Here is a 144179-nt window from a genome sequence, read left to right on the forward strand (position 1 = left end):
AGAAGCCTATATTCAATGAGACACTTCCTACCAAACTATCCCATCTTGTCATGGCAATTCTTCTTGAGTCGCTTTGACACATTGGCACTGGAGGCTCATGTAGATGCCGACGCAAACAGAGAATTTCCCTTTCCAATTGGTAAGTCTGCAAATGTTGTGTGTGGAATTATTATGAAAAATTGTTTTGCTTTATGAAGCAACTGCTCAGACAGTTCAAACATAATAACAGGCAAATTAAAAATTGCGAGAATTCATTTCTACAAACTGGCCAAAAAATAGGGGTGAGCAAGAAGAAGAAAGAATGTTTGTTGGTGCTTACATTGTAATATTGTTAATGCATCATGATACATATTATCTGTATTCTTATTTTGCAGACCAATCTCGTAGTGGAGTTCTAAGAATGGCACGTGTTGGCTTGCACACCAAAGAACAGATTGCCAAAATTGCCAGAAATTTTTCTGATCCCTCCGTAGCTGGAATGAAGCCTAGACGTCTGTCTGCAGCTTATGAAAAGAAAGGAGCAAAGGCTCAAGGCCAAGCAGCACCTACCTTTAGCAGCTTCATGAGACCAAGATTTCAATCAAGTAATTATATGTAATCCTTGTATTTGAAAACACATGAGTAAAGAATGGGGAAAGGAGTCCTATTGTAGTTGGTAGATAATGGTATATAGTTTACCATTGAATACATCATTGTAGTCAATAGTGTTATTGTCAGACTAGTGTAAGCTGTCATACTAGGATGGCAAGAATATTGTAGGAGTACCATATGATTTAATTAGCACATGGCTGCTTAAATTGAATATCTCAATGGGGTACCTATTATACCTTTGTTTCACTTTGAGGTTGGTAGTGACGTAGGTGCAAATTATATACAAGGGCAGTTTGTAGACACGCTTGTGGCGTAAAAGTCCTGACATGACAACTAAACTTGGGGTGAAATGAAGTAGATGTTTTGAAAGTTAAAAGGGAATGGGTGCTAATTAGTCAAATATGGAAAACAACAACAACTAAATGTAGGTGCAGTCTTCTAGTCTACCAACATATAACCATCACGACCAGAATCAGCGGAATGGGTACACCGAGAAAATTAAGCAGTTAGTTCCTTGTCCAGGGGATTTTCATAATAGTGCAATTATTTTCACGAGAACATATTTGTTTCAATCTCACCAGGGTTCAAACCCGGGACCTCTCAGACTAATGTTTGATGCCTTACGGTAATTTCACTGTGTAATTCATGTAGAGAGGCCCTTTCTATGATGGGTCTGCAAAGAGATGTACATAATGTGCAGATACATAGATAATAACAGGTGCCTACCTGTTCAGTGAAAAGATCTTAAAAAATATGTAATTTCTTGAATAGAGAATAAAATTCAGCTATTTGTTAACTTGTATGGCCAAGATGTATTAACATTGAACTTATATTATGCTTTAGCATTTAAATTATTTTGTTTATACTTTTTTGATTCTGTTCATATTTCGCAGGAATAGTAAAAATTTTTAATTGTATATTATGTTTTATGTTTCAGTTGACCGTTCAACCTACAGTCGTCCTTCCAAATCTAACAGTCAACAGAATGGACTTGTGACAGGATCTTTGGCAGATAATTTATTTGAAGGTTTGTTTTCACATTTTTTATTCAATTTTGTAGGAATCATTGTAATAGATAAAATAAATTTTCAAATTGTCCTAGGGAATTCCCTCTATATATTGCCCCTCTTTGACAACTATACTACTATTTTCTGATGAAAGTGACCTGAATCCCGATAGTTTTTCACCAAACTTCGTATTTTGCTCAAATAACTGGGTTTTTTTTGCCACTTTCTTTAGCTTTCTTTTGTTAAAGTAGTATGGGGGCAAACTACACAAGATATCAAAATCATTACATTATAGAAATATTGATGTGACCATCTGCACACAATCTCTGACTGTCCCTTGAATTACTAATAATAACAATGGAATAAGGATGAGAGATAGGAATGACTCATGCAATCGCATGGCCAAGCCATGTTAACTCATCTCTCAATATTCTCCTCTGTTATTCCTCTATAGATGGTCATCTTCAGACTGTGGAAGAGGAAGAACCACCAGTAGATCTTACATCGCTGGATAAAGAAACTGTTCATCAGCTGATATTCCTCTTATCAAAGGTAAGACTGTCTGGTATGTTTATAACATAAGAAGGATATGAAGCTCCTTGTTCAGTGTGTGTTATGTATGTCACATGTGTCGCTGTCTGCATATGAAGACTTTATGCTCAAACTTACATTTTTACAAATGGGTATATAGTTTAATAGTTATTGCGCAATATGTCCGTATTGCAGTGTAATTACCCATTTACTGTTTTGATTTTGATGTGGAAGTCTAGAAATTAAAAAAGCAAAATGAGTTTGATTCCAAAATAAGTAATTTCTTGGAAGTTTGCAAAATTCAGTAACCTGTACACATACCTTAGTCCCACAAGATTGACAACAGCACTCAACCGTGAGATATTTATTTCCTTTGACACATTCTTGTTGCAATATCAGCATAGAATTTGTGATTTTAAATTAAATTTTTATGAAATTAGTAGTCTTTATTTTGATAAAATGAAGCTGTGGCACCGATGACCAGTAAAATAGTATATATTCCTTATCGCTCCATGGTATAGGCCTCTTTGTTCCAGATATTGTTGACAATCACAATCAATATCTATCAAAGTAATGTTAGATTGGAACTCCATGAAAGACCTTTAGTGGTGTATCTGTACATTTCAGCGTCAAAGATGGAAAACTTGTAACATCACACAACAGTAAAAAGGAAGTAATGAAATTGTATTTCCCATTTCTAAATCAGAAGACAACAAAGAATAATTGAGAGCATATAGAGCATATAACCCACTCAATTGACCATGTTTGCTTGAGCCTTAATGCCCCACCCACCCCCTGGGTGACTCACACTTTATGTCGTCAGTTCAAAAGAGGGATAGAAATTGGAAATAAATCCTTGGATAATTGAATATTTGGTGATCAAACAACAATATCTCTGAAATTGGATTTTGTTTTCACTTTTGCAGTTTATGACTCATGATGTGAACCTTGAGGATGAAGAACAGACTGAAGAGAGAGCTATGGTAAGTTTGTATGTGTTATTGTTTTGTTTGTTTTATTTGGGTTTTGAAGTCATAGGCTTTTTCAAAAGTTCAGTTTTCCTGCCAGGTTACTTCTATTGTGCTGCTTGAGCTTTGAAGCAGTAAATTATTTTGACAAGAGTGTATTTCCTGGATGTTGACAAGGTTACATTTTTTGCAACTTGCTACATTGCATCTGACACCATCAGACTTCATCAGGCAACTGACCCGCTGGGCTGGTCATGTGGTCACTTAATAAGAAAGGGGGACTGAGACACAACTTATCTCATGCATGGCACCGGGCCATCAAGACGATCCCTTGCTGTCTCAAAGTGTCATATGACCAGCCCAGCGGGTCAGTTGCCTGATGAAGTCTGATGGTTTCAGACGCAACATAGCAAGTTCTAGTATTCGATTTAATATAAAATATTTAGTTACTCATCAACAGCAGATTGCGTCACCAGCCAATCAGAGACACATCCGTTTAACACAGTGAATATGTGATATACATAATGGAGTACGCTCTCGTCAAAGGTTCACAGCAATTTAATATAATTTACATTGATTTTAGTTTCTTGGGTTAAATAGATTCCACTACATCTAAACAATTCAAATGAAATAATTTACTGCCTTCTTAAGGGCTGGGGTATGAACGTTTGGACAGTATTTATTTTGGGACATTAGAGCACATCAGACATATCGAATTGCATTCTGAATACGAAGAAAGTCATTCTGATATCAAATAATTTTGATTTTTGAAATTAGCAATTTAATACACATTTTATGGCAAATCATTAAAATTGATATTTTTGATATTTAACAGTACTTGAAGTAAACTTTATAAATCTGATGATTTATACTTAAAGTGTATGTAGGTGGGATGAAAAGCCGACGATCAATTGAAAATTTTGACCTTTCATTATTGAAGATATGGATTTTTTTCCCAAAACACAAAAAAATTAGGTCTTTTGGGAAAAAATCCATATCTTCAATATGAAAGGTCAAAATTTTCAATTGACCGTCGGCTTTTTCTCCCTGCTACATACACTTTAAGAATATATCATTAGATTATATAATTTACTTGAGGACTGTTATATATCAAAAATTTGAAAAATATCAAATTTTTATAATTTGTCATAAAATTTGTATTATATTGTGATTTTCAAAAAATGAAAATTATTTGATATCAGAAAGACATGCTTCAGTATTCAGAATGCAATTGATAGGTCTGAGGTGCTCTCATGTCCCACAAAAATAGTGTCGAAAGCATAATAAACGCCATCATTTTAGATCCCTTAAAGAAACAAAAATGGCTAAGCGTTTTGGTTTCTTGGCAGCAAAAAAGCTGTTGTAACGCTTTTCCCAACACATCAATTGATCTGGGTCTTGCAATAAACAAACCAATCCAAAAATGAAAAGCATTTTTAGGCAGAATAGAAAACTTGAAAAGACCCAATGTAGGCCCTGTTGCAATGAAGAACCAACCTATTACAACTCCTTCAATTCCTAACCATATCATGCTTCTTTGTTACAGAACACAGTATTACGTCATTTGAACATCTTGCTGGGTTACAAGCAGATTGATAAAAGCTTTAATCAACCACCTCAAGCCATCAGAGAATCAGCCGTTTTCTCTGCCTTCATGGCAGGTTTGCCAAAGGTTAGTACATAAACATCAGACAGTGTATATGAGTACAATTTGTATTTCCTTTCTATGGGAGTGAAGTTTTAATTGAAATTGTCTTTGAATATGCAGTACTATCTCCATCAGGTGGGTCCAGGTAGTTCTCAAGTGATATCTTAAGCAGAACCATACTTCGGTACATTACAGTACATGGAAAAATTAAAAAATGTAATTAGTGATAAATTGTTTAACTTGCTTTTCTGTCTGTTAGTCTATAGTGGATTTAATAAGGCTTTTCACTGCCTGGTTTAAATTCTACAGTTCTTACAAATAAAAGCCTTGACTAGAAAGCAAAATCTGTGCACCTTAAACATCATCATGTAATCACACAGAGCTGCTGATTGTCTGCCCACATAATCTGCCGGATAATCGGCAATAGTATGAAGCCCTTCCTAGTTTGCAATTGTTGATGGTGAGTGCATACTTCTGGCTTCTTAGTTTATTAGTTCATTTGACTGTAAATCTTTATTATTATCCTTGCAAATTTGTGTACCAATTTCATTAACAGTTACTGGATCATAATGTGGGCATGGGCAACATGCTGCTTCCTATGGTGTTGGAATTACTTAGATACAGCCCGTCACCCCAGAAGTGTTATGGAGACATCCAGCCACATGACTATACATTGTGGTTCTTAGAGCCTCACTGCCGACACTCATGGCTTATGTCACTACTGCTCATCTTATACAAGGTATGTGTGTGAAGCAATTAATTACATATAAATGGTAAGGTTAAACAGAAGAGAATCCTAATGTTTATTCTCTAATTGCATCACATAAATAATGGAAATCTAAGATCTGCTTATTTTTCGTTGCATTTTTAACCAGTTTCCAATATTTGACCCACTCTGCCAAAACCAGGGACAAGTTGCATTTTTGACATTTCATATTTTAATATATATGTGAGTGCTAGATGACACTTTTATATTTTTGCTTTATTGCTATTCTCAGAAATAGGCCAATTAGTTTTCTGATTTACACAGGATTGAATATCGATTATCCTAGTTCAACTGTTAATCATTGATTAAATAAACCTCATTTTGAAAAGTACTTTCAAGGATTTGAAAGTACACTTAGTTCTGCACTCAAATACCATGAAATTAAGAATTTCAAAATTTGGAATTTTTTTATTGGAATGTCATCTGTAGAAGCCTATAACTCAAAAACATGTCTGGCGACTTGTTCCGGGTTTTGTTGAAATGAGTCACATGTTAGACTCATTGTACTTTATTCCTTTTAGTTAAAAACTGATTGACATCACAAGGTATTGACTTGCTATCAATCAAGGGACTTTGGACTTGCACATTCACATTGGCTGAGTAGGCCAGGTACTCATCTACTTGTAATTGTTTAAAATTTAGTTTGTTGTGTTGACAGATAACCACACATTCATGACTCAACATATTGTTACTATCATATATGTTTTCTCTTTATTTTCAGTATGACTTTGAACCAACAGAGCTGAAGAACTCTATCAAGGTCCTTGTACGAGTGTGCATCAATTTGCTAGAAGCTCAGCAGCACCAGTGTAAACCCAAACGACCTGAACCACCGCAACCTGAAGATATCTGGGGTGCCACTACACCCAGTGAGAAAAAGAAATGTGGTACTGCATCAAAGCTGCATGTTGGCTGTAGCATGGCTATGAGCCGTTTTTATTCTTTCTCTTTTTTTAAAGTCTTTTTAAATCAGGTTTTGCAATATATTTGAACCTTCCGTGGTGACTTGTTAAAATGGGGGTTTTATTTATCACATTTGCCAAAAGGTGTAGCGTTAAAGGTGGGTGATCAAATGTTTGTCATATTGTGTTTGGTACCTCGCAATCAGATTCCTAAATGTGAGTTTATTGCACTAGCAGTTTTGATATTTGATGCTTTAGAAATAAAAATAAACATTTACCACAGTGGTATTAAAGCTATAATATACAATCTTTTTAATGAATATGGTTAATATATTTTCAAACCTGATTTTTTTGGCATATTTGTAATGATCACTATACTTAATTGGAATCAGCCAAATTTGTTGTGTTTGTAGGACAATGTTTGCCAAATAATAACAAATTCAAAATTTGACTGAAATTGTATATTATGACTTAAATAATATGTTGCAAAACCAAGGATCGTTGACCGTCTGTCCACTTGAATGTTTTGGTGGTCTCTTGATCAATTTGCATTTCTATGTGGTGACATCTTTGAGATAATGAATGATTTAATCATCAGTGAATATGGACTGAGAAATTTGAACTCCACCATGCCATGTTTGCATTGCTCATGGAGAGGAAAAATAGCTATTCCAGTTGAAATCCATACACAACCTATGGAAGACATGACTTTAATCTCCCACACAGGGGGTGTAGATTTCAAATGAAGTCACTCATTCAGTTAACCCTATCTGAAATTCACACTCCCTGTGTGGAATTTTAAGGGAATGTCTTCCATAGGGGGTGTGTGGATTTCAGCTGGAATAGTCCATTATTGTACCTCAGGAATGTATCATCATGTGTAGTGGATACTGGCTGCACTGACATCCACTACTATAAATTTCCCACTGTGTAATGCTAGGGGCTATATGGAGATACTCCAATTCAATTTGTTTGATTGTTACTATTTATATGATTTATTAATTACTACTTGATCTTCTTGCACATTGTTATTTTTGTCTCTGTCAAATGAAGTTTGGTAAGGGGATTATATGAAGTGAGCTCTGTGAGTTTTATTTATATATGTTTGTATAATGTATGTCTGTGTGCGCAAAAATGTTAACCTGTGGAAAAAATTACTTCGTTTGTTGATTTATTCCACATGATTTCATGGATTTCAATGGGACTTTGGTACATTGAAATGTGGAGGTCAAAGGTCATTAAGGGTCATTTGAGGTCATTTTACAAATGTGTTTTTTGTTTGTGTTTTTCCTGAACCACAAAATATTATTTAAAAAAAAATTATGTTTGTTTGCCTTTTCTGACCTTGTAATTCAGCACAGACATGTTTTATGCACGGCATAATTTATTAATCTACTTATTGATAATGAATGTTATTCCTTCATCTTGCATATCAATGCTAATGAAATTGTTGGACTGATTAATCATGGTTTTGAATGTTATATATTTATTTTTCATTTATTTGAATGAGTCTTTTCATTTGAATGTTTTCAAATTATTGTTTATGACATGGCATAATATTGGAAACATAAAAGAGCACCATATTTGAAATTTAGGAATGAATGAATGACTGCCTTTCAATTACTCTTGTTCTCACTTTGCTTAAGGCTGCACTAGCTCAAATATTTGGTTTTTTCAAGATATTCTTCACTCTTGTTTGTGATGTGCATAGATCCATTTGTTTCCTTAACCTCTCTCTGTCCACAAGAGATACACTTATAATAATGAAGACTGTAATTTTAATTAGATTCCATACAGGGTCTATTTGATGCAGAAGAAGGCAGTGATGAAGGTGGTTCCATCCCCTCCGCTGGGCCTTCCTCCCCACTCCTGGCTCCAGCTCCGACCACTAGAGAAATACGCACCGGCATCCAACAGATGGAAGTTTCCAACGAGAACCTTGTGTTTGAGTCATCAGAGGAGGTCATAGAAGAGTTACCCTCCAAGGCACCAAGAAGCTTTGTGGCATCGACCATCATGGAAGTCCAAGAAGAGGAGTGTGAAGAGATGGTGGAATCACTGGAGCCCCTCCCTCTGAATAAACCAACACCCATGGTGCCGGTGGTAAAAGCCACTATGTTTAATAAGGCTGATACAGTTGTGACCTCAGCTCAGGTATATATGTTGATTAACTTAATTTACAGATCAAATGGTTTTGGTAAATAAGAAGCTTGGCCAAAAATATGCTTTGTAAAATGGACTCAAGACATATTAATTATGCCAAGTGTACTAAGAAACAAGTATGTAAAATATTGCTTTCAGAGGAAAAACAGAATATAAAAGATAAACCTGTACTTCAGCAACAAAGCTCTTCCTGGGTTCAATCCCAGCAGGGGTATTGACCTGGAAAATTAAAAATTCTGAATTTAAGTGACAACATCTGTAGATTAAATTTGGACTATCGCTCTCACCATTATGCGTTTAGAGTTGGGTATATGTGAACCATGAGTGAATTATATCCTTCCGAGAGTACCTTAAGCCATTGGTCCTGTATACAGAAGAGCCATACCTATATGTTTAGCTCACAGTCAGTTTTGAGAAGGGTGTTAAACCCTGACTGTCCCAACCTACCACAGTGCAGTAATGGACCCAAGTGGAAATAAGCTTCACAAGAGGGTTATCCAGTATTGTCAAATCAAATCAAATTATTACAGTTGCATGTAACAATATTAACATGATTTATAATGACAGCTTGGTATGGATGTCCAGATGGCCACAGTGGAGAAAGTAGATGCCCAGAGTTCACTCAAGCCTGTATTTGTGTCAGCCAAAGTAGAATCACCAACTCCAGAGCGCAGTGGACGATCATCTAAGTCAATATTATGGAAGTCCCGTATGATTTTTGGGGGTGATGGCTCTAGTAGCAACTTGCATAAAGGAAGACATGATCAGAAAGATTTGTCAGGTAAGCAAAACCACAACTAAGGGATATCTCAACTTTCTATTTTTGACACTGTGAACTTGTGGAAGTTCCTACAATTTTAAGATTGGTTCTGCAAAGTTGTGGAAGTTCCTGCCATTTGATTTTGATCTACTTTCCCCAAAATATGAGCTAAGATGGCAAAGTTATAGAGCAAAAATGATATAGAATAATATTAATATAGATTTAAAAATGTTTTTTTTTTTTTATTGGGTCTAGTAGGTTGAACCTATTGGATAAAGGGATATTATACAGTTATTTTGTCAGCAAAATAGATTTCAATTTTGACTTCCTTATTAGAAACCAAACCTACAAGTTCAATTCATGGAGGAAGGTGGACAATATCAAAAATAACATTGACCATGTAGGATGACAGCCCAATACTCTATGCATGACTGAATAAACAGCACATGTGCCATATAATTGAAGTGAAAGAATATAGCCTATGAAGAAAATAGTTGATAAAATCAAAAATATTGATAAGTTGGTATTATGATTAAATGAGAGAAAGCAATCTGAGTATAGATTTATGATTTCTCTATTCCAGTGAAGGAAGTGATTGATCAGCTTCTTACAGTATTATAGTTCAAGTTTATTTCAAGTTCAAGTTCATTCATCAATCAATTTTGGAAGTTAAAGATAAATATGTTGTATTCTCCCATTAAAATGAACAGAAAAACAATATAACAGTACTATTTATAGTTGTAAATAATCTCCCAATAATCTATGAAAATATATTTGTTTTTCAGGAGGTGAGTCGCCATCACCTAACATCAAAGGACATAAGAAAGGCAAGAAAGACAAGAAGAAGAAGAAAGATAAGGAAGGAAAGTCACCAGAAAAAAAGAGCAGTGTGTATTCTGCTGTACGGCGCTACCATGAAGACAAGAACTACATGGCTTTTTAACAAGGTAATCACAGGCTACTTTGTAAACCATCCTACATAAATGACTTTCAAATTTGCATTGTAGTCTATTATATTCTTTTTACATGTTTTTTTTTTTGTAATCATTAGAAAGAAATAGAACATTCAGTTCGCAAATTAAAGCTGCCAAGTAAACAAAAAAAAGAAGAAACATCATAGCGCTAAAAGGTTTGGGGGCAAAACTTGAAAAGACAACATTTTTTTACCTTTCACAATACTTATATGTTTCTTATAATCCCAGTGCAATTTTAGGCCTGAAATATGTTTCGCTTGGATGTAATGAATAAAAAAGTAATAACCTTTGTGGACCTTTGTGAAACATGGCATATAATTTTACTAAAAACTTGGGAACAGATAATTTTGGCACAGGCCTCAATGTGAAGTACAAAACACACACAACAAAAAGTAATCTGACCTCACTCCTTTAAAGAGTTTCTTTTTTAAATAGATTGCTGTGTTAGCATGTTTTTGTATGTCATGAATTAAAACAGAGAAATTAAATGAGGAAATACAAAAAAAAAAAAAAAAAAAAAAAAAAGAGATAGAATGCCTCTAATTTTTTTTATGACGCTTACAGGTGTACAGAATGTAGCATCCTGCTGGAAGAGTATGATGATGACACCATATCACTTGCCATTGTTGTCTTGTCAACATTCGTTCACCGTGATCCTGAAGCTTCTGCACCACTTCTCCTGGAGATGCTACAAGTGGTGTCTAGAATTGCATCAGCACACTTCTATCCCTGGCAAGCAGATAGGTAAGTGGTGTGATGGTTTATTGTAGGATGATTAGGGCAACTAGCAATCACCCGTGCTTCGCGGTCACAATCTTTAGCAGTCACAGCCTTTGGGCAATGTGGCCTTTCTTCTTGTATGCATGAGCATCAGTGTCATTTCTCTTTTGAGATTACACAACAGCATTGGTCCAGTGGATTTTTCTTTTTGCCAACATCTGCCTGAAAAGCTAACTGATATGATATGCCACAATATGAATTTCTTACCCAGCAAAAACTTACCTAACCTCCATTTCTTTACGTTCATACATCAAACCATATTTGGGTATTCACTTTCTATTAGACCATGTATTTTTTGTAATTGTACCTGCATTTACTTCAGTTATCCATAGAGTATGCAATTTAATTTGCTTTTATGTGTATTTGTTATTGAATTCAGTATTGGAAGTCCACCAGGACATTGTTGTTCAGTTGCTAAGCAGTTCCTGCGATGTACCCTGCATCAGTTGGCTCCAAATGGAATATTCCCACAGCTATTCCTCAGCAAAATAGAAGGTAGGGTATGTTGAAAGTGAGACAGACAGGGGGTGGGGGTGGAGTGTGAGAGAGAGAAAGAGGGCTGTGTATGTATTTGTGCTGTTAAGTGTTTGTTTCTACAAGCTGTATCAAATTGATTGGTACCCATCAGTTTTCATTGATACTGGATGAGTCTGACACATCAAAATTTAACATTAAGGTCCAAATACAGATTACATCCTTTTGCAAAGACCTTTCACACTGATGACGACCGAACACATAAGAAGTACTGGGTCATGCCTGAGTCACACGATGCTGCAAAGGTTAATCAGCGAATGAGGTGCTGATGTTATGATGATGTGATTCAATTGGCCAATCTGAAACCCGACTTCATATTTACACTGTAAACTGCCAAATTGGGCACTGCGAAAGATCTTTGCAAATAGGTGTAATTGTATAACAAGTCATAAACTATACATTCTGGACATTTCTAGAGTATCCAATCTTGCATATGGAAGAGACAGGCTTTTCAATAAACATCAAATTTCATGGGTATCAATCATTTTGATACAGCCTGTGTGTGTGAGAGAGGGAAGAGAAAGAATAAACAGATTCACAGACAGCAAGACACAGACATAAAATGAGAGGGCAAGCAATTCAAGAGAGGAAAAGAGAAGAAATATGTTAGATTTCAAATTAAAAGTTAATCATGAAACTGAATGTTCTTGTACTGTGATTTCAGATGCCAGTTTTCTGAAGACAATGGCTGTTGCCCTCACAGACTTCAAGGAACTTTCTCCAACAGATGCAATTAGCTATCTTCTGGAGGTAAGTAATTGTAGTATTTAGCTCCTTGTGTTTCTTTGGGTCAAAACTAGAACCATTTAGGATAACATATTGGCATAAAACTTCCCAAGAGTTGGACAGGGCTGTAAAGTGGGTGGGAAGAGGAGCATGACTCAAATATTAAGACAAATAATGCTACATACAAGATGAATGTTATGGGTTCTATAAAGGAGATCCCACAGCTGGATATAAGGGGTGTTGTTTTACCACATGCATGATATTTCTTTTTGCCTTAACTAAAGAACTGCAAGATATGTGCAATTATTGGTTTCCATGGCTCATTTCCTATAAGATCAATGTAGTAATAATAGAAAGTACAGAGCAGTTTTTTAGTTAAATTACCTTAAGTCATGCAATTAAGGTGAAAACAATCTGTGAAGAAATCTGAACATCCAAACTCTTAAAGTGATAATGTGCAAAATGAATTATAGCTTTTATAACCAAATTTTGTGCATAAGTATACTTCTAAGTAGGATTTCCTTGCAGTATCATTATTCTCTAATTTTGTAAAATGCACTTCTTGTTTTGCTAACACATGATTTTGATTTTTCTATGACAGGGTCTTAATGACAAACGCTCCTTGTCAACTCTGCGTATCCTACTGGTGATTATGAATTTGTCAGAGTATATGGAAAATCTACCACTAGAGGGCAGTAGTGCATGGTCAACGCTTATTCCGCTGTTTGAAACGTTCTTCAGGAAGCTGGTTTTGATGCTTCCTGAAAATGTATGTACTTGGGAGTCTTTCTTTCTTTAAAAAAATCTTATTTAAGTATGCACACAGGATTGCATATAACATATAGTAAAAAACAACAACTATAGTTTGATAAGCTTGTAATCGGTGGGAATTATTAGGCGTTTGCCACTACGCCGAAGAAAAGTAGACCCATGTTAAGAGTGATATGGTTGACCTGTCTGGTCAATATTGTGCATGTTAAAGGTGAACCTCATTGAAAATAAAGTTATATATCAATGGAAAGCTTATGATGTCAGGATATTAAAATTATTTTTCCGATTTTTTGATGGCCAATAAAGCTGAAAAATTAAAAAAATGAATGAATTTTTGGTCTTTTTTAAGGCGCCCAAAAAGCACCCAAATCAATCGTCTATGACCTTGAGAATGCTCGTGACGTGAGCTCAGGGTTCGCAGTCACGTGATCTTACTCGGAACGTGTAAACAAGACTTGATTCCTGTACTTTGCAAGCTGCCCGGCAAGTCTGATTTTCACAATAAAGCTTGAAATTAGAGGAATCTTCAAGTTGCTGGTTCCTTCTATATATATTAGAAATAATAGAATTATTGTCAACACATAAATTTTCCGTAAATTTTGACAAAATCAGTCATAACTGGCTGGGTATAACTGGGTAATTGAGTTTGAATTTCGGCTGGGATCAATCCCATGCGCAAATGCTTGCTGCTACCGTTCATGTCATGGACTGAAAAAACATGATCGAATAACAAATTAAATACTTGTTTGTTCAGTACATTCCCTATATATTCTAGATTCATTGTAAAATGTCTGATTAAAAAAATATCGTCTTGCAGTAATCCAAAAATTAATAAAAAAACCGCCGATTTCATCAAATCCAGCCCATATAAAGGTTTTCATATTTAGCGCATTATTAATATCGTCGTTCTTTCCACACAATCACGATTGAAAGAAATAGATACTTTATTATGAAATAAATACAATTTAGACTTAGTAGACCGTTATTTGATGGAATTCTGAAATCTGAATAAAATTAAAATATTGTCGCTTGTGTCATGATTCTTTAATGATAGTACAATCAGTGTACGGTACTGAAAAAGTGAAACATTCATGTTTTATGGATTACCGAACACGATCGTAAATTGCTGCTGAAGTGCAGGGACGGATATGCACAAACACAGCGACTCGCTCGGTGCTTCGTCCTCTGTGTTTCATGGGGTGTTTCAGCCAATTTGATCAATCGTTCCCTTATATTTGGAACATTTACAGGAATAAATTTTGCTGATGAAGTAGCAATAAGTTGGAATTATCAGAATGTGAATATCATTGGTCATTTTGTCTGCAAGTACAGTACAGTCGCGGATACTGAACACTCGGCGTAGTGAGACTCAGTCAGTCACTGCTGAGCTCATCCTGTATGTATCTATATATACGAGTTCGCTTATCATACATGACCGGTTGTAAAGCTAAGAAATAATAAAAAAATCCTGTACATGTACCTTATTCTATTCCTTCATTTTCTCATTGTGATAAGTTCATCTCAACTTGGTGTGACGATCTGAACTGGTAGCACTAGCAGTTATTTTTTTGTAATCTCTTTTCATTCCGGTTCGGCTAATCTTCGCTCTTCGTGCTTTACTGTAATATTCCCTATGCATATCGTGGATGGCTTGGCCTATCCCAAATCACCCCGCCAGCACTTTTCCCATTTTAAATCCACACACTTTATTCAGGAACTTCATTCTTAATTTGATCATGATATTTCCTTCATGTTATTCTTATTTTATTGAAGATATTTTTCATGTAAAGTAAGTTGACAATGACTGAATTCGTGCATTGGCCCGATGCATGCCACGGTAATACACGGACATTGTGTTTACAATCAAACCCGAAGTAACTGTGAGTCCCTGAGCTGACGTCATCAACGAAAGCGCCCAATTTGAACGATTTCGTTTTGTAATTTAGGGGGGGTACCAATATCCAATCTTTGTATGGAGATTATGTCTAGCCTGGTACGCTATGCAAATAAAAAATATTCTTTTCTGCTTCCTGACATCATAAGCTTTCCATTGATATATAACTTTATTTTCAATGAGGTTCACCTTTAAAGAAAGTAGACAAGGACTTGAATTAATAATTTGTGGTGCTTTTGGCAAGATGTTACAAGACAGTTCTAGAAATATAATATATTGATATTAATCCGCGATGTTATAAGGCCCACAGATTACGAGCTGATCAAACTTTATAGGAAAGTATACATTTTTTAAGAAGGTCGAAAATCGTATATCCAAAATGATAAAAAATAACATATATTATTGTTCTAGAGCCAAAAATCTTTTCTTTTTTTTAATATGTCTTACTGGTCAAAATTGGCATTTTTTTTCTTCAAATTTTCACCTAGTACATGTATTGGCCATGAGGGAGTAGTAATTAGAATTTGTTTATATATTAATAATAATGTAATTTTGGAATTATGAAACCTTGTGTAGAATATTGTGGCCTGAGCCAGAGTGGTTAAACTCATAAAAGCTAGCATAAATGCTGTTATTCGTGGGTGTACAAGGCAATGCGTACTGCACAAAAGAAACACAATTATTATTATCGGAAGCTTGAAGTAGCCTTACTGCTCAGCTCATATATGGCAAAAAAAATCCTTTTTGGAATGAAATAAACCTTGTTGGATGGTATAAAATGTATTGATGTAAAGGTAAGGTCGTATTTAACCCTGAAATGCTAAATAATTCAAATCCTAATTGCTTATTCATAGCCATATGTTTTAATAATTTCTACACTCTGTTTGTTTCCACAAACCAGTCTGACTTGGACTACATGTTCCGCATAATGATAGTGTTATTGAAGTGTCCAGCAACGAAAGCGCTGCCTTCTTTATTAGATCCTATGACGAAGATCATCCAGTTTGCTATTCAGAAGGCGAGGTTTAAACTCAAGTACCTCATGGAGATGTGCTCTCTCTGCAACAAGATCTTCTCAAAGGTGAAGTAGATACATGACAGTCTTAATTCCAATGCATGAGTTGTTATAGATTTTAAAGAATGTCATGATTTCCATTCATCAGGCCAGTTCATCACTCCCCCTCTCTGTATTTTGTGTCATTGTCTCTTCTTTCTGTCTATGTCACTTTCATAATCTCCCTCTGTCCCTTCTTCTCTCCTTCCTTCTGTCTTCCCTCCGTACTCTCTCAAAGTTACTGCAAGGTTTATATTTTCACAGTTCATTTTAGAACCACAAATTTAAAAGCTTGCAAAAATATTTGAAACCCATATGCTTATGTGCAGCTGTTTGAAGCCCCTAATAAAAGAAGCCAGTTAAAATCTCAAAAAAATTAATATCGCTATAATATCCTGCAAACGTGTTCAAAATGTTATTATTGTTATAACTTGTTTTTTTTTGTGTTTTTTTGACTAATATAGGACCGTGAGAAGCAGTTCATATGTCGTGGTGTAATGCTGGAATTGGTAAACGCTCTCAAATTCAAGTCGTCACTCCCTGACATCAATCTGATCCAGCTGGTACAGTTTGTTCTGCTGGATGCAGGAGGCAAACTCAGTGATTTCATTAATCCTAGTGGAGGAGTGCTGGATGTCAACATGGAACATTTGGAATGTGATTTGGTGAGATTTGTTTAATATAAGTAAAGAAGGCAGACTATACATGGGTACTCATCATGGGAGGCAAAATAGTGATATTTTCAGCAAAGTTTGTTTTTAGTGTGTATTTGTTTGCTTTTTATATGTAAGGGGATTTTGCTGAGAATGGGTTGAGCACTATATGTACAAACTTGTGTGTGTTCTTGCTTACAGAATGCTAAATACTATAGGGTTCATGGATTTCAACTGCAATACCGGTAATAGTAAATTCAAAGATATTCAAAGTATATCAATGATTTTTCTCAGCCAAAATAGCACAATTCTGTAACACAGTTACACACCCTTTATAATGTATGGATTTGTTTTGCAGAGTACTGGTGCTATGGAATGCCTGAAACAGTACATCAATGACTGCATTGAGTATGTTGGAGATCTGCACACACTAACCAAAGTCAAGGTAACAAAGAAAACATTCTTATGGAGTGATAAGGTTTTCTTAATATGTCAAGGTGTGTCATATCCCTTGCCATTATTCAAACTAGTGCCCTGGAAGGGGCAGGATTTTGTCAATCCTGATCCTGGCATAATTTCTCCGAATAATACCAACCTGACCCGACTTGCCCCAAACAATTTGGAATGATCCTGCCGGATTTGAACGTCATTAAATTTTTTGCACACCAGACTGACCAATCCGAACTTTTGCTTGCCTTATCGCGATCCATTCTAGCCTTTTCAGATCTCGATGTACTGTGTGTGTGTAGTGTTTAATTAACTCAACAATTCCAGTATTCTCACTCATAATAATATGTGACATGATCTGGTCCATGTGGGCCAAAGGCGGCAAATTTGAAATTGAGATAAAGGCAAAAAAAAAACCAATAACAAAGCTTCATAACTTTAGAACCAAGTATGCTAGACCTGTTTCGTTTTCAGTATATGATAGCCTATTGTTTGCATAAGGTAGTAATTATAGTAACTCAGTTTTCAAAAATGCCTCCTTGGCCCCCATGGTGTAAATCGTGTCACATATACTAAGATATATTTATTAATTTTTGCTGATCCTGACCTGGACCGGAAGAAAGAACCTTGGGCTCAGTCCATGTCAAAACAGACTGAGTGTACACCCACCCTCTTGGATTATGCTCTCCTTTGGCTCAGGGGTACCTTTCATGGACCCCTAGGTGAGGTCTGAGAAAAAATTCAAATTCAATTTCGTTTCGAATGGCGGGCCATCTAAGTTTGGCGACCTTGACCAAAATTGGGAATTTAAGGTGTCCAAATGACAAAGCGCTCTCTTTGAGAGGCATTTTCTTCTTAATTAAATCAGTTGTGACCCTCTTTTTGAATGTGGTCACTCACTGGCTGTGTCTGAAATGCCTAATGCCAAAAAGATTGATTTGAATTTCGATTTGGGATTTCAGGGGGGTCAAAATCAGCACTTCATACTGTTCAATCAAATTATCTTTGATTTTGAAGGACCCATGATAATGCCACAGTGCACTTATAGGTCCTAATTATGTTCAGAATGGATTAACCATGTGCCAATGTCTATGAGCAATTCAAAAAAGAGAAATTTCTAGACCCCTACAGAATTTTAGGCCCCCTAAAGTGGTTCAGCCACAAATGGCGCTTAAAATCGGCACATTTTGACACCTAATAACTTTAGGTGTACACCAGATATGAATTTCTAGTCTTTTGCATCTGAAAGAATGTAGTCTAATGTTACTTGGAACATAAGATTTGTTTTGTATTTTTGTGTTTTGATACTTTCAAAAGGTCGTTGACCTATGGACATTTTTTCGTCATAGCGCCCTCCTGAAAGGTCTGACACATAACAAACTATACATTTTTGGAATCCTCATGACCATACGAGTAATTTGATATATTACTTGACATAATTGGGAGCATTCTGAAAATTTGACTCCCATAACCTGTACTTTGCATGTGCATCGTTGCCAGGAAGTGCATTTTGACCCCCTTAAAAATCCATACAGAGGATTAGAAAGTAGTTTTTCTTATTACTTGACTCAAGAGCAACTTGAAATATCAGGATAAATAATACAAATGGCTATAAAGTGATCAAAAATATAAAAAAAATATCATACTAAAATTGGCATTTTGTACCGTATCCTGTATGCATGGTATGTTAGGCAAAAATGACTATTTTTGAAAGCGTCAACTTAATACTAAAACACAAAAAATACAAAACAAATCTTATGTTCCTAGTAACATTAAACTACATTCTTTCAGATACAAAAGACTAGAAATTCATATCTGGTGTACACCTAAAGTTATTAGGGGTCAAAATTTGCCAACTTTAAGTGCCATTTGTGGCTGAACCACTTTAGGGGTGGCCTAAAATTCTGTAGGGGTCTAGAAATTTCTCTTTTTTTTTAATTGCTCATAGACATTGGCATATGGTTAATCCATTCTGAATATAATTAGGACCTATAAGTGCACTGTGACATTATCATGGGTCCTTCAAAATCAAGATAATTTGATTGAACAGTACTGAAGTGCTGATTTTGACCCCTCTGAAATCCCAACGAAATTCAAATCTATCTTTTTGGCATTAGGTATTTCAGACACAGCCAGTGAGTGACCACATTCAAAAAGAGGATCACAACTGATTCAATTAAGAAGAAAGTGCCCTCAAAGAGAGCACTTTGTCATTTGGACCCTTAAATTCACAATTTTGGTCGAGGTCGCCAAACTTTGATCCCCCGCCATTCGCAAACAAAATGGAATTTGAATTTTTTCTTGTGACCTCACCTAGGGATCCATGAAAGGTACCCCTGAGCCAAAGGAGAGCAAAATCCAAGAGGGTGGGTGTACACTCAATCTGTTTCGACATGGACTGACCCCTTGGTCTCTTTCAACTTGGCGAGAACTCATCCCGACCCGGCCAAAGCTGTTGATATAGTCCCCAATCCGACCCGACCCATAAATTTTGAAATTTTTAAAATCTTATCTGCTGCCGGTCTGGGGTATTTTGGGTTTTCGGGTTGCCCCACAGGGCACTTATTCAAACTGCTGCAAATAGACCTAAGAAGACTATGCAAAAAGTAGCCTAAATTATAAGTTTAAAAGATTCTATAGATATATATCATACAGTATGTGCCCCTATTTAAACACTGAATAAATGAAGACGTCTGCAATGTTGTGATTTTAGGACAATCTAAAGGGAGGATCACAGAACCTGAATGAAGACACACTAGGCAGTCAGTTAAAGGCTGGTGTGGCTCAGATAATGGCATTGGAATTCACTCGTAGTAACATGCAGAATACAAAGGCTGTACAACGCTTATTACCATGGCTGTATCATCCACCATCGGCCATGCAACAAGGGTATGTACAAACAGTGATATAATACACTAATATAATACAACTGAACTTGGTATGTATGGGCATTGAACAGGCAGGCAGCAAGATGAAACAAACATTCTTGCTTCTCAACATAAAAAGTGCAGCTAATTGATTGTAGACCAATAAGGTAGAACTAGAGAGTACTGACTCCACCATGTTTTTTGTGTCGCTCTTGGAGGGCAAAATAGTGGCCCTCCGCATTATTTCGCTATGCACCCAGCAAACTTTATTCAAAGTGTTTTGTTGTTTGTAAAGAAACAAAAAAGTCACAGATTTCTATATGTCAATTACATTAGATTGTTGGCTAATACAGAAAGTTGCTGAGAGATATTTCCTTACATGTGCAGTATATAATTTAAAATAACATTCAGGAAAATTAAAATAATCAACAGTATGTTCTTTGTCTGCATAAATAATTATGTGCCTTATATTGTCCACAATAGAAAACTACAAAAATATGTGTTGGGGCAGCACACATCCCTTAACATATATGTATCACAGACAAGCAGCTTATAGACTGAGTTAACTTGACTGCTTTTCTGTAAAAAATCCTATTTCTTTTCATTCTTTTACAGACCAAGAGAGTTTATTGACTGCATAGCTCACATTCGTCTGTTATCCTGGCTTCTGTTAGGATCCCTAACCCACTCAGCGGTATGCCCACAGAACACGAATACCACTCACTTCTTATGCCAACCAATCCCTTTGGAAGCTGGTATCCATATTGCTGATCATGTGCAGGTTATCCTGGCTGGGTTTGCTGAGCAGTCTAAGGCATCTGTCTTGCATATGTCATCACTCTTTCATGTCTTTATTCTTTGTCAGGTATGTAGCTTATTTTATTATTAGGCAATATAAACAAATTATTTTGATCTTTCGATCGACCATCGATGCTTGGTCGATCCTTATTATTTATGAAATCAATTGACTATTGTTTATTGGGATAACATATGTATTAACAGTGATCAATATAAATTTAGCATTAATTGTGATTAATTAGTTATTAAAGTTTTTTTTTAAACTTCCGTGGTCGTGCCTGTGCGTATCACGTACACGAGCGTAAACGCAAAAGCAATAAACAATCACGCTGATTGGCTGATCAATGACTTGACAACAAGCCGGCTGATCCATTGGTTTTCGGCGCGGCGCGTAGTAGGTGACCTTGTCACTTCTACGCGATCGCAATTCACCAGCGCGTACCCGGACCACAGAAGTTTAAAAAAAACAACTTTAGTTCATTAATAACAAGCATCGAACCAGCATGGTGTCCATCCAAAGATCAAACAAATTGTTTCTGGTGCCTTATTTCAATGTGATATGTAGCTGAGGATAATTATGACATTTAGTTAGGTTAAGGGAGTGGATGCACTCTGTGGTTGTCATGTGTAGAGTGCTGTATTGTATTCAGCCTGAGAGATGATAGTGCATCACAATCACTTACTAATAATGGTCATAAATAAATATATACATTGTATTTTTGATGAGTTCAGGCTTGGGATTGTCAGTGGTAAATGCAGGATTTTGAAATGTTTCAATTAAGACACAAGTCTTACAGGTATAACAATATTTGATGATTGATGTTTAAGGAGAGTGACTGTCACACAACTTAACAAGTCTAAACTATTATTACCCTGTCTGGTCTTACTTGAAGGCCTTTGAAATATTATGTAATATCTGTTGCCCCATTGTACAGCCATGAGCTAAACATTGCAAAGCCACAACAAGCACCAGCCCTGTTCTTCACCACAATATAACTAAATGAGTTTTAAAACATTTTTTAATATATCTGCAGCTATGGACTATGTATTGTGAGTGTATGGCAAGTACCAACCCATTGACTAGTGAAGCCCACCATACAGCCATGATGTGTGTCATGGATTTCTGGGGCAGGGTAACCCCTGGGATCTTGCAGCTGCTTTCACACTCAAAAGTGGTAAGTAATAGTGTATTCATCAGACAGGATAATAACTTCAGTGCTTTAATGCTTTGACCAAAATTCCCTTGAAAATCAGTATGTTAATTTTCAGTTCCATTCTACAAGTGCATGCATAAGACCATGATGCGTCATAACTGTCAGCTGGACTAGTTGGGCAGGTAACTGATAAAACTTACCAACGCAACAGTAACTCTTACCTGTCCACCCATCATAATAGAGTAAAGCAGACTTAATTGCAACCAGCTATTCAGTCGTGTAATTTTCAATTTTAGCAGTGTTGCAGCAAATTAAGCACCAATTAGCTGCAATGCTGGTATCAAAGTACTTGCCTGCAAAAGGCCCATAAGTTATTGACAGTCAAGTCAATGAGACATCATCAAACTTGAGTGCTTTAGACTCATGTTTGTCATTATCATCAATCTTTTTTGACAATTGACACTTTGAATCAGCATTTCTGCTGACATTGCTTGTCTTTTATCTAAAAATTTCATTGTCTTAGCTTAAGGGCTGGGGTATGAACGTTTGGACAGTATTTATTGTGGGACATTAGAGCACATCAGACATATCGAATTGCATTCTGAATACGAAGAATGTCATTCTGATATCAAATAATTTTGATTTTTGAAATGCGCAATTTAATACACATTTTATGGCAAATCATTAAAATTGATATTTTTGATATTTAACAGTACTTGAAGTAAACTTTATAAATCTGATGATTTATACTTAAAGTGTATGTAGGTGGGATGAAAAGTCGACGATCAATTGAAAATTTTGACCTTTTCGTATTGAAGATATCGATTTTTTTCCAAAACACCAAAAAAATTAGGTCTTTTTGGGAAAAAATCCATATCTTCAATATGAAAGGTCAAAATTTTCAATTGACCGTCGGCTTTTCCTCCCTGCTACATACACTTTAAGAATATGTCATTAGATATATATAATTTACTTCGAGGACTGTTATATATCAAAAATTTGAAAAATATCCAATTTTTATAATTTGTCATAAAATTTGTATTATATTGTGATTTTCAAAAAATGAAAATTATTTGATATCAGAAAGACATGCTTCGTATTCAGAATGCAATTCGATAGGTCTGAGGTGCTCTCATGTTCCACAAAAAATACTGTCGAAACGCAATAAACGCTCATTTTAGATCCCTTAAAGTTTCAAGGAATTTGTGCATTATGAAGGTTCTATTTTTTTTTTCAGCTTGCTGATATGGTGAACTTACATTTCTTAAGCTTAATGGAAGCATTGCAGGAGTGCAACTCATCCGTTCTAGCTAAGGTAAATAATATAGAATTTCACCCTTAAATAAAGAGCCCAATTTCTTTGTGAAGATTTGCACACTTCAAGCATCCAGTGCCAGTGATAGGCTGCTTCCATGATCTGTAAATACTTGCCAACAGTATTTAGTATATTGTATGATGTAATCGCGAAGGCACAAAATGCTCTATCGCATATCTGCGAAGGCACGCAATGCTGGCATGATTGTTAGACACCGCACGATCGAACGATCAGCCCTCATGAATATGAGAGAACTCGCTTCATACAATGCACAGTGACTTTGACTGGTTTTACGCGGTCTGTTATTCTTTCGTCCATGGTGAGCACACTAGTGTCTTTGGTGTCTAAGGTCATCAGTTCAAAATCTTCGCTGCACAAATAAAAAATGCACCCTCACCATGGCTCATCTGGAAAATGCAAGGCAAGTTGCCCATGATAAAGACCTTGTTACAGTAGTCAGTTGTGATCAGGGTAACACCTGATTGTCAGCTACACTTAATTAACTGTATGCACTGACCCGCTCTCTATAACAACCCCCTTCACCAGGTCCCTTGGACTAGTTGAAGTTTCATCAGCATTATCACTGATTACAGCTGTTAATACCTGGATATGCTTAGCATTAAAAATGGTATCTGCATGACAGGCTCTCTCAGCTGGCAACCCATGAGCAAAATCCAACTCACTGGTTTGCAAATGGCTTATGTGAATGTGAAGGAATTGTCCAATTCCAAAACATTTGTTAAGGAAAATATAGGCCACATTTTAAAATAAAAGCTGCTGATCACAATCTACACTCTTTTGTTTTAAAGTTGTTACATTAACATTTCTATTGTCATTCTCATTTATGCATGCAAGTATGAATGTTTGTGACCTATGAAAGAATGTTCCATTTTGTTCATAGAAAGATTTCTGATTACTAGGATACTCCTTTCACTGCCATCTGTAATGCATAACAATGCCAAATCATTTATATGTGTAAAGCAAGACTTTGTTTAGTTCAAGGTTTTCGTAATATAAGATTGAAATTGACCGAAATTATACATATGTAAAACGTTATAAAACACATTTGTTGAATTTTATTTGTAATACAGCTATTTCCAATGTGGACACCAATTTTGTTCAGTTATCCAGCTAAGGTAAGAATATTATGTTATTTGATTTAGATATGTGGTACCTGACTGCTGCATTGTTTGTAATTATTTATTATATTGTTTCTTTGTTTGCTGGCTTGGGTGTGTTTGTTTGTTTGTTTGACAGGAATTACACTCAATGAGTTAAAGTGATATACAGGGTGTATCAAAATAAAGTATACAGTTTGAAAAATGCCACTAGATTTAAAGTTCAAGGTTTTTTTTATCAAAATGTTATAGTTGATAACTGAATCAACATATTGTCCTCCCACAACTGTTAAAATATGATATTGTGTTAAAATATGTTTCAAATGTAATATTGACCCATTTTACAGTTGTCTGGAAACCTCCAAGTGAGACTTCAGAATTGTGAGAATTGGCCACCACCGAGCCTGACTAAAGGAGAGGTCATGTCCTACAACTCAGCCATTCTACTCAAATGGCTCAAGAAGTTGCAGTTCAAGATGGGTCAGATTGAAATACAGTCATCTGCTGCCACTCAGCTCTACACAGTGTGAATACCGTAATTCGGGAGAATAAGCTGCTGGAGTCGGTTATATGAAAAGATTGAACATGCCAAAGTCAGGGAATTATATCCTGCTGACAATATTATGTCAGAATATTTAGCACTAGAAAATTTAGCATTATATGCACGAAACATATTCTGAAAAAGATGTAATTTTGTGATTTTTCAGGTACATGTGGTATCTTTCCAATGTAAACTTGTAGACACACTCAACACTTCATTGAGTACACATATCATTCAACCCAATCATAAGTGGTATCCAAGGTCATGATGAACAAAGGCATTCACTACAGATGTTAGTATCAGGTATAGCACTTAGTTGTGTTGGAGTTGTTCATCTGTGTCCCTCTTTTGGCTACATTTCAGGTGATATTACTTGACATATTTTAGTTGGGAAATGAATTTGGAAATGCCATGGAAGTTACAGAATTTTATTTTCTTGAAGCTGCAGGAAACATTGTATTAATTGACACAGTTTATTTATCAACTTGAATATGTGGTATATGCTTTGTTTACAATGTATTGTAATTCACCACAATTTTTAACCACTCTCTACTATATTTGACACTTTTAGTATATTGTATGATTTAAATATTCAGAATAAAATATATAGAAACACTGTGTAAATATATGCAATACAAATTATCCCGTTCAGTATATTAATGAAACTTTTGATTTTTGTCAATGTCAGAATTCATATAACTTTTGTAAACTTATTATTATTATTATTATTATTATTATTATTAACTTATGATGGACCAATATTAATTGACAAACCATCGACCAGTTGAAGTTAACCAAATAATCATACTAGCTGGAGAACTTATACACTAGGAACCAATATAGTTAAGAAAAAGTTAAGAAACGGAAGTTATGTTGACAAAAATGAACTAATATGGATTTTATCTTGAGTTTTCCTAAACAGACCTCTGTGATTTGAAAGGTTACTATATGTAGTTCAGATCCATTCAATAATAGTTAAGATTCTTGGTCCCAAAGGTATGTTTTGAACTTCAACTGTAAATTGACCCAGAAAGTGGTTCACCTCAAATGATGTTGGGAAAGTTTGGTATGCTGTATGTGGGTGAAAAGGTCAAGCTGGGTTGAACTGCAGATGTAGTAGTGAATACACAAGTTTGCCTATATAGATTTAGCAACATTATTGTCATTATTTAGGTGATGTGATAAACAGATATACTAACATGTGAAAACATCCCTTTCTCAATTACATTTAGGTGATTTCAAACAATTTTACTAAATACAGATTATTCCCATCGTAATTTCAAGAAACAAAGACACTTGCCAAAAAATAAGGTTTTATACTCTTGTTGTAAAGCTTAGATGTGCCCAGCTTATCTTCTCATCTTACACTATAGTATGATTGTAGGGACATGCAGAATAATTATTGTGTGCAAAACATGTATAAATATTTTGCCTGACAGTTCCATGGATTGATCAATGAGAATGAGTAGGACCATTTGATCATCAGTAAATATTCTGTATGTCCCAAGACAACCCCTAAAAATGGCCACTTGTTACATCAGAATGAGTATCATTGTTTTGTGTATCTACATTGTATCAATGTGGTTCAAACAGTAAAATAGCAAATAGTTTGCCAAAATATACCAAATAACAGGTTTGTTTGCAGCCAAAGAAATCCATAAATGGTGTTTAAAATTAATGTAAAACGAGTTATATGTTTAACTTACGTAGTGTGTCGTTTGCTAGTAATTTGTGATTGAAATCATTTTTGGTTGTTGCCGAGTCCACACCAGTAAATAAACTAACCTACAGATGATGTGGGAGAAATCAGATGTGCCTCTTGAAATTTGTAGCAGTTGCCCTGGTCAAATTAAGAAAAATGGTATTTTACAAAATTGTGTGTTTGGGTGTAAATTTGTTATCAAATCATAAATATGGGTCTATTCCAGGACTATTTGAGTTGAAATTACCTTCTTTATATCATTTTTGGGCAAGTTTGAGGCTGTTTAGACAATAATATGCTTGATAAGATAGTAATGTGGATTCAGCTCCGGGCAATTACAAAACATTAATCCCATTTGACAGGTTGAATCTCAAAATGTTAGCTTTCATCATACACTTTATTGACTACCTACAATCTTGGCGGAAAAGGTTGCCACACCAAAGCATTAATTGGCCAACATCCATCTGCCCCCCCCCCCCTATTGCAATGTTGATTTGGACAAAATCGTCATCATGTCTACATTTCAGTCTCCCAACATTGAAAGATGGGGGGGGGTGGGGGTGGGGAAGGGGAGGGTCTAAATTGAGTGTGTATGCATTTTTGCAACTATTATACAAAGATAATACGGTACTGTGACATATTTTGCTGGTGTGGCAACAAATTTCCACCAAGGTTGTAGGTATTGATTTTAAAGAAAATGTATATTTGAAGCTGAATTTCTTTCTAGCTTTCTAAATATATTTGTGGTGTGGACCCTGCTAAGCTCTGTTAATAGAGCTTGTGACCAGTAAGCCAAAGAGCATGTATTTGTATCATTTGATAGTTGATTTCTGATACAATGATTCAAATTTTAATTTGCAAGTTTTAGGTGTTTGTAAAAATGTTGGTGCTTGAACATTGTAGTGTGTCCACAAGTGTCTCCAAAGGGATAAAGTAGTTGCAGTCACCAATCAAGTATTTTCGGTGCTCTTTGTATTTACATCAAATGTAAATATCATAAGAAATAAAATATAGATCTATTTATTGTATAATCAATTATTGTGCAGTGCAATAGGTGGGTAGTGCAGAGATAATATTTATTGTGAAATCGCTCACTTTTGTATCATTGGTATTATTTATTATTTATCACTGCTGGCAGTTACTTGGTAAAATTATATGTCATAATTATGTTAAGGTATTTATTATTTGTTTGTCATTTCAAATATAAAATTTCAGATAGAAATCCCAGAAGTATATATATGCAGTATACTTGTTAAATAAAGATGAAACAGAAAAGTTACATGTGTATTACATGGAATGACATTGATGACAACAGACAAAAATATAAATTATGTTACAACCAAGTCAAAAGCATGATGTGCACATACTGCCAGGCAAAGAAAAATGTCTATTGCTGACCAACTATATACTAGGTCAACCTTGACCATTCTAGAAAAACTCGTATGCTGAATTTATACTCCATCGCTGAGCGACTGATATTTGACCAATGACCAATAAGGTAGCATGCTTTTCCCAACGCTACAAAAAAGCGCTCTACCTCATTGGCTAAAAACCAATCGCTATTACTCATCGATGTAGTGTAAATTCAGCTTTACTAAACACACATTGTCAGCATAGTGACGTATTTTCAAAATGCTTATTTCGAGAAAAACATCATTGAGGTTTTTGCAAGATGTATTGTTTCTTTAGATGGGGGTCATTACCTCAAGGATGGTGATAGACAAGTTCCTATCCTGCATGTGCACACTGCAGTGAATGCAGTCCTGAGAGTGGGACATGATGCACTTGAAAGTCAAATACTTGTACATGCTTACATGTAACATCTAATATATTAAATAGTGGGTGTACTGTACTCATCAGGGACCAATTGTTGCAATTGTTTACTTATTTCAGCTCGGCAGTGTTTTTCTCATATTTTGTTTGATGCAATAGAATGTATGCAATAAACCTACCAGAATGGTATAACAATTGAACTGGCAGCCATGTTGGGGGACACTGCTAAAGTGACAGAGGGACAGGTCTCTAGTTAGATTCCACAACCATTCATACCAATGAAGTTTTATTGCATTATCATGCAAATATTCCTGTGGTACCTTACAGAGGCCAGAATTTTATTTAAATGAGGATGACTCTGTCATGAGTTGTATTGCATACCTTCTATAATGAGGGATCTTCAAAAAAACTTTCATATAATCATGGATATATTTTTTACCACAATCTTTGAAAAAGATGTGCTCAATCTGGAATCCCACTCAGTCTTGAAAGGTTTTTCATAGTTGGTGTTTACAGCAATCCAACATGTGAGTTGCGGTTCATTATATCACAATATTTATAATTATTATTCAGTGGAATTTTTTTTTTCATGTAATCATCCAGTTTTTGCAGTTAGCTAAGGGGCATCCAAGAAATTTTATTTTTACTTATCCAAATATCAAATTGGTTGAAACAGATATTTAGGTAGATTGTAAGGACAATTACATGTTTATGTCATGACATTGTTTTCATAACAATGGCTTGTGATTGTTAAGGGATCTGGAATGAGCGCGTTTTGAGCGTTTCGACAGTATTTTTTGTGGATCATGAGAGCACATCAGACGTATCGAATTGCATTCTGAATACAAAGAATGTCTTTCTGATATCAAATAATTTTCATTTTTTGAAATTTACAATATAATACAAATTTTATGACAAATTATTAAAATTTGTTATTTTTCACATTTTTGATATATAACAGTCCTCGAAGTAAATTTTATAAATCCAATGACATATTCTTACAGTGTATGTAGCTGGGAGGAAAAGCCGACGATCAATTGAAAATTTTGACCTTTCATATTGAAGATGTGGATTTTTTTCCCAAAAAGACCTACTTTTTTTTTGGTGTTTTGGGGAAAATAATCATATCTTCAATACGAAAGGTCAAAATTTTCAATTGATCGTCGGTTTTTCCTCACAGCGACATACACTTTAATAATATATCAATAAATATATAAAATTTATTTCGAGGACTGTTCAATATCAAAAATATCAATTTTTAATTATTTGCCATAAAATGTGTATTACATTGCGAATTTCAAAAAATCAAAATTATTTGATATCAGAAGGACATTCTTCAGTATTCAGAATGCAATTCGATATGTCTGATGTGCTCTAATGTCCCACAATAAATACTGTCCAAACGTTCATACCCACCCTTAAATGTTATCGTCCAAAAGTAACAAATCTTATGTCCGAAAAACATCCAAACAACAGAACCCAAGCTGATGATGCTTAAAGACAAGTGGAATAGTTTCAGCTGCAAAGAAGTGAATGTAGTGACTAACTATTGTAGAAAACTGTATTGTTTTAAGATTTGATATTTTACTCCTTACAATTTCCCAGGTTGTTTTCCGGATATTATAATTAAAATAACCATTATGTACTGTGTTTTACCATGTTGCAAAATTAGAATAAATCTGATATCATATATAATTATTGTTGTATTACAGGTGTTTAATTACAAACTTTTGACCCTTGTGTTAACTAGAGGGACACTTAATTTATACCAGTACCATGGGGATTCAAGTCAGTTTTGACAGTTAAAAAAAACCTTGTTTTTAGGGTAATATCAAAGTTTTAGAATTTTCCCACAGCAGCTACTAATTATTTAGCAATGATCAAAACCTTTGAGCAGCAAGGGCTAAACCATGGAAAATAGTGAAGACAAAATTACCTCAGTCTAAGGAGCAGAGGCCCTTGATGGGGCTCAAGGAGAAAACCTGAAACTTTTGGGGCTTTGCTATGAAACATGCAGGAAATTGTTATAAAAGCATAGAATTTCATTATTTTGGGACGTGGAAAGTAATTTCTTGATAACAAAAATAAACTGTACTTTCTGTTTTCCTCTTATGCTAACCCGCCTGTATACTACAAAATACTACTTGATATATGCGCTGTTCGTGCGTGCATCCCACGTGGTGTGATGACGCAATCGCCTAAAGTAATATATAGGCACGGTTTTCGCTGGCCAGCGAAGCCCAAGACCCGTGGCAAAGTGTCGCCGACCGAGTACTTGGCATGCGAGGGTCTCGGTTCGAATCCCACCCAGAGCAAACAACTTCTTTCTTTCTTTTCTCTCTTTATTCTTTCCTTCTTTCCCTTCCCGTCGCCAAAAAGCCCTTAGGGGGTTAGGGTTAATAATCTTGCCCTCCCTCTGGCACCACCCCGTATGGCAGAATTTTATCCAAGTGGCAATTTTCAATCAAGACATGGACACGCTTAACAACACAATATCGCAAACAGACAAATCTTTTCCTTCTCGATGTCTCATATTTATTTATTGTTACAATGCTAATATCATAGCACACATTTGGTAAAGCAGAAAAGTAACAAGTGTCCCACTGCATGGCTTGTAGCCTGCATAATTTGAATTTCTGAGAAGTTTAAATATTTTGATAGGCAACTTTTTTTGATCTATCCTTTCTTATGACCAGTGGCAGCCTTATTTGAGGGATGAGTGCACCCACTCCCCATAACAAAAATGAATTTGTCTATGTTAGCCAAAATTGAACAATTTATTGTTTATTTCTGAATTTTTGCTCCTTTATTATCTCATTTTTTGTAACTGTTACGCTGCCACTGGTCATGTGACATGCTAATACTCATCTGCTATGGATTGTCTTACGAAAGTGACTAGATCAACATGGTGAATAAATACTTTCCATTTTGAAATTTCATTTCCTCCACTGGCTGTTATTTTTAAATCGGACACATACTGTGATTTATCAAAATGCCTCGCAAAGGTACATTATTCGTAATAATATACCCTAATACCATCTATTACGCAGTAATGCGTGACACATTCTATGCTGTGTATTTACGCGTATAGTTTGTCCTGGTTGCATGATGTCACTTACAGTGTGTGTACAACTCTTATCTTGTAAACATCTCAACTTAAAATATTTAGCCAAGAAAATGACATTTTCACTTAAAATCTCACTATTTTTGGTTTAAACCTCACTATTCTTGCAGTAATAGAATAGGGTATTGCAGTATCCTTAAGCTTACTGCCCAAATAATGTGTCCTCAGCAGTAAAACATGAAATGGGTTACTCCTATTGTTTATGTTTTTACTGCCTCAATCACACTATTTGAGAGTAAAGGATACTGTATTACCCATATTTGTTAATTAAAAGGGCGTTCTGTGATCCACAGCATCATCCCCCACTTTTATCCAAAAAAGTTGTGATTTTTATACTATTGGAAACCTCTAGCTACATAATGTTTATGTACAAAAAATTTCTCGCAGATTAATTAGTTTAGCAAAAATATCGTGAAATTTGAATTACGCTCTGGTACACCAAATGAAATTACAACACATTGTCTATGGAGCAGTGCAATGCACATAATCATGCATTAACTCGCTAACGCAAGATCAGAATCAACTGAAATGTTTGGAATAAGCTTTTTTCGTGGATATCTACTGAAAATGTTATAAAAAGATGATGTTAGGATCACAAAATACTCCTTTAAATACTGGTTTACTTGAGGTCATTATAAATGTCATAACAGACAGTTCAATCTTCAAGGTACATTATTGACAGTGCAAATGATAATATTGAGGGTTGAGAACCAGAAAGCCTTAACTCAGGTTCACAACCCTCAATATTATTGTCAAATGTCTAATGCACTTCCCCTACGGGGCTTGTGCATTAGACGCATCAACATCATAGTATACATGCATTATTTTGTACACTCCCAGCAAGTGATACACATTTATTAACCTATAAGCCATGCATGCAAATATATTCTGTCATAGCCTCAAATTGTGCACTGTCATATTCGGCAAGGTACCTCAGCAATGTCTGATTGCTCTTTCTGATATCACATAAAAAGAACTGGGTCACACGATGCTATGCGGATTGTTCAGTGAATGAGATGCCGATGTGATGATGTGATTCAATTAACCAATCAGAACCCTATTTCAGTGTTTACATTGCCAAATCGGCAGACTGCTGATGAACCTTACTGAAAACTATAGCTTGTTTTCCCAATACTCAACACAGCACAATTTTACTTTCAGAGCAACTAAATCACCAAGTAGCCAATTAATTAGGCAAAATGTAAATTTCCACTTAAATAATATAATTTTGTTTTCTGTAATAAGGTGTACCAAAAGCCAAGATGTGAGATGCATATTTAATTTGTAGGTTTTTCTTTCTTTCTTTGTTTTTGAATATTTTTTTTTTCATTTGCATCCCAATCAGGGTATTATGGTCAAATCAGTTGCAAAGTAAAATGAAAATTAAAAAAAACCTATAATTGGTTTAAATAATGTAAAATGATATTTGATTGAAGCATATGTCTTGGGAATTTTGTGCATTAAAATATAATTTTTGCTTCTAAAATTGCTCCCAAAAATAAATCCTACCAACTCAACCGAATCAAACATTTATTGTTATGTCAAATTACCTTCATATTCTTTTAAAACATTAATGATCAATTTGTGGCAATTTAAATATCACAAATTTATTGATAAAACTTGGAATTAGATTGAACTAGGTTTCAGTGGGAAGCGGGTGTCAAAATTTATGCAGGTGAGAACATAAAATTCTTAATATTTTAAAGAAATAACATAATGATTACCTCAGATGCATAATACCAGTTTACTATATAAACAGTGTTCGATTTTCATCTATTTTTTTTGTGTAGCAAAAATTGCTACTCACTTTCAGATTTGAGTAGCAATTCCAAAATTTTGAGTAGCAGTTTGTTTCACCTTTTTTTATATTTTTTTTTTTATTTTCTTATCTTCTCACAGATTACTCAATCCCAGTACTCAATGCTTAAAAAATGTTATGCAACTGCAGTGTTGCAGACCTAATGTGGTTCAAAATTCGCACCTAAACTTCCTAAGCTGATTATCGTGTGCCCTTTCTAAACGCAAATTTTCCTTCAGTAATCAAGAGAAGTCCTACATTTTTGAGTAGAGGAAACTCACTAATTTATTAGCTGAAGCATTAAAATAATGTGAGGAATCTATGAAATCCTAAAAATCTTGTATAATTTTGGAAGATTGTCACCAAGGACACACGATATTTCCATCTCACCACTGAACTATACACCATATAAACAGTGCTACTTCTATGACGTCATAAAATTAATATGCACGTTTTTTAGTTATCTGGTAATACATGGAAGTTTGTAACACAACACGAAATTTGCATACAAGGGAGGATACTGTATTTAGTTTAATGGCGTAAACATCACGATTTAGGGACTTTTGAGTCATATTTTTGTGGATTATTTTCTTGGAAATAGAATTTATGGAAACATTTTTGACTTCGACAAATGGCAACTTGCAAATGATGGTATATCAGCGTGGTTCACGATCGCAAGTAGGCATTTTTCCCCAATTTTTTGGGATCGCATTTTTGCTACTGGTCTGTGTAGTTGAGTAGCAGTTTGTAAAAATGACTCGCATTTTGCGATGCGAATCCAGGTAAATCGAACACTGTATATAAATATAGTTCCTTTTGCACATATCTAAATATTTGTAGACTATACTGAACATCAAACATAATAACCACTTTGTTTAAAATAAATACTTTGTACAAAGACATATCTACATAAAACAGTACACTTTGTGTTCATCTATAGGAGTTGAAGACATTAATACATACACTTAATAAAACAGGCACTTGATTAGACTCATTGGCTATTTCAGTTGATCCATATACCCCCTGTGGAAGACATGATCTTAATCTTCCATGCAGGGAGTGTGAATTTCAAATGGGCTACCTGAATGGGTGACTCCCATTTTAAATCTTCATCCCTGTGTGGGAGATTAAGGCCATGTCTTTCATAAGGGGTGTATGGATTTCAATTAGAATAGCCCAATAGATCTAATAAATATAATCAACCAACCAACAAATCAATCCAAAAATATTTCAATTCCTCTGAGGAATTTTGTTCACACAGGTCTGGTGTTTCTACATGGTTGTTGATATAACTGGGTTCTGTGCTTTTTCCATCATAATTAGTTTTCATCATTGGTTTACAATATTCATATTAGGGAACAAACCAAAACTTAGATAGAATCCTACAAGAAATAGATAACATCCTGTAAAAAAAGAGTCCTTCGTTAATGGGGAAATCAGATTACTTTTGTAAAATATCCATCAAAGTTGATCTTTCGGGTTGTAATTTTCAACATTTCATGCTCAAGTTTCAGGAAAGGGGGAGAACATCCTCTTAACAAAAACACTTTTATTAATAGGGTGTCATCAAATTTTGGTTTGTTCCCTTACTGATGATATACACAATATACTGAATAAGCCAGAATGCAAAAGCTATTTAACACACAAAACGAACATCTCATTCCATAAAATCTGGAAAAAAAAACACCCTTAAGTTACTTACACACATCTATTGACATTATCAATATTCAAATGCTACAAAAAGTTCAATGTTAGGCTAAAATACTTCATTTTTGTTCTTCATAATATGCACAAATACCCGATGGAAGCCCATATTTGTGTTTTATACAAAATATTGCACATTTTACACTTATATTTCATAAATACATGGTTTACACTATATATTTACAAAACAGCAATCTCCTTTTCAACCCAATATTTGTTTTACCAAAACAATCAAAATCAGAAAAAACAGTCTCCACTGATTTTATAAATCTTTTACAATTATTACACACTTTAAATGATGCACATTAAAGAGAAAAAGAAATTGCAAATAAAATACTATAAAAGGCGTTGATGCAAAATCTATCGGTCATTGTAGTTGAGGGAACATAGTAAAATAACCTTATTCAATATACTTTCCATCATTTTATGGCAAATTATTAAAAATTGATATTTTTGAAATTTAACAGTCCTCAAAGTAAATTGTATAAATTTAGTGACATGTACTTAAAGTGTATGTAGCTGGGATGAAAAGCCGTCTATCATATGAAAATTTTGACCTTTAGTATTGAAGATATAGATTTTTTTCCCCAAAACACCAAAAACATTTAGCTCTTTTTGGGAAAAAGTACATATCATTATATTTATGAAGTTTACTTTGAGGACTGTTAAATATCAAAAATATCAAATTTTAATACTTTGCCATAAAATTTGTATTATATCGCTGATTTCAAGAAATCAAAATTATATGATATCAGAAGGACATTCCTCATACTCAGAATGCAATTTGATATGTCAAATGTGCTCTCAGGTCCCACAAAAATACTGGCAAACGTTACTATCCGATTCCTTAAATCTTCTTACCAATATTTGTTTAGCAAAAAACTCTGCTGCTGCAGCGGCAAGGTGAAAAGTCAGAGCAATGCTCACAGGACATATGGTAAAACTGGATCATAATTATTTAAAATCATTTTCCATTGTAAAAAGAACATAAGGTCAAGAAAAAAAAAGAAAATATCTCAAGTGCATACTTGGAACTCATCAATACACATTGTAGAATGCAAGACTCACATATGGGAAAACACAATACTATCATACAGTATTGAAATTTTGCCAAAAATGTGCCTTATAACAGTCTTGTATTCTGTCAATGAACTGCTACTAAAATTACACAAACAATATAATATGGCACATTAATGGAATGTATATCTTGTGTGCTACATACAAAGCTACAGCATACATAATTTTACATTTCAGAAGACAGCTGATATGCATGAATTCTAGTTGCAACACCATGGGCTATTCCATTTGAAAACCATACCCACTTGAGTAAAATATTAGAAATCCTAGAAAATGTTCAAGTTTGAACCATTCCAAATCTGAAGTTTTCATTCAAAAACAGCAGAAAATGTATGGAATATTGTGGAATACAAAGTGAAATCCAAAGTAAGGGCAAACATGTGTGAAATCCAGCTGGATTCTGGATTGACCATGCAGTTCCACTGGATTGGGAAAGCACAGTTGTCTTTCGCAAGGGGGTGACTTTCAAATGGATTAGCCTCATCTAATCAATTCAACATGTTTAGTAGCCAATGCATTTGTACTCAACCTGTTACTTGTCAGTTTTCTTAGAATATGTGACATGATCTGGTCCATGGAGGCCAAAGGGGACAAATTTGAAATTGAGAAAATGCCAAAAAATATGGAGTAATAAAGCAATAAAATTAATAAGATAATAGACATCACAAAACTTCAGAACTTCAGAAGCAATATGATAACCTAATGTTTGTTTAGTGTAATAGTTATATATAGTACAACATGCCTCCTTTGGACTTCATGGACCAGATGGTGTTACAAACATGCATAACAATAACTGGAATGTGCATTATCTGAGATGTAATTAAGTACACTTGGGTTCACTGTTAAGCAGATTTATAATCTCAATATTTTTGTCCATTTACTGACTCATTAACCTCAGTCTGCTTGCTCACGACATTGAGCCAACATTGTTCCCCCAGTAGATGCTGGGAAGTACTTAAATCATCACTTGCCACAGACAGGCCACTTAATATTGATTTTCACAGTTAAAATGTCGGACTATAAAATTGCAGTATAGAACAAAATGATTCAATGTGCACAGCTAATGCATAAGGCTATATCGCTATATATGCCATTTTATACAAGGTGATATATTCATTGTATAGAAGTCTTTTATATGACAAAACATTTCTTTTAAAACCTTGAAAATAGACTTAGTATACAAAACCTGTTAGGCATGGAATCACACAACACTGTCACTTGAGTTATTTCAAGGCTATTTTTACACACTCACTTCCATTGCTCCACAATAACAGGTCACTTCAACACACATATTTGAAGTGGAGAATAACGTCATGTTGGATTTTACTGTGGAAGATTCAAATCAGTGTGTATATGCAGTTGCATCGCCAGCATACAGATAAATCCCCCGTCTAGGGGATTAGGTTAGTGTGCGCAATTCGAATCTGCCACTGCAAAATCCAACATAACGTTACTCTCAACTTGCGATGAGACAGTAATTTGTTACCCTGATATAATAATTACATTGCTCATTTTATGGGTTTTATTGTGTACAACCGACACAGCTAAAGGCCAGTATATAAGTCCTGCGTCTTATTTATTTTCAGCAGCATCTTTCGCTGCATAAAACTTTGCAAAGTAGAACAAACCTCTGAAGATAATAACTGACAATGTGATGTCTAATGCAGCAGAAAAAAAACACCTGCAAAGATGTTGAACTATACCATGGTCTTAGTATTTGCCATCTTCGGGATATAAAATTGCAATCAGGGGGCTGATTGCACTCAAATTTATGATATGTCATAAGACCTTTAATCCATCCTAAGTATAAACCTATCATAACTCACTCGTAGGATTTACATATTAATTCTAAATGGCTGAAAAATACGTTGTGCAATTATTATATTATGGCGACCAATTACAAAAGTTGCTTACTTTGAAAATTCAACAATTTCCAAATATGGGAAGAATTTTTCGGAAACATTCGAAATTGCAAACCCTATATGTATATTTGGAACTATGAATCTTCAGAATAAGAAACCTTGAGAATCACACTTAACAATATTTCAGTCATGACTAACTATATATGTGGTAATACCCATATCATAGAAGCAGTCGTACAATAACAACAGAGGGCCAGGTGGAATCTTGAAATGAAATGGATGCCAGTCTATTGAAGAAACAAACACACACTTCACCTCTCACGGCAAATGTGTGACAGGCTTTGTCTTTTGATTTTAAATTCACCACTCCCATTACCACACACTGGTAGAATATTTTGATGTCCATTTATGGTGGGCACATGAGCCAGCTCATACAGCTGATGGTGTACTGGTGTAAATTTGTTGTGTGCACATTGCCAAGTGTGACAGGTTTATGCTTGTGATATTAATTCATCGCTCCCACTACCGCTTACTGGTCGAGTAGTTTGATGTCCACTTACAATGCACAAATCAGCAAATCATATCCAGTGGAGTACTTTGATGTCCATTTACAATCATCCACAGTGTATAAGGTTCATGTTCATCACTCCCACTGCTATGCACTAGCTGGTGGAGTACTTTGATGTCTCAAAGGCACCTTTGCGGAAAAATGGCGAGAAATCGCACAGCACTTTCTTGGATATGTCACGATCTGGACCTGGAGACAATGGGCACTGAGGAAGCTTAAGACACACTGCAATGAAATTCTTCAGGTAGATCTGAAAATAAATTGATAACAAACATGAAGTGTACAAATACTATATTAAGTATGAGTTATTGGGTTAACAAAGTATAGTAAAGCTGACACACTTTTTCATGGATGGCAAAAATTATGGGGATAGCAGCATTTATTAGAGGTGTTTATTAGAGAAATATGGTATATTAAGAACAACATCCTGGTATCAAACACAATTTCAGATCCAGTTTATTGGGTTATCACAAAAATAGTCAAACTATCATAATCTACTTACCTCAAGATCTGTTCTTCTTTTAGCCACAACTTTTTCGGATTTATTACCAAACAACCTCTTGGGTGGAAAATCCAAGGCTCCAATCTGAAATGATTTAAGATAATGATAAGAATAAATATGAATTATGTGGTCTGCAGCCAGTCAGCCAAAGCTCAAATAACCAATGTAGCAATCATATATGCCATATACACAATCAATTGTGGTACCATCACTAGAGGCTGAAAAGTGTTTGCCAAAATACATGAATTCTTGTATCAAAATCAAGGAAGTTACTTATATCTGGCATTCTTAAAATGTTAGAACAACTATGTATTTGTCCTGATCACATGATACTAATCTGCTTATCTAGCTGATGAGATATCATATTTTATAAGCTGAATCTATTAGCCAATCAGGATGACTCCACGTTTGTATTTAAATTCGCATGTACTTGAAACAGTAAAATAATATAACCTGGTTGTGATAGTAAAAGGGATGTAAAGTCATATAATTTATATACTCAAAACATGATAACTTGTATTATTTTGATAGAATATGTAAGTTGCAAGTAAATAGAGCATTCTTGAATAAACAGCATGCGCATCTGTAATGTATTTATTATAGGACTGTAGGCAGGGTCTTAGCTAGCCACCCGTCTGGCCGTCATTTTAGACGGGGAGTTTGCTCCTGGGACGGGCCAAATTAATGCCTTTGACAGATGCTATATTATAAATTGTATGTTTTGAGAAGCTAATTGACCTTTTTAGTAGACTCAATTTGTAGAACAAGGCCATATAAACACATATTTGAACTCTTTGAACCCCCAGTGGGCTATAGACGTCTGGTAAATGTTTTAAAGGTCAAATTAGGACAGGCAATTTTATTCAAATGACGGGCAACTCTCAATTTCTAGCTAAGACCCTGACTGTAGGCCATTTTTATGTTGATCACCTTTCTCCTTGAATTGAGCTTGAAATCTATTTTACTGAACTCAGGCCCTTACCTCCTTGTATTTTATCCTCATATAGTCATGAAGTTCCCTGAATTTGCTATATCGTCTATACACAATCCAACTCTCATTAAGTACACTTATCTGTAAAACAAATCAACAGAAAAAAATATATTATAATGCGGTTAATATTTGTTACAAACCTAGTCAGTTAGTCCATCAGTCATCCATCCATTTGCTCATTTATTAATTCATTCAATGGATATCATTTCACAATTTCACTCATTCAAGAAACATTTATTTCAATACATGAAAAATACATAATTTTTGGATAATTGTCAGAAACTGCCAGTTTTTGTCATGTTAGAATTGGGGCAAAGAAAAAAATGATGAGAGGGAAGGTTCGGATCTGGAGATTAGGTGTTGGGTTTGTCGGGTCAGGGAATTATAAACATGTGCCCAACTTGTCTTTTAAACAAGTTCATACAAAAGTCAACCACACAGAAATTAGTATTTGATTTTTTTGTATCAATAATGGTTACAAGGGGGGTAGTATGTATGACTATATAGCAAACAGTAGGTGTTGGGAAGTATTGCCATATTGAACGAGGTCACAGAGGTTGGCCTACATTGTCTGCTTGTATTTACCTTTATAAATTCAATCTCAAAAGTGTTGGCCTTCATTGGAGCTGTACATCCACACTGGACATATAGGCTAAATGGACCCATATACACTCTGTGCACCGCCACATTCACATTCACACATACACAAACACACCCCTACCTGTATTTCAAACACATGATGTGTGTCCCATCCTCTTCCCCGCTCCATATAGCTTGGAATAGCAATCTTAATTGGATCTTTGATTTCAGATGTATGGGGAGTTCTAGCACCCTCAAGTGACTGCAATTAAACACACACATATCAAATTAGGTAAATACTAATGTATGAACATGATGCAAGTGGGGTAGGCAAGAGGGAAACTATATCTTCATGTGGCTAGAAATAACATGTAAGTCTCTGAGTACCATTGGTCTATTTAAAAACCTACATTCACTTCATCAATATAGTCTCAATTAGTGCAAAATTTGCTGGTTTTGAAATGCTTCATGATCACATGTTTTAAGACAGTTATTTTAGAGCTGTTCAGATGGCTTAGCAACTCCCCATAAGTTGATTTGACCACTATGCCCCTTAGAAAACCTGACCATAAAATGACAGCTTTAGAAATGTTGAGATATCTGGTATGTGCAGGTGAACAAGCATGCGGTACAGATACTTTTTGTGCATGCCTTCTATTTTCACCCATGGGGCTATTTTAGTGAACCTTCAGAATGCTTATCCTGCACGAAAACGCCTGGTGTGGCTATCTAAACATGCAGCTATCTGTCATGCATGCAGCTGACTAATTAAAGTGAGCCTTCCTAGAGAGTTCTTCGAGGTCTATTTGGTCAAGTTGAGATCTGAAATGCTTCAGGTTTTCTGTTGTCTTCACGTCAGCGGGTAAGAGGTTCCATTCCGGAATGGTGTATGGGTAGAGTGCATGTTTGTAACAGTCTTTGTTGACATTGATTCTCTTGAGATTATTTGGGTGATTATTTCTGGTTGATCTGCCAATTTGGTCTTTAGGTGTGAACTTGCGGTTGGTAATATTTGATGGTGCCAATGAGTTTAATTAGTGTGAGTAATACACTTTTGTTTTAGTCCAACTGGCCTGTTTCACACTTCAAAAAAATCCCCAAGGAAGAGGCCTGGTTACATTAGTATATCTATGGCATAATGAGTATAAAATGTGATGAAACATGCAATTGAGTAATTAATGAACAATATGTAAGCCACCACAAGCAAACACTTCATTGTAGATAATATTATGATTGCTGGCTTAACAAAACATCACTGTTTCATCCACTAACATGACTAACACGCTATTGAAATGTCACATTTTGAAATTCTGTCTCCAAAACACTATTGGTGACTTGGCAAAACATATAGACTACATACAATTTATTCAAGATAACAAGAAGATAAATGTATGGCAAAACAGTGTGATCCATAAAATGTTTATATATTTATACATATATAGATGTCACATAATAATGTTATGTAAAAATTAGGTAATTGGGGCCACACATCCTGCACAAGACCAAACAGGGTGTATCAAAGTAAACAGTTTGAAAAATGCCACTAGATTAAAAAGTCAGCATGGGGTATTTGGTCAAAATGTTCCAGTTGATAACTGAATCAAAATTTTGTCCTCCCACAACTGTAAAATCACTGGCATGTGACCACTAAGAAGGACTCAAGAGGCTATTTTTGCAGTTGTGCAGTCAATTAAAATAAAAAACAACATGAAAGTCACATGTTTAACCACTTTCTTTACAGTAATTGGCAGTCTTGGTCTTTCACATGGCCACCACATGGCCATCATTCCTCTGTATGCAGATTCCAGCTCTCCTCAACATTCAGAGGCCTGAAGCAATTATGTGTCTCTGGAGTTCATCAAGGTCTGGAGGACTTGTAAAAATCTTTAACAAGAAGGAATTCAGTAGTGTAAAATCAGGATATCTTGAGGCCTTTCCACATGGTGATTCAAAGCAATCAGATGATTGCCAAACAATTCTGCAAGACGTTCATCACAGTTCTCCTTCTGTGTGGAGGAGCACGATCTTGTGCCCACCTGCAATGATTCACACAACTGCATTTTAACTTGGCTCACAAAAATAGCCACTGAGTCTTTATTGATGGTCACATGCCAGTGATTTTACAGTTGTGGGAGGAAAATAAGTTTGTTAATGTTTGGCTTATAATTGGCACAAATTATTCGGCTTTGTTACTGCACGCATCAAGATGTAGCAGCTTGTGTTCGTATATATTCACATAAGCATAATGCTGGGTTCAACTGTGTAGTCTCTGTGTGTATACCATTCTATATCAATACACAATGTTATGAGTCTCATTTTTTCACCAAATAAGCTGCAGAAACATTTTAACCACTTACCTCACACTTTTTAATCTAGTGGCATTTTTCAAACTAACTTTATTTTGATACACCATGGGGAACAATAAGGTAACTGAATAAACTGTATAAGAAAGACAGAACAGTTAACCATCCCAAAGTGTTACAAGTTAACAAGACAACATGAACAAAATCCTGGTTGGCGCATAACTCAACTAAAAAAACCCAAGGGAATGTGCTGAAGTTGTATCTTCTGTTTGCTATAGTCTGTCTTGTATCAAGTTGAGAGTAACGCCATGTTGGATTTTACAGAGGCAGATTTGAATCGTGTGCGCTAACCTAATCCTGTGGAACGTATACACATTTGTCAGTACCTTGGCACCGTAACCATGTAAACGCACTGATTAGAATCTGCCATTGCAAAGTCTAATGTGGCGTTACTCTCAACCTGAGACAGATTATAGTCTTGCATTGACACATTCTTTCCTGATGTTATGTAATTCAATGTAAAAAAAGATACCTGTTAATATTATAAAATACATTAAGATTTTATCATGCTATATACTGAGTGTGCATAATATGTCAAAAATATAGCACATGCAATGAGAGATAAGACTTGGGGAAAGTATGCCCCTCTGTGCAACACTGATAACCACTGGACCTAATTTTTCAAACTTTTGTGATTAGAGAAAAAACAATGACAAAATACAATTCAGTCCAAAAAAAATTTTCTGCAAGGTTCTTGTGCCTAGTATCAGAACACTAATTCCAATTATGTTGACATTAATTCTATAACCTGTATCAAATGCTTGTTGCTCACTGTTTGAAAACACTGAAACTAATAAAAGCAACATTTGAAATATTAGAAACATTAGCATCATGTATGCAGGCCTTGCCATTTGAGGCAGTGATTACTCTCGCCCAAACTCAGTATCTAGTGCACGATTTTCCACTCGCCATAGACACTAAATATCGCTCGCTGCAAATCCATGATCACCCAATTTACATTCAAATTTCAGCACTTTCAATGTATTCATTCAATATTGGCCTTAATCCCTGAAAACGAAAGATTCAACAGTCCGTAAATATTTCATGTTGGTTTGAATGATCTTTCGGACCTAGAGAGTGATTCGACCACTACATACCACTAGAGAGTGTTTCAACAACTCCCCTAGCATCATGCTTGCGAGCGATTGACCACTCATTTTAAAAATCTAGACGGCAAGGCCCATGTATGAATCCAATTATTGCACTTCATAAATCACAATTTATTTGACCAACATTTAAGCACTTCAGAAATGGCAGTTTATTTGATAAACATTTCAATCAATCGATCAATCAATCAATCACTTGCAACTAATGGGTGCCCATCAATTTGAAGCAAGTTAAGAGCCATGTATACTCCAAATTATTTGACATAGAACATTCGTTATTCAATCTTCTCTCTATTTTAACTTATTTTTAATGTTTTATCAAATGTCTGGTAGAAATATATTATCATTTTAATGTCATAAAATTCATTTGAAGATAGTAAAGGAATAGATATATGTGCTATGTTAAACCAATCAACAGCCATGTAGAGTTTGGTTGACAGGTATATCACACGTAACCTATTTTTTTTTGCTATCTCTTATTGTAGAAGTATGTTGAAAGGAAATCCAAATCTCTTCTCAGAGTTAAAATATTGCTTGGTATTCTTGTACAGTGGGTGTGGTTTAGAATGCAAGTGCTAAATATGATTGGCTCCTGGAACATTCCAGGTATCTATTACAGATCCTAGTAGCGGATAGTGCATCGCATCATCACAGAACACGATTGCTGAGATGCGCTATGTATTGTATGTGTCATGTATATATGTGTGCAGCATAGGTTCTAATGTGGTGGTTTATAATAATCTACTATTCACCAGTATGGGGAAACCATAATATCACATGATGTAGAGTGTGAGTGTGCTAACATAAGATCATTTTATATGAGACATCATGCCATTGGTAAGTGATTTTTTTATTCGTTTCTTTCTTTGTGTATGTGGGGGAGAAGTAGAAAAGGTTTTTAGACTAAGAGGTTTGTTACAAATGTAACCTATAGGCAGATCTATTCATCTATTACATGAAATAAAACTGTGTGCAAATTATTTATACTTCTATGCTCCACATACAGTGCCACAACCATAGGGTGGCAGAGGGGCAGGCTACTCCCTCAAAAAAATATTTTTTGGGAAATTGTGATGAAATGAATATAAAATTATGTTACATCAGCCATTCTGTGATCTTGTTCCCTTCCAAAAGGAACAAAGCTCATTTTCCCACAAAAGGGAACAAATTAATCTTCTTCCCCTCCAAATGAAATAAGCTCAACAACAGGGTTTTTTTCTTGTGTAATGACCGGACTGGCTAATACACCTATGCAGATAAATGTTAAGAAACTGCTGTATAATTCCCATCACCAGAATGCTTTATATCTAACATGAATTCACTGTGCAACAAAAGCAGAAACAATGTGTAATAACTGGGAATAATAAACCACTGAGGAATATGAAGCCACCTAGTCAGGGTGTTTGAACTACTAGACAGCACAAGGTGAATTAATGAGAATGTGTGATGTTAATTTGGTGCCATTCAAGAGTGCCGATTGGCTACAAAGGCATGTTTATGTTTAGCATGTTTATGCGTCGCATTCACATTCATTCACATAGATCTGTCTGTTATGTCCATGTGTGTGCTTGGCTAGTAGCCATGAAGTAGACTTTGAGGGTGGATTTTGTAATGTCAGAGAGGGCCTGTGCATGAATATATCCACATGCATACCCAGGAGGAGTGAGTCTCCCTCCCACTACCAGCTAAATAATTGGGACAAAAACCAATGAAAATTCTGACATATTTACAGTTAATAGATGTAGCAAAATACACTTCAATTTGCACCATTGTTTTGTTGTGTTTGTTTGGAGGGAGTGGAGGGAGGGATGATGGATGTGTGTGGGCATTTGCCCCTTTACACAGACTATATAACTATTCATCACACCATCCCAAAATTAAATCCTAGATGTAACCCAGTCTACTTTAGTGGTGGCTTCAACATCCTCTTTGTTATATTTATCTCACAGATGACAATAACATTTAAAAAACACCACAAGAACCAAATGACAACCCAAAACATCATGAAGAAGTTAACCACACCCAAGACAATATGTAGTTAGTGAACACAAATGAAATAACTATATTTGCCTGTTTAATTTAGTACCGGAGGGGGTATCTTTGTCTACAACTTACTGTAAATCGTCTACGAGGAAACAGACAGCTATCCAGACTGCTCTGACTCTGATGATGATGAGCAAATTACCATAGATACAGGAGAATACGGTAGAAAGATACCATCCATATAACAAGAAGCCAGGATTGATGGAATCGTAAAGAAATTTGGTGTTAGTTTGAAGTATTTCACAGCACACATTGAAACTTAATATTATTGAGATTTCAAATTTGGAAAGATAATGACAAAATGTTGATCTGTAATTCATATCAATGCTATAAACAGTATCACTTTGAAAAACTCTATTGGCTATTGCTTCACAATTCGCAACTTGGAAGTAAATTTCATGATACATGTACCGATAGCTATTTCATGATTTTTTTGCTTTCAAACTAATACTTATCAAAATCAAAATTTAATAGCTTTTATTCAATTATCTATTGGGATTATCCATAATATAAAATTGTTAAGAATTTGTTAGTTATAAAGGTTAAAGTAGCTACGCTGTTCTTCGTCAGTTTGGCAACCTAGCTCTTCCTTTTCTGAAGATGCTGCCAATGGTGATTCTATAAAGCTGTGTACACATAAAAATCTTTGAACATAAGGATTCATTTGTGACGTGGTTTATCAAAAAGAGACTTTTGGGAAGGTTATCAATTTTGAGTGTTTTACATATCTTAAATGTAGAGATATTTTGCTCTACAACGCTGTTTTCCCCAATGAAATTGGACATTCCTAGGTGAAGATATTGAGTTTGTAAGTTATGGTATTATAGAATTGGAAACTGAGAAAATAATATTCACAATGTTGAGAGTAGGAATGACCTTGAAAATGTCTGAAAAAATACAAGATGCCAGTTATATTCCGGTCTGAAACTATCAGACAATATTTTAAACATTAATAACATCACAAATTCGCAACAAACCAAAATTGTGAAAAAATCACCCCCGGGCAGGTTTTTTGCTATTTCTCCATTTACGATCCTGCCCAAAAGTGTCTCCTTTCGATATACCACGTCACATTTGTGGTTTTAAAACTATCTCCACCTAATGTGAGTTTCATATAAAATAATCAAACAGAGAACACACAGCAAATCTGAGAGGCAGATTGGATCAGACAAAATACCTAAGATGATGAAATTCTTTTTCAAAGCAAATTTGGATTTTCAAAGCATTACGTCTTTCAGCAGCTTCTGGTGCTGCAACAAACATTATCTTCAGGAAAAAGCTGGGTTGCCAGTCTGATAAAGTGTTGTACTGTTAGGCTGAGTTCACATAGGAGTATACTATTCGGGTATACGGTGCACATTTTGCAGGGCACGCGAATAGCTTAATATCGAACAAGGTAATTTCATAATACCGGGTCACATAAGAGGGCACTATTCAAAAAAGCCGTATACCTGGGTATAGTATAGTAGAGTATATTATAGTGGGAATTGTGCGCGTTCATTTTTAGTGCAGCGTATATCGTCCTAATTCTGCACATTATGACACCTCATTGAATGCAATGTGACCTCAAGAAGTAAAGTTAAAAGCATTTGATTAGACAAAGGTTCAGTTTTAAAATTGGCAAACTAACCTATACACGCCTGATCGAATAGTGTATAGCGAATACCCATGCAGAATACTCCTATGTGAACTCAGCCTTATAGCTTGAACTGGTTAAGGTGCATCAACAAAATAATTATGGATTTCCTGGTATGATTTGCAAGAAATATGTTCAAATCAATCAATCTAATAATATTGCCATGGTTTAGTTTTCAGGTTAGGATGCTGCATTAGGGTACAGGTTGCGAGTAGGTGTGTTAGGGTTAGAATTTAACAAAGATATTTGTATGAAAATCTATTGCACTTCTATAAAGATGCCATTGCCCATCACCATTTTTTATAAAATGTTCATTATTCTATTAAAAGAATTTTTCAAACGATGTGAAAACAAGTTGTTGACATGAGTGTTACCCTGACAGATGAGTGAGGTAAACATACATGATAACCTATGACTTAATCCAGTAACTAATTACAAATTCATAAGCCATATTAGGGCTTGAAATTAAGACTCATTAAGCCACTTTCATCATAAGCACATAATACCCTACAGCAACTGATAGCATGCCACACCATCCTCTTTAGCATATGTGCAGTTTATGGCCAGTTGGTTACATAAACATATATGGGAGAGCATCAATTGTCTTTTTTTAACAACTTGCATGGATAAACAGGGGATTGTAATCCATGTTATATGTTGTGGGTCAAAATTTGTATGAGTGACCAAAACCAGAGCCCTCTGTTAGATTCATAATATGGGAAATGGCAAAAAAGAAGAGGATACAATTGACTATACTAAAATGCAGAAAACCTTAGGCAATGCGCGTATTGTAAGGATACATCAGCGTATATACTGCGTTGAACGCACTTGTCTCTGATTGGCTGCTAAGGCGATATATTGTTGCTGAGTGGAAATTTATGAATGAACTGTGCGCCGTCTGCGTTGTTAGCGCCTTTAATTTGCAACATCACGGTAGTCGCTTCGTAAAAGGTTTGCTGCATTTTAGTATAGTATGTGACTGGTAATTTGAAAATTATATTAATTGTTAGTACAAATTGTAAGCATGTAAATAAATGTTAATCCCTCCACCATAAATGATGTTAAAAATTATGGGTTATGTTTAAGGTTGAGAAAGGGTCAAGTTAAGCTCGAGATGAAGCGATGTTCGGCATGACATGTTCATTATCTCCCTCTCCTTTATTGAAGCTGAAACTCCAAATTTATATATATGCATGAGCTGTACTTTTACATTTTCAAATATAAGCATTCCGAAGGCAGCTGCCATTTGTTTATGGATGCCCCAGTTTATAACTCTGGGTTATCAACACTAACACAAACACAACTATTTAGCCTTAACACAAATCTGCATGAAATACATGGTCATTCGTGGGGTATATCTTGTGTAAGAGATCAATATTTATGTTGCTGAGTGTCGATTTGTCCAAATCTAAAAGTGCCAAAAAATGATGAACATTTGCATTTTTCTTTCCATTACTGTCATATTGTGAAGTGCCAAATAGCAGAGGTGTTGGTGCAATATATGTTAGGAAAATATTTTACCTGATGACCTCATGTTGACATTGGGTAAATAAGTTGTAATTTTGCTCCAAAGGGTACCAAGATTCATGACATTTCTTATCCTCCATTTTGACCCCCTGGCTTTCACTGCACCTGGTTTTCCAAACTTTTCGATCTTGATTTGAAATGGTGTATTTGCCACTCTTTCTACGTAATAAGTTGTGTAATTCACAAAGGCATGCATAAAGAATATCGCATAGGACTCATTTTCTAAAAAAAAGCATAGCACTTAGCTTTTTTACCATTCGGCCTAAATCCATGATGTTATGAACCTCTCTGTTTGCAATGTAGAATACATTTTACCTTTTAAGTTAGTCCATGTTTTGATGTAAAAAAATGACTGACAGGGTGATGTAATTTATAAATGAACATGAAATATGTCTATTACAGTGTACTTTGCAATACAAAAAAGAAGAATCTGGAAGTGACTGATGAATATTGATCAATTAATGACTAATTATCCCACACGGTTTATACAGGTTGTACAGTGTGCACAGGGACTTTTCTAACATATTATCTACTTTTACAATAGTTTTGAATAATTCATGCTACTGCTTAATGACTATTGCATATTGTATATGTGACACAATCTGGTCCATGGAGGCCAAAGGAAGCATTTTTGAAAATTGAGTTATTATGATATTACCTTATACAAACATTAGGCTATACTGAAAACACCAAAAGGTCTAGCATACTTGGTTATTAAGTTATGAAGTTTTGGTGATGTCTTATTGTTAATTTACTCCATATTTTTGCCTTTTTTGCCTCAATTTTCAATTTGCTGCCTTTGGCCTGCATGGACCAGATAGTGTCACATATAAATGTAATGGAGCAGCAGTTGGAATTCATTCCTTACAAAGTTTAAGATAATATTTGTTGTTATTTTGGTATCACTGGTGATACTCATAATACGGTTATGCAATCTTTATAAGGCTGACATTACCTAAATGGAAATGAACTTATGGTTTACTATGCTATGCAAAGAAGTGTCAGCCCTCTGGTGAAAAGTTTACATGTTGCTGACAATTACAATTGTAGAAAACTATGCTGCTTTTTTATTTTAGAAAGAATATGCGTTTGGTTGCTCAGCACTTTCTTTGAACATGGGAAATAGGAAAATTTTAATATAAAAGGATTTGAATGGTTTAAACAAAGAATCAAAATTAGTTATAGTAAATATGTAGAAACAAAAAAAATAAATTAATAATTCCACTGAAGTAAACCCTCCAATGTTTTCACAAAATGCATGTAAAAGATAGTTAATTTCCATTAATATTTTTATTTTTACAGTTTGAACTTGATAAGAAATGTGATTTGTCGTAAGTTGAAAAAAAAAATGAATACAACAACATTACTGTGTTGGTAGATATTTTTACAGCCAGGATGCGAAAAACATGCTCTTTGTGCTTTATTTATGAGCGGTTCTGGTTTGAGAGTGACGTTGTGCAGATGAGGTTGGGTTGGCTAGTTCATAGAATTCCGACTGGTGTGAATTTGGACTCTGTTTATGTGAAACCCACCATATTGAATTATCACTCATGAGGATCAAAATAGATGCTCTTTGGCATTTCTTGGCAAAAGCCATGAATACTACAAAGGGCAGACTGCATACAATCAAGCACTAATACAAGAATGTGCTAAGTGCATGGCTAAATAGTCCTGAGGTACACTATTATCTCCTCTATAATACCCATATCATACTAGCAGTTGCAGCGAGTGACAAAAAACCATGGACAAAAAAGATAACAGACCGTATCCAAGCAGTCAAAGTCTCAGCATCACCCGATAATGAGGGCCGATTGTTACATGAAATGCAACAGGCAAAACTGCTACCCACTTACCGTATATTTTTAGGGGCTATCGCGTAATGCGAAGGCATGCAACGCTCTAACACGTATATGCAAAGGCACGCAACGCTCTAACGCATATACGCGAAGGCACACAATGCTGGCGTAATTGTTAGACATGGCACAATCGAACAATCGGCCATCATGAATACGCGAGAATTCACAGCATACAATGGCATACATACAATGCACAGGGACTTTGACTGTTGATACATGGTCTGTAGTAGTCTGTGCAAAAACACTAGTGATTAAATGCTGGTAGCCATTGTAAATCCCTACCAGCAATTCAGTTCAGTTTAATATTAGTAGAAAGTTATCTTGAAGTCAACTGGTAGTGATTTGGCACTAGGCAAATGCTAGCAACTTGTGAATATAGGCAAATCACTTTTCTGCTCAAGTGACAGAAATATGTGATGAAAACACTCTACGCTCCTTGCAATTGCTTAGTATGATACGGGGGTAAGTGACATGCAAACATGGCCGAGTCCAGCCTCTCTCAGTCAAATTGTGTGGCAGTTAGATACTTTCTGGATGTACACCGATTAACTACAGTACGCTTATTTGGTTTGATGGTGAAGTTGATAATGTTAGGCAATATTTTATCTGAGCAGTTAGGTGTTTTAATTTTTTGGTTTCTTGCCAGTACGGTGATGCTTACCTCTTCAATACGCAAGAATCGTGGCCGATAAAGTACTCGACTCTAAGTGCAACGATTATACACATGAAAATGATGTATATCAAAAACAGCATATTCTATGGACTTACATGATTTAAGCTTATGTCATATTACATGTATATGTTCAAAGCATATATGGCAAAATGATTAAAAGACTATAATGTTAATATAATCATATAAATAATAAAAACTCATACAAGGATTTGCTTACAGAAATACTCTGAAATCACTATCATAATTCTTTTCCATGTCTTTTCATGCACCCAGTAATTGCCTTATAAAACAGGCAACACAAGCAAAGCAACTGTGGTGAGCCGATATATCATGACTTAATTTCAATCAGCCAATGACGACCAGCCTTCATTATGCATTCACTTGTGCAACATTGGCAAAATAATGCAATAGAATTGTAATGGTGATTTTCAGTTGGTTATTTTAAACCTAAATACTAATCAGCTTATTGAGTTAGCAACAAAATTGATTAAGCTAGCAAGAATATATGTTGTAATTGACTTACCCCTATGGAATGTGTTCCAAATGAATTGCGTCTGAAACAAAAAGACAACAAAAATTACAATTTAAAACATTTCTAAATATTAAATTGAGCTGTGTTTCTATCAACTTTACTTACTTCTATGCCTACATTATTTTGTTGTTTTTTGTCCCCCTTGTATACCTTGCTCTCTTTCTTTTCAGTTGAGCTGTGTTTTTATTCTGACACAATAATACAGCCCAAACATAGAGGGATGTTTCCCTGTTTGATGGTGTACGGTTCTGTGCCCATGCAGTTTTGGGCTGCATTTTCATTAACTTTGGTATAGCAATGCCCCTTTTGATGGATTTCAGCAAAGACAATTTCTAGTCACATATTTGAAAAAAATTGCATGCATTTAGTGATGGGTTGTAAAATGATGTGACATGTTTACATGACATAACCCCAAGAAAGTAGAGTAAAAGTTAATATTTTCTGATATGAGTCAAGGGGCACAAAATGACCAAATTGCTATAACAAGAATGAACACCTATTTGGGCATTTTACTGCTTTTAATTTCTGTTCAACAACTCTTCTTACGTATGCTTACATATTGAATTCATTACTTTAGAGGAAGCTGCTAAATATTGCCATTTTTATTCTATAGTTTTTTATTTCTGATATCAACAGATAAATTATCGATCTTCTTATATTTACAACTGACATTCCTCATGAAACAATCGTGTGAATTGGGCATTCTTGTTTTTTTTGTTGAAAGGGATTCAATCATGTTTCACCGCTGTTCATAACTGTTTAACAACTTGTGTCTAGTGCGTTTGTGAGGTATATTTCACTTGGGGAGCTTAAGCAAATTGCAAAATAAACCACACAGACGTATCATTGTTAAACTGTAATGAACAATGGTGAAACGTGATTGAATCCCTAAATTTAGCTAATCTGTGATAGTGCCTTTAAGACATTGTTACCTGGTTTCAGCAAACTTTTTCCTGAGTTGTTCCATTTCTTTATTGTGAGCTACTTGTATCTGTTGTAATTGCTTTGCTCTATCTCGTGCCTCCATTTCTTGTTTAAGTCGTAGGGCTTTCTCTCGGGCCATCTGCTCTTCAAACAGACGCTTCTTCACCTGCTCCTCTACTAATGCATTGATTCTAAACAAAAATGTCGGCAAGAGTAAAAGATGACACATTAATGTGATTCCTGGATTTAATATGTGTTACAAATTTTAAAAAGTAGACGTTGTGGAAAATAACAAAGGGGCTTTGGTACAACTCATTTTATAACCTTCTGCTCTTCCAATGTAGAATTTGGTAAATAAATCATGGGAGTACGCTGTAATTCAGACGGGGAACATTAAGACATTGGTCCTAGGTATAAAGATCCATACTTTTAGCTTGCAGTCAGTTTCAAAAAGTGTAGGATGTTACCCCCGACAGTCCCTATCCATGCTGGTGCTGCACACATTGGTCCCCAATGGAAATAAACCACCCTTTGGAGGCTTCATTAGGTTATCTAGTTGAAGTACAGCAATCCAAACAAACAATAGACAATTTAAGAAAATTTGAAAATCTTTTGTGATTGAAACCCTAAATATATCACACTGATGCACAACGTTACTGCTACACAGTTTAATGTACACAGTGACAATAGTTGTGACAATGTTCGCATCTATCGATTCTGTTGAAGAAATATATTCCACAGAGAGAGTATGATTTTCAAATGGAATTGACCAGGGTTATTATTTTGAAACCCATGCACCCCCTGTATATGCCTTTATCTGTATCTTCCACAACTGGAGTGAGTATTTCAAATGGAAGTTATCCAATTGCCTATTCTATTTTAAAACCATACTCCCTTTTCCACAGGAGTGTGGATTTCAAATGGAATAGTCCATTGCAAATTGAATGTGTCTACTGATAATAAAAAAGTAAAGGTAAAGGAAGCAAACCTGTATATAAACAGTGAATGGAGTGCCCATCTCTTTCATTGGTGATTGGGCCAGACGACTCCATGTAATGTTGCTATAGAGGGATCGCTACACCTCCTCCACAGTGAGTCTGGTACCTTCCCAGCATTTAAGAATGCTGGTACCCATTTATACACCTGGGTAGAGAGGAGTAATGGAGGTACATCTACATTTGTACATCTACAAAATACTCAATAACATTGCTAAAAGCAATATCTAATTAAGATAAACACCTTACTCCAGGGCACAATGCACATGGCCACGACAGGGTTCAAACGCACAATCTCACGATCATGAGGCCTGTGCTCTACCGCCCTCATGCCCTGATAATACCCACCTTTCTTGATTCTCTAATTCCTTCAATTTATTCTTCTCAGATTCAATTCTTTCCAGTTCTAGTTGCCTTTCCTTCTCAAATTCCTCTCTTTGTCTTTTCAAATCGATTTCCTGCTGTTGTGTTTTTTCTTCCAGTATGGTTAATGTCTAAACAAATGTGGAAACATTGAACATTTTTTTTAATTATACGCAACATTTCACAATGCAAACTTTTATCACAATGTGGAAGCATAAGCATCAAGCAAAATTAGTCATGTCATGCAAAATCCAGTTTTATTATCATTTTTTATTATCATTTTTTTCACTTTTTGAAGAAAATGCTATAAAAATTCCACCAATACTGGATTTCAAATTCCTGACATATAATTACATAAAATGGCTGAATCATGTCACATGTTTTAAATGTGATGCGATTAAGTCCATTGTCAAGGAATATTTATTTATTGTCAAGGAATATTTATTTTTTTAATTAGTAAAGCAACTGTATAAATATTCATATATCCCAGAAACAATTAATTCAATGTTGATAACAGTTTACAGCAAAGTGTATCATTTATAATGTGTAGTTCAACATCAAAGTCAAAATTGAATGGTCCAGATTCAACTGATCTTGCTTGATATCATCACATTCTATACCATACTTTGTTACACCTCTTTGGTAGCAACATTAGTGCTTTTATGTGGTTGCAATGCATGTATGTCCCTGTGCGAATGATTGGATACCATGACCAGTAAAATATGCACAGAAGTCACTACCAAACTTGAGGCGAAACAAAGTATAGTTTATGAGGTGAAATAACAATCATCCAGGAACATGGAAACATACAAGTCATGAATCAATGATAGTTTCAAAACTCGTTTTGTGACATCTGTGAACAGATATACTAAGGGCAAACACTTAACATCACAATTAGATATCAAAACAAAGAATTATTAGAGACAGGTCACGTAACTAATTAACAAACCACATCAAATACGAAAAATGATAAACACAATGATTAATAGTTGTATTATACACAGTGCCAGGACACAGTGATGATACCCAAACCCTAATGCTAAACCTGCATATGTGACACGATCAAGGGAAATGAGTCGGATGTCGCTAATACTTATTTTGAGATATTGCCAAGAAAGTGTTAAAATTCTTTTGTTTTATATTGTTTTCAACAAGTGATAAATGACGTAACTTCAAAAAGAAAAGTCGTATCAACGTGGGGTTTTCAGTTTTTTGAAGCTCTAAATGTCCTCTTTAGAAACCTATGTAAAACTCATTTTCGACCAGCGCCGACATGCGACTCATTCCCCTTGATCATGTCACATATTACATATCCATATCTGCAACTTGTGGTACACACTACTAGTTTACTAGTCTCACAGGACAGCAATGTTGTGCCATATAAAACTCAGATTTTTTTATTTTTGCAATACTTATATTTGCTACAGCAACTGAACAAAGGTCAGTCATGATTAATTGGATATGGAGAATGACATTGTTCGGTGAAAAAACCTAGTTGTTATTGTATCACAAGTTGCAGACCTAAATGTGTAATATATATGCAACCAACATTAACCCTAACTGCAACACTGACATAGGGTATGTGTGTCCTGTATTTAGTAATTAGTAATCAAGTCAAAAAAGGTTGTTAGGAGAGACTATATCATAATATCACCCACAACTTTCTGTATTAGTTTCTCCCTCACCAACCAGTTAGAAGCACCTGACACCACATTACTTTCCATTAATACTTCTGGACCATTTCCAATGGAAATTTAAATACTACAGACTTGGTAGCAGTATAATTCAAGAATGGCAGGGGTAATTATACTTTTATGCTGTTTATTTCCCCTAGTGGGGAGTGGGCTGATCCCGGAAGTAGTACAATACCGGGTCAATCCGTGGCCAGGATGGAGCAAGCTCCTATTCCATGGCCCAAGTTCAAAAATCAGTTTAATATACAAGTCCCTCAATGAAGGACGTTTCAGATATTAAGCTGACAACCCTGTAAAGAGCAGTCCTTATGAGATATTACATGATTAGGGTGTCATCAACAGAACAGAATAATATAAATATATGTTTGTGTTTGTTTGTTCCTAACCTCAAGATTTTGTCACTTTAATTAGCAAGGATTAAATTTGAATTTCAATTATGACAAATATCAGATGGTAGTATTTACAAAAGTAGAGACATGAGACTAAAGAAGATGATTTTGAATAGGCTTCAAATAAGGCATGTCACAAAAGTTGACAACAAAATTGATCAACTACAGAATCACTATATCTACATCACAGCACAATAGTCAACAAAGTCAGAATAGAGAATGCAGAATTCCCACAGAAAACTCTTTAAAAATATGAAATTATATACAAGTCAAAGGTTTAAATAATGTAACATGTATTTCCTCTTAATGTGTCATCGGTGGTAAATTCTGGACAAGAACTTTCTTACCATGAAAGTTAATGTTATGGGTTGAGAACCAGAAAGCCTCAACTCACAATGTGTCACATCGTGAGTTAAGGCTTTCTGGTTCTCAACCCTTGATGTGTTCATAATTAAGACTGAGCTTTTGTTTACAAAATTTGTTGACAAATCATCAAGTTGTTCACCTGAAATTTCCAGTTTTTTAAGCTACTGCAGCAGAATAATTCAATTCATAGATTAAGTTGACAATTTCTGTCCTGTGATATCAGCCATGGATCACAGATAGGGTCTTGTTGAAGAAGCCATTTATAAACTGGCTACAAATTATCAAGTGTCTATTAACAAGTTCTCATTTCACATGCAGTGGCGAACCGGGCAAACTTTCTGAGGAGGCAAAACAGCAAAGTTGTCCCAGTGACCAGTTTCCAGATTGATTTTACTGGGACAATTGCACGTAAAGTGCATGGAAATTTGAAAGTTAAAATCTTAAAGCTATAATGGGTGGAAAATTGGGTTACTTTGTCCCGGTATGTTAAAAGATGTAATTGTGATCAATGAACTGTTTGCTGATACAGTTCGTAGGCCTAACAGTACAAAATGCTAGGCCCATATAATGTGCACAAAACTGTATTAATGTTGAATGGTGATCCACATAGTTTCTTCCTTAGAAATGAACACTTCTTATGAAATTTTTAGCAAATATAATTGTATGTGAACAACTTTATGTTCTTCATATTTACAAAATTTGTCATTTGTTGTTTTGGTTTATTCTGTGGAAACCCTGCAATGAAGTGCAATACAAAACACAAGACACAAATATAAGCAAACCTCTGGAGTTAATTCTTGAAGCCTCTCTGGATTCATGCCATTCTGTTTGAAACAAGTAGGAACATAACACTCAACAATGACTTCATTATTGGTAGAAAGCATCTTTTCATTTCACCTCATCCTGATTATTATGTATAAAGCTTTCATGACAAGTAGCAGCATTTCACTCAAATTACGACCATGTTTGATTGTTGTTAGCTGCTATTGCATTCAGCACGTTTTAATTATTTAGTTAGCATTTATGTAGCAAAGGGTGACATTCATTGATAATTGATATCTATTAAATACATATCTTGTTAAAGTCATCCTCGATTAATATATGCAGGAGAATCCATTTGAACAGCTCTTTTTAAAGACATTACTTTCTCAGTTTTTGATGGGCAGCCTAAATACAACACATTGTCCTAAAGTTTGTAAATTATGAAAGTTTGTCAGATTTTTGGACATAAGACATTTGGAAAAAAAATTATGATTTATTTTTATTATAACAAAATACAGTCAATGATCTTATCAAGACACTGATTAATCATACTTGTTACCATTATGGACCAAGATTGAATTGGGTATTTAGAGCATTACTAATTAAAGCATGATCCTGTAGCATCACTGAACCTGAACTACATCAACGTCAGATAAAAGAAAAAGACATAAGAGCAACAACTCTTTGGACCTGTCACTGTTTAATATTACCATAATAAGATTACCATAATAATATTACCATATTACCATAATCGGTTACTTCCCATTTATCCATCCCATGCACAGCATCCATCCACATCATAATTTCCATCACCCCACCACCAGCATATAGCACATATCATGCACAACTTCTTCAGTGCAACCATGTTTCAATATTGCATTAAAATAAATCAACTGCATCACACCATTCATACTTACCCGAATTTTGTGATTCAGCTGTTTCTGCTCATCTTTGAATTTGCCTTCCACAAAACTCTCTGTCTGCAATAAGTCTTCCAGCTCTACCTTCTGCCCAGCAATAGCAGCAACTAATTTCTCTAATTGAAGGGTATCAAGATTCAACTCTTCTTGAATCTTTTGAACCATAGTGTCTCGTTTCGCCTCCAAAGCTTTGACCTTTGACCTCTGTCTTTCCAACACTTGCCCATCTGGCATTATCCCTTTCTCGATCTGTCTTTGTTGCTTCTGTAAGAAATCTAAACTCTTCTTGATTTTACCTTCTTCAACTTTGATTCTACCTTGCAGTTCTGACTTTTCCTCTTTCACCTTAACTCTCTCTTCTTCAGCTTTTTTCAAAGCAAATTTCTGTTGATGCTGAAATTCTTTCAGTTTTGTTTCAGTGCCTGTTAGCTTTTCTTTCTGTTTCTCAAAAGAAGTGGCACTTTCAATCATTTCTTGTTCAATGAATTGTAAATTAGCTGCTTCCATCTGCATCAGTTTACTCCATTCAGCCTCCAGATGCTCATCATCATCTTTCTTCCGTTGCTCCAATGCAACAAACTCTGACTCAATCACTTTTTCAACCTCTTGTTCTTTCTTATCTAAAGCTTCTGTTTCCTGCTTAATTCTTTTGATTTCCAACTGTACCTCGTCAGCTTCTTTAGACAAAACAGCACGGGCTTCCTCACTTTTCGCTGCGAACATTGCTCTCTTGATGCGCCGATCTTTATCTTCCGCTTCTTTTTTCTCATTCTCAAGTTTTGTTCTGCTCTCCCAGACATCTGCCACCATAGACTCAGCCTTTGTCTGTATTGTCTTTTCTGCTTCTTGGATGGCATCCAGTTGCGTCTGTTTTAACCTTTCAAAGTCGTCTCTTGCTTTTGCTACTTCATGGTTTTCTCTGGCAAGTTGTTTGCGCACTGATTCCTCCATCTCAGATGAAAGTCTACGAGCTAAGTCATGTTTCGTTTTCAGTGCTTCTAGTTTTTCTCTTTCTACTTCCACAAAGTGTCTTTCTTCATCTCGTTCTCTCTGAAGCATTGCTTTTGTTTTGGTCAATTCTTCATTGGCCTGTGAATGATAACAAAAGTATGATAGTCACACAGCTACCCATAAAACAAACCAAAAAACAGTGCACAAAATAAATACAGCACCAATGACATTACAAGACTCTCTTGGCCTAAATATCAAGAACTGAAGAAATCTACTTGGGCACCATTCTCCTATTGCTAATTCAAGACAATGCTAAATGAAATTGATTCAGGGAAATTGGAGATATGAGTTAAAAATTGTTGTCATTCCAGGAAACCAAAGGTACATAGAGAATCATATTTCCACACAGAACTTGTTTGCATCATTTGTTTTCTCACCCTTGAAAATAGGACCATTTGTTGATCTTTCAACATATAGAAATGAGTAATATTATATAACAAAGACCCCAAATATAAGCGTTAATTTAATTTTTTGAGATGACACTGGTTCAAATCTCCAATATGACTTAATCAATTTCAGTCAGCAATGCCTCAATTGAAGATATAAGAATAATGCCCACTTTCCTTGTGAAATGTAGTAATAATCATGCAAAGAGTCTGACGGTACAGTAGCGCAAATATATCTTAAAACTTAATTTCAGAAGATACCAGTATGGATGTCTCAATGTATGATCTTTTAAACTGACTTTGGTTAATCTATTTCAAACCTGATATTTTGGCACATTTGTTCTGTTTACGCATGACCAAACTTTAATACACCAATTTGTATTTGTAGGAAAACAGAGCAATTTTGAACTAACTATAACCCCATAGATTTCCACGTTAAAACAGCAGTTTGAGGGTTTCTTTCATTTGACCTCATTATGTCAGCTTAAAATGGACAGCAAATCTTCTTGACAGTTATTACTAATATTATTTTAACATTTCTGATAAAGAATAACAAAATTAAAATTTGACAGAAATTCATTGGACAGAGCACCCAAGCACATTTTGATTACAATGTTGTAAAGCCTTAGCAATACTTGCCTTGTTCAAAGCATCGTCCATCACAGCTTCTCTCTCCTCAATTTGTTTCATTTCAGCTTCAAATCTCAACCTTTGTTCCTTTAATCTTCCTTCTAATCTACTCCTTTCTTCCTGTAAAGTCCTTTCTATTTCTTTCTTCCTTTCAGCCTGCCTTGCTTCCATTTCCTGCAAGATTTTCCTTTCCTCATTTAACTCTGCTCCCAGTTTTTGTTTTTCTACCGTAAGCTTTTCTTCCTTTTCTGAAAGTATTCTCTGTAATTTCTCTTTTTCCTCTTCAAGTTCTTGAACTTTCCTTTCATTTTCTTGACATTGAGTCTGTTTTTGTTGTTTGTATTCCTCTAGTTGTCGGAGCACATCCAAGCTCTGCCTATGTAGACGTTTTCTCTCTATTTGCAGCTTGCTTTCAGCATCTGTTGCCCTCTGCTGGGCTTGCTCTCGCTCTTCTTTTAGTTGTGTAAGCTGCTCTTTATGATGTGTAATTTCTACTTCCATTGCCTCTTGTTCTCTAAGGCGGGCCTCTTCTGCCTCCTTGTGCTTGGTTTCCATATCATCAATCTCTTTCCTGCATGGAAAAGAAAATATTTCATTTACTGAACATGACCTCTAAATAGATGGAATGACTGATGAAATTGCAGAGTCAGAGTGGAAGAAATATCTCCATTCATCTTGATAATTCAGAGCACATGAATTCTGTATTCTTACCATATTGTAATATTAATTGCTGCTGTTATCCGGAATAAAATCTATCAATCAACTCGCACTCTTATAAATAAACAAACAGACAGACAGACATACAGTACAATATCTGGTTATACTGAAAGGTAACAAGATGGTTGAGGTACAAGAGATACAGAGAACAACTACAGGTAGAACGGTGTATACAAGACAGACAGGGAAGGACACAGATAGAGACAAAGACATGACCCACAGATAAGGGGAGAGGACGACTGAGACAGAGATGGCATAGAAAGAAGAGACAGACAGACAGATAGAAAAAGGGAGAGATAATCACAGAGAACATAAGGAAGGACACAGAGAAAAAACAAGAGTCTGAAAGCAATAAAAGGAAAGAAACAGAGAGGAGAGATAGAGAGAAAGATATATATATATATATATATATAAAAAGAGTAAAAGAGTAACAAGAAAGCTAGACACAGAGAGACAGACAGATGAGGCAGAGGAAGAGAGAAAGCTGTACCTCTTTTTCTCCAGTTGTTCCCATTCTTCCTGGTGTTTCTTTTGCATTTCCAAACTAAATAAATAGCAAAAATAATAAATAAATGTCAGCGATTTGTTATGGGATGCCAAACCAAACAGTCATGACAACTGCACTTCATAGTGGCCATGCTAAACACCATAAGCAATCGTCCAGGGACTAAGAAGTACCCTAAAATCCTACAGATAGACAGGCGGTACAGGACACATGTCATGTGATGTATGGGGCTGACAAAACTACTTGATTGAAACCCTGTTCAAAGTATATGGTCATTAATTACAAATTGAAAATGGAGCTCCTTGTCAAGTTCCAACGATTTTAGAATAACATAATTTTGCTTTGACAACACATAACACATTTAGAATTATTTATGAAGATTTCATGATTACGTGTTAATCCAATGGTGACGTCAAAAATGGTGATATCACATCCGACTGGGTCAGTCTTGGTTTTTGCTCCCACAGTGAATAAACAAAATATGTTCACTACAAGTTTTACTATGTTCTAGACTGGTTATCATGGTTAAAAATTTGTAAGGACATGTCCCCAAATTATGCTGCTATGTCTTTTTCCAATTGAAGCACTGGGCAATGAAATTAAAACAATAACTTCCAAGTCATACAATGCTATCTTGAAAAAAGGTGCTTCTGTGTTGTTTCTTATAGCCCTTTAAACGGATCTATCATCTTGCTAATAAAACAAGGTTCTCCATATAATACATGCATTACACTGCATTTTTTGTTTTTCACACTTTTTTTTACACTTTGACACAACACGTCTGAATGATTTAATAAAAGCAGTTTTTCGTGCTTGTGATGAAAGCATGCATATGAAAGAAGGGTTTGCACCCAACAACACAATTTTTAAGTAGAACCTCCTTATGAGATGACAAAAAAAAGCACAGTAATTTATAGTGCGCTACGCACAGGCACAACCCCTAGACGTCGATCCACAAGCCTCAGCTCACCATGCAAAGGGGTTAATACCTCAATTCTGATCGAGCCAATAAGATGCATGCAGTGCTGCAGTACATCACAGGCATTTAGAGTTCATCCAAGACAGATACAGCCAATTTGAGCTCGAAATTATCTGTATCTTTAACATACTGCAACTCTAATTAATTGATCCCATACATTACCAAATATTTGATGTGTTTCTTACGTGTAGCTGTAGAACAGTGACTGTGACAATAGGTTCTCTGTAGACTTGAATTTGGAGAGATCTGTCATTGACTTAGACTTGAGCTCATGCTTGAGTCTTTTAGCCTCTGCTGGGTTGTTGAATCGGAACTGATTGTATTGACCAATGGAGACTACACAGCCTGTAACAAAGCATATGAATATTAATTATTTATTGGTTAATAACTGTGTATATAAACAAAAACAAATCTTTTAAAACAAAATATTTACTAAAACTTTAAGAATATATAAGCAAATATAAATGCATCCACCTCCAAGGAAAATGAAGTGCCACTGTGAATTGTACAGAATTCTACAAAGCCACTATATCCATGAGAGCAAAGGGGATTGTCTAATGGGTGGGCTCATGGCCTTGCTTTAGAGCTTCTGATGGGATCCATGGGTAACTCCCTGAAGCTCTTGTAATTTAGCCTTTTCATATGGCTTATGATGGCTCACGTTGGACATGATTTCTTGGATCAAGGTACAGCTTTTTCCCCATACTAGGCAATGTGCGATGTTTGGAATGCGGCACATCCCGCCAGCGGATCCCTGACATAGACTGTCAGACAGCATAATTTTATACTAGATTCAATTCTATGATACTTGCCTTGTGTAAGTTTAGCAGGTTTATCAATCACCTTTCCATTGACTGCACACATAGACTTGTTTCTTGGATGTAGAGTAACATTACCATCAATATAATTCAACCAGCAATGGAAGTCTTCTAAATCAGCACCACTGAGAACTAGAATTGTACAAAAACACAAATCAAAAGGTATTACCAAGTCTCTCCAAATGCAGTTCAGAGGTCTAGTTTAACACATGGTATTGTAAGTAACCTGTCATACACTATTTAACCTGGGTAAATCATTCAGTGTTAATGAATGTGGGAAGTTTGGTGACTGACATGGTATCAAATTGTGTGGGTGAAGTTAATCGCACACACCATATACGCACACATACAATAGTGGTTTGTCAGCACGCCTGGGACACAAGCACAAAAAAGCATTGACATCACTACCAAACTTGAGGTGAACCAAAGATATGATGAGTGAGGGGTAATTGTACTCACCTATATCACACTTGTTTTCTGCATCATGGTGTCCTATTGATGTCTTGCCCTCCTGAAAAATAAATAAATGAAGGGAATAAGTAGCCTGATCTTTAGTTTTCTACCAATGTGACCCCTCTTCAACAGTTTTGTTTTCAAACCTTAGAATGTCACAAAATGTAAATAAACAAGAACATACCTTTATGAAAATTCCAAAAACTATATATGTGGTTGGTCAAACATTTCCATATTGTCAGCTACTCAGCTAAGATTTAATCCAACTTCACTGAACATATCCACGCTCTGACTGTTTTTAATTTTAAGCAATATCTGATTTATATATAGGATTTACTCAGCTACATACACACCCACATTAACTGTCTGCATTTGTTTACTGATATCTAGGCAACCAAACCACTTTGCAACAACTATATGTGTGTAATGACTAATTTACTTGCAATAGATTTGAGATATGACTGCACCCTGTCTATAGGTCACACACAATAATATGTCATTTTTATCATTCTGAAGTACAAGCATAACTAGTTATGGTTGACTGAACATTTTTGGACCCTTTTCAAAAATTGGTTAATTAAAAAAAAAATTTGAAGGTACAATTATACCCGCATGCAGCGCATGCAGGGTATCTTCCCATCCTGTGGTTTCTTCTCCTCCTCCTCCTCCTTCTTCTCCTATCAAACACATCATTCTGTCAAGGCTAGCGCTAAAACTACAAGGGCCCCAGGGCCCATATGTGGTACACTTATGGGCCCTACCCCGTAGATGTGCCTTTTGCCCATCCCGCCCCAGAGGTCAAAGGTCACGGGCCCCAGGGGCCCAAATGTAAAAACACAAACCATGCAGATTCTCATCAGATGAAGCAGCCTCAGGACCATAAGTCCTAAATTGTAGATGTGCCTTTTGCCCATTTTGGCCCCAGATGTACAAGGCTAGAGGCCCCAGGGGCCCAAATATTAAAACAAAGGGTCGGCCGTTTCTCAGCAAATAAAGTAGCTACAGGGCTCAGATTTGGTACACAGATAGCTTTTCAGTATTATATTGTCATATGTATATATGTACCCTATATGTCACATAATATGGGCCCCTGGGCCCCAAACGCTAAAACATAGGGCCGGTCGTTACTCTGTAAATAAAGCAGCTTTAGGGCTCAGAGTTAGTACACAGATTGCACCTGAAAATCACATTGTTATATGTACATGTGAGCCCCATATATTACATTATATGGGCCCCAGGGCCCCAAACGCTAAAACATAGGGCCGGCCGTTACTCTGTAAATAAAGCAGCTTTAGGGCTCAGAGTTAGTACACAGATTGCACCTGAAAATCACATTGTTATATGTACATGTGAGCCCCATATATTACATTATATGGGCCCCAGGGCCCCAAACGCTAAAACATAGGGCCGGCCGTTACTCAGTAAATAAAGCAGCTACAGTGCCCAGCTTGAGTCTACTGATAGCACTAGAGAATTAAACTTCAACATATGTCCATGGGCCTCATAAGTCAAATATTATGGGCCCCATGGCCCCAAATGTTAAAACAAAGGGCCGGCCGTTTCTCATCAAATAAAGCAGCTTCCGGGCTCAGAATTTGTACACAGTAGCACCAGAGAATTATATTGTTATTAATACCCACATACCCCCCACCCTATACACGTAGGACTAAACAGACATATTCGTATTATAATTATTAATATAATAATTGGAAATACCAGCGTGAAGCGTTAAGGCTGTTCCAGTTAAATTACATACCCATTGGCTGTTCCATTTAATTTACATACTCCCTCTGAAATGGCCCCAAAAAGGCTGTTCCGTTTAATTTACATACTCCCTCTGAAATGGCTGTTCCATTTAATTTACATACTACCTCTGGAATAGTTTCCCCTGAATCATATTGCATAGCCTCACTGTGAGTAAGAGAGACTGACAACAGCAACCTATGGAGAGTAAGAGAGACGACTCCCCTTGGAGGGGACTTTTTACAATATATTGATTTTCAGTGCTACGACAGTGCAACCTACATTCAATTAAAGCTTGTGACTTGGACTTTCACTTTTTACACATACAATTTCTTTATTTTAAGTCCTCAGCAAATAAGGACTGTAAGTTTGGGTACACCGATAACATGCGGGTATAGCCGTATTTGTGTACAAATATATAGCCTTCTAGTTTCATTCTTTTATTCATTTCCTTTCCAAAAATGTATACTTATACCCGCATGCGAAGCATGGATGGGTATATTGCCATCCTGTGGTTTCATCTCCTTCTCCTATCAAACACATCATTCTGTCAAGGCTAGCGCAAACCATGCCATTTCTCATCAGATGAAGCAGCCTCAGGGCCCTGAGTTGGTACACTGATAGCCCCAGGGGTACTCTATATATACAAGTTTACATGAGCCCCATATGTCATATATTATGGGCCCCAAGGCCCCAAATGTTAAAATAAGGGCAACAGATTGACACAGCTAGCTCTAAAACTATAAGGGCACTAGGGCTCATATGTGGTACATGTATGAGCCCTAAGTTTTCAATGTGCCTTTTGCCCATTTTGGGCCCAGAAGTTAAAGGCTAGGGGCCCCAGAGGCCCAAATGTTAAAACAAAGGGCCGGCCATTTCTCAGCAAATAAAATAGTTACAGGGTTCAGATTTGGTACACTAATAGGTCTTAAGCATTATACTACTATATGTATATATGAGCCCCATGTGTCACATAATATGGGCCCCAGGGCCCCAAACGCTAAAACCGGCCGTTACTCTGTAAATAAAGCAGCTACAATGCCCAGCTTGAGTCTACTGATAGAACTAGAGAATCATACTTCAACATATGTACATGAGTCTCATAAGTCAAATATTATGTGCCCCAGGGCCCCAAATGTTAAAACAAAGGGCCGGCCGTTTCTCATCAAATAAAGCAGCTTTAGGGCTCAGAGTTTGTACACAGATTGCACCTGAAAATTATATTGTTATATGTACATGTGAGCCCCATATATCACATTATATGGGCCCCAGGGCCCCAAACGCTAAATCATAGGGCCGGCCGTTACTCAGTAAATAAAGCAGCTACAGGGTTCAGATTTGATACACTAAACGGTCTTCAGCATTATATTGTTATATGTGTATATGAGCCCCATGTGTCACACAATATGGGCCTCAGGGCCCCAAACCCTAAAACATAGGGCCGGTCGTTACTCAGTAAATAAAGAAGCTACAATGCCCAGCTTTAGCCTACTGATAGAACTATAGAATTATACTTCAACATATGTACATGAGCCTCATAAGTCAAATACAATGGGCCCCAGGGCCCCAAATGTTAAAACAAAGGGCCAGCCGTTTCTCATCATATAATGGCTGTTCCATTTAATTTACATACTCCCTCTGGAATAGTTTCCCCTAATCATATTGCATAGCCTCACTGTGAATAAGAGAGACTGACAACAGCAACCTATGGAGAGTAAGAGAGACGCCTCCCCTGGGAGGGGACTTTTACAATTTCTTTATTTTAAGTGCTACGACAGTGCAACCTACATTCAATTAAAGCTTGTGACTTGGACTTTCACTGTTTACACATTTTCTGCCCAATTGGGCGACTTTTTTACAATTTCTTTATTTTAAGTCCTCAGCAAATAAGGACTGTAAGTTTGGGTACACCGATAACATGCGGGTATAGCCGTATTTGTGTACAAATATATAGCCTTCTAGTTTTATATACTTGTCATTGTTACTTCAAAGTTATAACTTCAAAAATGTCCTGCCAAAATAACCCTGTGTGCACCTTTAAAAGAATTTAAAAGAATTGCTTCCCCAATGTTGCCTGATTGGAACCTCCAGGCCAGTTGAGCTGTATCCCATAATAAATGACACAGAATGTTAAATTTGTCATGGTCTTTGTCAATTCAATCTTCACAACTTCTTGAATATAAAAGTAGATTATTAAATTTTATACAACACTAAAATTATACAGCACAAATAATTATATTTCCAAAATATGTGAAAGTACAACACCAACACAAAATGATATTGTATGTATATACCTATTCAAGGTCTTTGACTTCCTAAACTTCCTCTTATGTCAAAACCACAACTTTGTCATGAATAAACTATAGTATGTTTACTTCAACTTAAAATATGTAATATTGGAGGGACAGGGCTATGACAGTGCTATTCTCTGACAATGATAAAGGTATACCCTACTCATGCGTACCACCCTAGTGTACCAACTAATCATATTGGGAAGTTTTTCACAAAATTATCTAGCTGTTTAGTTGTTTAATGTGATCATTTATTCTTTTTTCAACAAAATCTTGTGCAGTTTTTTATCATTCTGATTTGGACAATAATAACAGCTTTTATATAAACATAAACATGCACCTGTATTTTTCTTTCTATTTTGAATCTTGATTTACCTTTTTTATATCAATTTATTCTCCTTTTCTACTTTTTTGTAGTAATATTTAATTCTATTTTGATAACAAAATTGTCATAAAAATGTTGGAAATGCATCAATCCGCAAGAAATATGACCATGTCCAAAAGCACTTCACATAGTACACATAGTGCACAGTGCACACCCATGCATTATACACAATTAGTACACATTTAACATTTGCTCTGATTGGTTCTCACTATCTAAGAGTGTATGCATGAAGGGTTATATTTATTTACCTTGATATGGTACATAACTAGTCCTGTACTCAACAAATCATCATCAACACCAATAAGATGAGGTAGATCTGAGTCTAATACAACACCGCTACCTTCTGTCCTCAGAGCCAGTGTTCGATCCTGGTATAAACAATGAAACGTTATTAGAATAACTCTAGATAGTCAGAATCATAAAATCACATGAATATTCACATGATAGAAAAGATAAAACAATAGATAATGGAGGACCTAAGAATGCAAGGATTCCTGTTAACATACTGTGTCATGTGTGTCGCTTTAAGAAAAAACAATTTGATTCCTGCAAGACCATTTATCAACCTCACATTGACTACCGTATTCGACCTAAATTAGTACCCCAGGCGCTTATTAAGGGAGGAAGGTTAAATAGGTCAAATACAGTAATATGCTTAGAAATGTGGTAACTTAAGTCTTTGTGAAATGACACCAAAATACATCTTCCTGGGTATGCATTATTTCAAATGTTTAAAACATCAGTCACCAGGCAGCTGGAAACAAATGACATTTATTTATTAAATTTTATCAACTTCAATAGATTGTTTTAAGCATTGCCTACATGCATTTGGAGGGTGCTTTTGGTAGGGTTCCTTTTGGTAGGGTTCCTTTTCAGCAAGACAGCAGCAAATATTGGAATTGCACATAATCTGATGTATACTCACTTATTCATCAGCAATGCCGAATGACTTTTGTAGTGCAAAATCTTACAAGACTCAGCAAACAGTTCACAACACTTGGTCAAATTTGGCCTTTTCTACACAAGTTGATTTACTTGACACAATTTACACTATTTATTTCAAGAAATGTCTATTTTCGTCACATTTTGCACCATTATTTCCAATTAGTTAATATACATATGCATGTCAGCCTCAATTAGGTTAACATCAACATTGTGGAGGCCTTATATCACAGTTGCAATGACCTTTTAAATTCAACACTGTTATCTCCTCATATCGCCATGTAATCCCCGCAAACTTTTTTTTTCATACATACATACAGTAAAACCTCATTATAACGAAATCTGATACAAGAAAAACCCTGTTATAAAGAAGTATTTTTCCAGATCCAAGATACAAAATTCTTTTGTTATTTATTGTTTTTACAACCCTGATATAACGAAATTTGGATATAAAGAAGTAATTTCTCTGTCCCTGACAACTTCGTTATAATGAGTTTCCACTGTATCAGCAAAAATGTAGATATTTGTCCATACATTTCTTATCGTCCATACCTTTCCACTTTTTTATGGTTGAAAATTTTTGTATCTGAAATGGCTAAAAACTTTTAAATTTTGTTGAAATTCTAAACTGTTTTCAAATGAAATAGCCCATTCATTGGGCTCTGGTCACAGGTTCTACTCCGTCATCAATTTGTTTTTCATTCATCGATGCTTACTTTCATTAACCGTTGTGTTTCCCTCCATTTTGTATTCCATTCTTCAGTCAGCATTCTCAACTAGGTAAAAACAATCATTAACAATTTATCTTAAGAAAAATTAACAAAAACATATATCAAAGTCAACCAGCCATCTCCAGGGTGGCAAGTTCCCCTCCCAAGCTCAGTCAACAGGAGTATTGGGACAACATTTGCAATTTGCATCTTCCTTATACTTTATTTTACACCCAAAATTAACACTCTTTTAGCCCATTTAACATTAATAATGCCAAATTTCCTCTTTCTTTGCGCACATTTATCACAGCAAAAACATTCTGAGAGCAGATCAGCGAGATGGCCCCTAGGAAATTAAGTTTTTTCATCTCAAACTTGGTTAAAAATCAGAGCTATAGTACCATACTCTCTATTAAAGTTTATGTGATCATAAATATGAGTGCTAGGTCAGCTCTCCTGATGCCTCAAAGCCTAAACACACAAGCTTCTGGGGATTTGGCCCCTGGGCTCCTGCCAGGGGCTGACTACTGGACCCCGACTGGGGAAAGGAGGGAGGAGAGAGATAAGTTTGCTCCATAACTGGCTCAAAAATACCAGAACAAAATTGACCAAAAGTTGTTATGTGCATTTCCTTTGGCCAGATGTAAGCACACAATTGTCCTGAATTTGGACCATTTTAGCATTGAAATTACAAATTTTTTGCATGCTCATGACAATCTTTAAAGAGGAACAAATTTCATTCATTCTAGGAAAGGCTGTACGGTTGTTTTTATGAAAATTAATAATATCATTATTTGTTCATCAATTCAGTTGCTTAAACAATGTAAATCCATAAAATATCATTTTCAAAATCAAAGTATTCACTCTCTGTGCGAACATTGATTTATTCAAACTTACAATATGCAACAAATAATATAATAAATAAATACAAAGCTAGAAGAATAGGTTTGATGCAAAAAATGCTTAGCAGTAGCTACAATTCAAGATACTTAATGTACATATAGGTTTGTCCCCTCCTAGCTCTTTTGTTACAGAATTTTATCACATATCAGAACTATAATTTGTTTTACCCTACAGGTGTAAATTAATTGAATGAACTTTGCACTTACTTTTTCCTCATTTTCAAGTAGCTTATCACGGTCAATATTATTTGGTATATCCTGGAAGCAAAATGGCATTTAGCAAAATTTGAGCTTACTTTATGGGTAAAGAAGAAAGCATTATTTTACAGATATATGTATCTACATATATGTGCGTGGGGTATGTTGTTGGGGTAAGTAAACAAAGGCAAACAAGGACACACACAGTAGAAATCTCTGTGTAACAGTGGACACACAGGAACTGTGGACATCCATGGTTCCTGGGTGGTATTTCTCTATCTAACTCAGTCCACACACTTGGATAGTGTCCACAGCAAGGAGGAAAAAAGAACTCAAATGTGTCTGTCCACAGTTGGATAGTTCAACTCAATAGGCTGGGTTGATGTCTTCTGTTGCTGGTGTTTACATGTATGTGGGGGTGTGTGTGTATTTGTAAATGTTACCATGTACACCTGATCAAGCATCAAATTGGTATTAAATGCTGACACAAAGGCTAGATGCAGACTGCGAGGGTTTATTTGCAACAACTATTTCAATTATTTGCTTACTGCAATGTCACTACAGCTGCATCATTGGCATAATCACCATACAACCTCCACGATATGCTTTTAAGCATGCTATCTCTGATCATTATTCACATACAGTCCAAGCTCACTTATCCGAATCTTTTATACTTTTTTATCTGTTATCCGGTTGAATGATCTTAAAGGAAAATATGTTTTTTAATGCCAGTAACACCTTATTTTCATAAGGAAAATATGTTTTTAATGCCAGTAACACCTTATTTTCATGCTCTGATGCATTGAAAGTACATTCCTTTATTGTGTACAGCACTGTGTTATACAAACCATCTTGTCTGTATACTATTATCACCCAATAGGAGGTAATTTATTGTTGTCTTTAATTTCCACACTTTGAACATTTAATGCAGAATTGCACATAATTCACTTATTCAGATTTCCACTTATCCGGATGATACTTGGTCCATCATGGTCGGATAAAAGAGGTTGGACTGTATAAGCTTGACATTCATATACTCACCATACCGCCTCCAAGATGAGATTTTAAGCGGGCTATCTCTGCTCGTAATTCACGTATAAGCTTTACATTTGGATCCTATGCAAACCAAAAATGACAAAATTAACCAAAAATTTATTGTTTTTTTCCTTTAAACTAATTGGTTTAAAAATTGATGACAATTTTCAAAACTGTCTTCTTTTTCATTTTTTATTTTGCTTTTCTGGTTATAAAAATTTGTTAAATTAAATGTTCTAACCTTTTTGTAAAATCATTTTCCAAAATCCTTTTGCCATCTGCTTATTTGGTAATTTATTTTTGTCCAAATCCAAAACATTTGTTTGATTGGCGTAACTTGAACAACCTGAAAACACTAGCTGCCCCAGACTTATTTATTATTTAAGAAATATATTTCCCAACTCAATGATATTTTTTCAAACACAAAATATTCCTTTACTTATAGGCCTATATATACATATTGTGTGCATTTCTTTGCATTTCTATATTGTGTGTATTTTTAGGGGTATTTCCAAATTGTGAGTATTTTAGGCATATCCTCTATAGAACACAGCCCAAACATTGATTTCTAGAAACACAGGGAAATAACAAATAATAAACCCCTGGCCTTGTTTTGGCCTGTTACCTCAATCAAACATTTATTTTATGCTTTACTCACATAAAATGTAAACATGGTAATTTTACTCCAGATACACACATGTTAACATGTGAATGTTATTATAGCGCATATTCCATTACCAGGTCACACATGGGGCTGTAAGAAGTTTTCAATAACCACTGTGTGTATTAGCATACATGTATTTATCAATTAAATGATCAAATGTGATTGGATCACAAATATATAAATATACATTCAATAAATAAAGAGCTTATTAATCATACCTCATTAATAGTTGGTTTATTGATGATATTCTTGGCACGATTGGCATATCTTAGAGTACTGAGTGTTTCTCCGTAGTTTACATCTGCTGGGGAGATTGCTGTAAGAAAATTATTTAAATCTTAATTTGATTGGTTTATTAATGAATAAATTAAAGTTTGACACAAGCTATATTGGGCTATTCCAGTTGAAATCCATACACCCTATGGAAAACATGCCCTTAATCTCCCACACAGGGGTGTGTGAATTTCAAATGGGGTTACATGAATGGCTGACTCAATATGAAATCTACACCCCCTGTGTGTATGAATTACAACTGGAATAGTCCATATAAGCTGAGATGCAACATGACTATCTGTGGATTTCTTATCTAACGTTGAAACTGCACTTACTTGCAACCATAATAGTTTTTGAATTTCCTCCCAAACTGTCTTTGAGTAACCAGGTTAGAACTGAATCTCGGTATGGAATGAATAATGGTTTCCTTTTAGGCATCCCTGTAGCAGGGCTCATTGCACTTGATGCACAATCAGCTGGGTTTCAAAAAGAGAATAGCATAAAAAGTTAACAACACTGAAATAAAATACTTGATTGCAAATTTATATGGGCTGGTATCAAACTTTTTTGTGCTGGTAGCAACTATGCAAGGTCCTTCCTTCCTCCCTCCCTCCTTTCTTTCCTTCTCTTTTTTCCTTCCTTCCCTTTCTTTTCTGATAAGAACTTATTAATTAGAATCAGTTTAAATTTTCTACATGACTGGAAATCACTTTCACAAGAACTTGCTTCTGTAGACATTAGGTGTCCACAGAATTCATATTAAATGAAGCATAATCACTAATCTGCACCTTCAAACAGCCCATGCTGTGTTGAGTTATTCACCATGGGGTGCATGAAGAATCAAATTAAATGAAGCATGTTGAGCACCTGTTTACATTGAATACATTCTAGAACCCATGTTGGACTTATGTATACAACAATAGTACTGTAGAATTGAATGAAGTATGATTTATCTACCGAGGCCGAGGGTCACACATGAAATTATTCCTTGTCAGTCAAGTCCAATTATGATATATTATTATGACATTAATAGTGTGTGACTGCTCCAAGTCACCAGGGTATTATTTCATAATCCATGAATGATGGCAATTTTCCTCATTGAACAAGTTTTGTTGCATTTTATTCATTTGAGCCAGTTTATAGCATGACTATTGATAAGTGCATAAACTTGCAGTGTGACCACATTTTGATGTTGTTTTATGTTTTAAGACAGTATGTAGCATGGTGGTGTTGTAATCTATGCATGAAACACCCGAGTGATTCAAGTTTGTTGTTCTACCATACTTAATCTCTGATCTACAACAAAATCAGAGCATGAACTTTGACATTACCTGGTTTTAAATACCGTAACCACTCGGGTATAAGCCCAAGCCCCTAGATGGCGGATTTCTCTTCAAGAATGGGGTGGGCTTATAACCAGGGAGGGGCTAGTATTTGAATTTTAAAATAAGAACAATCACCCCGTTTATATATGCCCAATGTACAATTTCTATCATCTGTTATTTAATTATAAGTATGGAATGTTAATTATCAACTGATATTCTTTTATATTTGTTCTTAAATGTGAGAGAAAAACATTGACTTGATTTAAGATCTTAATCAAAATTACAAATGAGCTTATACCTGAGTGCATCATTGTTCCCAGAATGTTTTGAAAAATATGGGGTGGGCTTATATAGCAGAAGGTGGGCTTATACCCGCGTGCTTACGGTAAGTGTGTGGTGACGTCTGTATGAGTGACTGCTTCTGTTGTTACATTATTGTTACCATATCAAGGAAATTACAAGTACGTAACAAATACAGCCTCATCCTGAAATCAGTTCAGATAAGAGGAAAAACTTCATGTTTGACATTGACCTTACAATCAGCTTAGAAAGCATCCGATATGATTGCTATACTTACCTAGCGCTGAAATGACGTTTCCTAGAGTTACTAACGATTTGTTGATATTTGCACCTTCTTTTAATCTATTGCCTGTGGCCCCTGTCGCATCTGCTCTCTCACTGGTAATAGAATACAAGACAATGACATATTAATGTTAAATATATGTGACGTATTATGTCAAAAGAAGACACTTTTGGGCAGGATCGTAAATGGAGAAATAGCCAAAAATCTGCCCGGGGTGATTTTTTCACAATTTGGGTTTGTTGCGAATTTGTGATGTAATTAATGTTTAAAATATAGACTGATAGTTTCAGACTGGAAAATAAATGGCATCTTGTATTTTTTGAGACATTTATCAAGGTAATTCCTACTCTCAACATTGTCAATAATATTTTTAAAGGCCGATATCTCAATTATCAATTTTATAGTACCATAACTTACTTTAACTCAATACCTTCGCTTAGGAATGTCCGAGTTCATTGTGGAAAATGGCATTGTGGAGCAAAATATCTCTATATTTAAGATATGTAAAAACCTCAAAATTGATAACCTGCCCAAAAGTGTCTCCTTTTGACATGACACGTCACAAATTATTGTTTCTGTCCATATGATTATATCAGACTTGGTATCTTTACACATAGTTGTCAAGATGTAACTTTGTCGAGCTTTTGCTCGTTTTTTGCTTTTGATTGAAAAATGGGAGGGAATTGAAAAAAAATTTACTACCCACCAACCCTACTTTAAAGGTCCATGTACCCACTGTATGCAACATTCAAACAAGAGATAAGAGAATGTAATGGCTGTAGAAAGAAATGCCAAGGAGACCAATGGGAGAGAAAAACAACATGATGGTTACAAAATCCTATATTAATATTTCAAATGAAACAATTAAAACTTATGAAAAGTTTCTTTATGTTTTGATAACTTCCTCAAAGTAGTAGTGCTTTTAAGCACCGACTTCTTAAAAAAAGTACATGGTCCAGATAAAAATGTAGGACTATTGTCTTTTCCACTAGGGATATTTCTCACCTTCCAGCCAGATCTACCAAGTTAATTTTACTGACAGTTTCACTTGGCATGTCTTCTTTAAATTTGGCCTGCAATCAAACAAAACATACAATATGTCAGTATTAACCTATTCAGCATTATCTAAACAAAACCAGTTAAACCTGTCACTTATGTTCTCTATATCCGATGTAACAGCTTGTAACTGAAATTCATAAGGTAGGGTTTGCAAAATACACTAAGCCTACATGTTAATACCACAATAAGCTTTTCAAATCTTCTTTTACATGGTTTGTTTTACTTGGATTTAGTTTTCAGATTTCTTGCCTTTATTTTGGACACCCTGTACAGCATCTTAATTTTTTTGCTAACACGAAAATTCAGCAAATTTTGCAAGGAGAGTAATCTTTAATAAAATTATTTATAATCAAATTTAAAACACCCAACTAAATCTCCCAACATGCTAGCCAACAAAAATGATGATTTATACATCAGCGAAATCAACTCAATATTACACAACAATGATGTCAACAATACTGCAATAAATTAATTCAAGATTGATGCTTCTCAACTGTTTTTTGGGTATCACTGATTAGGTCACTACATTTTTACTAAGTGTAAATTATACCACCACCTTGGATTACTTAACTATAATTATCTCAAACAGGCAGAAATGAAATTGGCTTTTGATTAAAATGCCTGAATTGATCAAAACCTGTGTATCGCATTAGCAACCCAATTGCAGGAAATTGCCTGACATATTGTGAACATGTGGGAAACTTGCATTCCATGCCACAATCTGTCACAACACAGTTCTTTGAATTCAATGGGTACAAAAACTGTTATCCACATCATGGGTCAATTGTTGAGCTTTTGTTAAGGATGAAAGTTATTTAACTAAGCCATTGGGCTTGAGACCATTGTGACTCATATCAACATAGACTATAATGAAAGACAGAGATAACAATACTAAATCGCGTCTGACGTCAGGGCAAAGGCGCACCGTGATTGGTTGCCGACCTGTGCAGTACGGTATTTTCTGTCTAGTTGTCAGAATTTTAGATGCGAACTAGTCTTTTTATCCCTGTCTTTCATTATAACAGGCAAAGTCCCAGTGCATTGTTTACTGTGAATTCTTGCACATTCATGAGGGCCGATCGTTCCATGTCTAACAATCTTGCTTTGCTTGACTTTGCGTATACGCGATAGAGCATAAAAATATATGGTATGTGCGTAGCAGTTTTGCCTGTTGCATTTCTAGGAACGATCAACCCTCATTATCATGTGAGGCTGAGACTTGACTGTTTGGAGTTTGCCTGTATCTCTTTTGTCCATCTATATAACAACTTCTTCACAGGGCATAGATGAAATATATAAAGACCATTCACCAACAGGTAAAGTCCAGCATTGTTTGATAATGAAGGTCAATCGTTGCACGAAGAACGCGTATGAAAATGCTACCCCATTCTGCTCCTCTTACCGCATTTTTTTTCTTCAAAGCACAGTCTTCAAATCTTTCACATACACGTTTAAGCATGGTAGCGATGTAATCAAAATATTAAATAGAGCTCCATGATAGGCACACATGCGTGTGATTTGTTATTTACACGATAGAACAATCTGCCCTCAAGAATATGCACAAATATTCAGCATGCAAAGCACAGGGACATTGCCTGTTGATGAATGGTCTATGATACAGGCTACCGGCCTAATTGGGATACTTTTGAAGATTTTGCTCACCACTAGTGACTGCCTCCTGTCCCATAAAAACAAGAACAAAATAAGAACAAAATTGTGTATTTTTTTAACATTCTATAATGTGCTTAATGACTGAGGAACACACAACCAGATTACAGCATTACGGGTACCTTCAGTGAGACTGCAATTTTATGGAGAAAAGTGCATAATTAACACGTTAAGTGGGAAATGAAACAAATGTACCTACAGAGTACCTAATTTGGAATAGAGTATCTCATAAAGCAGGATTCTGATTGTGTATGAATTTACCTGTGTGAAGCTAATAGTGAAGATAGCATGTGATCTGCTACTTGTGTCATTCATGTTGGTGCTAGCAGTTGTTCTACGAGTGAAGAGAAATGAATACGTTTGTAAATGAAAATGACACATACTGTAAAGTGGAAACTATGTACCGTTTTCGTTCCATTAACCGCCCATGCCCCTATAAGCGCCCACCCAGCGACTTTACTACATATGATCCTCTATCATTATGCAGAAATCATGCATGCAACTACTCGTGTATCAACCACAGGGCCTCTACACACAAAGTCCATATTCTGGGCCATTTTTTACATATATGTAATTATGTAAACAATATAAAAAATAAGCGCCCACCCAAAATGACTTTGTTAAGCGCCCTGGGCGGTTAATGGAATGAATAAGGTAACAATACATATGAATGATTACTAATATTGACTGAAATACAAGACAATCAAGCAAGATGGTTTCAAATTGTTCTTAAAAAAATGAATGAAAAAGTATACTTTGGTATTTTACAATGTAAAAATAATAAACTGCATGTCAAAGGTCAGGAACCATATATGACCCTATGTAACCTTGACCATATACCATATACTATTAAAATTACGCTCTATACTCCATAGCAATACAAAAATATACTTGGATTTGTTTCCTTTTCTAATGGTTGCCATCTTGGATTTGACACCTGTAATCTCTTTGGAAAAAAGGGCACCTTAATTTTTCCAAAGATACTGAATCAAGCAGAAATTTGCTGTTAAGAGTCATTCTGCATAGATTATTGTACTATTCACAATCTTGCAAACTCTTGTCATGTCTGACTGACATCAAATAAACAGGTGCAAGTGACATATGCAAATAAAACAAATGATATTGAAGTTTGATATAACTAGTCATGATTGCCTCACAGATGCTAACTAGTATAGTTCCAACTTTATTTTCAGGGCCACCCCCTTAAAATTCCTTACAATTTCTCTACGTGTTACCTCAAGTTTCTTCTGTTCAAAAAAGTATCTTGATAACAACATAATGGATGCAGGCTAGGAAGATTGGATAAATCTAAAGAATGATTACATTTTATCTTGTGCAATGTTATCTAATCTAATCTAATCTAATCTACCCAACCTAATCATACTTAACCTACACTAATTTACTGTTATCCAATTTAATCTAACCTGCTTAAGGGGGTACTACACCCCTCGATAAATTTGTGTCTAGTTTTGCATTTTTCTCAAAAACTAATAACACACTGGTAACAAAAGTTATGTATATTGTAGGGGCAAGGAATCCAATTACTACACTGGAATTTCAGTGACCTAAGACAAGTGGTTCGTTATTTATGATAAGAAATAAGGTACCGCTAGGATGTACCTCATATCCTATCATATATACTGAACCGCTTCTTGTAAGTCGCTGAAATTTCAGTGTAGTAATTGGAATCCTTGCCCCAATAATATACATAACTTTTGTTACCAGTGTGTTATTAGTTTTTGAGAAAAATGCAAAAATAGTCACACATTTACCACAGGGGTGTAGTACCCCCTTAACCTAAACTAATCTAATCCTGATCTAATCCTGTTTCTACCTACCTTTGATTATTTCCCCTATCCATAAGTGCCTTGATGTCAGCATAATCAGATACAAGATGCTTGGATAAACCTACAAACAGCAACAGGACATCAAAGATGAATTGTTTAGAAATGCTATAGAAATAATATATTTTAATGCATACTTTTAATGTACTATGCAAAACACAAATGAGTTTAGTTCCAAGAGCTACATTAGATACTATAAGATGAAATAATATTTTTTCATTTATTGAAGTGTTTTGTTGATGTTTGATGTTATAAATAAATAAAGTAGGCCTAATTTCGAAATAAAGGCCTATGCCTGTATTTTATATGCACATCTCTCTTTCGAAGTGACTTTGGGCCGAACTCCTCTGTGGATAACGTTGGTGGGGGGTCCGCTACTCCTCCCGCACAACAAACCTGTTTACCTTCCCAGCATAAGGCACCACATCCAATTTGGTCCTATAGAACTATCGGTGCCCGGTTAGGTACCAATGACTCTTAAAATCAATCCCTGGAGATATTTTATTGTATCAAGCATAACATTTAACAGTTGCATAGTGTTATTGTTCTTCATTCAAAGGGTACAACACTATAGCACCACAGCTGGGGTTTGAACCCACAACCCTCCGATTATAAGTTTTTGCTGGCATTTCTCCTACCTTGTACATAAGGTCCATCTCTAGGATGCTCCCTGACCTTTAGTGTATGATCTTTGCTATTCCGTAGTAGATCCCGGACTCTTTCACAATAAATTTCCAAGTAACTGTAAAAACAAAACAAATAGAAAGAAATCATTAAATGTGGTCTTAGTTTTATACAAATAAGGAATGAAGTACATGTTGGTTCAATGCATTTTTGACAGCAAATGAAGAGTGGTTTCCAAATCTCACTCCTGTCCACTTTGACCCATTATGAGAAAATCACCTTGTGGACTGAGTTATTAATGTGGAAGCATTTTTGCTCCAAGTTTAAGATTGACTCCATTAGGCTGAAATTACTTAGGCCTTTAGAAATGTATTACAAATAGGTAAGAAATCCAATAACGTATTAGGAGTTGACAAATTATCACACAAGGGTTAACAGAGCAAAGTGATACACATACCAACACGAGAGAGAATTACCCCTGCAAAATTGGTCAGATTATAAGGGGCTGTGCAATAATTATGAGCCCTGGTGGGAGGGTAAAATTGGGGGAGACATTTTGGCCAGCCGAAAGGGGGGGAAGCAATTTTGGTGAGCCGAGGGGGGGGCAAGCAATTTTGGCACACATTCATGGGGCGCCTTTTAAATAAAATGCTTTAAAAAGGCTTCGGAAAACAATACAAACAGTTCCTGCTCGCTGCGCTCGCAACATATATCTAGTCCATTTAAGGCGTGTAAATTGAGATCCCATAAATTTGGCATGTGCAAAGGGGGAGGCAAATATTTTTGGCAGGCCGAGAAGGGGAGGGGGCGATTTTTGGCAGGCCGTTTAGAAATTTAACCCCCACTCATAATTATTGTACAACCCCTAATGCCCTCTCTATAAAGTAAAAACTTTATTTTTTGACAATTTGCCAAAGACAGCTTAACATATTCCCAAGAGGTACAACATTGAATGCATCACTTAAAAACCAGGACCCTTTAGAGACCTATTTCATGCATAACCTCAGAACATTACCAAATGTTGGGCCAAATACGTGCTAGAGGATAAATAGTTGGTTGGTTTCAACAAATGAAACTTAAAGCAAAGTGTTATATGAGGGATTTAAATTAATTTATGTACTATGCAGCATGAACCAACCAGGCCAAAGAAGACATTTTTTTAAATTGAGTTATTACATCTATTATAATCACCAACTTACACAGTAACCATTGAAGTAGACAATATTCTACTTCCATGGTGAGCATGTTATTGCTGGAATCCTATACATCCTATAAGCATACTTTGTTGCAAAGTTATGAGCTTTTTTCTTGTATTGTGTAATGTTTTGCTTCCTATTTTGCCAGTATCGCCATTTGTTAACAGGGTCGACTTCAAAACAAATTGTGAATTCAACTTTTATGCCATCACTTGCTCATGCTTCAAATAACCATTATGAAGTTGACTTCTGATTACATTTTTGTTTTACTGCAAAAGTCGAGTTTGAATTTGATAAAATGTTGCTTTGGGTCGTCATTAGAAATCAACTTCTGAAGTCGACTTCTGAAGTCGAGTTCAAAACGCAGCGAATCTGTTTACACATAAATGAAGTCTAGTTCAAATTATTTTGACTAAAGTCAACTTCACGCTGTGTATAAACGGGGTCATAGACTGACTTTGGTTTGAGATCATCATGGCATGCAGTGCATGATTCAAACTTTTCAAATCTGTCTACCATATGGCCTTCATTATGAAAACCTAAAATGCCACTCAAAATGTGTGAAGTTATGTGATATTTCATTGCTCGTTCATATTGTTTAGGGGCTGTGCAATAATTATGTCTGGGCATGAGCATCAATTCACACTTTTTGACAAAATGAGCGACTTTTTTGGCAATTCAGACCACATGTCTCCCCCTCCCCCTTTTGTAGATGGACTGAGGCCTGAATGTGTAAGTGTGTGTGGGGGGATTAATACAATGGTCTTGTAAAACTAACACATGCTCCCTTTTGCCTGCCAACAAAATCATCACCAATCCCCTTTCCATCTCATTTCACATGACAAAAATCTCTGCCCCTCCCTCCTGCCAAAAAAATACTTGCCCCACTTTTTGACATGTCAAAATGCTTGGTTATATGTAATATGATATATTTTTACTGTGTAATAATTTTACAATGTACCTCCTCTGTAAGTCGTTATCTGTCTGTATTGGTGCATTATTTAAAAGGCACATTACACTAGATTTGTTCCTACATGTTTTGCCTTCTATTGTACTCCCAACTTTCCCAGTCATGCTTCTGTAAAGTGCTTATAGCCTATTGGGTATGGGTATAAAGCAAGGCAATGCATAAAAGTTCACATAATTATATACATAATGACATGCATGTCTACATGTTCCCGGTAGGAAAAGGGATACCACCTTGACCCACATTTTAAATCTTCTACAATTGTTCCATCTCCCGGTTCCATCTACAACAAATCTTTTTAGCTTGAGGCTATTTACCCCAAATACAGGATGCCAAGTTTCCTTTCAACACTGACTGCTACCTCTAGAAACCAAGCATTTACACACAAGCATAAACCCTCAAAGTTATTGAATATTTGAGTCAGAAACAAAACCCGGTCTTTCACCGAAAGTTCTACCAAAGAGGAGGATGTGCACTGAGAGGAAGACTGTTAGACAGACATTACATGGCATATTGGAGATGTATATGTCACATACATGTAGTCAACTACAGAAACATTTCAAACACATGCCTGCATAAATATTAAAGGACTACATATTAAAGCATAAAGTGACAAACTGTAGGCCTATACTAATAGTATCACACAAAATGCATTTCTTTGCCAATTTTCCAATATTTATGGGAAAATATAACTTGTAGAGACACATCTTCTTTCTTGTACACTTACAATGGATTAACAAATACCAAAAGCAGTCCAAAGCAAATTTGAATCATCTTCTCATATCTTAACCCTAACTGAACCCATGGTTATTTTGCTATCGGAAGGGAAAGAAGAAACAAAAAAGGAGAGATGACAAACAAAGAAGTCACTTCGTACCCAAAGGATTTGAACCTTGGACCCCTCGCATGACACGTAGAAGATCACTGACCTGTAGCCACGGGGTTACGCTGGCCCGGCCAGCGATTCCCTGTGTATATATGACTTAGGCTGATTACGTCATCGCATCATGTGGAATTCATACACGCCCAGAGGTTTTAATAGTGAGCTTTAGTGGGACTCCGTTCAGTAAGGATTCACGGTTAACCTATCCAAAGTTCTAAAATTCAATTGCTAAAAACTTCTAGATGGGCATATGACTGGAGTGTTAACATAGACCCTCCAGCAAGTTATCAAGTTCATTGTACAATATTCTCAGTATCATGGATCATGATCACGAGACTGACATAAGATTGGAGGGTGCAGAGGTTAAAAAGAGTTCCAAAGTTTGTCTTACATAATGGAGCCAAAGAGACTGGTGGTTTGCACTGGAAAGTACACTGGTGCACAAACTGGTTTATTCAGAGTGACTAACAACAACAGCAACAAGTTAAATTCTATAAATGGAGCACTTTACTATACTTGCCAACAATCTCACCAAATAAGTGTTTCCAGATAAAGAAATACACTTGGCAAAACACGCAAAAGTGCTAGTTTCCAAAGCACTTACTCGCAAAATTGAAAGAGGGGATACTTTTCAATACATGAATAGCCTAAAATAAATAATCGTGGACATTTCCTGAACTTCTAATTTTTAGAAACAAGTGCTTACCAACATTTGTTCATAAAGTGAGTAGTTTTCATCCAATTCAATTATTTTGAGCCATAAAGTATGGCCAAATAACTTATTATGAAATTTATTATTTTAGACTTCAACACTACTTGTTTATTTCGCTTACCGGGAGCGCTTTCGAGTTATTGTTTGACAATAATGACCCATTCCCTCAAAACATGGAACACATCAACACTACGTTATGAGATTTTGAATACAGTTGTGATGATTAGCAAGTAAGCTCACAATGATACCAACTTAATTTTCATGCCATGAAGACATTTGGGTGCAAGAATAAATGTAATTCTGTAAAATTAAAGTCTTCTTCTCTGTTACATGTATACAGAACTGAATAAAGATTATCACAAGGCAAGTATTGATTAAATATTCCTGTGCTCTATTTCTGATATACTCATGACACTTAAAAGTTCATTTGATAAACAAATTGACAAAATGTTATGGTATATATCTAAAGGTTTGCCGACATATTCCAGGTTTGGTAGGAGCGGGTCACATATTGTGAGTTTTGTAAGCTTACCTGACTTCTGTCCTATATGACACGCCTTCATCTTCATCACTCTTCACTTTAGCATACAAGCCCTAAAGGAGACAACAGATAACAGGTGAATTGAAAATTGTTTTCACATTTCCAATAATATCTAAGAAATAATGATTTGTCTGTTCACATGTATGTTCCAATATCTATGGTGTATCAAATCTTGGGCAAAAATAAGGTTTGTCTCAGAAACATTTGGTCAAAAAGTAATGTATTAATTGCTATGGCTTTTCTTTTTTTATTCTTTTTTAAGTTTGAGAAACATAGCTATGGCTATGTGGGTTCTCTTTTTATGGTGTTTATGGCCCACCTTGTTCCATTTTCAGCCAAGTTCTATTTCCACTGGAAACCTTACAAAAATGCCCAGAATGGGAAAAGAAAGGGCTGAATAGCTGGTGATTTCAAATAGCTGAGCATGAAGATTTCTGAGAAAACTTTTGTTGTTTTCTTCCTGGCCTTAGTAATAAATACCTGAGACCAAATGAAGCAGAAATGAAGAAAATGTTTAAGTTAATCCAATAGCAGCTACCATTTAAATTCTCTACATCTATCTTATACTCAAAAACGTTGCCGAAGCAATATCTAATTGAGAAACAGTGCGGTGGCATTGAATGGAAAAACACATGTTTTGGGGATTATTCTTACAACACTAACATCTTAAAACATACTTTGCACATTCAATGTCACAGTCAGTAACATTTTGGTGCCTTAAAAGAAATGGAGAGTCCTACAAGTGCCATTTCTTGACATTTTCCCATTCAGCTTGATTAGACAGGTTCACATTTAAAGAAACCTATAAGATAGCTGAAATTGTGCTATTTTTAGTAAGCATCAAGAGCGCAGGTCATCAACCTTCTCTCTACTGTCTATGGTCAAATTTGACTTCCAATGGATGTACCATCTCAGATGCATAATTGCATACTATCTGCAGGCTAGTAACAGCATGCTTAAACCAATGAGTATCCTGCTTTTAATCAGTATTTCAAAGAATTATTAATTGAAAATCAAACAATTCAACTTCGCTATTATGGTAGTTGTGTGTAAAAGATTGATGACATTTAATGTTAGACTTATTGTGGATAAAGTACAGTTAAACATATTTTGTGTAATTCAATATAATGAGCTGTACCCTGCAACCATCATCTCACATCAATCTACTGCAAATGTCATCCTTTATATCACTCACACATCTGATAAGCTTGAGGACACTTGACGGTTAATTTATCTAATATAGCAGAGAGTTGTGTGTTTATTTTTGTTTGCTGGTTTATGATTTTATATTTTCTACTACCACCTGATCTGCAGATCTAAATGAAGAGCTCTTCCAAATTATTGTTACCCATTTATGTTTAATGGTTATTGATTATAAAAGCTTGCTTCTTCCAAATGCAGCATTTGGGTTCTCTTGAAATGACCAGAATTTTGTAGTTTTATAACTTCTTATAATAACATAAATCTACACATTTTGATGTAGGACTTGACACCGGCTGTACATGTATACTGTATGATACTCAACAGTAACCATGATTACCCTGCATCGTTGTACATCACTCTTTATCATCCCCCACAAAGAGACAATAGCCCGGGACAATAGAGTGTCCCTAGTTTTCATAGCGAGATTAGTCCGACGAGTAGGACCTGACAATAGCCACAGACCATCCATCTATAGGCCTATTGCTCAATAAAAAGATGAACCGTGAAAGTCAACTGTGAAACCAATTTTTCCTCAGGTTTCATGGTTGGTGGACTTTCGTGGTTCATCTTTAATGAGCAATATAGATGGTCTATGGCTAAAAAGAAATTCTCGGACTAAGCCAGATAGCTATTAAATTAGGTATATTTTTAGCTGTTTGTGACAGTGCCACCTTTAATCAACACTCGAAGTTGTTTAAATTCAGACAGAGAATCTTTACTTAAGGCTATGACCTACACATGGCTAAAAATAGTAAGGAAGTGATATATAACAAGACATTAGAACACATTACTAATAACTATGCATGCCATTTGATTTGATTTGAAGGTGTTTGGTTTTATTTGAATGTTTCCTAAATTTGAAAGAGTTGAAGAAATATTTCCATGACACTATATGTGATATAATACAACATGATCCTACAAAATGACTGTGCACAATTAGCCGACATAATTTGTGCCTATTCTTTCAAACGTAATGCTTAAAAGTACTGTAATCAGAATATATAGGCCTATTTTCTGAATTTTATTTTCAAAAACAAGGACAAAAATGTTTAAAAAAGAACAAATTGTGACTGGTAGTGTGACAAATACATTCAATGTTACTATGTATATGCTTTGATACCAAACATTTGTCCTTGTTGCAGAAAAAATATAAGACTAATTATTTTGGCAATGCCTCAAAATGAATTTAGTTGACTAATGACTCAATATGCCTGGCAATGTCACATTAATCCTTCTCTTTAGAATGTAGCAAGCATAAATTTGGCTCCAAGACCTAACGTTTGAAACAGTACCATAGCCATGGAGGGGGACAAGGGGGTAGCAAGCCCTCCTGTGGGATGGTGGCTACTATCAATTTATATATATATATTGTAGCCCTGTTTCATCTGTTTTGATTAACTTTTGTCAGCCTTGAAGGTAATCCCTCCCCCTCTCCATACTCTTTAAAATGCCTGGCTACATCACTGCTTTGAAGGGATCATTTGAAATATAATTTTTGAGGATGTTATGCTCTGTTGCATAGCTTTGCTCATTGACACACTAGTTTAGAATTATGTGACACATGTGCAGTAAATGTGTAGTGACTCAGAAGGCTGTCTAGAAAATTATGACCAATTAAGGGATTCACAGAATAGCATGGGCTTATATTATGGAAAGTAATCTAGACATATTGGTATTATTTTATAAATTTACATTGCACATTCCCAGGGCTTGATTGTTGGTCACATGAATCTGGCAAATATTCTTATATAAATAGATTTATGTGAATCAAATTTGGTTCTATTAAATTTCCAAAGTCTATACAGTATATCAGCAAAATCACTTGATTCCATCAAAATTTCTTTTTATTTTATCTATCATGATTATTATTATTAGAGTGGTCATAACTGGCAACTTAAATTATTGTTAGAGTGTAAATTTTGTAAAAGTGAAAATTTTCATGAGCTCATGCATTAGAAGGCTGGATATAAATGTAAATGATGCAATGTATATGTTTCATTAGAATATTCAATATTGTACCAACACAGTAATTTCGCTATATATCAAATATGTTATGGGCAAACTTATTACCAACAAGAACTTGGAATTTATTGAATGAGATCAAATATTAGCTATGGCTAAATATAAGGAGTACATTATACACCAACCATATTCATATTGAAAAATGCCTTATAATTTGATGAATTTTCAAGTAATTATTCTAATTTCTAGACAGCGATAATTCTGTACATGTATATTCTGGACATGCATGTTCAAGACATTCCACCAGATAAAAACAACATTTTTTGCCACATAATAAAGACATTGCTTTAATTTTGTGATTTTTTAATTTATCCACCACCGTCACACACGGTGCTTGCACACCCGAAGTAATCATGCTAATTGCTAATGACAATTTACCTAAAATGGTACCCCGATAATCTTTGAAAAAACTAATAATAAAAAATTAATCAAATTATATTAAAATAAACAAAAATAATTCAATTTTGGTGTGGTTTGGCCAAATGCAGCTATTTCATCTAGTTTACATGTAAGCAGGCAAATCCTGTCGGACTGATCCATATGTGTGTGTAGCAATTCAGACGTGATTTTAGGTAATATGCAATAAAAGCACTGTTTTGCCAACACAAGTCAAAACGTCATGGTAACAGTTTGCATACTAACTCAGCTCATAATAGATATTGCTCATTTGCATTTTTATTCATGAGATCACACTTATATCACATCCCTATGTTTGCAACCCTATATTATGAAACAGTAGAATTTTTGCTTGACTTGGATTTATATCATTTGTTTCTGTTGAAAAAATAATGCAGGACTTGACAATATGAAAACTAATACAAATAAATGAATTTAATGTACATGTATGTATTTATTTAAGAAATAAAGGGTAATGCTTTATCCTTTACACCCAAATAATGTGTCGAGGCAGTAAAAGCGTAAATAATGGGTGAGGCGGCCCGAACCCATTATTTAAACGTTTTACTGCCGAGGACACATTATTTGCGTGTAAAGGATAATGCTGCACCCTTTATTTCTATTCTATTACCAGAAAATAGTGCGCTTTAAAGAGAAAATATGATTTTTTGGCACAAATATTTTAAGTTGTTTACTTCAAGGTAGAAGCGCGTGCGCGTAAGTGACAGCGCCGTCGCGGAACTGTTGCACGCGTACATCAAGCGTGATGCTGTGCGTAGAATGTGTTACGGCGCTTCGACCCATTATTGCAGAATAATGGGCTCTCACGTGTGACGCGTTCAACAAATCATAGTCTTGCGATTTTGAATAATGGGTCGTGGAGGTAATAGAATTATGAATAAATGGGCATTATGAAGTAGCTCCATGTAGGTCATAATCGGTCAATTGGTAGTGTACTATAAATAAGGGTAGTAATAAGAATTGTAAAATTAACATCGTTTGCTAAAAAAGTGACCTGAAAACCTAAATGCAAAATGTGTTGTTGCTTTTTTGGTTTTTTTATTTTTATTTTTTGTTTGTTTTTAGATTTTGGATATATGGTAACATATGGCTCAAACTACTTATTTACTGTCAAATCAGTGCAGGTTAAATCAGAAATATATAGTTTTAGATTGAGTTTCATATGATATTTAGTGATTCCATATTGCATGTAAACAAAATGTATGAGAAAAATATATCTAATAAAAAAAAATCTAATAATAAAATTGTTTGCTTGAAATTTTTTTGTTTTTTGTTGGATATCTCAAATAAAAAACTCCGAAATGCAATGAAATTGCTCCCAACAATAAATTGTCTGCAGCTTAGAGGAAACAAAGTTGTATAATGATGATTAGATAAGTCTTGCTCTTGATTTCAAGCATTAAGTTCTTTTTAATTGACAGAAAGGGGAAGCCAACTACATATATTTCTGTATGACAGGCAATGGGTTTTTTCATCACCAAAACTACACTGTGATATTTTGATTTTACCATTAATCAGGAAGTTTGAATTTGCTTTTAGTAAGCTTGTTAGTTTATTGTTACAAAAGGATATGAATACACCACACTAACTATTAAGGTAGGGACGTTGAAATGGATGGACAAATTTAAATGTAGGCATAATTACACATTCACTGATTTGTCCTGAGATTGAGAGAATCAGTTTCAACTTCTGATAGTTAACACTCCCGGTAACACTGCATCACACTTTCAACAAACACCTCAAAAACAGCAGCATTCATTAATTCAAAACAAAGTTTCCCCTAAACTTGGTCTTTACCCCCCCCCCTCCATCAGCCTCAAAAATTCACATTTTCAAGGACACTCATGTTCAAAGCCAGTGATTTCAAAATGGATACAAATCCAATGCATTTTGAAATCACTAATAGACTAAAACATCAACACAAATAATAACTTAACATATTGAAGACACGCAATGTTATTTGTTTAATTTGTTTAACCATGTACGATCCTAGCATTCAACTTTTGGTTCAGGTACATTCCAAATTCGAAAAATAAAAAAAAAATTCTGGAATTTTTTCAAAGATAGGACAATACTTGTCTTAACAGGGTATTAGGCAAAGCCACACCTGTCCCTGTGTACTGAAAATGCTTTGAAACTGAACTACACCAATACCAGGTCTAAGGACAATGGAGGGGCAATGGTAATTCCATGCAAGGCCTGCCCCAGTCAAAAGAAAAAGTACATGTATGCACAATTATTAACTTACATGGTCATCTAATATCATTTTCTTCTTGATAAAATTAACTCAAACTTACCTGACAAATTTTAGGTATCAGCCCTTGACAATCCTACAGAAATAACAAAATAAAGATAGAACAATATTAACAGAAATACACTGTACATGCTGAAGTCTTTTTTATACATTAGTATTGCATAACCTGAATCAAATTTTCCAGAATTAAGTTTGCACTTTTGATGACTAATTATTTCAGAACTGCTCATTGCAAACTAACAAATATATTTTTGACCCATATATGTGTGTATAGATATTTGGAACTGAGAATAAAACTGCAAAACTGGTGACAAGGGTGAGACGGCCGAGCGTTCTAAAGCGCCGAGCCTTCGGTTATACAATCTGCTTGGGTTTGGGTCGATCCTGGGCTTGCCTTGATACAAGAATCCATTCACCTATCCCAAAATATTCCTATTAAGGTCAGAAATTGGGCAATTATATTCAGTCACTTGTGAGCTCACTTAATTGGGATTTATTCCTCCTAATTGTATAGGCGTACAGCCATACTTTAATTTTGTTTTGCAATATTTGTTCGCACGTTTAACGGGTTATCTAGCCACTGTGTAGATTGAAAGTTGCAGGGTATATAGTATGTATGCTTGAATAAAGAAGTAGATAGATTTTCTATAATAATATGTCTTCAGGAGAGGAGATGTTTAACAAAAATTAAAACACCTAAGTCCGTCAAATGCACGACCAAGAAGCTTCCAAGAATACGTGTAGTATCATAGGCCTATGCACCATTGTGAGCTATTGGGGAATTGCCGCACCTGATTAAGGTCGTTCATTTCGTAAATGGTCTGTGATTTTGTGCGGTCAATAGCGGGATGCAGGCCGCGACAAATTTTATTTTTTAGCTTGCCCGATCGGGCAGGCAATATCCAAAAATTAGTTGCCCGAAATTGCCCGAAATTAACCAATATTCCCGGCAACAATTGTCGACAAAGTCACATACCGTACACATCATGCAGTGCAGTGCATAGTACCGTAAGTGTGCCGAATTTGGCAGTTTCATTCTTACGGAAATCCAATACTTTTCTTAAGTTGATAAATAAATGAGTATTCATGAAATGCATAAAAAATGAACATTTCATTCAATTATTTCACTGTTTGTTTCTTGGAAAATAATGTGTATTTTATGTGAAATTTTGTCAGTGAAGTCACGGCGATTTACGTATTTCGCCAACCACTAGTACATCTCAATCATATGCAAATACATGGCCAGCTGGCGTCATTGGCGTCATGATATTTGCACGAAACAGGTTCTATAATTGGCCAAACTTCCAATGCGTCACGTAACGGCATGATGTTCATTAGCATATATACATGTATATGTCTGCAAGTCTGGTGTGGGATACGAGTGCCTAGCGAAATTTGAGTTCCATTTCAAGAAGTTTTCTACTTTGTTTTGACGTTTTTTTACTTCTGTGAACACGCCAAGTTGGACAGAAATACTCCATTTTAAATCATCAAGCTTTAATTGGTTTAAATTTATACTTGCCCGATCGGGCACAGCTCTTCAGAGTTTAAATTGCCCGACAAAAAATGTGATTGCCCCGGGCTATCGGACAGGCGATTTGTCGCAGCCTGGCGGGATGGGTGTATTTTTTGTTTGCTTTTGTCTTGCTTTTTGGAAACGCTGTGTTGTGTTTTGCCTCGTTTATATGTCTGTCGCATTAAGGTGGTATTTGAGGCATTGTGGAAGTGCTCTAAGCATGTTTTAAAAATATAGACTAATTGAGTAGGGCAAAGAACACTGATCAATCGCCTTATGTTTTAAGCTAATCGGACATACTGTTTTTATAATTCACACATTTTAAATTTTTTGTATTGTATTATTTTTATCAATTATCAATGAACCAATATGACTCGAAAGTGCTCATGAATATGTAATAACATTTTTATTTAATAATAGAATACTGGTTTCAAACTTGGTCAAAGTGTTCCTAATGACTTCCAGATAATTAATTACTTAGTTGCCCTACTTTGCATAGTTAATTAGCTAATTCTGCAAATTAGCTAATTAATTATGCAAATATGCAAATTAGAGGCTGACTACTATATAATACATAAGAACATATTAGAAACACTTTGAAGGCAAAAATCTGCAAAATAAAAGTAGCATGAACTTTCAATAGGTGGCAATTAGAAAATTGCATATTTAATGTCTTTAGGTGTTGAAAAGTTTTTCTATTTAAAAGCTGGCAGGGTAACATGTGCACTTAAACATGTTAAATTGAGAGCATTTCATTAGTTTTTGCTGAATGCCAATAATGCGCATATGCCCCCATAATCATGATAATGTCATGTATATAGGCCCACATAGTGTTTTACATCTCAATGTCGCTCTGGTTATGCGTTAAAACGAAAATATTTGCACCTATAGGCCAAGATAAAAAAAACCATTCCTTCTTCTTTATTGTTGAAAAAGAAGAAAAAGCGAAAACAAAAAAACAAAACAAAACAAACAATCTTACTAGAGATGTGGCGGCCATACTATGAATTCAAATGTTAAAAAATGACAGAATAAAATGTTCCGAAAGTCATAACAGAAGAAGATCAAAAGAAGGTTGATTAGTGCGGTGGTTCGGCCCAATTGAAAAGACAGTTCCGTTCGAAACTCATCACAAAAGATGCCCCATCCCATTCCAAAAGAAGGTTCTAAAAGTCATCACAAAAGAAGGTTGATGTTACAATTTTTTTTTCATTGGTTTTACGTGTCAATGTCGCTCCGGTTCGTTACCAAACATACTGGCACTATAGTGCTATCGGGAGAATATCCAGCTTTCTTAGTCGGGGGAGGGATTTCAGGTGTTGGGGACCAAAAAATCCCGGTTGCATCATTTTGACCTGGGACATATAAATAGGCCTATACCGTTATTTTTAAAAGAGACTGTCATGACTGAAGGCTGTAGTCTACATGTTAAGTTCGAGCTTCCAAAAAAGGGCTTTATCATGAGACATTAATTTTTAATGTGGTCCATGATCGGGATGAATTTTGGTAAAAACCGGGCTCTTTTCCCCTTTTCATTTCCTTTGCCTTCTCGGTTATCTCTTTAATTTTTTGTCAAGGGGCTTTTTCCTCTTTAAGTTTTTGTCAAGGAGACACTCTTTCCCCTTTCCCATCCCTCCCGCTGGCTGCGCTACTTTGTCTGCACTGTATGAAAACATTACTTCTTTAGTTTTCGTTTACTATTTAGAAGCCGACAGGGCAACTTTTAAAGTAAGACTACTTAGAACATTTGCACTTGAATGAAAATATTTCTTCATTAGGTCTAGTCAAACAAATCAAACTCAAACGATTTATGTTCAAATTACATACCTTAAAATCTGCTGAAAGTCACAAAGCCATTTACTAATTTCTAGAATATGCCTCAAATACCACCTTAAGATCTAAGCATGACGACATCATAAACTTTTTTTATTTTTTATTGTCATTGCATGCTATTTAGCTCTTTTACTGCTAGCAACATTTGGAATTTATTGAACATTGACTTCAACGTACCACACCACCAGGTTCAACTAAGTTAGCAGATAAAGGTATAACCAGTTATTGACTTTTCTCCTCAATAAGCAAACACTTATTGATTGGCTTGAGCAAATAGTCCGGGTGATTTGTATTGCACAGGGCTCAAAACTCATCAATGCTAATTGTATCTAACGAGGCTTTGAAATTTGCGATAAAAAATGCTTGAAAATGCTGTTATTTTAATCGATAATAAAGGAAACGTGTATGGCATTTGTTCAATATTTAATTACCTACTGAATACGCTGAGAATATCTCATCAAACTGAAAAAGTTGGGTCAGATGGGGTATGAAAAGTCGGTATGAGAAGTAGGGTCACAAATTGTACCGACCCACCATCTTGTAGACCTATAAAATATTTCTTTAATGGGCATGCATCGTGCGAAAGTTGGAAGTAAAAGGAGGTCGGAAACCAACCATCTTGTAGTCTTAATTCTTTTGGCCAATAGAGCTAAATAGTTGCTAAACACCTTCAGAAGACATAGCATGTGTAGCAGTCAGATACTTAATAAAAAATATTAATGTGCATGAAAATCCAAATCAGGATAAAATTATTTCGGAAACCATCTTGTAGGCCTATATAATATTTTTTAAATGTGCATGCATCATGCGAAAGTCGGAGAAAAACGAAGTCAGGAACCCGTCTTGTAGGCTTATTCTTTTGCACCAATAGAGCTAAATAGATAACTAAATACCTTCAGAAGCATCTTCATCTAACTGCTACACATGCTATGTCTTCTGGCGGTATTTAGTTAACTATTTAGGTCTACAAAAGAATAAGCCTGCAAGATGTTCCGACTTTGTTTTCTCATGACTTTCCCATCGTGCATACAGTGGCACGTTAATATTTTTCTTTAACCATGCATAGACAACTGCTATATATACATACCCAGTACAGTCTTCTAATTGACATTAAACTGTTTTAATTTTTTTGGAAAACATGAACAAAACCCGATGTTAGGCCTACAGCAGAATATGATGCACGGTCAAATTAACTACAATGCATCTAAGGGTCAATATTACTTAACTTATGATCCTATGTCAACTCCCAAGAACATGACCTGTGCATGCTTATTATTACAAACTACCGGAAAAATACTACACCCAATAGACCAATCACAAAAGCAATGTATCTGGTACTTTGGGATAATGAGTACATCATTCTGCGCTTGTGAAATGCATCCACGCTTTTGCAACTCAGTACAGTCTAATTCTAGCTCCGGAGACAGGCGAATATCAAGACCCTCGAACAAAAGAACCATTACCAAAATACCTATTAGGCTAATCATAAAAAAAGTTAACACAAGAAGGATACGCACCAGATAAGTGGTATACGCCCGCCTCACTTCGAACAAGTACATAAAACATTTCCCATAGTCCACCAGTCTATGTAAAATATCCCTAATAAATTTACAAAATAACGCAACAGTAAACCCACAGTTCCGCCTTCTTATTGTTACACAGTATTATTGTATACATCATAGTGTACCCCTACTTGAAGCCTAACCTCGAGATACCAACGTTACAAAATAATAAAATAAACCCACTCCGCACTCCCCAACCACCATCCTAGCTACGCCTATACAGGGTTCTAAAAAGAAACAAACATCTAACACAACCACGCAACGTTTCACCCACTACCATCACCCAAGAACCAAGAACCTTACACACGAACCGCGAATGCCGAAAACCGCGCAACCCGAGAACCGCTCTAGTTTATTATTAAGCCCGTACACATTAAAGCCATATTATAACATTTGCTGAGGAGAACGCCTCAACATTTTTTTTTTAATTCTGGTTTTACACGATTGTAATGTACTTTAGTCAATAAAGATACTCTGCAAAAATCAAGACTTTAGGTGCTTAGTTTTGTCAAAATCCGAGATTTTGAATAAAACGATGGAACCGACGCTTTATTATTACGATGGAAATATTAGTCGAACACATATGCACAGTACGTACACGGTGTGCGGGATACACATACACACACACCCCGAGGATCGTACCGTATTACAACCGCAGGAGTAACATGCATGGGCACTACTAGTAAATTCCAATTTTCTATGCTTTACCTCACTTGTTCGGCTCAAAATTAAAGGGGACATATCTGACAGTAAAAGCTAACAGTTTATGGAAAATAAATACTAATCTATTTTTACAGAAATGTTATAATATGCTTTAAGTGTCAGAGCTATTTGAAAAGAGAAGGGGGTCCTCCATGGTTCTGATACCTGTATCCAACCTCTAGGAACCAGAGGTAGTTGGCGCAGTGCAGCGCCATGCAGACAAAAACAAAACAGAAACTGTTAAAACTATGAAAGTGTTATTTTTTCATTTTATGAAAATAAAGTTTCAGACAAGCCTTGAAATATGCTGACTAGAACCAGCAGCAATTTGTTTTGAACATTGCTCCTGGTTCACTGAGATTTTACAAGAACCAGGAGAAATTTCTGAGGAGCAATTTTCCAATAGTAAATCCAGCACTACTGCATCAAGTGCAAAACTGTTTGTTTTAGGAAATTGCTCCTGGTTCATGTGAATTTTACAAAGACCAGGAGCAATTTTGCTCCCAGCGCCTGCTTATTTCAAGGTTTGGTTTCTGATCTTGATTCATGAAGCACATGTAATGGCACATGATGTAGTACACAAATGTACTGAGACACACACAAAATTTGTCTATAGTTTGTTTGGTACAAGGCACATTGTGTACCTTGCACTAACATACCCATATCTTCCATTGGTGGTGTTTATTTACCATTAGGACAAACATGAGTGTCTGGACATTGATTGTGTTTTACAGTTAATTACATTATAATCTGCACCAAACATTTTATTGTTCAAACTGTAACAGACTTGCTGAAGATTAGAGGCCATGACAAGATATCTATCTGTCTTCTCAACGTGGGTGAACATGTGAATCATGTGAAATGAGTGACTATCTATAGCATATGTACAGTGCCTTTATTTAGCCTCCCCTCCAAAAAAACACAACAAAACACCATATTTGTAAGATGTCACCAAACTGTCACACTGTAAAACACTAAAAACAAACAAAGAAAGGAATCTAGTATTGTTCTCTTAACCATGACCCCAAAGTCCTACATTCTTTAAATTCTTTAATAAAGCCTGCCATTTATTGTTTGTTTGTTTGTTTATTGTTACAATTTGGTTTTTTTTTACATGAAATCCATCATCATAGCATCTTCTATTCTAGTGGACTCAACTTGACAGTCCAGATTATAACCCCCATCTTCAGCATTGGTGTAGCTAGGGGTAAGGGAGGAATCGGGGTGCGGAGTCAATAAAAAAAAAATGGATTTAAAAAGAAGACTAATCATTTTGATACATCTTGTATACATAATTATTCTGTTTATAGCTTTATCAGTACCTGGACGTTTCAATACTGAATCAGTCCAAACTTCAAATACACATACATGTACAAGAACTGCACACTACAACTGTATGTAGCATTGTTCACCAAACAATACCTCTAGTAGAACTGCTTTTCAAAAGGTAAAACTCCTGAATGTTATAGTGTCATACAATAAGTATACTGAACTTAAGTAAGGTAGTACATGTATGAGGCACACACTGGATCCAATACTCACATACAGTTCACACATTGATAAAATTCAAGGTGTTCAAAAGGTGTTCTTGCTCTTGTACAAACAAAAAGGTGTGTATAGTTACTGAACTTATTCAACTTTAAAAAAAAATACAAAAAAACTCCCACCATATTTACATACACATTACACAAGTACATATTTATTACGACTTTCTTTATACAGGGTTACAACATTCAGTGTCTACATTGTAGAAGGCCCTGATATACAGAAATATAGGTACATTAACATTTGTACAACAAACTATTTGAAAAACCATGAAAACATACAAATATCTAAATACATAATACAGAAAAGACGGTGTTTCATGCTGTGCACTGTTGTGACACTGGGTGTATATATTATTTTGTATTACGGCTCTACCCATCTGGCTATCAAGCACTCTCAAACTATTAGTTATACTTTTTACATATAATATGTTTATAATAGAGAAAAGAAATAGCTAATGTGGGTAGCTAATACTCTGAAAGTATTAAAACACAAAAAGATTCATGCATTTACCATTTACATTTGAATGGATAATTTTGAAAGAATGTTTTTGAATAGGTTATAGCTAAAAGATCAAAGTTTATGCAAACGTTTTGTTGCAGTTTATTGTAAGTAATTGCAGATGAACAACAAGTGTATTCAAAAGCTCATGTCTAGTTGGATATGAGTGAATTGAGTTTGTAAAATTAATTGAGAACTTTGAGGAAAATTTGATGCATTACCTTTGAAACATTTAAACACTATAATGATAAGTTGATTAATCCAACGCTCTTGAAGTTTACACTGTACCAATGCAATGTGTTCATCATATCGTTACTTGGAGTTCTAATCAGCTGATGACAATAGAATAATTGCAAGCCGGTTTTGAACATTTTGCATTTTTGATCTTAGTTCACCATTGCAATTTGATGAAACAGGACTACAATAATCAAAATGAGCCATTATGAAAGCTTCTGCTAGCAATTTAAGTACATCCTAGGTAAATAACATTTGACACAATAAATAATACCACAACATTTGGAAATATTTTTAGATACATAATCAATGTGCTGAATACAGTGTGTATTCAATTCAACAGTCCAAATTTTTCATATTTTTTCTGAAGTATATAATGAGATCTGTTCTCACAAAATGAAAAAAGTCGCCAGGGAAGAAAAGGGGATATGGTTCATTGTACATGTCAAAAGACAATAGACAGAAAACAAAAGAATTCTTCACTGAAATTTTGACTTTTGAAGATAAGTTATATATCATATTATAAAGCTTATGATGCAGAGAATATGAATCCATATAATTGAAAATAAGTTTCCATTCTGAATAACAGATGAGACAACACCAGTAGATAGCACATTAGTTAGATAATACTTACTGATTGTCCCATCATTGTATAGGACTTCCCTGATCCTGTTTGGCCATAAGCAAATATACACGCATTGTAGCCCTCAAATGCTGACTTTAATACATCTTGTCCAAGATCTCGGAATACCTTGATGCACAGAACAAACACAAGAAATACAAAATAATTATGCAAAATTATGTCACTTCTCAGATGATGTAACACTGGAGTGAGGTAAATGGTAAGTTATTTATGTACATTAAAAAGAGAAAAAAAAATTAATTGAAAACCTGTTTAAAAACATGGCTTTTCAAACTTGAAATAAAACCAGGTTCCTTGATTTGAAAATCAGTTTGTTTTGTTGTTGTTTCGGGATTTAAAAGTGTAGGGAAAATTGTATTTTCCTGGTTGTCAGTCAATAAAGCATAAAAGTTCTCAAACAACTCGGCATTTAACATTTGATGTACCTGTTTTATTGATTTCATAAACTTGATTTCAGATAAATTTGGTCTTCGACTGAGCTGAGTTGGGTTTTCAAAAGCTTGCAATTCCTTAAACCAGTTTTTGCAACATGGATTTTTAATTTGAAAAGCAATGTTTTAGATATTGTTTCAACTAAGAAAACATGATTCTCTGTGAAAATTTTAAGTTTTGAAAGCATACAGACGCCTGATGTTGACCTATATATTAATCACATGTGTGTCTAGTTGCTGGTACATGCAGTTGTAGCATAATATGTTTGTGATCCAACCACTAAATAACAAGGTTACAATAATTCTGAAACTAAAAATGGCTTGTCACATGAGGATAAAACAACAACAGATTCTGAAAACTTATTTGTTTTCACTTAATTATTATTTCAATTAATGCATGTATTGCTACATTCCCATATTTGACTATCAAATCAAAATAATACAGAACATGCTAAATTGTAATTTAGAGCACTTCTTATGCTTCCATTTCTTAATAAAAATGTATAAAATTCATATAGCTCTACTTAGTATGGTACCAAGTTAAACACTAAAATGAAAATAAATGCCTTGGACTGAGTATCAAATAATATTATATTAAAATCAATCTGTCTCTCATAGAACACTAAATAGAACACAAATTATAATTAAAAAAACAACCTTTAGTTATCTAAAATAATATTCTTTGCAATATCAATGTACAATACATATGACCTACATATAATTGCATGGTCCATCCCCTTAGAATAACTTCAATAAGCACTCCCTATGAAATTTTAACAACTGCATGTCTATGTGCCCATTTTCTTTTTATGCATCCCAAAAATGACTGCTCGAAATGACTGCTAATTACTAGGTCAAATACATTTTTTGTGTACAATACACCTAGGATATTATTTTACATTTACACTTTAAAAGAAAAAAGTCCCCAATGTTGCCATGTTCTTTCAGCCTATCGACTAATAAAATTTTAATCATTCTGATCTTGTACATAAACTATTTTGTCCACAGGAAATGACAAGACTCTAAATGTCTGTTCAAATAATCAACTCTTTACAAAACTTCATCATTGTCAGCACTTATTCAGATGCATGGTCAGTAACTTCTATGTCAAAAACTGCTACTTCACTATCTGATTCACCCCTTCTGCTATTCAACAAGATTGTATGATGTCACTCAGCATTGCTATTCATCCCCAATACTCTATTGAGGAGTGTAGCCAGGATTTGGGGAAATGGGTGTGGAATTTGCAAAGTGTAGATTCCCACCCCAAACAAAAAAAACTTCACATCTAAAAAGTGGTCTAAACCCCTCTTAGCCCCTCTTTGGACATTTTAGTGCTATTTTGAGAAGTTTGACATGGAAAAGTGGTACCTTTGTTAATTTTTCTTGTACTATGGACCTTCATGGGTATGGTGCGTGTTAACATTTTCCCTGAAAAGTGCAAACCCCTGGCTACATACCTGGCTGTATTATGTTGCGTGTCAGATAAACTTGAAACCCTGTTGAAATTGTCTGCAAGATTAAACTACACAATAAAATCTACACAACAGAATTCAGTAGTTTCAAATATTTTATTTCGTAATCTTGCCACTACTGATATGAAAGCTATCAAATTGAACAGGGTTGTCTACTTCCATGGTTGTCTATGGTTGAACAGTTGCAAAGGTGATCAATCCTAATAATGCATTACAATTGAAAGGTAATCAATCAAACACAAGTCATCACATGTGGAAGGCACAAAAGGAGAACATGCGTTTTTGTTGTTTTTCATTCTTCTTTTAAACTACTATCCACTATGGCATATTTGTGATCACATTTTTGATTGACATTCCATAGAAGTTTATAACCCTACCAGCAATAATACCCCAGAAAACAGCACATTTTTTGCAAAAAAAAACAAAACAAAAACAATTTAGGCCTACAAGATAATTTAATTTATCTCTTTGGACTCAAGTTACAAAAAATTGCCTTAGAGTGGTTTTAAACAAGTTGACCATGATCAGAAAAACTACATTTTTCTTTTAAAATCAGTTCTTTTCACCACTCTATTGAGCTATCTCAGTAGAAGATGACACTCTCTTCAAGCATCATGGTCATTGAAGTCCAACCACTAGCTTCATGGTCCAACTTAAACAAGGTTCCCACCAAAATATAAGAAAATTATAAGCTAGGAAGTACAGCCTATGCTCTCTAAATGAAGCCTTGGGCATAAATATATGGTTTAGATTGATATGAAGCCTAGATTACTGGGTCAATAGTCAATACTCTAAAGTTTACATTTGATAAGTGTAATTAATTCCAGGGTTTAATGAACCGCATGTCAATAATTACAACAAAACACCGGTTGATCTGTGATGGTTGGAAACCACAAGCAAACAAGTGCTGCCAAGCCTGCTTTGTCAGAGGTTTCCTCAAAAGAACTTGACAATGAACTTCTAGTATTTAAATGTTTAACCAACCATTCATTAGGTAAACCAACACATTCCACATGGGGTAACTCACATCAGAGACCTTCCACATTGGGTAATTCACATAATAGACCTTCAAGACATAGACAGGTAGCCAAGAACATGAGGCCAAGAACTGAGTCACATTGTTGAAAATGTCCTGCAGACTCATTTCAGACTTGTGCATCATGAATGCACACACACCTTGTAAAGACAGGTAAAAGGCCATTGGATTTTCAAACAAAGGACATAAAACTTGGACCTATATCTAAAAATGACCTTTTTACACCTGAAACTCAAGAGCACCAGACTGTGGACTCATTTGGAAGTTTTACAATCCATACAAGTAGATCTGCCCGTATAAGGCAAACAACACACATTACGCTTCTATACGCCATTTGCAATGCAATAGCCCTTGTTGGGGTGTGTTTACTAATAAACACACACACCCCCCACCCCCACACCCATACTAAACCATCAGCAAATGCAGACAACAAAGACACATTACAGCACAGACTGATTTATCAACATTGTTTAGCTGAGCCGTCAAGCAAGCGTGGATGTCCTGTTATACACAGCAACTTCTCCTGTGTGTCCCCAATTGATGGTGTTTACAAAACCACACACACCACATACACACCCACCGGCATGTCCAGGATCTTTCCTGTGGGGGCTCAGAGGGGCTTTCAGATTCATGCCGGGGGGGGGGGGGGTTAAATCGCCAAAACCGGCTGATTTTGCATAATTTTTAAGTGCGGGGGGCTTCAGCACCCGAAGTCCCCCCTGGACACGCCACTGCACACCACATGCATACATATTAGAACTGGCTCAGGTCTCTGATCACAATGCTCTAAAATCTGTGCTTATAGCTGCGAAGCATCAGGGCAAGTGGTGACTGGAGGCCGAGGGCAATTATTGATTATTGCCAGGGATGGTTTGTTATCCCTGGTTATATCCACTACTGAACCAGTGCTATAAATACATACACACATATATGGACAAAACAAACTTGATGCATTTTATTCAACTTTGCACCAGTCACTTTGATTATGAACTCTGTTAACAAAGCCTATGAAAACAAACTTGAGCATTGATTCACAAACCTGTATTTAACTTCAACTGATATTTATCCAAGCAGTGCCAATGCACTTTGTATAAGTGTTCCTAACAATTCAAACTTAATGGCACATGACCCATTAAACATCCTGCAATTCCTGTTCTATGTATGAAAGATAACATCTCTATCCCTGTTACTGTTAGAAGTTAACTACAGCAGATTTTAACAATTTTGAGCGCAGAAAGAAGGTGTAAAACATAGCATGCCCCATAAAACCTACAAATAATTTTGATTTACTTTGGAATCTACACAGATTGCCAATATTTTAGAGCTTGTATGTTGTTCTATCTGCTGCATATCATTTTCAAATGTGCAGTAGTTTTGATGTAAAACTGTATGATCATGATGATGTAAAAATTAGACAAATACCTCAAGAAATTTGAATATTATTGCAAAAGAAGTATGTGTGTCACAATGGCCAATAGCACCTTCGGAATTCAGGTACTGTATTATATGCTGTGGTACAGAATTGTTCACGATTTTCAAATTTCAGGAAATTGTGAATGAAATTTGTTGATTTTAGGGAATCTAATTATAAGTACATATGTATAATGATCTCTATTAACTACTTTCATTAGTGGTTTCCATAAATTTCATTTGCCAAATTTTTGCATACCTTGTCTTGTGAAGCAAAGTTTCTGTCCGTTGCATTGACTGACCAATAGGAATAGTCATAACTAAAAGTCTTCACTCTCTCACGTCCAATATTCTCTCCAGGTGAGTGGATTGCCAAGTTATTCTGAGCGGTGGCAGGAATCTGAAGAGGCAAATAAAAAACAAACATTTTAAGCAATGGAGAATAATCACATTTATCATATTATGATATAAATTGAGGAGATAACATTAGCTAGGGAGCGCTCGACGACTTTTACAGTGACAGGGATGTGTGGACAGCAGTTCAAAATAGGGGTCTTTCAGTGAGAGATTTGATGCCAAACAAGGGGGAAGGGCTCGAAAAAATGTTAATTTCCCGGGAAGCAAGCTCAATTTCCCCACAATTTATAGCATGTTTTTCCCTCCAAACACTAACATTTCCTGGGAATGAGCTTCCCAAATTTCCCACTTTTTCGAGCCATGCAAGGGGGTCATTGAATGACAAGCCCTAAAAAGGGCAAACAATGGGGGGTCATTGGGTGAGAAGCCCTTAAAAAGGGCAAACAATGGCAGTCACTGGGTGAGAAGCCCCTAAAAAGGGCAAACAATTTGAGTCATTGGGTGAGAAGCCCCTAAAAAGGGCAAACAATGTGAGTCATTAGGTGAGAAGCCTAAACAAAGGGCAAACAATGGGAGTTATTGTGTGAGAAGCCCCTAAAAAGGGCAAACAATTGGAGTCATCCCAGGGCCCCCTCCCAGGGGTCATCTGAGATAAAATTATCTGTGGGCATGAAACTTGATAGGTACAGTCAACATTTTGGGGTCATCCAAGGTCACACACGGGTCATCTGAGGTCAAATTAGTAAAAACTGCCATATGGGCATGAAACTTGGTAGGTACAGTCAACATTTAGAGCCAACATTTTGGAAGGTCATTTTGGGGTCATCTGAGGTCACCCAGGGGTCATCTGAGGTCGAATTACTAAAAACTGTCGTATGGGCATGAAACTTGGTGGGTACAGTCACCACCAGCCGAGAACCACCAATTATATGGGTGACCGCCTAGTTTCATAATATTTTACCATCTGGGCCATATCATGTTAGTATACTAACTGCTTGTACAGTTTTATGACCCCACATAATAAATACAAGAAGCTGAAAAAAATTATTGAACAGTGTTCAATTTATTATTTTTATTAGATGGACAACTCTTTCAAAATGGACTTCCACATGATTGGCACAAAGGGGGGGGGGGTACTCTGGAATGTACTCTGTACACATGACCATATAATAATTGGTTGTTTCTGCCAAATATTATGTACCGGTACCAGCCTGCATCTGTTGTCATTTATGAATTTTATGTGATGATATTTCATGAAATTAAAATATCACATTTTTGGTTGGTTTCCATGTGGCATCAGCTTCTAGTTCTATGTGGTGCAGCAGCTGTATCGGCACAATACTGATGAAATCTTCCGCACGGAAGATAAAACATCTAAAAATGTGAGTAAAATTCTGAACTTGCACAACATAATCAGTGGTAGTTAATTTAATTATATCAGTCCTGATGAACTTATTCAAAGAGCTTCTATGTATGTAAATTTGTTTATTAAAAAAACATTTTTGTGATCAGACATAATTTTGTTTTTACAAAATGGCCACTAAATCCTATCAACGAGCCAGACACAGCCAGTCTATAGTTTGTTTCATCTTGAGTTTGGTAGCCCTTGCGCCACATGCGTGCCAACAAACCATCCTTGTACATGTATAATGCTCTACAGGATTGGGCTGGTACGCATGATTCAATACTGTGCACACCAAAATACGTACCTACGTCACTACCAAACTCTAGGCATCCGTGAGGATGACAGATTTAGTTGGCCTGTACACAATTCACTAATTCATTTATTTTTGTGTGAGAATTAAATTAAATTCTTAGTTACAAACAAGTTTACAAATATTCAACAAGTTAGACTGTAGTATGAGTAGAATGGGAACTTCAACAAAATATCTTGTACATCTTTTGTAGCTAATGAGAATCTTAGCGAGAATCCATTTCAGTGCAGAATATTCATTAATTTGAATCCTTATAGTCTTTCCAGGATCAGTGCAGTAAACAAGTCCAAAGAAGCTGATATCCCCTTGATTGTTATATTACTAATTTTATACAAAACATGTCAACCTGCATATGGTATAAAAGCTTCCATTGTATTCAACACAAAGCAAATTTTGTCCAATTAGGTTGAGTTAGGTTTCAACATATGTTACACAGGAGGCGGTACATGCCTAGCATGTCATGTGATACGGATGTCATAGGCAACAGATGATGGCAACAATGTATAACAATTGACTTGTAAATAAACAAGGCTAGGGCAAAATCACACTTTCACAAGGGAAAACAACATATCCACTTCATGAACAACCAAATAAACAAACAAACACAGTTAATTAATGGTAAAAAATACTATAGTTTCAGCAGTGATTGCATACAATGTAGCATGAAAACCACAATAATACTAAATTTAATATTTTCATCTCTTGTTGAGATCAAACAGAACAGAAATAAACAAAAACAAACACTGTTTTTAGTTAAGAATACAATTTCAGACTATATACAATGTAGCAGTTCTTTGAATGTTTATGTTTTAAAAACAAATTGATCTGACTTTTGTTTAAAATGTTGGTAAAATGGAAATACAAACATCTGTACAAAGTTGATAAATAAATTTAGCATAAATTTTAAATGTCAAAATTCTTGGAAATTTGAATGTTATTCAAAACAAAATAGGATGTGCAATTGTGTATAATTTCCAGGACTCTGACTGACAGTACCTATGAAATTCTGTTACTATGTACGTACTTTCATATATTATGGGAAATTGGCAAGGTTCAAACAGCATGCATGCATGTTAACATTTAGCAGACTGCAGGTATCTTCAGAGTCTATGGTCTAATGCCCGGGGTCTAATGCAATGGTGCAGTAGCGCAAAATTGGGAATTCAAGAAGCTCCTTCCAGGGAAATTCCAGTAGCAAATATTTGAATGGAAACTTTTGTTGGTTTCTTTGTGTCCTTTAAGTATGTAGGTGTGGGTGTGTGACGGGAGGTGTGCAGGGATGGTGTATAGCCTACATACATGCATGTTTCAAAATCTGGATATTACAACGTATAATCAGTAACCAAATTATGTGAGAGGAAGTGTGCTGAGGATGTGCACATGATAACAGATAAACTTGTCAACTCAACTTGTAAATGGTGAAAACAAACTTACCTATGCTAGGCTACATGTACAATGTACATATAAAACTAACAAGGAAATGAAACTAGGTTGATGATATCACTGTCAGGTAGCCCTGGCACAACTAAACATACATGTACATGGGTTTGACAAATTATTGTCAAGATGCCATTTTTCAAAGAACGCAGATATTACAACAAACTTTAAGCCTAAATGTAATTTTCCTTCAAAACAATTTTGTTTGTTTTTGTAAATAGTTTTTATCTAGAAAGTAGTTTTAAAAATTAATAAATTCTGATTTTGATCAAAAGTGGGTCAATCACATCATTTGTATTTTATCATAGGCGTATCTTTTACATAATGATGTCAACTGATTTCTGCATTGATCTTCATATGGTATTGTTATAATCACATTACTTCAATCTATAGATCAACAGGACAAAGGCTAATGACATACATGTACACAGACTGACATGAGTATCAATCTCTGTGATACTGTACAGCACAGTATTTTGATGAATACATGTTTGCGACTTTATCGAAATGCTTGATTTGGCAGAATGAAATTTTTGTGAAATTGAAAAGGGCCAACAAATTTGTGACAAGACAAAAGCGGGCCAAAGATTTTTGCATTTTTGAGGTTCCTTTTTTATTATAAATATGCCCTAAAAAGGTAGCTATACATTCACAGTACATGAAGAATAACCTTCAAATACACATGCACAATTTCCTGATCGCTGCACTTTATACCATATCAGGGTTAAGACCATTTAAGGTTTTCTCGCATGTCTAAGGGCCTGTGCAATAATTATGTTTACCCCCGGGAGGTGAAAGTATATCAAAGTGGTCTGCCAAAAATCTCTTGCCCCCCCCCTTTGGCCGTGCCAAAAATCTTTGCCCCCTTTTGACGTGCCAAAAAACCTTTGCCCCCCCCTTCACACACTAAGATTTTGGGGAACGTGAATTGAAAACATTAAATTGTCTTTATAATGCGAGCGCAGCGAGCAGGAAATTTTGCATATTTGAACGTGTTCCTAATGTTTTGCTACACCTTTTTAGGGTATATATAAAACGGTGCCCAAAATATTTGTGCCAAAAATCGGTTGCCCCCCCCTTCGACCTGCCAAAATGCTTGCCCCCCCTTTGGCCTTTTGGATTTGTTGGCACATCAAAGGGGGACCTAGATTTATTGACACAGTATATAAAAAGGTGCAAAAATTTGTTGGTACATGTATATCAAAAGGGGGCAAAGCGATATTTAGCAGACCATTTTGAAAATTTACCCCCCCCCCCACACACACATCAGTAATGTATAACCCCTAATGTACATAGAGAAAGTGTATGATTTTTCGTGTTAAAAAAAAGGCATGGAATATTCCCAGCATGACTGACTTTATGCCAACTCTCAATTAACCTCCTAAACACATTTTAATACTTGGCACACGTACTGGGTGTCTTTAGGGTAAAACCTGTCATCAACAAGGTTGTCAAGTTTTACAAATTTGAGCACAAGTGGTGAGAAGCCAACCCACATCCGAATACATGTAGCACCAAATAAGGTATACTAAATATATAGGTACTGGTATTCTAAATATATACTAAAAATATGCTACTACTAAGAGCAACAAATCTCTCCATGTTGGTTTTTGTGGGCCTAGATAAACTTTAGCATAACCCATTTCAGGGACAGACTTAGGTTTCAGTTTTCTACTGGCCCTCCTGGCCAGTGAAATGGCAAATCTAGTGGCCCTGCAATAAATTTACTGGCCCGGCTTTTTCAATATGTTCTACTGCAAAAAAACCAAACCAACTTTTGTTGGTGCTTTTGGGGGAAAATCTATATCAATTTTTAATCATTTGGCATCGTACAATGTGTATCATATCGCAAATATCAAAAAATCAAAATTATCTGATATTCCTCGTTTTCAAAATGCAATTCGATATGTCTGATGTGCTCTCAGGTCCCACAAAAAATATGTGGAAACATCACTGTCCGAGCCCTTAAAGTCAAGCAAACCTTAACATTTTAATTTGTTTTGAACTGAATGTACTCAATGTAGAGAGTGTAGTCACTAACACAAGTTCAGTCAGTAGTCCTGCCTTTATTAGTTCCGAAAGTTTCAAACTAGGCGGTATTTGCGGTATCGCTATCATCATCAGATATAATTATGTAGCGCATGGAAGAGCTAAGTAGTACATAGGCCTACTGTCATCGTAAAAAGCGGCCGTATATTTCCAACTTGCTAGCAACGCAAGAATAAGAATATAAATATTATACAAAAAAAAAAAACATTGAATAAAGATATAATTTTCAAGTGACAGGAAGAGCAGACAACTGTAAATATGACCATCACTGATATCTTGTCTCGTAAGTTTTATATCAGGCTCAAAAATCTAGTGGCCCGCCGGGCCAGCATTGTTAGAAGTTTACTGGCCCGACGCAAAATTCACTGGCCCCGGGCCACCAGGCCACTGCTTAAATCCGTCCCTGACCCATTTCCACAAAACCAGAAACATATTAATTGAAACATTATTTGCTTTTCAATATTTTGAAAAGGAAATTGTGGTTTTTATAAGTGAGTGTGATGGTAGGGCCCATATAAAATATATCCAGTGCTAGCCATTTAACTAAAAACCTGCACAAGCTAAAATACATTTTGTGCACTGTAATGATCAGAAATAAATCAAGAAAGCCAATAATTGATCACATAGATCTTGCAGTTCTTGAGTTACTAGAAATAAACATTTTGAGCATTTAATTTTCCCTCAGAAAAACAATGCACATGGGGTGATTGGCTTGAGCAATTTGCTTGAGTCTGCTCCCATCTAGTCCCAAGCATGTGTTATGTTATTTTTTGCTTCATGTGTATATTGTTGTTCTTGTTCTTTTGTTGATTGCATTTGTTCCTTGTTTCCATTTTTCCTGCTGGTATAATTTGTTTTTGCTCTGTACGTTTGTTTGTTGCGGATCTGCGCACTTTACAAGTGTACACTGTACATATTATTATTATTATTATTAATTATGCGTCAACCTAACAGATTGGTTTAAACAAGACTCTTGTTTAAAAGAACAAACTGTTGTGGCAAGGGAGTGCGGCACATTTCTGTAGCTGACCCAATAAGTAGTAAACAGTTCTAGGAAGTATTGTGTACATGTGCACATCTACTAAAATTGAGAACGAGTGATACCGAATCACATGATATGAGGAAATGGTTGTAGAGATTCTTGGCACAGTTTGTACATGGATATCCCACATGCAACCACCTCACTGACTCAGGTGACTACAATAAAGTTGAATGAAATACCAGCTACCACAAAGCATTATGGTCTATAATGCACAAAGTCAAGGACACCTGGAGCACAGATCCTGTGACAGCCTGAGTCACCAGTACCATATAGGCCTACGGCCTATAATTTCGCAGCAATTCTTTCCATTGTAAAGCACAAATTCAGAAATTCAGAAATACATTATAATTTTCCTTATTTGCTGTACGAATTCATAAATCTGGGCTCCTACATATGTAGAGAAATTTGGTTCCCAAGGCCATATGAACATGTACACACATTTGGATAGCACAAATCACACCTTTGACAACAAAGATGTTGTGATTTTGGACAGAGAACGCAAGTGGTATGAAAGGAGAATCAAGGAAGCGATTATGTAAAGAAAGAACAACATTCACTAAACGAGGGAGGTGGTCTGCACCATAATATGGCAAGGGCCTACAATTCTGTGATCAAAAAACATTCCTAAGAATGAAGACAATTTACTCAATAAAAATTGAGGTACAGCACATGAAGGAGAAGATACATTTATCCTGACCAAATTACATGAGAAATATTTAATTTGGGAACACTTCTGTTGATAAACATGTGTCACACTTGAAATGTTGTGTTACTAGTATTATAAATTATTCCAATACTAGGGCAAAGGCGACCACAATGCAATGCACCTGTGTATACCCATGCTACATATGGGGGAAATGCAACAAAATCTGCAGCAATTGGAAAACTAAGGGCATTTTCAATTCATTTTCAATTCATTTTAATATATTTTGTCTCCCAGTAACTTCTGTGCAAACCTGACTACCTACACCTAGGTGGATAGAAAATATTTTTCTCAGTATAAGGGGTACTACACCCCTGTGGTAAATTGTGACTATTTTTTTGCATTTTTCTCAAAAATAATAACACATTGGTAACAAAAGGTAGATATTATTGGGGCAAGGAACCAAATTACTACACTGACATTTCAGTGACTCAAGCCAAGCGGTTCAGTATATATGGTCGGAAATGAGGTACATCTTAGCGGTACCTTATTTCTTATCATAAATAACGAGCCGCTTGGCTTGGGTCAATGAAATTTGTGTGTAATAATTGGATTCCTTGCCCCTATAACATACGTAACTTTTTTTACCACTGTGTTATTAGTTTTTGAGAAAAATGCAAAAACAGACACAAATTTATCGAGGGGTGTAGTACCCCCTTAAAGGTCCATGCTGCATTTTTTGTACTATCACACACACACACACCCACCCCCGCACGCAAAAGTTGTGCACAAAATTAATTATTCATCAAATAAAACTATTTTCCCAAAGATTTGTAACAATTATGCTATATTGATTTTTAAAATCTGGACCCTCAGAGCAAAATCCTGTACAAAAATCAGATAATTTGGTAGTGCAGTTTAGAAAATACAGGAATTTAAATTGAATTTAATTGGCACATAAGATTGCCCTCAACAGTAAAATTCACACATATTTTATTTATTAAAAGTACAATGTACCTCCAAAATGTTTATATTTTGTGATTTCATCCATTTTGTAACATTAGTAGAAAATACAGCAAACCCTGGGTTTTTAATATTTACATAAAATACTACTAAATAAACAAATAACAATACATCTCATGCTTTCTTTAGTTGTTACTCCCATGATTATTGCTTCATTTTATGCAAATTTATGACAAATCAGGATTTTTCCTAAAAATGGGGTAAAAATGGCCAATTTTGTGAATCTTCAAAAGGCTGTATCTTTGCAACAGATTGTCCGATTCAGGCAATTCAAAGGTTTTTTTAAAATCATTTTGCAGAAGAAACAATCCTGGCAGAAAAAGAAACTCAATTCTAGAATTCAAATTTCAAATTGGCCACCCTAATACTATGGTAGTATCTTCTTACCTTTAAATTAGTAATACTGGTTTTCTTTCCTTCCATGGAAATAATACATGTTGATCCCATATTAATCTCCCTGAAAAATAAAAGTACATAAAACATTTATTTTGGGCATTTGAAATTACTCAGCTACTCTCTCTTGTGACATCAACCTCTTCATAGATCAACAGTTTGCCACTAGACCATGGCCTCAAGATGAAAGATGAGTCTTGGATGAGATGTGATATACATAGGCTTAGAGAGAAAACGCAATCTCGGTTTTCTCGCCGTGAATCTCGCTTTTTAGTGCTTTTCTCGCTTTTAAAAGATTCATTTCTACCACGAAAATCTATTTCTGTGGCGAAAGGTTGCAGAATTCGACAACCATTGCAACTAAAAAAGCTGAAGTTTGACCTGATTTTCCAGCCTGAATGTACAAAAACGGTCCATTTTCTGGCACATTCAAGCAACAACACAAGTAATATTCTTTATACTACTCAAACCTTGCAGTATATTGACCTTTTAATTAAGCTGATTTATGAGGACAAAATTTGTGTATTTTTGATAGTCCGGTCGGCAATTTCCATGCTCTGTTTTGGTATCACTCAGGGGTATGGAGTCAATGAAATACTGCCCTCACTCAATTTTTTTTACCTTTTTCTGATTTTCGCTAATTTTTGGGCATAAATCTCGCTTTTTTCTCGCATTTTGAAGTTGCCATCTCGCATTTTTGGCCAAAAAATTGCGTTTTTTCTCTAAGCCTAGATATACATTTGTATTGTAGGCTGTGTGCAATCACAGAAAGTATCAATTAAGGTTTTTAACCTGGGGATTGATTCTTTCAGTACACAAGCCTAAACCTGAAATTTCTCATGCATGTCTACATGTAAGATTGCAAATGATTTCTTGGTGTAGATTATTCATTCAGTTGGTAAAACAAAAGTACAGAAATTAAACTTAATACTGGAACTTACGTTTCGTTAACAACATTTTATACCAAACCATCAGACATCATCAGGTGACTGATTGAGGTCGATTGGTCATGTAAGAGATGGCGAGATCAATTCCTTTCATCAGTGCCTGGTCCCATACTTGCCAGCTCTCGATGAAAGTAGTCCTCCTGTACTGGAACAGCGACGGACTTTTGACTCTCTCCCATTTGTCATGACCGATCGACCCGAATCAGTTACCTGAAGAGTGATGATGATGTCCGACGGTTTTGGACGAAACATCCTGTTTTAAAACGAAACATAATGCAAGGATGACAATCCCACATTCACTGATTATTGCCCTCAGTCACCAAAATTTAGTTGAGATTATGGTCAGGTGACATCGAGGTGACCGCTCGCCATAAGTTTACTGATTTCTGTGTTTTGAAATTTGTTGACGTTTTAATGATCCCCGATTTCCCGTCGATTATTTTACATGTAGCTGTGTCACGTCACGTGCATGACGCTGGTGGGTACCAGCCAAACTTCAGAAAGAAAAAAAAAACGATCGCAGATAACGATGTGATATGGGACTTACATAGAATTACACAGAGATATTTCTTGCCAAAATTTGACCATTTCTAGGCAAGTTGGCCCTACTTTGTCTGCGTTATGTGAAAAACGACAGTCTTAAGTTAGTATACGTGCAACGCTTTTGATGTTTAGATGTTTTGGGAGCCTGGGAGGAATCCGAATAAAAAAATGATGGAGCCTATTCTTGACTGTGTAATATTCCTTCAACACGCTGCCGTACGGTAACACTCTTATACGATGGACAGATAGTATCAGTTTGTGAATGAGGACATCGTATAAGTTCCTGACCTTGCTTGTACTAACTGGATGGACGTGACCAGACAGAGTAAAGGTGATGAGTAAATTGATTAGAGGTTAATAACTGCGCGATCGGTTATTTGGAGGCATTGTGAAAAAATCTTGAAACATTTTGCCTTTGGGACCGAGGAATATCCCGAGGGGCGTAGCCCCGAGTGATATTCCGAGGTCCAAAGCAAAATGTTTAGATTTTTCACAATGCCCGACATATTACCGATGCAAAGTTAATAACCTCATTCATAACCGTCACTAATCTCTTCACCTTACAAAATAACACAAAATTTTGCTCAAAAGTTTATAAAATAGATGATTTTACATCTTCCCTTTCCAAAAGAGATCAGGCTAAAACATGACGACCAAATAACAAAAGTACGTATCACAATCTGCGCAAATATGGTAGCACGCAATCCAAATACGGCAGCCAGCCTAGCAAGAAGTTTGTTCGACGCACAACAACACGCAAAACGCCGGTCAATTGTAAAGCGACATTGGAACAATTACGCATTTTGCGGTCAATTGTGAGATATTAATGACCTCGATTTGCGTTCAAGCGTTTTCACAAATAACTAAATGTAATTGGATCGCACACATCGCGTTTATTAATGAGGTTTATGAATGAGCAATATAAAGCCATTTAATAATGGAATTATAGGCAATTACAATATGTACATGGCTACATGCCTGACCATGATGAGCATTAACAATTTACCTTGTTACGTTTGGACTCATTGAGATGCGAGACTGACTGCAGCTCATGATATTCATAATCATAGTCATCGGTTCATCCATGCATTGTCAATGACAATGTCGACAATCACAATGCAATGACTGGTCAATGAATGTGGAAAAACTACTCACCTTTTGTTGATGGGCCGCACTCGCACAGCCACTTTAACTGACGCCATTTTCGTCCCTTTGTTCACACCTTACACATTTAGATATAAAATTTCAAACCACAAACCATGGATATTCCATTTATGGATGATGGATGCATATCAAAATATACCACACACATCACATAATTTTACAACACTCGTGATCAGCAGCCATGTCAACATTGAAATAAACAAAATAACGTATGGTCTGTGTTAAAATTCACTCAATGTCAGCCTTGAGGTTAATGTAGTATTGAATGTCATCCTTATGCGTAACTTACATGAATAAGAAAATTGAGGGGGTTTATGCTTTCATTCTCCAAACACTAGATGAACCACGGAGCCGGGCCACGGAGATGAACATCAGCCCCAGCATAAACCGACATTTTAATGTTATAACATTTTTAACATTTAACTCTTTCAAGGAATTAAATACAGGACAACTCTAAAAACGTGTTGTCCTTCATTTAACTCCTTGAACGTGTTGAAATTCATTCTTTTAGCGTGGTTTTCACCCAATTAGTAGGTTTTTAGCGGGTTCGCCGTCGGACAAGTTTAGAAGTTTTAGAACTGTCAAGCTTTCGTCAGGAGTAGCTCTGACTTCCTCAGGACATTCTCTAAGAATGAGACATGTAGACCGCCCCTTGTCTACTGATGACTCTGAAAAGAGCCGTTTGCTGAAGACTGCCCCTTGTCAACAGAAACTAGCAGATCTCGCCTATCTGCTGATTTTGTAAGTTTTGGTGGCTCTGAAAAGAGCCGTTCAATGAAGACTGCAGTCTTCAGCAAACGGCTCTTTTCAGAGCCACCAAAACTTACAAATTCAGCAGATAGGTGAGATCTGCTTGTTTCTGTAGACAAGGTAAAGCCTTTTTGGGAAACTCGAAGACATGTAGGGGAAGGTGGGGCATAACGGACCCCCGGGGCAAAACGGAACCACCTGGAAAAATAGGCCTTGGCAATACTGCCGTCTATGCAAATTATATTGAGGAACACAAGTATGGCTACGAGGCTTTACAACAAACATTTTATCTGAAACAATCCATTGACATTCGAGCAAGATCGAGTCAAAAAATTACTACCTGACGTCTGGTGTAAGATATGTAGATGTTTAATGCGCTGAAATTTTACTTCATTAATATCGGATTCCCAAATAATTATGTATATTGTAAACACGAAGGTACTAGCCATGAGTAGACCCTCCCTCGGGTCCATGGAGAACGACTGGTAATGTAGATTATACAACATTAAATAAACCCGATACATGGACCCTTCCAATGTGTAGGCAAGTTGCCTTCCAGCTCCCAGCATTTTGTGGGAGTTCAATTTTACCGATCCTGGGTCAGACGAGTTTTCTATATATCACGTCCGTGGTCTCACTGTCTTGCCGTTTGTGCGGGCGTTTGTGTAAGCGGCTACTTAGCCTGGCCAATCAATGTAGATCTCAGCAAGCAAGGCGATATTTGAAATAGGTTTTCATTGATAGTCTATTGATCATAACCAACCCAGCAAACACAAAACGTTTTCGACATCATTCGCAAAAGGTTCTAAAAGGTTGTCAGAAAACGTTTAAATGTCGGGTTATATAAAGGGTAGGCCTATATAAAGAGTATAAAACGTTTTCATAACCTTAAAAAACATTTTTTGATAATCTACTGCTCAACCAGCAAAAATGTTTTACAGAAAACGTTTAAATGTCGGGTTATATACAGGGTATTAAAACGTTTTAATAACATTCCAAAAACATTCTTGAAAACTTGGTACAAAACATTCTAAACAGAATGTTATTTTGGAGTTGGAAAAATATTTTGCGAAAAATGTTTGCCCAAAATATTTTCAATAACGTTTTAAAAACGTTTTCATGACCTTTATATAACCCGACATTTAAATGTTATTAAAAGGTTTTGAAAAAAACATTTTAAGAACATTTCTGTGTTTCCTTGGTTCAAATATTTTAACATAGTGTTATTTAATTATTGACACAATATTTGGCAGAAATGTTTGCAAATATAATTTACAATAACATTTTTTGAAAACGTTAAAAATATTGTTGTAGTGTGTTTTCATACAAAACGTTTTAAAACGTTATCATGACCTTTATATAACCCGACATTTTAATGTTATTAAAACGTTTTTACCTAAACCAAAAGCCAAAATATAACTTATTTAAAACGTTTTTAAAACGTTTTTGTGTTTGCTGGGAACGCGCGCGCAAAATGACAATAGAACTGGGTCATGCATGTTATGTGCATAGGCCTACCATATTTGAATTGACAGTGAGGCGGGGCTATCATATTTGACGCCACAGTCACGTTACATAGCTTGATAATTATATGGAAGGGAGTTTACTATCAAAGCGGAACAGTCTGGGTTTAGGAGAGCTATTATAAAAAAATAAACAAGTTGGTCCGTAGATTAATTGAGTTTTCGTCGACACACAGGACTCTAGGAGCACTATAACTTTGTTGTCATTTATAATTAGGGCTTAGTGGTGTGTTGTTTTAATCTTTGGAGTGAAGGAGAAGGTGGTTTTAGCTCTAATTATTTACCCACAGATGGAACCCAGACTGTGGGACAGTCTAGCCGCCATGAGCTGTATTAAGTGCATGGCCTATATGCTACGATGTATTATGCATGCAACCTATTTCTAAAAAATCGGGTAGGCCTATGGGGCAAAACGGAACCCTAGGTGTGGGGCATAACGGAACAGGGTTCCGTTTTGCCCCGGGCGTTTTGTCCCACAGATGGGTTCCGTTTTGCCCCAATTGGACATAACTTGTCTTCACTCAAGGAAATGTAGGCGTTATCTAGGGGCCTACTCGAACATGGTAAACACTTCGCTGAAACATAGACATATAACTAGACCTACAGATAGAATTAATGATTAAAAGTTAACCACTTACTCCACAGAGATGGTAGGCCTACTGAATATTTCTTTCTATTCTAATCAAATATTGGTCATACATATTATAGGTATAGGCCTACAAGGCCTATAAGAAGTTAACCACTCACTCCACAGAGATGGTAGGCCCACTTAATATTGTAACTGAATATAGGCCTACTTAGGCCTATAACTAGGCCTAGGGCCTACCGATGGAACAACTGATATAAGTTTGCACCCAGGGTACCGTTTTGCCCCATAGGGGGGTTCCGTTTTGCCCCGATAGTGGGGCAAAACGGATTTTTTTGTTGAAAATATTTCTTCATTTTTATAAAAATTGTAAGATTCAAGTTATATTGGTTAATGGTATATTAAAGGTAAATACAAACTTCAACTGAATATATAATTTTTACAGTCATATTACTTATGGTGACGTCACAGAGCATCCTCAAAGTTAAGTGTTCCGTTATGCCCCACCTTCCCACAGTCTCTCTAAAAAAAAAATTCATCTGCGCCTCTGATATTTTATTTTGCCCCCCCCCCCCTGACCAAGAAAGCTGGCTACGCCCCTGGAGCACACTTACATTGTCCATACTAGATTCATTTTAATGAGCAATGGCCAATTCTCTTTAAATTGCAAATCTTGTGCGAAAAATTACTATTTCCGCCTGTTTTGCCAAACGGTTGTCAATTCAAAGAACAATATGACTTTGCTTAAAGAGCTCTTAGAAATTGATAGGCCTATGTGGGCTAAAAGTGGGCTAAAAGATATGAGTTCAAAAAGGCCCAAAAATGTTAAAAATCGATCAAGCCAGTGGCGTGGCGAAGGTGTGACGAAGGCGTGGCGAAGGCATGGCGAAGGCGCGCGAAACCGGTGGGGAGGGAGGGGATTTCCCCCACAGAAGTCATGCTTTCCTCTTGCCCCACTCCCTGTGGGACGGATGCTGGCCGTCGTGATATTTAACTCTCTTCACGCGGGTGTCGACTGCAGACGACAGTTTCAAAAAAAATTCAAAAATTCAAAAATTTCAGAAATGTAAATTTTCATGACCATATTTGGAATCAGCATGAAAAATGCATTAAAATGAGTACAAACAAGCCTAGTATTGGTTCAGTAGTTCTTAAGATAGCTCTTGATATTTTGAGAAAATATTTCAAAACTTGAACTTTTTCCGTTGAAGCGCATGGTAGGGCTTTTGTATTTTTAGCCCATTTTTGACCGATTTCGTCAGAGTTTCCCCCATAAAAGTTGTCTTGCCCCCTTTGCCCACCCTCTGAAAAGTGCAGTGGCTGCGCCACAGCAGCATCCCACAGGTTCTAGAGGGAAAGAGGGGGACACGAATTCTCAGGGAAGTATCCTTTCACCTTAGGTACGCCATGTCACTGGTATTCAGTGATGGTGTGTTGTTACATCTCCTGTAGATCTGCGTATTGATGAAGTAGGCCTTTTGTATAGTGCATTACGTACAGGACTTTAATGGGCAAATTACCGGAGCTGAGATGCTATTCGCAGTCGAAGTGACGTAATAATATCATAACTACCATAGCAATAGATGAATACAATTTTTGAATAGATCGCCATGCACTACAACGTTCACGCGGCATGTCAAGTACGCGGTATGATATGACCATAGATGTCAAAGAAATGCTGATCACTCGCACCTCTAAGACTAGTGTCTTTGAAAAGAGCGGTATTGTATTCAATTTATGATTGCAGACATAGGTGATCAGTGCAACCTGCTTGTAGTGCAGGGCGATCTATTCAAAAATTGTATTCATCTATTGCTATGGTAGTTAATCCGATTATTACGTCACTTCGACAGAGCATTAAACCGGCTAAAATCATTGAAAATGCCGATTTTAATTGATTGATTGATTGATTGATTGATGGATGGATGGATGGATTGGTTGATTGATTGATCGATCTTGCCGGGCTACTTCTTCCCTGTATTAAATGCCCTTTAAGTGATTTGCTCATCCGGCCAATCGTAAAAATCATCCAAATTCAGATTTTGTACCTTTAGCATTGTCATAGATGTAATAGCATGCAAGTGGTTCAGCCGAAAGCCGTGTGATAAAGACAAAATAAGACATTTCATATGAATTAACTACATAATTTGAATAGGGCTTCAACTTTGTCAGTTTTTATCGTTTTTTGTTTTGTTTGATTTGTTTTTTCCCCAATTTTTCATAGCAAAATACCAAATGACAATTTGAATGACTTATCCTTCACTCTTAGGTAATTTACAAACAATTTTATTTACATGCACCTTCGCTGGGATCATATTTTCTCCAGTCATTACGCATCCAAACTATGACAACATAGGACCCTAAATGATTTCTGAATCAAAGAAAAGAAAAGAAAAAATACACCCTAATTTGAATATCAAATTTATGACGCTGTCATCCATTTTTGTAGCGGTCGGTTATTGTTATTTTCACATTGTCACGTGCAGAAAAGTAATCGATTGAAATAAACCAAACTGTTAATTCTCAATTCGCATGTCTGTGACAGCTTTTTAAACGACAAAACATTTCAATGCGTGTTATCTCCGAACTGTTCCTGAGCATCTGATCACAGATTTTACGAGAATAGAGAAATGTTCAGATGATTTTGCTTACCGTAGTTACCGTATCTGGTGCAGAAAGACAAATAATATCCATGGTGATTCGAGATTGTAGGCAAAACTCAACTTCCAAGGTAGGGTAATATATGTTTATGATATTTCACATATTTCATATAAGAGTTTATTCTTAAGTAAACTTCCTCCTCGCCTGGTTGAAGAGTATCTCTAAGCAGAAAGATGCATGAAGCAGAAGTGTGTGAAATATGATTGATGCCGTAGCTGCATAAAGATGGTCGTGTGTAAGCAGCAGCGCATCCAGCCTTTTAGTGTGAGGGGCAAAGCCAAAGTTTTGTCCCCATGCATTTGTCAATTTTTTGTCCCATTTCAGTCATTTTAATGACACTTTACTCTATGCCAGATTTTCACACCTAAAACTTTATGTGGGGGTGGTTTGCCTCCCTCCCGGCTCCCCTGGCTAGTCTATAAACACGTAATTGATATAGCCTACCCTCAAATCATGTTGACCTATACATTGCAAAGATACTATAATTTTGTGATGAGGCGACGAAAAAAGAAAACCCTGTTCTACGGGCCCGACCGACCTAAATTTTTACAAGAATTGGGAAACAAATTTTTCCTGTACAAATAAATGCCGACCCAAATTTTGAAAATATCAGGAACAATTTTTTTTGTGGTATTTACCGAAATTGCAAAATTTATGCCCCCGTAGAACAGGGTTTCTTTTTCTTTCGTTGCCTAAAACGACAAAAGTACGGTAGATTTTTATAAAAGAAATACTGTACTGCTAATACTAAATAATTTAGATTAATCAGAGTTGCTGGTATTTAAATTAGAACATTATTCAAACAGAATTCTTAAGGGTTCGGATAGCAACGTTTGCACAAGATGTTTTTCGTCCAAATTGCATTATGAAAACGAGGAATGTCCTGATATCAAATAATTCTATGGCAAGTAATATTAAAAGGGGATATTTTTAAAATTTAACAGTCCTCGAATTAATATTATAAATCTAATGATAATTATGTACTTAAAGTGTATGTAGCTGGAAGGAAAGGCCGTCCATCATTTTGAAATGTCGACCTTTCGTATTGAAGATATACATTTTCCCCAAAAGGCATATAATGTTTAGGTCTTTTTGGGATTCCTTACAACAAAACAAAACATTTTCGACTCACATTTGACGGTTTTGCCTATACCATCATGGACAATTATAATGGATAAACCATGCATCGTTTATAATGCTGAAGATGCATTTATATGGTCCGTGAAATCGTCACATCGTAAGTCAAATTTGGTTGTTGTTTAAAAGAAATACGGGATGTATCATAATAAAGTATACAGTTGGAAAAATGCCACAAAATTAAAAAGTATGAGATATTGGTCAAAACTCTGAATCAACGTTTTGTCCTTCCACAACTGTAAAATCACTGGCGTGTGGCCATTAAGAACTCGGTGTGTTTTTTGTTTGTGTGAGCCGTGTAATGCAGTTGCGCGAAGTCAATTAAAATAACATGAGAATCACTGCTTCACCACTTTCTTCACAGTAATTGACAAAACGCCATGGAGGACTGTTTGTCAATTACGTGATTGCTTTAAAGCACCAAGTGGAATGGTCCCTAAGATTTCCTGATCTTACACCTCTAGGTTTCTTATTGTGGGGCTATCTGAAATCATAGGTTTCACAAGTCCTCTTGCAGACCTTGATGAACTCCAGAGACACATAATTGCACATCCAGGTAGGACAGACCTCTCATAAGACGTGATGTGAATACCATGTTGACAATGGTTGAGGAGAGCTGATTATCTGTATACGGAGGAAGAGTGACCATGTCCTGGTACATGGTGGCCATGTGGAAGACTATAAGTGAAAGTGGTCAAACATGTGATGTTTCGCATCTGCATTTTTACTCGGCTCACAAAAATAGCCACTGAGGCCTTAATAATGGTCACCCACCAGTGATTTTACAGTTGTGGGAGAACAAGATGTTGATTCAGATATCAACTACCGGTATATCATTTTGACCAAATGCCTCATATCTTTTAATCTGGGGGCATTTTTCAAAATGTATACTCCATTTTGATACGCCCTGTATATTCAAATAAATGCAACTATAGATTGTAATTCAGCATTGTATGTACTTTTTTTACAGGATATCTTAAATCCAATATGTTTGACGACGACCACTCAGATACAGAAAATAATAATAGGCCCACAACCACCAAGCAATCTCGCACGTTTTTATGGTCTGTACCTCGATCAGCATCAACAACCTTCCTAAAGAGTATTAGTCGTACAGAGGATGGTATCTTTTGGCACGAACCTTTGACTCAAGTCATCAAATTTGGCACTACAAAATCGAGTAGACGACTAGCTAGCAAGGAGCAGAAAAATGGAACTGGAATACCAAAACCAATCAAATCGCTTGGAAAAGAGACAAGTGGTGGTGGGTTTTTATTTGATGCAAATAAAGTTTCCTTAGCGTGGCTGAAATGCAAGCTGGAACGTACACCCCACAAAGAAAAGCAGATAGTGTTCGTGAAGGAACTTATTGACGGCATCATTGACCCAGATGGCTTGGAAGATTATTTGGAATGGATCCCAGATGGTTATCGTCACACATTCCTGATTCGCCATCCATACAGAGTATGCGCATCTTTTGTCAAGTTGTATAAAGAAACCAAATCCAAAAAGTCTCGAACTGATTTGAAGCATCAAATTCCTGGTCGTCTGCAGTGTTATTCCAAGATGTGTAATCTTCTGGAGTATATTAAAGAAAACCATGACAGGAAGCCCATTATTGTTGACACTGACGACTTGCTTTTGAATCCTGTTGGTTTGATGCAAGCTTATTGTAAAGACATCTCTATACCGTACACATCTTCGTTACTTCATTGGGATGCGGGAGATGAAATTATGAAAACCAAGTGGTGTGTAGCAAAGCAGGTGATTAGAAGTCATCAGACGTCTAAGATGTATACCTCAACTTTCACAAGTACAGGATTTGAAAACCTTCGGGTCTGCCTCGCCGATCAGATCTTCCATCGGAATTACTGCCTCTCATTGACAGACAGATGCCCTTTTATGAGCAGCTTTATGAGCAAAGCATTAAATGCTACCTCTTTACACCTTTGAGTGATTAAATTCATATCAAGTTCCATAATAAAATACGGGTCTATATTTTTATATAAAAATTGTTCCGAAGAGTTTTGTTGCGAAAGTACTTTATTCCGAACCGGTGATTTCTTCGAAGGGTAATTTTTCGACAGGTCTTTACTCCGAAATGTTATTATTTCGAAGGGTCATGCTCTGAAAATTGCACGTGTGCTTTTGCACAGAAAGGTTTTGTTTGCTCCGAAGGGTCGTCTGAAAATATAATTCATTCAGAATGGTTTTCTCTTTCGGGGTAAGGTCCTGACTGAATACCCTTCGGTAAATTGACCCTTCGCAGTAAAAGAAAAAAAGAAAGGAAAAAAGAAACATCAATAAACCTTTCGGTTTTATTTTCTTCCTTAGAAAAGCGTGTTAGAACAAATGACCCTCGGAAAAAAACATTCGGAACAAAACACTTTTGAAAATCGTCCCCCCGGAGAGATCTACAATATCATTAGTCATATTTGTTAACTTAAAATATAAATGGCATTACTTGTGAAAAGCAAGATTTGACAATTCTTACTGAGTGGCCAGATTTTGTCAAGCGGTGTTTTACATAATACCTACTAATTAATCCTATATCACCATTATAAAACAAACCAATTCCAAGTTGTGTTCAATTACATGTAACTTAAACACAAGGTTTTAATATTGTTGAATTGAAAATGTATTGTTCTTTTTCAATATCATGAAAGATGAATATTTTACATCCCCGGGACATTTTTTTGGGGATCAGCATAATTTATTTACCAGTTTTCTGACAATTGTGACCCCCATACTAAAAACCTTAAAATACACCCAAAATCACCCACCTTTCAGCCTTAAGGGCTCTGGTATGAACGTTTGGACAGTATTTTTGAGGGACATGAGAGCACATCAGACATATCAAATTGAATTCTGAATACGAGGAATGTCCTGATGATATCAAATAATTTAGATTTTTTTTAAAATTCGCGATATAATACAAATTTTATGACAAATGATTAAAAATTGACATTTTTGATATTTAACAGTCCTCGAAGTAACTTTACAAATCTAATGATATGTACTTAAAGTTTATGTAGCTGGGATGAAAAGCCGACGAACAATTGAGAATGTTGACCTTTCATATTGAAGATGTACATTTTTTCCCTAAAAAGACCTAATTTATTATTTTTTGTGTGTGTTTTTGGCAAAAATCCATATATTAAAATTTGATATTTATTAAATTTTTGATATTTATCAGTCCTCGAAGTAAAATTTATAAATCTAATGATATGTAATTAAAGTGTATATATATGTAGGTGGAAGGAAAAGCCGACGATCAATTGAAATTTTTGACCTTTCGTATTTATTATTATTATATACTGAAAAATGACACTAGATTAAAAAGTATGAGGTATTTGGTTAAAATAATTTAGTTGATAGCTGAATCAACATCTCGTCCTCCCACAACTGTAAATTCACTGGCGTGTGACCATTAATAAGGACTCAGTGGCTATATTTGTGAGCTGTGTAAAAATGAGTTGCACGAAGGCAATTAAAATAACATGAAAATAACCGTTCCATCGCCTGACAGAACACCTTGCAAAATTGTGTGGAATCAAATGGAATGGCCCCACGATCTCCCCGATCTTACACTTTCTTCTTCTTGTGTGTGTATCTGTGTTAGAATTGGCAGACGGTTTGTTTGGAGTGAGCAGAATCAAACGGCTGCGGAGTAGACTGTCTGACTGTGAAATGGTGAACCAAAAAGTATTTAACATTTACTTTACGCCGGGTTTCATCTTTTAATATTTAAAATAAATATTATGGTGTGCGGACTAGGGATTTAAAACGATGCCTTTCTTAAAGGTGTTACACTCATGATGCCAAACGAGAGTGGCTGCATGCAGTTAATTGGCTGGATGCTGACTTCCAACCCCCAATCTCTGTTGGCCAGTTCTTCTTTGTCATGTACGCCTTTATTCGGGGTCTCTCCGTCAATCCGAAACACCGTCAGTCCGAATTGTTAAGCATTAGGGTTAATTTATGGTTAGGGTTAGGTATAGGCCCAGCAAACACAAAATAATTGATATTTTGGCTTTTGGTTTAGGTAAAAACGTTTTCATAACATTAAAATGTCGGGTTATATAAAGGTCATGATAACGTTTTAAAACGTTTTGTATGAAAACACACTACAACAATATTTTTAAATGTTTTCCAAACATGTTATTGTAAACTATTTTTACAAACATTTTTGCCAAATATTGTGTCAATATTTAAATAACATTATGTTAAAATGTTTGAAACCAGCAAACACAGAAATGTTCTTAAAATGTTTTTTTCAAAACATTTTAATAGCATGTAAATGTCGGGTTATATAAAGGTCATAAAAACGATATTAAAATGTTATTGAAAATATTTTGGGCAAACGTATTTCACAAAATATTTTTTCAACCCCAAAATAACATTCTGTTTAGAAAGTTTTGTATCAAGTTTTCAAGAATGTTTTTGGAATGTTATTAAAACGTTTTTATACCCTTTATATAATCCGACATTTAAACGTTTTCTGTAAAACATTTTTGTTTGCTGAGCAGTAGATTATCAAAAATGATTTTTAAGGTTATGAAAACGTTTTATACTCTTAATATACCCATTATATAACCCGACATTTAAACGTTTTCTGACAACCTTTTATAACCTTTTGCGAATGATGTCGATAACGTTTTGTGTTCGCTGGGGGTTAGGGTTATGATTATGATTAGGTTTAGGGTTAGCGCCGGAAGTTAGCGTTAGGTAAGCTTAAAATTCGGACTAGCGGTGGTTCGCACTGACGGGGTTTCGGACTGGCGGGCCGGGGTGTACCCTTTATTCAAAAGAGCCGTTGCTATAGATCTTTGCAACTGTTTCAGTCTACCATTTGCAAGTAAAATTTCATCTCTTCCAGCCACCGAGAGAAATAAGCATCACACTACAGACCTTATTTCTACTCTTATAGTGAATTTACACTGACTGAAACCCCCATTCATGTCAAAATTCATGTCAATGAATCATTGATATATACTGAAAGATAATTGTATGGGTGGCTGAGTAATCGGATACATAACATTCATGATGCAGTCATGTCTACAGTAGAATTCAACTCGACCTTTGCAGGACTTAAACCCCATTAAAAGCTATTAAACCAAGATAACACTCATTGAAAACAGCTCAACTGATTAAATCATATCTTCTCTGGTTAAATACACACAACATATGTGTCTGCTTTACACGCACAATGGAGCAATGCGCTGGGATTATACTTTCAGTTGGGTGAACGATTATAAAGCGAGCGCTAGAGAACAATTGTGTGTGGTCTTTGTTTACGAAATGAGACAATACGTGCTTATTGTTAACCAGCGTTCTTGAAAATGAGAAACATGGTGGTTTGCAGACTTAACACGGTTGGAAATAATTTCTTCATATTTTTTGGTGTTATCTGTCGTATACATATCCTTCCTAAAACTAGGCAATGTACTATTACCTATAACATTAACTAAAACACCAAAGTACGCATATTTCCAAACATCTAAATTAGCTAAAATTTAGGACATGTAACAAAACTATATTGTCTAGAATTTTAGAAGAGTACTTTTAATATTGGCCGGTTATTTTTCACACAGCGACGTTAACTAGGCAATGTACTATTACCTATAACATTAACTAAAACACCAAAGTACGCATATTTCCAAACATCTAAATTAGCTAAAAATTTAGGACATGTTACAAAACTATATTTTCTAGAACTTTAGAAGAGTACTTTTAATATTGGCCGGTTATTTTTCACACAGCGACGTTAACTAGGCATATCCCCATACTTTTAACGTAGGCTATTTGTAGAGGTCACGCGTCAATGGGAAAGAGCACTGTGTATTGTGGATAGGAAAACGGACAGTAACTGCAGTATGTTAAGAAAATAAACTATCAAAACATCGATCACGTTGATATCGAGAACTTTTTTGTACATTACATGTATAGGATGTTGAAAAGTGCAACTTTTTCTGAAACCATCATTCTTGAAAATAATAATTATTTGACGAACAAAAAGGATTTTCAAAAAGAAGAAGATTGGGAGGGTAGCAAAAAGATTCCTCTATTCACAGGTTTTTACATTTTTCAAATCAACCAATTGTATGTCAAGTTATGTACATAAAGAAATGTTTTGTAATTGTAGGGGAGTTATTTCTTTTGAACCCTGTAGTAATCAGTCTCACGGTTATTGCAAGCCATTAGGGTCACACGTGGGGCTGGCTACGTGCAGCTTCTTTCTCGTTACGTGCAGCTTATTGACCAATCAGATTCGGTATTTACAATCACGATGATGGCGCTATTTATCTTTAATCTTGTTTGCATTTTTACAAGGGGACTTCAGGGGTAGACACTTGTATATAGTGGCATAAGAACATCAGAAACAAGACTAACAGAGGCAAGGAAAATTTCAAAAACTTTTTATCATGAAATGTAAGAAATAACTAATTTAAATATCAAATATATGTAAATAGCACCCTCAATTTGCACAAATACTTACAGCCTAAAATTTCCACAAAAAGAAAAGGATGACTAGTTTGACATAAAAACGAATATCTATACATTAAAAATAGATTTAAAAACGTGTATATTTAATAGTATGATAGCTGTTGGTATTGTCCAGGTCCAGAATGCAACATTATAAGTAATATAATCATGATAATGTTTCATTAGAAAGATTAATAGATGATCACATCCAACATCCAACAACCGTGGTCTAGGGTTGCGTGTTATTGCGTGTTGAAGCCATCGAGACCCCAAGCCAATATCTCTCAGAAATGTTGTCCAAGGACATATTTTCAACATACCTGAAGTTGATGGTCGATCAAAATGTCTGACATTGGTTTTCAGGGGGGTCAAAATGTACAAATTGGGGTTTTGCATGGGTAATATCTCAGCTAAAAGTATTCTAATAGGCTCAATATTGGATAAGAGTAATGTCCTACCAAAGGGCTCTGACTGGCAAAAAAATGGACAATAAAATTATTTTTACTTTTGGAGGTCTGACCCCCCAAAAGTTGGTCCTGGATGGACGAAGTTGCATTTTGAGGGCCCTATATCTTTTAAAGTAGAGGAGTTACAAGTTTTCTGATGCCAGATTTGAATTCTACACAAATAAGTACCCCAGGATACATACTTTTCAAAGTTGTAAAGGGTTCCCTTTATACATTTATGGACCTCCAAACGTTGCGACACATTTTTACGCTGACCCCTAAATTTCAAATTGATGCCACGGGAAAACGAAATGGAGTATGAAGCTCAAATTTTCAGGATGTTTCTTTCTCATCAATATCTACCACCACACAGAAAAAAAAAAATTGAAGAGGTGCTGCGGTGCACATCCCTGGAGTTGACATGGAATGGGTCAGCACTATTCAAATACAGAATCATTTTATTAAATAAAATTAATAACAAACATCGACATCCAATAGCAAAATGATTTGACACAAAATGTTACAATGCATAATGGGGTTGATTTGAGTATTAAACTTTTGAAGGCCAATTTCTTTAAAAATCTGATGATTAATTTACCTAATGAAAGGACTTTTCAAAAATCGTGCCTTACTGATAATCATGTTAGAACTTCCGTCAAATCTGGCCAAAGGTATAGAAGCACTGAATAATTGGGGCTAGAATTTAGGTCTTTAGTATTATGATTGAGTATTGAGGTCAGATCTTTTAAGATCGAAATCTGTGCCCTAAGCTACGCCATAGTCTTTAATATTCAGTTCCTCCATAATATATTAAGTATACCACCCGATCTCCTACTAATATTGCACATGGATATTTCTAACTCGATTCAGAATTTTACCCATAAATTTAGAAGCAGCATGTCTGAAAGTTCCATATTTGAGAAATAAAATCAACACGTTCATCCACGGAATGGAAAACTCGACAATTTCACCCACCGTCACTATCGCACTTGGAAGAATATTCAAAGTCGTTGACTCATATATTTCTATCACAGTAAAAGGTATCCAGAAGATCGCCACACTTAAGGTGACTAATAGAATAGAATAGAGAGCTTTGTAATCACTAAAATGAATTCTAAAATGGGTAGTTGTTCTCTTATGTTGATTAGCATTTCGTTCTGCAATTATCCTGGCAAGATGTTGTCGAGTGATGCACCAAAGTTTTAAGTAGATAACCATTACTACGAGGACTGGTATAAAGATGTGAAGTATAGCCCCACCGATAACAAACGCCATCTTCTTGGTTGAATCCAGCAGAACACAAAGACCAATATGGTGGTCATAAATCACATGATTGTTAAACATTAAGAACATTGTTAGCCCCCAACAGGCCCAGAATAGCCACTGCAATGTAATCAGTAAAATGGTTCGTTTTCTTGTGATAATAGATGAATATCGAAATGGTCGAGTTATGGCGATGTAACATTCTAAATTTAAAAACATAATTGCACACAGACCACAATATTGGAAAAGTTGTAAGGTAAATTTATGAAAAACACAACCAGCACCAATCGGTTCAGGCCATCCTCCAATAGATGCGGACCATGCAAGAGGAGCTAGTCCAAATATTCCAACGCACAAATCACTGAGTGCTAAAGACGTCATCAGCAAACGTGTGATATGATGAATTTGTTTGGTTCGATGAAGAGCAAAGAGGAATAAACAATCGGCAACAATACTGATTGCTGTTAATATTGCACATACACAAGCTCTGAAAATGTCTGGAGATGGCAAACTACCTTCTGATATGGTCAGTACATCCATAGTGGTAACATCTTTAGTCAGACTCGTTTCCATTATCATCACAGATGAATGTCTGAAACGCAATAGCATTTCAATTTCATAGAGATAGTTCGGTTAGAAATCCTCAGAGATTTCAGATTCATAATGCGATTATAAGATATCCAATCAATCGAAATAAGAATTACTGAGGATTGAAGGAAGCTATAGCGCTCTCAAAATAGATCGGTTGCATTTGACACTGTATCACTATGTGACGTAGTACACGTTGGGAAGTGTGTAATAATTGATTGATTCACGGAAGCTTTTCCGACGTTCAAGTTGAAAATTAACATGCGTAAAGCATGTAAAGCATAATCAAATTTGATGTACGTAATTCAATGTGCGGTACAATAGCACACAGTGATACAAAGAGAAATTGCAACGGTGAGATAGACAAATCAGCAGAAATAATGACAATACTTAACGGCTGCAGGAACATGACCGTGACCGTACCGGGCAATTAAATTCTATTGAGCAGATAATCTCATAAAATTGTGCTAAAAAGATTCACACTGTTGACTATTTGCATATCTGTCTGCGATAGTGTCTGGATGTTTGTTATCAGTTTTTCTCAATTAATCCTCTTATTTCGTCTGCACTCTTTTCGCACGTAGCATCGGCTGGACTGCCCTTGGACCGGCCAATTACAAATCAAAATGCTGCCATCACCATTTATACATATAGCGCCACTGACGGAGAAGCGGGTCGATTCGACCTTTTGCTAGTTGTTGACCAAATCCTGGAAAATATGTAGGGGAAGTGTTTCTTAGTAAATATGGCAAACAAAATCATGCATTTCATTCAGGGTTTTTACTTTCTATCAAAATAGATTGTTTGGAAGAAATTCAATCTCATAATGCGTCCTGTCCTGTTGTTTCTTTATTGGTTGAGATTTCTGAGACGCTTAATTTCTCCCACATACTTCTCTCCGCATCTTTTTGTAAGGCATCATGAAGGCAACTGCAGACTTAAACTTATTTCCTGCAAATAATTTCGATAATTTTATTTAGCAATCGAAAGTTAATAAAAGGAGGAATTGAGACAACAATTTTGACAAAACTATGACACTTTTTGTTTTGCTCCTTGAGATGGGACAAACCTTCAATTACCATGTCAACTGCTGGGAGATTCTGCTCTTTATTGTGATTGTGATTTCATATAAGGGTTTCCAAGAGCACAATATCACCTTAGTCTTCTTAATGCTGATAGCCAAATTTACAGCAGGCTGAAGACAATAGGCGGGAAGAGTAGGTTAAGTACAATAACAAGAAATATGAAGTCATAAACAGGATCTTCCTTAGTTTTGGTTTTGGCTTAAAACACCAATAGATAAAGCTGATATATTAGAATCATTGCTGAAAACTGCTAAAGGCTTCATGACACATAGCAGAAAACAATGTCATAATGATAAAGAGTGTTGGTGCCAGAACACAGCCTTGCTTGACTTCATGTTTAACTGGGAAGTTTGAATCACATACCGTATTATGTTAATACTAGTATACTATAGCAATCATGGAACTGATGAAACATATATAGTAATGAGCGTATCAGGACAGCCGAATATTGGCATGAGCTCTCACAGTCTTTTACGGCAAATTGTGGTCTTTGTCTGCGATACTCAGGATCAGGAGACTGAACATTTATTTTGAACATGTAACCGTGTATAAATAAAGTGAATGATGAATAAATGAATGAATGAATGAATGAATGAATGAATGAATGAATGAATGAATGAATGAATGAATGAATGAATGAATGAATGAATGAATGAATGAATGAATGAATGAATGAATGAATGAATGAATGAATGAATGATGAACTGACGTTTGCAGGTCTCTGTGCCAAGAGCGAAGAGGAAGCAGCATCATTGGTTCTCACGTGGCAGTCCAAACACGGGAAACGTGCAAGAGGTCCCATGAAAATAATTATATCAAGATGTTGGCAGAGGATACATGACCAACAGGATATGACATGAAGATTTGTTTGTTGGATAGACCAGTTTGGAGAGCCATTTCGAGAGTCCGACTAAAATTAAAATCGACACGCATGCAAGCAAACAAGCAAGCAAGTAATCAAGCAACTTTATCCAATCTTATTTTCTTCCATGTACTAGGAAGCTCTTACTCCTATTATTAAGCACCACGTTCATTGTAACTCAGATATTAGAGATTTTCAAGGGGAAAAAAGATAAAGGGAAAGCGCGTTTCGAAAGAGCTGAATTTGTCGCTGACCACTATGGCCAAATATCATTTCATAAACAACTAAACAGCAACACAGAGACTTGCAGCTAAGACGTTGCACAATTGACCATCGCAGCCAGGACAAGCAGCTCCCCGGGTTTCGTACGGGTTACAACGAGACAATTAGCTGTAAGTTCCTTGTCCAGAGGAATTTCAAGATTTTTACACGAGAATGCACCGCCAGGGTTTGAACCCGCAACCTCTCGCACCATAGTCGAACGCCTTATCGACTGTGCTAACTTGACTGTTATAGGCTCGTCTCAAGTTGAGAGTAATGTCATGTTGGATATCGCAGTGGCAGCTTCGAATCCGTGCGTTTACGCGGTTGCGTCGCCAATCACCTTTCTACGCGTGTGTATACGCCCCGCGGAAATAGGTTAGGGCGCGCGTGATTCTAATCTACCACTACGAAATCCAACATGGCGTTACTCTCAACTTGAGGCGAGATACCCTATAGTTTACCAGACCATATGAGAGACCCAATTATATTTGATATTATTATTGATGATTACTACAAATTCCATCTAAATTGAAATTACAAATCTTAAAATTCCGATGATATAGTCATTAAAATTCAATTTCAATAGATTATTATTTTCAATCCTAACACGTGACAGTTTACTCCTAACTTAACTGTAATCAGGTTAAGCAGCCCCTTTTAGAGCTATACTAGTGCCGTTAATCTCGTTTCGCAGATAGAAATTACATTTTGACTTTCTGGGAGTGCCAGTTATAATAAATTTACCGATGTAAAACATGTCCATTTACCGCTCAACAAAGCACTACGCGTGTTGCATTCTTGAATAGCTAGAGAGGAAAACCTTCACAGTCAAAACGAAAAACACTCAATCATACGTAAGTGAACATTTGGACAGGGAGCTATTGCCTTAAGTACAGGAATGATACGCCAAATATCGTACTAATATTTACATAAACATTAAATCAATGTTCATGTAGTTGGGTGACCGTGAAGCAAAAAACATCAAGCATATTGTCTCCTGGATTTGACTGGAATGTCAGCTTTACACAACGTGACTATGGCTACGGATGTTCACACCACAGCCGAGGTTAGTACCTCACATCCACCAGACATAATCAGAGCTTCTATATGTGCCATATTAACAACAATGGGTATTTGTGCGGACAGCTTTTGCATGTTTGTTCTGTATCGAGCAAAAGAAATCAACAAAATTACGCGGCTACTCATGGCATCTCTCGCACTCAGCGATTTATGTGTGGGAATCTTTGGTCTATTACCCTTAGTTTGGTCCGCATCTATTGGAGGATGGCCCGAACCAATTAGTCCAACCTGCGTTCTTCATATGTTTGCCTTGCAACTCTTCCAATATTGCGGTATATCTGCAATAATGTTTTTAAATTTAGAGTGTTACATCGCCATAACACGACCATTGCAATATGTCGTGATTGTGACACGTAAACGCACTCTAGTACTAATTACCATCCAGTGGACATTCTGGATGACTTGGGGAATTACCATGTTTTCCATTTTTATGGACGATGTAATCTATGATCATCATTTTGGTTTTTGTATCATCGAATATTCTCATCAAAAACTTTCATTTGTCATTAGCGGAGCCGTCTTGCACATCTTTTTTCCAGTTTTTGTGGTGATAATGATGTACTGTAGAATCTGGTGTATCGCACGTCGACATATGGCACAAATAGCAGAACGAAAAGCAATGCAAAGACACCAGAAAGTTTCTCCGATCAGAATGCGTGACTACAAAGTCCTTAAATCTTTTCTTCTTGTGACTATCAGTATTGCCATATTCTGGATACCGTTCACTGTGATAGAGATATATGAGACAGTCACTGGTGACCGTCTTCCAGATTATGTAGTATCGATAGGAGAATTGCTGGAGTTCTCCATACCGTGGATGAATGTATTAATTTTATTTTTCAAATATGGGACATTTAGAAATGTTGCTGTTAATATTTGCCGATGCGCGTGTGGTAAGATTGGCAATGAAAGAAATTGAAAGGAGCAAACTCAGCAAATGATGCTTTTAGCCAGAATCAATGTTTTATTTTGTCAGAAAAATCAATGGGATGATAATGCAATGTTGTTTACATTTGCTTTTCGTTCTCTATATTTACTTCAACGAGAATAATGCTTTTTAGGCCTATACCTCATGTACACATTGTAACATGCAAAGGACAGATGTTATGATATTGATAATGGAGTTTATAATTGCAACTATTTTATGTGACCCTGAAACCCCATCCTCTTCAAATTAATAGCGCTACCTAAATCAGCTCCATGTAAATAACGGTTTCCCCGGAAGTATTTGCCAAATAAAAAAGTCATATATTTATGTACGTGTACGTTGCGATTGATCATTTTTCATTGTATTTCATTGCATTAAAACTATACACATTTAGACAGAAGTATGTCAAGAGGCCATTATCTAATTGATATATAATCCATCATTGTAGTCTTGTAAGCATGTTGATTTACGCATAATCCTTGTTCACATCATTTAAGAGAGTATTACAAACAAAAAAGGAATATTTAGGAAAGTAGGACACAAGTTATGCTCGTAATATGTGTACACGTTTTCCTCATGATAACGATAGCTTATCGGCACAAATATAGGCTGTGTAGATGCAGATAAATGGACATACGTCTCTGTACCGCTGAATCATTAATATTATTCACACCGTTCAGAAAGATATACTGTTAGAAACTGTTGTTTAAATGGGGTGGGGATAAGTTACAATTAAGTTGAAACCCCTTTAGCAACTGGGAACCTTGAAAATCTACTTTTGAGAAATTGGAGTCTCCTAGAGAATAATTGTTTAGATTGTTGGAGGACGGTTATAGTGGTCTTCTCACACGCCTTTTCTCCGGGTGCTCCGGTTTACTTCTAACATCGGACCTCTTCCGTCATTTCGGTTGGCATCCCTTTAATTTAGTAGATCCTATGCACTATAGGTCTTTGTTTGGCTTCGGCAAAATGTTATAAATTAAAAAAAATTAACAGTGACAATACTACCTCGAACACGGATTTATAAATTAAAGCAAGATTTTATTCGTTATTCTTTGCCACATACACCCAACAGGTTGTAGCTTAAGGGTAGACGAGGTAGTATTGGTCGAAGCAACCTAAAAATCGATTTTCATTAACTAGATCAATATATTATTGAAAAATAACACCTTGATGTTTTGCAAAAGTTCATTCTACAAATCTTATACTTTGCAAACTTGCTTAATTTATTGTTGTTAATGAGTTATGTACGTTATACAAAAGTGTTGTTGTTTCAGCCCTCTTTACAACGTAACTCAAGAACCGCAGCACGTATAAAAGTATATCTGTGATATTTTAATTCTTCTACACACTCGCTATGAATTGAGCAATACAGTTTTTGCCAAAGCTCACTACCATTCGTAAGATGCTGTGAACTACCAAATCACAACAGTTTAAAATAATTAATAACCTTAAAGGAGAATTTCGTGGTCTTAGCATCCTCTACATTATTCAGTAGATATCCACGGAAAAAAAGTGGTGGGATGAAGCTGTGGATCACGAAATGCCCTTTTAAGTCAATGCTTAATTTGTTTTCAGATATCTTAAGGGATCGGATAGCAACGTAAGGGATCGGATAGCAACGTAAGGGATCGGATAGCAACGTAAGGGATCGGATAGCAACGTAAGGGATCAGATAGCAACGTTTGCACATTATTTTTGTGGGACATGAGAGCAAATCAGACACGTCAAATTGCATTCTGAATACGAGAAATGTCCTTCTCATATCAAATAATTTAGATTTTGTGAAATTCGCGATCAAATACAAATGTCAAGAAACGCATTCAACCCGTTACATACACGCACCCCTACAAGCGTGTTACTCGTTAATAATACTCGAGATTACGTAAGGTCGTCTACGGCTTGATAGACGATACTCGATATCATGCAATTGTCCAATCATATTATGTGTCTACAAACAAGACCACTTATAGTTGCGTGAGTATTTTACGCCGGCCCAGGAATTCAAAATACTTTCTCCCTGCACGAGTTTAAAACTGACGATTGAAATCTAACAAGGGAAGTGACCAACTTAAGAGTAAAACATCACCTGAAGTGGTATGTTAAAGCAGTTCAGCAACCAAAAAATATGTACGATGTGTATACCTAAAACAACCACAACAACGCACCCAATAGCGCCCAACACCAAAAAGGCATCTTTACAAAAGATAAAAACCTAAAAATGCTAGAAAGTACATCTTAAAAACTACCAATTAAAAAACACAAAATTATACACAAAAGTAGCAAAAATATTTACAACGGATTGTCAAACAAATAAGTCTTTAAAAGTCGCTTGAAGATGGCGAAATGACAAGCAGACCACGCATAGACCGTGCATAGACCTACACGACAGTCAATGGTTATACCGTAAACGTTCGCCTAATGGCGCTTTGGAGTTCGTGGAAATGAGAGAGCGCCATCCCTGTAAAAGCCGACTACTATCACTGATCATTAAGGGTACGTGTAGTTAAAGGGTGAAACCTATCGACACATACAATTATAAACAAGATCGAACAAACTTGTTCATGATAATGCGGTAATCATTCACCTGATACGTTGTGGCCCAGTGAGCAGATGAGCATTAGACTATAGCGCGAGGATAAAGAGAACTTGTGGAGAAGGTTGATGGTTCGAATCTCATGCAGTAATTTCTGACAGATTATGATGTCTGTCAATGTTTTTTTTTTCTGATTTGAGGAAATTTTATTCTCTATTTTCTTGATTTTATCTTTAACATTGTTTATATAATTTTATTATTTTATCTTGTATGTGTCTTTTTCATGATTCTTTGTTTTTATCGTTTCATTTTAGAGTAACTCAATCCATTCAATCAAATGTTGTAATGAACCTATTTGATTGTATAGGCATTTGTTATGTGTGTGAGACGAACTGTCGCGTGCGACAAGTCTTTCAATTCGCGCGAGTGTCCTTGCCTATGCATCAGTGGTCATAAGAGGTAAAGAGGTATATCATTTTATTCGAAAGGGGGGGGGGGTCCCAAATATACGGGGGTCATAAAGTCTTGGAAAGAATAATAGGAGGGGGTCATGAAATGTTTTATGACCAAAATGTAGGGAGTCACACGATGACCACAGAAAGTGTGTTATTTTATTCAAAAGACTGATTTCAATACAATTTTGGGGTTTGGGATCATACAATTTTTGTTGCCGAAATAGGGGGTGCGCAATTTTATTGACGCAGACTTTTTGTAAATTTGGGACCCCCCTTCCGACAAACAATGATAGCCCTCTAAGAGGATTCAAAAGATAACCTCTGCCCCAATAATCCCTAGCTATATTTGTTTGAAACTGTTCCACAGAGGATGTATCATAATAGGCTCGGTCTTCAAATGCTATAAATAAAATTTGAATGAGTGAACGAACAAAATCATACAACGACCAACTGAATAGAGGCTGTGCATATGACGTATCATCCGGTAAATATGGCGGACTACTCAAATGCATTCAACAAAAGCATGATTGCATCTACCGCGACAGTTCGTCTCACACACATAACAAAATGCACTACGATCAAATAGGTTGATGACAACATTTGATTGAATGGACTGCACTGCGCCATGATTACGGGGAAGAAACCGGTTCAAATCCTTTGTTTGGAGCCAATCGATAAACGCAAAGACCTCTATAGCTATCATTGAATACTGGCTAGGATTCCACAACACAATGAGAACATGTTATAAGGCGCTTTGGAAGGCACACAATACCCCAATGGCTTTCAATATTATGTGCACTCAACAACTATTCAGTATCGAAGCCCGGTATCGAAGTTACATAATGTTACTATGTCAACGGGATCACGCGCTTAAGTAATGAACCACGATCGAAACAATCAGTACACAAAAAAGGCATACCAAAATTCAGTATCGAAGTTACGTAATGTTACTATGTCAACGGGATCACGCGCTAGAGTAATGAACCACGATCGAAATGATCACCACATAAAGTATATGGCACTCGAAGGCATACCAAAGTAGCGTGATCCGGTAACCAAGAGAATTACGTAACCACTTCGATGCTGAATAGCGTGATCGTAATGATCGCCATACAAACAGTGCTTGGTTCCGATACCATCACGAAGTTACGTAACTACTTCGTGGTCTGATAGTTATATGATCAATGGTCTGATCTACTTGGGTTCGATCCTTTTAAGAAAAGAAAAAATAGCTGATTATTTATAATGCATAAATGAATAAAGTAATGTAGTTATACAATTTGAAACATTGAGGCCGTTCTATTTTTCAAAGGTCATTTAACTGTTAAATGTAGTGGAATATATCACGCATTAATAGGTAGCAGGTGGAGCAAATTTTGTCAGCGGTTTTTGTTGCCGTTTGTTCGCAGTGCCTATTTATCTAAAGAAAAATAAGAAAATTTAAATTAAATTAAAAAAAATTCACAATATTCGTTCGTAAAATTGGGACAAAATCCAAAAACATTTCTTGACCCTTCTTCACATAAAAGTGGGGGCAGAAATCAAGATTCGAACAAGTACCATTCACCATTCAAGGCGCACCCTCTACCGACTGAGCTAACGGGTCAGACAATAGAAGGGTGTAATTTTGAACTGAAGAATATTAAAAAAATATGACGAAATTACAATGTTATAAAAAGATTTACCAAAATGAGTTAGGTATAACGTATGAATCGATTTACAAATTAAGTCCAATGGCACTTTGAGAAAGAATATCTGAAGAAACCCCAAAACATTTGCTGCTCTAGCAACTAAACTAGTGACCTAAAGTATTGGGTCATGTCACGATATTTTTTCTGAGACATTATGTCCAGGTTGCTCAATTTAACATACACGTATCCTTAATGCTGTTGAGATTTTACAAGGATGGCGCTCTCACATTTCTAAGAATCCAAAAGCGCCATTAGGCGAACGTTTACGGTATATAATTATATGTATAGCTATATGCAGGCATGGATATGCTCATATCACCTGAGGTGGAAAGTTGTATGAGCATATCCATGTCTGCATATCTATCTATACTAATAAAATAATAAGCGGGCTGTATCTGTCTGTCTATCTATCTGTCTGTCCGGCTATGCGTTTCGCCGTGCTTCGACGCATCGCGCTCAAATGTCGCATATAGGTAGGTATCGGGAAAAGCATGTTGGCCATGTGGTTTTGAAGGTCATCGGAAGGTCAAATGGGGGGAAATACCCCACGTGGATACAAAGCAGCAAGTGGATAAAAAAGAATCCAGTAGACAATCTACAACAAGTTTCAAGCTGCCCAAGCGGGTGTCATTCAGCTTTTGGCTATCTGCCCAATTTGAAATGCACTGTAATGTCTACCCAGAATGCATTGCTGCAAATGATTTGTACATTTCAAACTTTGTCCGATCGGGCCCAAACTTGCTGCCAATGAATTCTATAAGCGCCCATACGCCAATAAGTGCCCACACCCCAATAAGCGCCCATACCCCAATAAGTGCTCTCACAGCATCAGGGCTCTCACAGCCGCAGGTGCACTAGTACTAATAAAATAATAAGCGGGCTGTATCTGTCTATCTGTCTGTCCGGCTATGCGTTTCGCCGTGCTTCGACGCATCGCACTGAAATTTCGCATATAGATAGGTATCGGGAAAAGCATGTTGGGCATGTGGTTTTGAAGGTCATCGGAGGTCAAGGTCAAAGGTCAAAATTTCAAACTTTGTCCGATCGGGCCCAAACTTGGTGGGTGGAATCCTTGATAGGAGGGGAATATAATGCGCGAAATAAAATCGAGGTCAACCGAGGTCAAAGGTCATTATGGAGGGGTCAAATTTCAAACTTTGTCCGACCGGGCTCAAACTTGGTGGGTCGAAACCTTCGTATGAGGGGAGCATGAAAAACATTATATGGAGGTCATCCGAGGTCAAAGGTCAAAGGTCATGGATTTCAAACTTTGTCCTATCGGGTTCAAACTTGGTGGGTGGAATCCTTGATACGAGGGGAATATATGCGCAAAACAAAATCGAGGTCAACCGAGGTCAAAGGTCATGTAGGGGCTAAATTTAAACTTTGCCCTATTGGGCTTAAACTTGATAGGTGGAATCCTTCGTATGACTGAGGGGAGCATGAAAAAATTGCACCGAGGTCATCCAAGTTCAAAGGTCATCTGGGGTCAAACTTTATCGCTATCATGCCAGTGCTCTCACAGCATCTGGGCTCTCATAGCCGCAGGTGCACTAGTATAGTATAAAATTAATGACAGGCGTAGAGCTTCGGGAAATTAAGAAAGTTCAACGAATCTATCATACCGTACGGTATCTGATTAGTAAATCATTATAGTCCATTTGAGTCAAATGTGGCTTTCATGGCAGTTTATTTTACTTACCATAAATTAACATAATACGAAGTTACGACTCAATGACATTGCAATTGTGATCAACCTCCTTATCATTATCATCGTTATTATTTTCTTTACATAAATGACAATAAAAACGTTTTATCATACCATTAAATATAAGTATTCGAATTTTAGTTCAGTACATATTGTTGATTATTTGATTTTGTAAATTGTGCTCTAAAAAACACTGCCGGCAAATCTGTACACACATGCATACACAATTCTTACATATCTTGATTGTGTCTTATAGATTTCAAAATACGCTTATATTGAAAGTATTGTCACACCCATGTACCTATACTTACAAATGCCGTGGGTGTTTTGAAATTTGAAATTAGAACTATAGTCTATATATCAAGTACAAATAAAAAACAATGCCTGTATTATTTGTGTTCGTCTTAGTGTATTCTACGCCCGGGGGTCACTCCCATTGTGGCCTGTACACCATCCGCGATAATGAAAACGCGTAAAAGGGTCGTTTTTCGTGGGTAGGCACGATACGCGCGTATCGCGTTTAGGGTGTCAAAAACATGAAAAATTGGAAAAAAAGGTAGCAAAATTGCAATTTCTAAATACGCGGAAATGAAATTTAGGGTATGAAATTTGATGTTAGGAATGAAATCCCTGTTTAGGGTGTCGTTTTAGCCAAGGGTTAAATCCTTGTTTAGGGTGCTTTTCAAAAGTTGATTATCGCGGATGGTGTACAGGCCAAAATGGGAGTGACCCCCCCCCCCCGGGCGGGGATTTTACCCACACCGCGATATGCAAGTATTGACTAAAAACTCGGGTAATTTTTGATTTAGTAAAGAATATGTCGCAAACTACTGAAAATACTTTTTACCTGTTGAGAGGGATAACTTGGCCCACGAGGCTAGTATCTGAGCTTATAAAGGCATGAAATGTGGCGGTAATTCTCAATAGCATCGCCTCGATAAGTAATGGAGATAAAAACGCGATGCTTTTGAGTCATTTTATATTAAGACACGCTCGGTCAAACGTATCTCCCGGCTTTTCTTAAAGTAGTGTTGTAAATTTAAAATTGTGTAATTCTAGGAGTTCTCTTCAATGCTTTTTACAGGAAATTGTGGTACAATAATATTGTCATATTAGTGGTTGTATGTACTTCGAAGCGTTACATTGAACAATTTTATAAATTATTAGGTGGTTCGAGGACGTCGGTTCGAATCAAGGCAGGCCAAGTGTTGTTCACTTGGGCCATAGCACTTAGACAAGGCGTTTTACCTACCTTGCCTCCACAAGTATGCCTCGCAACACCCACGTGTAATTGGGAGCGGTTATAGGGGATAATTATTGAGAGCAGTTGCAGGGACACGCGGGGGTGATTCAGTGGCATCGAAAGAAAAGAAAATGTGCTAAACTGCTAATATTCAGGCGTTACATCAGCAAACTTTATGCTGATTTTGTCTTTTTGTTCTTAAGGCATTTAAGGCAAAAATCTGCATGCTTAATTTTTCCAGGTTGTTCTTACCGAGCAATATAGGCATTTTGTGAAAATCTACTGTAGTAGTATGTAGCTTAGTAAAATTCTCCGAGAGTTCCAAGTCGATCCGATTCGTCATACCCTAATATATAGTTTGTAAGTAATACTGTTAAATTAGATCTTTGTTTGGAGCATTTTTCTCCCCGAGTTTTTCCATTGTGAAAATTCATACAGTAAACTAGATGCAAGATGGGGTTATAGACCCCAAACCTAGCTGGGACGTGTTGGTGTTTTGGAGCTTTGACTTGACCCCAACACTAAGGTTTGTTGTCACAGAATTGGAGCTCCGTACCCCTTACAGTACCCCTTACAGATGTCCAGATAATACGATTCGAAGATTTGACCCCCAGATGACCTGTGTTGACCCGACCCCTGCAAAGCGTTCCAAAATGTTTCCTTGGTCAAGAGGTTAGTGGTCACCAAGTGTGAGCCATATACCCCTTACAGATGTCCAGATAATTCAATTCTAAGATTTCACCCCAGATGACATTTGACCTGACCCCTGCAAGATGTTTTATAATGTTTCCCTGGTCATGAGGTTTGTTGTCACCGAGTTTGAGCCCCATGTCCCTTACAGATGTCCGGATAATGCAATAGAGGTTATCCACTTTACTCATGTATGACTTCTAACAAAAGGCGCTGATTCCCGTAGTATTCCTTATTCAAAACAATTCAATGCATGACCTTGGAGTTACCTGCATGACTTTGGCGGGCTATTTTGAAACAGTCATGGTTGCTCATGCAGGTACTTCTTTTGAAAGTCCTAAACAAGGTATAGCAGTCGCTGATAGGATATGCAACTTATAGAACACGGATAACCTCTATTGTAAGATTTGACGCCAGATAAATACTGCACATTGCATTGGGTACACAACCACTTATGACTTTAGCATAGGGCATTGCATTATCATACTATACTAACATACAGAAATGACATCTACCCATTAGAACATATTAGAACATAGAAGTAAGTAAGTAGACGACACATTTTATTACATCAATGTCTTCTTCATGAGTGCATGCTAGGTCAAGTCTCTAATGTATGTCGTGTTATCAGAAACACGATTTACTCAAAACGTTCTAAAATTGTCATGAACATCGTACTAAATGTGTATTAGCTGATCAAAGCGTTAATATGATTTTGAAATATCGATCCATTAATAGTTCTGTGCCATCACTAGCCATGCGGCAGATAGTTTGACCAGGTTAATGTGAAACTGCAGCTTTTTTGGTCAGGAAGCAAAATATTGTATTTCATTATCAACTGATTTGTATCATTCATTTTAAAAGAAAGGTTTATTTTTGCTCATCCATATTTCAAGATGCTCAAGTCCGAGGGGCTCCGATATATTGGTACGCGCCATGTTCCTGTCAATGGACCCCCATTTTGAGGCATATCTGCCACCCAAGGACCTCCTTTTTCATCGGTTTTACACCAAAACAATTATCATAGATGATTGAACAGATTCATCAGGATCGGTATAGTAAACTGGTTAACAAAGATACAAGGAACTTTGTTAACCAATTATCATAGATATTTACAAATTCCATCTAAATTGAAATTGCAAATCTTAAAATTCATTAACACCGGGCATTAACAATTCAATTTAAATAGATTATTATTCCAATCCACACGCGTAACAGTCCTACAATAAAACTTCTAACTATATTGCAATCAAGTTAAACTAGTG

At 35.9% G+C, this 144179-nt stretch overlaps 3 protein-coding genes and 1 pseudogene across 8 annotated transcripts in view; 2 read left to right on the forward strand and 2 right to left on the reverse strand.

The window, feature by feature from the left end:
* Nucleotides 1–25779, forward strand: part of LOC140152533 (protein unc-79 homolog) — a 64426-nt gene extending 38647 nt beyond the window's left edge. Inside the window, 24 exon segments of the mRNA XM_072174899.1 lie at nucleotides 1–139; nucleotides 375–584; nucleotides 1529–1618; nucleotides 2053–2150; nucleotides 3056–3112; nucleotides 4644–4769; nucleotides 5302–5484; nucleotides 6233–6398; nucleotides 8200–8567; nucleotides 9144–9357; nucleotides 10122–10293; nucleotides 10875–11054; nucleotides 11470–11585; nucleotides 12289–12374; nucleotides 12952–13119; nucleotides 15917–16096; nucleotides 16534–16734; nucleotides 17081–17167; nucleotides 19883–20058; nucleotides 20652–20901; nucleotides 21869–22009; nucleotides 23226–23303; nucleotides 24395–24439; nucleotides 24769–25779. The exon segment at nucleotides 1–139 is cut by the window's left edge and continues 63 nt beyond it. Of these exon segments, the coding sequence (XP_072031000.1) occupies nucleotides 1–139; nucleotides 375–584; nucleotides 1529–1618; nucleotides 2053–2150; nucleotides 3056–3112; nucleotides 4644–4769; nucleotides 5302–5484; nucleotides 6233–6398; nucleotides 8200–8567; nucleotides 9144–9357; nucleotides 10122–10293; nucleotides 10875–11054; nucleotides 11470–11585; nucleotides 12289–12374; nucleotides 12952–13119; nucleotides 15917–16096; nucleotides 16534–16734; nucleotides 17081–17167; nucleotides 19883–20058; nucleotides 20652–20901; nucleotides 21869–22009; nucleotides 23226–23303; nucleotides 24395–24439; nucleotides 24769–24951 (3714 nt within the window). The 3' untranslated portion in view covers nucleotides 24952–25779.
* Nucleotides 25780–36869: 11090 nt separating this feature from the next.
* On the reverse strand, nucleotides 36870–115110 carry LOC140152534 (kinesin-like protein KIF16B). 6 transcript variants are annotated; one of them, XM_072174900.1, is made up of 33 exons: nucleotides 114924–115110; nucleotides 112273–112342; nucleotides 103879–104019; nucleotides 99259–99375; nucleotides 90775–90807; nucleotides 84827–84888; nucleotides 80551–80654; nucleotides 79907–79976; nucleotides 78330–78402; nucleotides 76347–76414; nucleotides 75336–75436; nucleotides 73769–73909; nucleotides 73379–73476; nucleotides 72503–72577; nucleotides 71471–71521; nucleotides 70368–70427; nucleotides 68958–69077; nucleotides 64297–64348; nucleotides 63832–63969; nucleotides 63205–63364; nucleotides 62026–62079; nucleotides 60828–61389; nucleotides 58789–59880; nucleotides 57892–57933; nucleotides 54646–54791; nucleotides 53311–53493; nucleotides 52370–52400; nucleotides 51835–51876; nucleotides 46227–46274; nucleotides 40785–40904; nucleotides 40055–40144; nucleotides 39073–39156; nucleotides 36870–38820 (listed from the first exon to the last, which is right to left on the reverse strand). In XM_072174900.1, the coding sequence occupies exons 1-33, from the start codon at nucleotides 114968–114970 to the stop codon at nucleotides 38665–38667; spliced, it is 4431 nt and encodes a 1476-aa protein (XP_072031001.1). In that variant the 5' UTR covers nucleotides 114971–115110; the 3' UTR covers nucleotides 36870–38664. The 6 variants fall into 6 exon arrangements, with proteins under 6 accessions (XP_072031001.1, XP_072031005.1, XP_072031003.1 ...); XM_072174904.1 differs by lacking the exon at nucleotides 62026–62079; XM_072174902.1 differs by lacking the exon at nucleotides 57892–57933.
* Nucleotides 56496–56671, reverse strand: LOC140153858 (U2 spliceosomal RNA; annotated as a pseudogene).
* A 5316-nt stretch (nucleotides 115111–120426) lies between the features above and the next one.
* Nucleotides 120427–123794, forward strand: LOC140151789 (uncharacterized). The gene is made up of 2 exons (XM_072174126.1): nucleotides 120427–120522; nucleotides 122560–123794. The coding sequence occupies exon 2, from the start codon at nucleotides 122577–122579 to the stop codon at nucleotides 123540–123542; it is 966 nt and encodes a 321-aa protein (XP_072030227.1). The 5' UTR covers nucleotides 120427–120522; nucleotides 122560–122576; the 3' UTR covers nucleotides 123543–123794.
* Nucleotides 123795–144179: the final 20385 nt, after the last annotated feature.

Source organism: Amphiura filiformis, chromosome 5 (assembly GCF_039555335.1).
Source record: "Amphiura filiformis chromosome 5, Afil_fr2py, whole genome shotgun sequence".
Taxonomy (NCBI): domain Eukaryota; kingdom Metazoa; phylum Echinodermata; class Ophiuroidea; order Amphilepidida; family Amphiuridae; genus Amphiura; species Amphiura filiformis.

Bases quoted from the DNA above. Each gene is read 5' to 3' on its own strand.
- LOC140152534 (XM_072174900.1), bottom strand. From the start codon at position 114,970: ATGGCGTCAGTTAAAGTGGCTGTGCGAGTGCGGCCCATCAACAAAAG. The intron at 104,020-112,272 runs GTAAGAAGATAC...TTGCCTCTTCAG, and splicing joins CCAGTATTACTAATTTAAAG to ATTCCTGCCACCGCTCAGAA. The intron at 63,365-63,831 runs GCAAGTATCATA...GCTTTGTTACAG, and splicing joins ACCTGCTAAACTTACACAAG to GCTGTGTAGTCTCCATTGGT.
- LOC140151789 (XM_072174126.1), top strand. From the start codon at position 122,577: ATGTTTGACGACGACCACTCAGATACAGAAAATAATAATAGGCCCACA.